Consider the following 112,999-nt stretch of genomic DNA (forward strand, 5'->3'; position numbering starts at 1 on the left):
ATCTCGTCCAGGTCATCCGATTCCAACACGAGTGTGCTAACAATTCCAGCGCCAGGAGCAGACTTCATTGTGAGTTCAACCTTGCCGAACATGATATAGAATATGCTTGAGAGTTGAGGAGAATCTCCAGATTTTGCAACGGTGAAATGAGCGCCGGACGAATCGTAGGTAGGACTTCCGGTAGCGGTGAAAGAATCGACTTCGCCTTTCGTGAAATCGATGCTGATGGCTTTCCCTAGAGCAGTGTCTGCAGGACAGGCTAGTATTCTGTTAGTTGTTGTGCAATACCATCTGTGGTTGAGTGACTTACTGCCAAAGAGGGGATTGCAAGATGAGTAGGTCTGCGATAACGCAGGCTTGCAGAACAGCACCGCCGCGGCGAAACTGAGGATGGATCTTGAAAACATTACGCTGGCTGAAGAGGACGCTTGAATAGTGTACAGAAAAAAAAAAAGATATAAGAAGAGGTAAAGACCAAGAGGGTGGGCGGGTTGTCACACCACTTCTATTATTGAAGTCGAGGACTCGGTCTTCGGTGGAATGTTTGGTGGTGGGACTGGAGCTTTCAAGTACCGGGCGGGAAAAGCACAGAGTCCAGTGAGATATAGTCGGATGTAACCTTTGACAGTGAGATGGATGGGTGGAAAGGATGCTATAATGAGAAATATGCAGAGTTCATGCGGCTACCAGTGAAGTCTTAAAAGGATGCGGCAGATTAGTATGGGGAGGTTGGGTTGTAGTGGTACCGCAACGTCAGCAAAATGTGTTAGCAAGTTTCCTGTCAAGTTAATTGGGTACTCGTGTTAAAGAAGAGAGGCTGGCAGCATGAGTGGGTCTTTGTCGAGGACTCGATGCGCTGTTGCCAATATAGCAATTGTTGTTGTATGGAGTGAAAGGTAGCAAGAAGGAAGGCTGGGCTGCTGTGAGAGAAATGGCGAGGCTGGGCCACTCTCACACACTTTCACTTGGTCCAAGTGCCGTACGGACCCACCGGGATACTTCCGACCGCACGCGAGTGCCTTACTATACGAAGTGAAGTATATCCTCGACAGACAAAGCAGCGCTCATTATTATGGGAGCTTTAAGTTGAGGAGGCATCATCTAATTGTCTGACAGTTATGGGATATTAATCACCTGTTGAAACCTAGAACAGATGTCTTGTCTTTCTATTTACTACTCTATCTTTCAAGGCTTTATGAAGCAAAGCTGTCTTCATATAATATGGATATGAATGCGCAACTTGACGCGCTCTTCTTCCTCTTGCAACTTCCGACTTCTGATGGCCCGGAGATGGAGAACCAAAAGTTCCTATCACTTCACTCACTCGATGTCTTGCCTTGCCTAACATAGTCACACGTGACACGCCGTATCCAAGACGCCCAAATACGAGCTTGGACTGTTCGGTGTCCCGGGGGATTGTTGTTGCCATGCATGGGTCCCCAACTGTCTTTGAATGTCTCAACCATGATGCTCTGGCTTTTCGCTTTTCGTTAGTATCACTCTTGGCACGGGTACGGCTATCCAAGACCCAACTTAAAACATAAAAATATATCGTATATATATACTGTTGAGGTCTGGATAGCATACAAACAATCCGTGGTATAGGATCAATAGCTTCTACAGAGAGTAAACGTGTGCTTGGTTTGAGACAAAGAGGGGATCTGTTTGTTTGTATCTCGGCGGGGGCTTTGTTCAGCCGAGTAATCAGACGGTAGTAGATAGACCTTTGGAGGTCGAATTCGCTTTTAATCCTCACACTCGTAGATTTGGTATAGAATCTACAATCAATAAAAACTGTCCCTTTCTCTCTCAGCTTTTTTCTCATACAAGCGAGGTTTCTTCATCTTGGGTTGATGTCTGTGCAGTAGATGTGGCGGAGCGGGTATGTATGTACCAGAAGCACGGATGATGCCGAATGCTGCCAATCAGACGCACTTCATCATCCTTCAAGCCTCACTCCTCTACTCCGTACACATACCATACACCACCACGACTATCACCAGCCTACCGTATTATACAATATCCTTACTCTTATCATCATTACACAACCACCACCACAACTCCTTCCCGCTACCTATGGACCCCTCTTAGCTGAGAGTGCTGGTCAACGATGACCAGGCAAGATGCGCACTCCTCTCGTCTGAGCTCCGCAACTACGGATTCATGGCAAAGCTCGGATACAATCAAGCCCTCGACCCTTTTCCAGGGCGCTGCGCGTCGCGCTCCTATGAAGGTTAACACGGAGACTGGCAGAAACAAGTGAGACTACCCATTTCCACTGGAACCTTTCCCATGGGCCTGGATGGAAGCTTTGAAGATGTTCTTTGACTAACGGATGCTTGCATTTGCGTTGGTCGTAGGGTATCTAATGACTTAGATGTATCTCCCACCTCTGCAGGTCCCTCCTCGACCTCCCCCAATGTATCCCCGCGGGATCATCGAATGAGCGACTTTGGAAATTACAGGCGCGACCTAAAGGTATTGGAGTCTTCTAGTAACCGCATACCCCAGATTTCACATAATCCTCCCTCGGCCCTGGCTTCCCCCAATCAGATCGCCCCATGGATGACGACCAACGGTTCGAATGGAACGCCCACAAGCGCGAATGCTTTTGGGACGAGCTTCTATGATGATTCGAGCGACAATCTTTCTCAGGGTTCGGCCTTGTCTCCAGGCTTCAGGCCGGGAACAGCCTTGACCGGGAATACAGCTGCGAGTGATTCGCCTGCCGATATGGAATTTGGATATGGAAGGCGACCTTCTGTTGCCAGCGTGACGACTGCGAGCAGTACGGGCTCAAAATCAAGTCGAGGAGGCATCCATAAGTCGTTAAAAAATCTATTTGGAGATGAGTTTACAGGGAAGGATGGGTCAGAATCGAGCCTTCCTCAAAGCCATCGATCACATTCATTTGCGCGAAGTCACCGAGAAAGAAACCTTTCATCTGCTACCGACAACACGCAACGGGACAGGGACGCATCGCCTGCTTCCTCTAGACCACGAACGCCAGTTCCTTCTAGTGATGTGGTTCCATTCCTCTACCAAGACTCACAGGTTAGTTGCTTCTGCACTACAGACAAATCCAAGGCCCCTATTTTACCAGTCAATCTTTTGGAGGGCATGATCACCACGATCTGATTGGGGCGTGCCTCGAATCCACAGCGGGGTCAAATCTAAATATTACCAAGCAGCAAATGAAATACTCATCGCTAACATACGCTGTAGGATATCAACCGTTACGGAGAAGCGCCTATCAGAGAGAAACTCTCTGGCCCTGATCGGGAACGATATACAGGTGAAACAACTCAAAATCTGCTGCTGAAGACCTCCTCGCGATCCGGACATCATTCCCATGTACATCTCCCTGGACACAATCACCGACAAAACAAGAGTAGCGACGACTCAAAGGCTTTACATCCAACAATAAGTCGGGAAAATTCAGCATTCAACACGAAGCATAAAGATCGTGCGCCGACTTCTATGGGAACCGCTCTGGGCAACGGGTCCAATTCGAGCCTTTCAACCAGACCAGCTAGCCCAACTCCAAGTGGAATGAGTACTTGGGCTCAAGGAACGGCCAAGACCGCTATATATGACGGGTCTACATCGCCACCAGGACAGCCTGCCAAACGGAGCCTGTTAGGTCGTTTCCGGAAGCACAAAGATAATAAACTGAAGGATCTTCCGGGTTCTGTCCGCTCGTTCAACTCGCCTGCCTCGAGATCAGACAATGGCAAAACCAACGGTTCCCCTGACATCGATCCCTGGAATCGCGAAGCAAGCCTAGCAGGATCAGAAATCAACCTTCCTTCCAAGATTGACAATGGCCAATTTGGCCGCCCGCCTGCTCAGCCCCGGCAAGGTACCTTCCACAAGTTGCCCTTTAGGAAAGGCAGAGGGAAGATCGTGGACGAATCAGAATCTGTTTTAGACTCGAATGAAAAGGGCGATCCAAACTCTGGAGCAATCTTCAATCTCGATACGAATCTGTCGAATATGGAAGGTATACTTGCCAAACCGCAGCCCTTGACACCCCTTGATAACACGATATTTGCCGGGAACGCGGAAGACGAAGCCAAATTAGAAGCCGAGAATGTCAGCAGCCTAGGTTGGAACGCCCCTGATAGCTGGGCCGTAAAAAAGGTGCACGATGACAACATGTCTAGACTTCCTGAAATAGACGATGAGGGAGTGCCGCCGAAAGCAGAGGAAAAAGGCTCACCTTATTGTATTCGAATATTCAGGCTCGACGGAACGTTTGCAACACTTTCAACGGTGCTCAATGCAACAGTCACCGACATCATGAGCCAGCTTGGCAGGAAGACCTTTATGACTGATAGTCTCGAAAACTATCAGATTGTGATGAAAAAGCACGATCTCCAGCGCATACTTGGAGCTGGCGAACGGCCGGTAGTAATCCAGAAGCGCCTACTCGAACAAGCTGGATACGAAGATGCAGACAAAATTGAGGATGTTGGTAGAGAAGACAATAGCTATCTTTGCCGATTCTCTTTCATTCCTGCTCGTGAGAGCGGCTATGCCAATGTTGCCAACGATCCCACAGTCAGTCGAGTGCAAAAATACAGCCATGTCGACTTGTCTGGAAAAAATCTTATCACAATCCCTATCGCTCTCTACTCCAAAGCGTCTGAGATTATATCACTGAACCTGTCGCGGAATCTTTCACTTGATCTACCAAAGGATTTTATACAATCCTGTCAAAACCTCCGCGATATCAAGTTCATCAACAACGAAGCCTGGAAACTTCCACCCAGTCTCAGTCAGGCTACTCGACTTACCATCCTTGATGTGTCTAATAATAGACTGGAACAGCTCGAGCACGCGGAGCTGTCAAGACTCTCTGGGCTTATTAGCTTGAAATTGGCCAACAACCGGCTTAGGAGCCTGCCACCTTATTTTGGCGGATTTAAATCCATGAGGACGTTAAACGTATCATCGAACTTCCTTGAATCGTTTCCTAAATTTCTATGCGGTCTAGAAGGGCTTGTTGATATTGACATGAGCTTCAATGGTATTTCAAGCCTTCCAGATGAGATTGGCAAACTGAAGAATCTTGAACGCTTCGTCATGACGAACAATCGTTTGACGGGTTCCCTCCCTGAAACTTTTGGAGATCTGGTAAACTTGAAAGAGGTCGACATTCGTTACAATACCGTGTCCAGTATCGATGTTATCGCCAAGCTTCCCAAGATCGAGCAAATCTCCGCAGACCACAACTCGGTGTCGAGTTGTGAGAATGAGTTTGCGAGAATTCGTGTCCTCCGCCTAAATTCGAATCCTGTGACCAAGTTCGAGATCCAGAACGCTGTGCCAAGCCTCACTACATTAATTTTGTCTAACGCGAAACTTGCCTATATACCCGATGCAGCATTCGATAGGATGCCAAATCTTGTCAAGTTGGTGCTAGACAATAATCACTTTGTGTCGTTACCTAGTCATATAGGAAAGCTTCGGAAGCTAGAACATTTCAGCATAGCAATGAATGCCTTGAGTGGTTTACCTCCGGAGATAGGTTGTCTTACTGAGCTGCGCATCTTGGACGTTAGGCAGAATAACCTGAAGAAGCTTCCAATGGAGTTATGGTGGGCGAGTAAGCTTGAGACGCTCAATATATCTTCCAACGTCCTCGACAACTTCCCAAAACCAGCTTCCCGAGCGCCTCACGTCCCTGGAGAAGTTCAATCCCAGACGATACCAGGACAAACAAATGGCTCGAACAATTCGAGTTTCGAGGAACTTGGCCCATTGGAAGCTTTCGGCCAACGGCGACCCAGTCAGGCGTCAGGCGGCCTTCTTAGCGTTGGTGGCTCCCCAGTTCCCGGAGCAGCAGATAGGAAAGGTTCTGTTGTTTCTGTCTATGGGAAAGGTGGCCGCAAAACCTCCGTTGTATCTCGAAGTGCGTCAGAAACAACAATTGGGACAATGACACCTCCAACAGTTACGCGAAAAGATTCCGGGATTTCAACTAGGCTGATCAATACATTCGCCGGTTCACTGCGCAACCTCTATCTCGCCGAAAATCAGCTTGATGACGATGTCTTTGACGAGATTACCCTCTTGAGCGAGCTGCGAGTCCTAAATCTTTCTTACAACGACATCAATGACATGCCGCAACGGTCACTGAAAAGTTGGCCTCAGCTTGTAGAGCTCTACCTTTCCGGAAATGAACTCACATCTCTCCCCTCGGACGATTTCGAGGAGTTTAGTCTACTACAGGTTCTACATATCAATGGCAACAAATTTCAAACTTTGCCTGCCGAGCTTGGCAAAGCCCATAGATTGGCTGTCCTTGACTGTGGTAGCAACTCCCTTAAGTACAACGTTTCGAACTGGCCATATGACTGGAACTGGAACTGGAACACGAACCTCAAATACCTTAACCTTTCGGGCAATAAACGTCTTGAAATCAAGCCGAGCGTACCTGGTGGTACAGGTTCACGGGACGGGCGAGATCTCACCGATTTCAGTGCGCTTCAGCATCTGAGAATACTTGGTCTAATGGATGTGACTCTGACTATCCCAACCATCCCGGACCAAACTGAAGACCGAAGAGTTCGTACATCAGGCTCTCTTGCTGGACAGTTGGCATACGGAATGGCGGACACCTTGGGAAAGAATGACCACCTGTCTCTCATCGACATGGTTGTACCCCGATTCAACTCCGAGGAGACGGAAACGCTGTTGGGAATGTTCGATGGGCAAGCACTGTCAAATGGTGGTTCCAAGATTGCAAAATACTTGCACGAAAATTTTGGTCATATTTTCATTGACGAATTGCGAAGGTTGAATACTTCTTTGAACGAAACCCCTGTAGATGCGCTAAGACGCGCTTTCCTGGCACTCAATAAAGATCTGGCAACCGCCGCGACCCAGCACACAGAGGAGCGCTCCCTGCTATCACATCGAGGATCAGCTGCTCCAGCCGTACTCAACCAAGCTGATTTGCATTCTGGTGGAGTTGCTACTGTTATGTTTCTACAACAGTCTGAACTCTACGTAGCCAATGTCGGAGATGCACAGGCAATGTTGGTTCATTCGGAAGGCAGCCATCGTATATTGACAAGGAAGCATGATCCCGCGGAGCCCAACGAACGACAGCGTATTAGAGACGCTGGCGGGTGGGTATCCCGTCAAGGCAAGTTGAATGACATACTTGAGGTCTCACGAGCATTTGGCTACGTTCAACTTATGCCCGCCGTGCAAGCTGCTCCTAATATCACCCAAGTAACCGTCAAAGACCAGGACGAAATGATTATCCTGGCTTCGCGAGAACTCTGGGAGTACTTATCCCCGGAACTTGTGGTTGACGTCGCTCGGAATGAACGAAACGATCTCATGCGCGCTGCACAGAAATTACGCGATCTAGCAATGGCTTTTGGAGCCACAAACAAGCTCATGGTCATGATGATCGGGGTTAGTGATCTCAAAAAGAGAGCCCAGATAAGGCCACACCGAGTCCAAAGCTTGATGCTCAATCCTTCAGCTATTGTTGACGAGCCTTATGCCGCCCCAAAACGAACTAAGAAGAAGGGCGATTTTGTGGATGATTCCATGCTACGTCGACTTCAGGCTGAAGTTCCAGCCCCTGTCGGAGATGTTAGTATTGTGTTTACTGATATCAAAAGCTCAACTCTCTTGTGGGAAACGTATCCGAGTGCTATGCGTTCCGCTATCAAACTACATAACGATGTCATGCGTCGCCAATTGCGTAATATTGGAGGATATGAAGTCAAAACCGAAGGAGATGCGTTCATGGTCTCCTTTCCAACGGCAACCTCCGCCCTTCTTTGGTGTTTTGCTGTTCAATCTCACCTTCTTGAGGTTGAATGGCCCTCTGAGGTGCTGGGTAGCGTCCTGGGTCAGGAAATTTACGACAATGACCAAACCCTGATCTTCAAGGGATTGAGCGTAAGGATGGGCGTTCATTGGGGCCGCCCTGTGTGCGAGAATGATCCCGTCACCAGACGAATGGATTATTTTGGACCTATGGTTAATCGTGCCTCTCGAATATCTACCGTTGCAGATGGTGGGCAAATTACAGTTTCAGCAGACTTTATTTCCGAAATCCAGCGCTGCCTCGAGACATACAGCGAAAGCGATCGATCCGATTCTACGGGATCCGAAGAAGCATATGATAACGATCTTCTCTCGCAGTCCATCCGCCGTGAATTGGGTTCGCTCAGTAGTCAAGGTTTCGAGGTTAAGGATATAGGAGAACGCAAACTCAAGGGTTTGGAGAACCCAGAGTACATCTACCTTATGTATCCACATGCGTTGTCTGGTCGCATTCACTATCAACAACGAATCGCAGAGACCGATGCACTTGTCACGGCCGAAGAACCGGCTTCCCTGTCTCAGCAGACCCAATTGAGTATTGACACAGAGAGCGTCTGGGCCCTCTGGTCCGTTAGTTTGAGACTTGAAATGTTGTGCTCAAGTCTAGAGGGAGAGAAGGGTAATGGTTCTGCTTTGCAAGCGCCAGAGACAGCCATGATGGAGAAGATGAAAAACAGGGGCGGGGAAGTTACCGATCGATTTTTGGTAAATTTCTTGACCCACCAGGTTTCAAGAATCGAGGTAAGTCGCTTTTATCCCGTGGATACCTTAGTTCCAAGTAACTAACAAAAGCTAGACCTGCATTTCAGCTCTCGCAACCCGCCATCTAGCAGCTGGTCGCCCTAACTTGACTGACCTTGACCAGCTTCGAGCTCCAATGGGTGATGTTCTGGGTGCCTTGACGGCACAACTACAGGAATTACAGAGATATAAAGCTCGTTATGGGGAGTTAGATCAACCGCGAGAAGCAAAGCGAGAAGCGAGACGAGGTCCGACACGGGATCCGAAACGGGAGTCAAGACGTAAGAGATGAGTCTTGTTGGAATGAACCTTCTTTGATTTTTGAAACTGGAGACTACATGCTACATCGACGGCAGACAAGTCTGTTTTGAAAAACCATCGGCGTCAATTGAAGCATTGGGACCGGAGTGCATTTTGGGGGGCAAAGTGGCATGGCGTTCTTGGTATAGGGCTGTATTGTTGACTGGTTGAGGTCCTTGTACAGCATTTGGATTTCATTCCCTTGTTCATTTACAAAAACGGTTATGGGAGCATTTGGATACTAGGGAGGGAGTTTGCACACTGGGTTAGGATATTACTTTTTAGGCGGGCGAGTAGTGTGGTTTTGTTTCATTCACATAGGAGGTTTCCTTCATGACTTATGATGATTGCTCGGTCAATTGGTTGATATATGGGTAAGGGAAGGTGGGTGGGAAGAGGGAGGTGTTTGCACATACGTAGCAGTTGGTTTATGCTAGTGGTTGGTTGAATGGAGTGATATCTTGCATATTCAAAGAGGAGCCTTCATATCGCAGTGAATAAGTAAGTACCCTCCTCTGGTCTTGCTTGTAGACCTGCGGCCTAGTTTGCAACTCTTGTCGCATATTTCGAAATACAAATAGCCACCGGGTGAATAAATACGTCATCGCCCCTGCTTATACCACATCGCAACTTCTATCCGTTGTACCGGACTTAAATATATATCCCTATATCCGTACTCATATTCACTTCATTTACTAACTGTAGCATCTACTCTTACTTCTGGAAGTCAACTAATCAGCCAGCCAATTTTCAAAATACGAGAAAACATTGTATTGTAACGATTTGAAAAGGAATTCGGAGCGACGAAGATGACTTGCGAAGCCTGCAAGACGATCCCTCCTGTTATCGCGGAGGGCTATGAGAATAAGGGGTCTTGGGGGGAAGTTGCTGGGCTGAAGACTTGTATGTATTTACGCCTTTCTTCATTGGCTTTTGAAGAATCACTGCTGTTTTCAAATATCATCATTGTTTGATTGATATTCTTATATTCTATCGATTGTTCAACTAGCTGATAAACGATACAGATATCACAGGTCCCCCAAGCGCAACCAAAGCTCTCGTAGCACTGTATGTATTTCCTACCTCCCATTCCATGCCATCTCTAGTACTGTACTGTATGTAATACAGTACATGTTTGTTTATGCTAAGTACTTCACAGCTACGATATCTTCGGTCCCGCCCCACAGACACTACAAGGCGCAGACGCTCTATCGGCGGCGTTGGGCGCTCTCGTGCTCGTTCCTGATTTCTTCAAGGGTGTGAAGATGGAGTTTAGTTGGTATGCTGATGATTTGTATGCCTTCCCCCTTTCCTACTGATTGCTATGCCCTTGTCTATTTAACCTCATCTATATTCTACTCCTCTCTTGTCATTGGAAGAAGAAAAGCGGCTAAAGCGCACCGAGCTTACGTTCACACAGATCCGAAGAAATCAAAGCCCTCAAAGAAGCATTCAGCAAACTCGCTTTGGATTTCTCCGGCTTCGTACCGGCGCTGAAAGATGTTGTGGCTGAGGGAAAGGGGAGGTGGGAGGGTGTGGAGGCGTGGGGTGCTTATGGACTTTGTTGGGGAGGAAAGGTTGGTTTGCCTCTTTCTTTTCCCCATTTTCTTCCCTTATCATATCCTATGCAATTCAATCTTTCATGATGAGGAAAGCCATTGGTCGTGCAGTCGGTTTTTCCCTAGGTATTGTACTGAAGCTGATGGATATCCCGTAATACAATAGGTAGTAGCGCTTTCTTCCGGCCCGGGCACACCGTTCAAAGCATCCGGACAAGTACATCCAGGGTAAGATCCGCCCCTCTCCTCCCTCCTCCCTTCACTCAAATCATATCCCACATCCCATACCCCAGCAAAAGTAAAAGCAAAACAAGACAAAAACAAACCCACCCCAACTAACCCACCCACCAAACAGACGACTAGCAACCTCCGACGCCCACCAAATAACCATCCCGCACATTGTACTGGCCTCCGACGGCGAAGACGCGAGCATCGTACAGGAGTACAAGGACGTGCTTGTGGGGGCGGGGAAGCCGGGCGTCGTGGATACGTATAAGGGGATGCACCATGGGGTACGTTCCTATAGCTACCTACCTTACCTATCTACTCCTACCTACCTACCTCGGAATTCCAATTCAATCTTGTGGTTTCTGCACTATTATTATCATTCGGAAGCAGCATTCTCAAGAAGAGAAGAGAAGAGAAGAGCTCTGTGCAGATAGGATAGCATGGATGGCATCGAAAATAGTGCTAATCTGTTGTGTTGTAGTGGATGGGAGCGAGGGCTAATCTAAAAGACGAAGCGAATTTGAGGGAGTATGAAAGGGGGTGAGTTCTCTTTCAATTTCCCTCCTTCCTGATCTGAGATGATGATTGCCAAGAGGATTGATTGATTGATTTGCTAATGAAAGTAGATATAACCAGCTAGCGCAGTTCTTCGCGAAGCATCTTTAGAGAAGAGGAAGTAGGTAAATAGAGCTAGCTCGCGAGGCGTAAGGACGTATAGATGATTGCAGAGGGGGAGTAACCATAAGGTATTGAGCTTACATTTTCAAGGCAAATAGAATAGACTTTGAGCACGCAAGTATAGGAATCACAATCACCACTATGACCAGAATCCAAAACTGAATGTTTGTTGCTCGTAAACAAGCTGTATGATCCTATTCCTAATTGTTCCCCGGAAACCAATCGCATGTTTCAAGACGCCGTCACCCAGAAAGAAAACCTCATGATGTTGAATGGCTGACACTTTCCCGGTTTCTTAGGAACGCTGAAAACCATGAGGGTATTGTTGTGCGATATATCGTAGACAGAAAGAAGATCAGAGCCGAAATTGAAAATCAGCTAGGATGGGTAGGATCTCATCATCGATTCTCTCTATCTACTGTCTTCGCTTGGCTCTAGATCTAGTGTTCCCTACCTACAACTTGTTGGGTGTGGTTTCGGTGGTTGGCCATTGATATCCTGCTGCGTCAGAGAACTTATAGCCGTATGAAGATGTGAAGTCATCCAAGACAGCGGGGCCACGAGATCCTTTGAAATATTAGCTCAACACCATTTTAAAAACTCAAGATAATTTACCGTATGGGTATTCCATGGGAACGATCTCCTTGTTGTCATCGAGGTAGTGAAGGAGTGGAGAGAAGACTCTCCAACTAGCGTCTAATTCATCATCACGGACAAAGTTGGAGTGGTCGCCCTTGAGAGCGTCGAGGATAAGGGATTCGTAGGCTTCGGGGATCTTCAGGTCGGAGAAACGTCTTCGGTAGGTCAAATCAAGCTCAGTGACAACAGTTTGCATGCTCAAACCAGGCAGCTTGGAGTTCATCTTGATGTATACGCTCTCATTGGGCTGGATTCGCATGACAAGCTCGTTTCGGGGAATGTCTTTGAAGATACCAGAGGTGACGTCCTTGAACTGGATTCTGATCTCGGTCTTTTGCTCGTTGAGAGCCTTACCAGCCTTCAAGATGAACGGCACACCGTCCCACCGCTCGTTCTTGATGTATGCAACCATAGCACAGAAAGTAGGACATCTCGAATCCTTTGGCACGGTGTCGTCTTCCTTGTAGGAAGGCTTGTTTCCATCTAATGACTTGCCATATTGACCGATGATGACATTCTTTGGCTCGATAGCTGGAATACCTCGGAGAACTCGGACTTTCTCGTCTCTGACATCCTCTGCAGAAAAGGAGATTGGCCGTTCCATTGCGAGAAGGGTCAACACCTGCAGCAAATGGTTTTGCATAACATCACGAATAATTCCAAACTCATCAAAGTATCCACCTCGACCCTCGGTTCCAAACGGCTCCTTGAAGGAGATTTGAACATTGTCGATGTGGTTACGATTCCACGTGGCGCCGAAGAATTCGTTACCAAATCGAAGAATTAAAATGTTCTTCACCATCTCCTTACCCAGGTAATGATCGATACGGAAGATCTCTTCCTCATTCCAGTTTGGCTCCAATGCCTTTTGCAATTCTCGAGAGCTGGCAAGATCCTTTCCAAATGGTTTCTCGACCTATTTAGATTGTCAGTACGGAATTCAGCATGGGTGAAATCAACTCTCACAATAATTCTGGCGAGACCACCGCTTTTGGGGTAGCAGTTCTTCTTCAAGTGCTGGGAAACGGTTGTGAAAACACTGGGTGGTAGCGCCATGTAGAAGACGCGGTTGTCTTCCTTGCGGCCTTTCTCGAGCTCCTCAAGGTGTTTCCGTAATTCAATGAACGACTCATCTTTATCGTATTGCCCGGATACATATGAGCAGATATTGCAGAACTCCTGCAGTTGCTTCTCCATATCCTTTGTGGGTGTCTTGATGTAGGACTTGACCCGCTTGAGGTATTCCTCATGGTCCATCTTTGTCCGTGCATATCCGATAATCTTGATATCTTTTGGAAGGAATTGGTTGCGATACTGATGACGAGAATGGTCAGTGATTTGAACGCCGAAGGGGGACTTCGGGGATGACTTACGAGACCGAATAGGGCAGGGAACTAAAGTGAGACGGATTAGCAAACGCTCAGATTTCCCGAAAACATTTTCCCCTTACCGTCTTCTTCTTTGCGAGATCACCGGAGGCACCTAGGACAACGATGGTGGTGTTATCCTTCAACTCAATAGTCCTAGTGGGGCAAGTATTATCAGCATCTTCAGCACTTTCGCGGAGGGAATTGAAAGCCCCATTGGGCCACAAAAAGGAGCCTATGGCATTTTCTCCTCCTTCTACAGCTGGTGAAACTATTCACAAGTTTTTCCTTCGCTGTGGGGGCTGTTCCGATAGCTCCTGGGGGGCGATTGCTAGGCTTCAAGTGACGTAGAGGTGAGGGAAAATCAACAAGAGACTTACCCAGCATGCGGTACCTCTTCAGGCTTGATGACTGTGTCGGCCATGGCGGGTGAACGTGAAGGTGACTGTATGGGGGAAGGGTGATGGCGAAGGGGAATAGAGAGGAGGGAGAGAGGGAATAGAGACGAGGAGGCTGGAGGTTTATGGAAGAAGATGCGGCCAGTTGTTGTTGAAATTGTTGAATAATCGTCGAGAAGGGAGCTACCTACGGCGGGGTCCTGTCCTGTGCTGTCTGTGCTGCGAAGGCTAAAGAAGAAGCGAGAGTCGCTGCAGTAAAGGCCCGGAAAGTCTGAGGCACTTAACTCCGATATCTGCTTTGAGACGTAACGTGAAGAGGTGGCTAACTAGAGGTTGGAGAAGCTGCGATGAGGTTATGAGGTTCTTAATTGTATTGCCAGAGACAATTCCCATGAATATCTGTCTACTCGAATAGATGAGAAGTCTTTTACGCCTAACAGCTAAGAAGGCAAAAGGCTTTTATCCACCCCACCCCACCCCCCACCTATCCTATCCCCTACCCAAGGCCGGCACAACTATGGACGAGACTTCTGCAAGAGGCTGGAGCTGCTTCGGCTGGTGAGGACGGTCGAGGTCGAGAAGATTATAAAGCACTCTGCATTGACGGTGTTAGTTGCCTTCCCTACCTACACCTAAGACTCCGACCTGACACCGACACTGAGTTTGTCACGACTACGGAGGTATACTGTACGTAGTACGTAGGATAGGATAGGTATATATCTCCAGACTGCTGTGTCATACCGTGCCATGCCATGATGACATACATCTCCAAACAACATGCACCGCAAAGATGGTATCTCACCGCTCCTTGCTGTGTAGAATAGACAGATGGAATATCATGAGTCGCGAACTTTTATGGTGGAGTACAGTAGTCGCACACGAGAGCCTGCTTCAGAAAACCAGTCCGCTTCTTGAGATCTGATCAGAAGAGCACCAGAAGAAGTGTATGCAGGTATATAGAAACAATCAAGCATGTCAAGAACTTTTGAAGTATCTCTAATCTTAACTCTAATTCAACCTTCAACCTACCAGCTCAGCTGCAGCTGTTGCTAGTCACGTGATATATCCTTAGCGAACACACTAGCTGACATTGTAGGCCACTCAATAATTTCGAAAATACAGCTTGCTATTAAGCCCAACGACAAATTCGACAACAATCGCCATCAACGAACCCTCCTCGCCAGGAAGTATCGTTGATTAAATCTCCATCATCTCTCGATTCTAGCTCTAGGAAGAGAGATCCCATTCAAGATGCCTACCGAAGCTGGTCACCGCCGTAAGTGCCATTCAATTCCATGTGCTCGGGGACGAGAATATCGCAATTCGCAGCCAGGCAGTCGCGGGCTTTCTCTGCGGATTGCGAATATCTTCATCTCCGGTTCAGGCTGCTTTTCTGACATGGACAAACGCTGACTTTATTTCCAGTTTATGTCAAGTGAGTAATACCAAGCCCTGGTCACCGAGCGCAGCAACAACAATTTGCGACGGGGAGGATGGGAACAGAAGGGATAGTGGATTGCGAGCCACAGATCTGGCTTTGGAAACGAAGGACTCGCGCTGACAGGATATTTTCGTAGGGGTCGCCATCTGTCATATCAACGAGGCAAGCGTGTCACCAACCCAAACACCTCTCTGATCAAGATTGAGGGTGTGGATGATACCAAGGCAGCAAAGTATGTGACATTGCAATTATAATAGACTCAATATGCTGACAGGATCCCAGCTTCTATCTCGGAAAGAAGGTTGCTTTCGTTTACCGTGCGCACAGAGAGGTTAGAGGATCAAAGATTAGGGTTATCTGGGGTACCGTTACTAGACCACATGGTACGTTCACAGCACATTTCAGAAGAATTGAATCTTCAAGCTCGAAGAATGGAGTGTTGACATCTTTCCTAGGCAACTCGGGGGTAGTACGAGCACAGTTCAGACGCAACCTTCCACCCAAGTCATTCGGCGCATCGGTTCGTGTTATGTTGTACCCATCTTCGATATAAGAGGATCGTGGCTTTGGAGTTGGTCGCATGGCATGGGAGACGGTTGATGATATGGCACGATTCGGCCACCGAGTTGGGGCAGCGATAAGTGCATAGCCTTTGCTGGTAGCGATGAATAAAGCAAATTACAACCAGGTGGTTCTTACGTGTCTTGGAGATGTGAAAACGGATCATTGGTAAATATTGCTACTTGAACCTGAAGACAAGGCTGGAGCCTTCTCATTGAAAAGAGGGGTTTGGGCCTCAAAACGCCTTATTTGCTTGATCTTGTAAGAAAACATGTTCTTGGAGGTGTATTGCCTGGGCGTTGATGCGCCAGCTCTGATTTTCAACCACAAGTATAAATTCAAACCTCACTATGTGAATCTACAAGAACTTGGCGCATCTGGAAGAAGGCTTCTCGTCATGAAAACTTACATACCCAATCTGGTAACCCTGGGTTCTACTATGGTAATTCCGCCCCACGCCTACTCCGAATCAGACAATACCTTCAGTCATTTTCACTATAGCTTGGGCAATGACACGGTACCAACATCTTCCTTGAATCAAAACAAGTCAGTCAGTTACCTACCTAGGTAGTCAATTCATAAGTAGACATTTCCAACCACTTAACCCAAAACGGCTACCTGTTGTTAGATAATACATACAGTACTGTACAGTACATCCATGTACAGCCCCTTCTGTGATGCGATCGATTCCTCCGCGTTTCAAAAAACGCAACGAAATGAAACGCCAGTGCGCTTATTATTGATGTTTAGGAACAGCCTATCGATCGATGAAGCCCTTTGCTGGATAATCATGCAATGCCGTTATCCCTATCTCTATCCTAGCTGCCGAGTGATACAGATGTGGTTGATGCTGTACGATGGAGTAGGAGGGCGATATTATAAAGTTAGATTTTTATTAATACTATAGTTGTTGGTTACACATAGTGCACTGGTCTGGCCTAGTAATCTGTTTGTGGTTTCATGATTGCATTTCTAGGTGCAGAGGTTCTACAGTAACTAAGGTTGCAGCGGCCTCATCGCTGCTTAGTCATTGAAGTAAGATCACGTGTGGCACGTGACATATATACCAATAATAGTAGAGGGAAGCAGGATATGATTACTTGCTGAAAGGAAATGATATGAAGGAAACTTTATAAAAATGAAAATATTTATTATAAAGGCATTGAATAATGTATCTCTAGAGAAGTTCAATTCATAATGAAAGAGTTGGGCCTTTGCCATTGTTCTATTTATATAAAAAGAGAAATCGACGATTAATTCATCGGGATTAGCCTACCCTGTCCCATACCCACACCGACAAGGCTGATCACCCGGTTATCGAAGCATACAGTAAGCAAACCCGCACTCGTTCGGATGCCGAGACTCTTACGTTAGGGTATGTCACCCAACCCCACGGGATGTTCCATATGAACCGACCTCGTACGAGTACCAATACGCGGCAAATACTACGAAGTATATATACCTCGGTCCTCCGTAGAGTCTTGGAGGAAAGAATAGGTGGTGCTACCCTTGCTACGAATCCCCATTTAGATATTGCCCGGCCAATTAGGGGCAAGGAGAGGTGAAATGTGGATGTGCAAAACCAAATCCGAGCTTTCCGTAACGAAACTTTATTTGAGGAGCAGGGATGCGATGTGAGGTACTGTACGGAGAGCGGAGGCGGATTGATATTCAGTTGGTCGCACTGCTGCACTGCACTTGATGCAGAATCACAGCATATATCGGTGAGAAGGTCGTTACGAGTCGAGTCACCCGGGTATAATTGTCAGGGCATCTTGGAAAGGATATGCTGAAGATCAGTTGAAAACAAACAATCAGCTAGGAGGGTTTTTACCGGGCCTTTTCCTTTCTGCATTACACAATTACCATATAGCTTGACCTAGCCTGGCTATGATAAGAGGGTGCAAACTTCAAAGGCAACAAGGTTTCGTCAATAAAGCCAAAGAGCGACCAGAGGACGGCCGGTTTAGGACTAAGTAGGATGAAGCTTGCGCGGTGCTGCGTGTCTTGCTTGTTTTCATCAGAGTCTGAAGCAGCCGCGTCCAAGGGAAGTGTGGAGACGGTGTGAGAGTCGCCGCATCCTCCGGATTAGTATCACTGATCAGATTCACAAAGAAAGCTGTATCTGCATTCTGGCATCTGGTCTGGGAAGGCCGCCTGCCATGCATTTTCTGCAGTGGCAGTGGCAGTGGATGGCAGTGCTGTGCCGATCCAGTAACAAACAGCACAGCAACAGTTGAGAGCTCCCAAATACGAAGTGAAAGCCAGGCTGTACGAATAAGAATGGGTGAAAAAGAATCAGTGTGCGTCGTGGTGGTGTGGCTGGCTATTCCTCCCTGGCGTGGCCTGGTTCCTATTTCTCGCTGAAGGTAAGTTTCCGTAGCCGTCGCCGTCATAGAGAGGGAACCACGCCATCATGTAAAAGCTCTCCAAACCCCAAACCCCAAACCTTTCTCTTTCCTCTCCAAATAAGCAACATCCTCCTCGATCCTTCTTCCATTCCGTCTACCTGTTATTCTGTTGCGACGAAGACGGCGGTTCACATCTCTAGTCACCCACGATCGTTTTGATACTTCCGATAAAGCTTCGACTCATCCCTGCGATACAAAGTACTGTACTTCGCTCGTTATTAACTGCACCTGAACAAATAATATTCCGGACCAGTCACCACCACACAACCTCGAACGACGAGTTGGAAGGGTCACGTCTGCTTGCGCATAGGAAAACTTGATACAGGAGAGAATTAAACGTGCGCCAGCTGGATGCAACCAAAACCTGGATATAAATTACAATCTCCAGATCTCCAGCCATCGGAATTTCAAACGTCCCACAACAGCTCCACTTTACGACTGCTATCAACTTATCGCCAACCCAGCGTCCTCCACACGGCGTTTCACAACGATAAGCATCGTCATTTCGACAGAAAGGATCAAGCTATTGAAATCCCTGATCGATCCTAATCCTAATTTGACATAAGATGGCTTCCAATCACCCTCTACCGACTTCGCCAGGACAGCAGAAACCTGGACGAGAGCGAGCAAAGTCAAGCTTCAGTTTCCATTCACATAAGAGCAGCGGGAGTAACAATAAGATCGATTTGCACGAAACACACCAAGAGAAAGATTCTAAGAGAATCCATTCAAAAGCTGATCCATCTATGGCACTCGCAGAAGCCGAGCCATGTGAGTTACACCCTCCCTTGGAGCACCCGCTCCGCGCGCACTTTTTTTGAACGACAACTGATGAAACGTGTTTCTTAGCTGCGGTTGCAAATAGTGTACAAACTTCATTGCTACCTATTCGATCCATTCAACACCGAGATGCACAAGGCAATCCCATCGGTTCGTCCATCTTCTACTTGAAATTCGAATGTAATGCTGATACTATTCCTAATAAGCCGATCCTGATCGATCGAATCCTACACGCAGTCGGTGGGAGAGACCTCTTGATACTATCCGCGCCTTTGAGGCAGCCATAGATGGCAACTACTCGCGAAAATCAGACATTCAGACGGGTGAGACTTCCATGAGCTGCCGTTGAAGGTTATAGTTTCGATGGCACACAATGCTAACAGCATGCTTTGCAGATTCTGCGGATACAGCCTCAGTGTACAATCGTCGGAGCAGTTACTATGGAGGTAGGTCGAACTATTTCTCTCTGATTCAGTTCGTATGGTTCCAAATGTCGCAGGCATGGGGCTGCGACTATCGAATTTGAGGTTGTCACATTCCGTGCCAATGAAAGAAAGTCGATGAGATGCTGGCAAAATTAGGAATTTGCAAAATCAAGGACAGCTGAACCTGGGCTTAAGCTAGTGGTGAAGCTAATGTCTATTAGTTTCGCCGAGTGGCGATCTGCCGCTTGCAAGTGAAGGGATCGTGGGATTTCACTTATCAGAGTCTTTTCAACGGCATGGCGCTAACGAAAGCACCTCACAGGTACCCAAGTAACCCAGAACGAAAGACCTCAATATCCTCAGAACAGTTACTATGGACGTTCACAGTCTTACAGGCCCGAAAGTACCTATAACGATAGGCACAATGGGGTGGCTAGATCAGAAAGTCATTACAATGGTGGGGACAATGCGACAGGACCAAGCAATGGATACCATCCTAACAGGGCTCGATACCCTAGAACAGCTTCCGAGCCCCATTTTAATAATGGCCAGGGAGGAGTTTATCCCGCGCCTGGAAATCAGCCATCGTACGAGACAGTGACCACAGCTTCAGGAAGTGGTGGTAGCTCAGCAGACCCGGCAGGATACATGACCGATCCGAGCAGCGAGAATAGCTCGATGGATCGAGTTGCGCCTCTTCCACACAAAGATGTTGAGACTTATGGATTTAATGGATTTGGAAACACACCGCAATATGCATCTCCTGGGTCCGGTTTAGACCAGCGGCAAGGTCCAACTGGTGCTGCTCGACAAGGGAATGGATATCAGCACCAAGGGCCGCCTCCACCTAGTAAAGAAGGTATCGCACCAAGAGCACCAATAAAACTTGGTGAATCAAATGGAAATGCTACACCACAACCAGCTGAGATACCCGCAGCTGCAAACGAGAAGCGCAAATCGTGGTTTGGAAGGAAATTTGGGAAATAAGAAAGTCAACAACAGTCGGATAGAGTGTTAATGATGGGGTGAGCAGTCGTGCATGGCGTTCTTGGATGTGCTTGTAATGACTTTCATGGGTTTCCCTCACTGGGACTAATGGTGGGACAGGCTACAGGATTTGGATGTCTACATTGACGGCGTATGGTCTTCTCATTATTGCAGGATCAAGAGAACCCCAGCGAGCGCTATTCAACCAGACCAGACTTCTGGTGGACAGCAAAGCGTGACATTTATGGTAGAGACATTGTAATTGCTTGTATATTGCACGCAAACCTTCAGAATGGAGATAAGGGCGGATGCCCTTTTGTTACCATGAATGACAGAGCATACAAGTACGCCTTTTCTTCGTTTGATGTACAGCCCAAATTCCCTATTCCCGAGTATGCCATGACGCCTTGCATTCCTCGCCATATCGTGACATAATAGAAGAACCGTAGCCGTCACTTCCCCTTTCTCTCCTTCTCCGCAGCCTCAATAGCCTCACTCTGGTCCTCCCTGAAAGCCACAATCACATAGCCTATCAAGACCACATTTGCCATAATCGCAGCAAGAGCACCGGCATAGGTCGAGTTGCCTTTGCATGGAATTAGCTTTTGACATGCCCGAGCCTTGCAAACACAGAGCGAGCGTAGAACGAACCTCCAAAAACGAGGTTTAAAGTGATAAAATAGCTGCCAATAGGGCCAACTACCATCGCCGCCGTGAAGCCCAAGAGCTTATATATCACATGCCTATACATACATATATTAGAAGACATCCTCATGTGACTTTCCATCAAGACATGTAAAAGAAAACGTACGCTGGGACAGCCGGACCAATATCGCTCTTCTCGCCATCCTTTGGCTTGAAATCAATGTCACCCTTCTCTAAGATGCTCTTCTCGGATGACACTATCCGTCTCGAGGCCATGGTTTGTGCAGGTGTGAGGAATTTGTAGAGGTTGGCAAGATGATGGGTTTGGCAATTTAAAGGGTGACTTCGCGCCTGACTCCCCGCAGTTTTGGGCAGCGCGTTTTTTGGTGAATCGGATTTTATGACATTGCTCTCTTTCAACTCTCCGCAACCCTTTAAGTCTTCAGCACAGGACCTGGCATACAACACCACCACGCTCGCTTTGGAAATTCAGATCTCTTTGCTCAACATTGGACTTCGCTTTGGGTTCTCCGCGACTTCTGTCTGGGGCGGGACTTTTTGTCAGGAAAGTGAGGGTAGATTGCCTTCTCGACTACAACACAAATTCACTTTTCACCGCACGCCTTTTCTCAAGCCAGGAAAATTGCCCACAAGCTCTGCGACACCTTGTACTTGCACGAGCACGACTATCTCGACAATCACCTTCTCAACAAGCAAACAAACATGGCTTTTAATCTTGGCGGCGCAGAGAGCCCTATGCTCCTTCCAGATTCACCTGCTGTGAAGAGGCAGAAGACCGCTTCTGGCTACAACTCAAACAACTCCCCTGCTGCGAATGGCTACAACTCTGACGAAGATGATGGAGATGCTCTGTTTGAAAACTTCATACCCGATACACCGAAGGCTGGTGGGAATAGGAATGGGCATCAGACTCAACCAACGCAGATACTACCTCCTCCGAATACGAATGGCTACGAGACTCAGCCCACACAAATACTCTTGCCTCAATTAAATAACTACGAGACTCAACCTACCCAGCTTCTAGATCGACCTTCAAACCCAGCTTCGAGCCCACCCTTGACGCCCCACAGGACTGTTCAGGTTCCTGCCTCCTCGCCCTACGCCCAGTCCCCTTCCATGCGAAATGGAGCGGCAGTCCCGTTTATGGGAATGCATCAAAATCCCCGTGTTGCAATGCCTACAGGGAACCCCACCGCCGCCTTCCAAACCTCTCATCAAAGACAGCACATGCAGCCCGAATCGAATGGGCTTCATGCCTATCAGAGGAACTTGGCTACGAGTATAGCACCTGCGGGTACCGCATACAGACCTCCTCATGGTATTGGCCCGAAGGCATCCCCTATCAAGAGCGTGGTAGATCTCACGGACGATGGCGAGGATTCCGATTCCGATAATGGAATAAATAAAGCTAATATACAGCCTTCGAATTTTGGACCAAGGACCGCTCAGACCTCGTTTTCTGGAATTAATGGCAATACGAAATTCCAGGAAGCTGTCAGAAATGCAGCATATAAGCCCTCGATGCATGCTGGTATGAAACAGACGAGGCCTGATCGAGCAAAGCCAATTGAAGACATCGCTCCAGATTCTTTTTCTGACCCTGGTCTTCGAGAAAATGTCAGTAGAATTAGGAGAGTTCTTCCCCATATTACTATATTGGGTGCCAAAAATGCCTTGATAGTCTGTAATGGGAACCTAGATGAGGCAATATTACTTCTTGGTGGCGATGATGATGCGCCGGGAGATATCGTTTCTATTTCTGATGGCGAGCTCGCTGTTCTGCCAGCGAAAGATGAGCCCCAGATGAAGCGAGGCCTCAATGCACCAACTGTTTCGATCAGAGACAAGTATTCGTCGACGCAGGCTCTTCCTAGAAAGCAATCGCAGTCACAGGTTTCGACTCAGCCAGTAAAGCCAAAGAGAAAGCTTATGCAAGGCCGACGAAACCCATCTTCTCCGGGAATCCCAATTGCCTCCTCGCCGCTAAAACCCGCGTCACCTATAGCCTCCGCGCATGATGATTTTGATTCCGATGACTCTGGAGTTGCTTCGGCTCCAGAGGACGATCCTATGCTCGAAGGCCGAGTCTTGAAGTACTTGAATATCTGCAAGGTTGAAGAACTTGTAGAGCTTACCGCCACGACCAAGGAACTGGCTGAAGTGATGATCAGCGCTCGTCCTTTCAAGAGCTTGGATTCCGCTAGAACTGTGGAAAATACAAAGACTCTCAAGAGCGGCAAGAAGAGTAAGAAAGCTCCCATTGGAGATAGGATTGTCGATACTGCTCTGGATATGTTCCAGGGGTATGAAGCTATAGATGATCTTTGCGCTAAGTGTGAGGAGCTTGGAAAAGCACCTGCGGAGGAGATGATGAAGTGGGGATTTGATGTCTTTGGTGCTTCGAAGGGTGGGGAGCTGGAGATGACTTCTCTTGACGATGATGCTGAGTCTCTGCGGGATTCGGGGATTGGGTCTCCAAGCAGTGGTAACGCTTCTCCTAAGAATAATAACGATGACGATATCCGAATCGTAGCGACGAAGAGAAAGAGAGGCAATGTGAACTTCTTGAAGAAGCCGGATTTAATGGCTGAGAGTTGTATACTCAAAGACTACCAGGTTGTTGGACTGAACTGGTTAGATTTGATGTACAGGAAACGCCTGAGTTGTATCCTGGCAGACGAAATGGGTCTCGGAAAAACTTGCCAGGTTATTGCTTTCATAAGCCATCTTGTTGAGATTGGCCATAATGGGCCTCACTTGGTTGTTTGTCCTGGATCGACTTTGGAGAACTGGCTGCGAGAGTGTCAGAACTTTGCCCCGCAATTGAATGTCGAGCCTTATCACGGTATGGATCACGAGTTTCCTAAATGCATATGACACTAATGATTGTATAGGTCTTCAGAAGGAACGCGGTGAAATGGCTGACGCGATTCTTAACAACCGAGACACGATCAACATTGTGGTCACTACCTATGATATGGCTGCCAAGAAAGAGGACAACAAGTTCTTGAGAAGATTAAAACCTGATGTAAGCTTATCTTGTGGTTGTTTTGGACTATGGGGGCTAATTAATCCAGGTCTGTGTTTACGACGAAGGTCACTATCTAAAGAATCCCAATTCTCAGCGATATCAAGGCCTGGTCCGAATTCCCGCAGAGTTTAAACTCCTACTCACCGGAACACCACTACAAAACAACCTGCAGGAATTGGCCGCACTCCTTGCGTTCATCATGCCAAGCGTCTTTGAAGAGCGTCAGGAGGACTTGCAGTATATATTCAAGGCCAAGGCTACCACACGAGACGCCGACCATGCAGCACTACTGTCCGCCCAGCGAATTGGCAGGGCTAAGACTATGCTAACGCCATTCGTTCTTCGCCGGAAGAAGGAGCAAGTCCTAAAGCACCTCCCCACCAAAACCAATCGCATGGAGTACTGTACCCTTCATCCTGCTCAGAAAGAGGTATATGATGGCCTCGTGGGAAAAGCCCGTGAGAGGGCCCAAGTACGCCTCGAAGGTAAAAAGATACCCAAGGGTGATGAAAACAACCCTTTGATGCAACTCCGAAAGGCAGCCATCCACCCAATGCTCTTCCGTCGTCACTTTACCGATGAGAAGATTGAGAAGATGTGTAATATTCTTCGCAAGAAAGACCCTACCAATTTTCCAACAGATAAGAACCACAAACGGGAGCATCTTATACAGGAAATGCAACTTGGTTCCGATTACTGGCTCCACGGGTGGTGCCTCAGTTACCCATGCATTCGCTCCTTCGACGTTGCCGACCTAGCTTGGATGAACTCGGGAAAAGTCGAGGCGCTCGTCAAGCTCGTGAAAGCTTATAAAGAGAATGGGGACCGCGTCTTGATCTTCTCGCAATTTGCGCTCGTTCTCGATATCCTGCAATCGGTGCTTAACACTTCTCTCATCTCCTACACCCGCATTGATGGCTCCACGAAGATCGATGAACGCCAATCTCTTATCGATCAATTCCGTGACGACGAAGGAATTACCGCCTTCTTACTTACGACCAAAGCCGGTGGAACGGGTATTAACCTAATGTACGCCAACAAAGTCATCATTTTCGACGGCAGCTTCAACCCACAAGATGATCGTCAAGCCGAGAATCGCGCCCATAGAGTTGGACAGACGCGCGATGTGGAGGTCGTGAGACTCGTTACAAAAGGCACGATTGAGGAGCAGATCTATGCTTTGGGGAAGAGTAAGCTCATGCTTGATGGAAGGGTTGCCGGCGGGGACGATGGGGATGCTATGACTGATGCTGGGGAGAAGGCTGTTGCGAAGATGCTGCTGGAGGGGACTACTGCTGCCGAAGAAGATGAGGAGAAAGAGGTGCAGGGTGAGGGCGAGAAGAAGGCCGGGGTTGTGGCGAATGGGAAGGGCAAGGAGACTGATCTGCCGAAGCGGAAGAAAAGCTCGTTGCTTGATTCGTTGGTTAAGGGTGATGAGGGTGAGGATATGCTTGTGTGAGAAAAAACGATCGGGTATTGACGGTGGTGGTGTTGATGAAATAATGGATGGATGGTATGGCTACGAGAAAAGACGAGTGGGTTGATTACGATAGGTCAGGTTATTTCACCTGGTGCGTTTGAGGCTGCATGGTATGATATTATGCCAGCAAGGCATTGATTGGTTGATATGGTATGGCTAGACGTCATGTCTTAGACAGATAAAAGGCCTTATTGTGCATAGATTAGATAAATAAATACATTAGAACTATCCGGTCGGTACATTTCCCTTTATACTTGTACGTACGTATAGCTCTGTTTTCACTTCCCTTAGGCAGAGGCTCTTCAGTGGGGTGTGCAGTATGTCCTTTCTTAGTGCAGGAATTCTTGTTCATACACAGCTAGAGGATAGCTATTCTCTTTGAACTGCGGGAGACAGTTGAGCCGCAGATGGCAGAGGAGTTCTTCTATCTGTCTTGGCATAAATAGATGTTTTTTAAGCTGTCGTGGCGATTGACTGATTGATTGAACCGTTGATTTAACCTCTTACCGCTTGGGCCATTGCTTGGGGTCTGTCTTTGAGTTGATGCAGTATCATAAGGATAGATAGTTGCTTACTTCTATTGGTTTTGCTGAGGGAGGTTCGGTATGTAGATATGTTTGTTTACTTATTCATGTATGAACTAGCTTTGGTGGCTACCTTTAGATATGAGAGCTTCTACTCGTAAGGTGATCATCACATCAGACATTCGCAATATGGACTAGACTAGACTGGATTTTGAAAATTCCATACAAGAAACACACATCTTATAAAACATTCAAAACTTTCCAGACCGAGAATAACTTCAAGATCAAAGGATTCACTTTAAATTCGACAACATGGTGGAGCTGCCTTTGTCTTGTTTACAACACTCTCAAACGACTTACACGATCCAAATACTCAATATAGTTGAGATCTGGCGCTGCAATAGCCAAGGAACAAAACGAGGAGACATGGACTTGGGGTCAAAGATTAGCTTGCTGTTATTTGTCACATTCGTTCATTTGCTCGGCATTACTATCTTGACAGCATGAAATGGAACTTGAGAAAAACGTGGAATCACTTGTAAGGGAGGGGATGTACCAGATCACACCCACGAAAGCATGACCTCTCAACAACATCATCCCCGAGGCACCATTGATTTCCTTACATGAATTATTTGTTATACATATACGTCTGTAAAAGAAGTGCAGGTACATATATAGAGAAGCCTTGATGCAGTAACTCATTAGCACAGCACTTGCTATTCTTTCCCTAGTGCCGCTATTTGTATACAGTCCGGTGGACCTCACCTCTCCAGAAGGATGATACAAGCACTTCTTACGCAACAAATTAACGCTAGGTATCTCCACTACTTCCCTCTCCGTGTCCAATTTGAAGCAAAGTGGCGTCCGTACTTTCCGCCGAATAGTGAAGGACAAAAGCCACTTGGTAATTGAAGCCTTCTCAGGAGGTCTATTTAGAAACTAATCAGGTTAAGGAGAAACTCGATACCATTATTCCTCGTTCTTCCTCTCAACAATGCAGGTTTTGCTCTACCTACTTACCCAAATAAGAACCCCGAAGTCTACCATGCATGTACAGCACTTGCACTTGTTTATTCAGAGCATATTTGCCTGCACCGTCCTGGTCTCCTATTTGCTCGAGAGCACTTGTCTCAAAGTATGCCCGAGGCCATCTACTAGCAATTTGAAAGTATCTGTAATTCGTTGACCTTGAATCCAACGTTCATGCTACCGTGGGTCCTCCGGAAATGCATCATATTTATACCTCAAACTCCAATGTCATGCTATACATTTTCCCGATATCTTCCCCTCAAGCCGGTCTCCGTCTCGCAAACTCCTCAAGGTCCGTCCTCGTGGCAACACCTAACACAAACCTCCTCCTATCATCCGTCACAACCGCAAACTCTTGCCTCTCGCCACCCTCCACACCCCCATTAAAAAACATCTCCAGCTCCTCCAGCGGCGTCTCCATCGTAATAACCTTATACACTTTCCCTTTTCTCCTGAACTTGATCATCGCCTTGCTTACTTCGTCTGTCTCTTGCACCGTGCCGGAAGCCAGTATGGAGCGTAGGTTGGGGATAGAGAGGTAGCCTAGGAGGGCGCGGTTGGTGGGTGATATGACGGTCAGGTGGGTGTAGTCTCGTTCGAAGGCCGTGAGGAGGGCGTGGGAGATGGGGTCTGAGGGGTGGCAGGAGAGGGCTGAGGGCGGATCGAGGTCTTCTACCGTTGCCTGTCAAGGTTGTTAGTTGCGAAGCTTGAAAGGTGAGGGAGGCAATGGGTCATACTCCTCTATACCGCGCAGCGAGTTGTGAGAGAAGAGAGGGATTCGGAGGAGAAGCTATCTCTGCCATTTTGCTGGCTGGGTCATTGGTACCGACGGGGATGGTATTCGACATTGTTGTGGCCATTATTGAGAGGTTTCCAGTTTTTTGTTATCGTTCACAAACCTCGGAGGAGGGGTATTTTGAGGTTGAGATTTCTGACGCCTTATGACTATGATACGATTTGATTGGTGGAGCCACGTCTAAAGATAAACCTGGCTTTATTGTGACAATTCCACGTATTATTAATTTAGAGTTTATTTATAGACTTGAGCGTCAAATTATAAGGTACATTTACCTTTACCTGGCTGGATAGGTACAGTAGATACCTAGGTAGTTATCTAATTCCTAATAAGAGGTTAAGCCAAATGAGGAAGAAGTTCGCTAGCGGCCTCTCGCTTCTGACGTAGCGGGGCTGGGCTGGGCTGGCTTTAAGCCCGGCTTTACGGAGTAAGAGGAGAGGTCCTTGGTCCCATGCCGCGTATCATCTTAGAATTCCATTCCTCCATAAGTACCTACGGGCGTAGGTACTTAGTACGTATTTATTTAATATTGTCAAGTGAAGTTCTCTGCGTTGATTGTGTTTATTGAATCTGCGCCCATTCTCACCGTACTGTACGCTTCCCAACGATTGTTTATATAAACCTTGTGACCTGGATTGTCCTTTGCTCCAGTACGAACGAACACTGGTGCGGCCCGGAGATAAGGCCACAGGATTCCCTTTATACATCGATCTTGAGATTGAAAGTGGAACTGACCTCCGCAAGCTGCTCTTGGACTTCAAATCCATTTTCAATCTATTCTTAACTCTTCTTCCAGCCCAGTGAACTAACAATTGTCACTATCAGATCTTCTAAAATGACTCGTCTCTTCCCCTCCCAAGATACCCTCCACGATGCATTCCAACCTGCCGTTCCCTTCGGTCGTCGCCCAGCTATTCCCCAATCAAACCCTGTGACTCCAAAACGGACCCCTCTCCAAGCCCGCACCGAGTTCTACACTATATGGTCGGCTGCCGATGATGCGAACAACAATGTCAATGCTTTAAGCGCGGAAGCTACAAAAGAACTCGAGAAAGCAAGCGCTGCGGCTCGAGCCAAGACTGGAACAATTGAACTTTACTCGGCCCAGTATTATGCAGCTTGCTCTTTTGGGGGTCTGCTTGCTTGTGTAAGTGATAAACCATTTCGGCGCCAACTCAAACTCAATGCCATAAAGGAGAGTGATCTAACGTCGACCAGGGTCTTACGCATAGTGCCGTCACACCTCTAGATCTGGTCAAATGTCGTCGTCAAGTCGACTCCAAGATGTACACTGGTAACTTCCAAGCCTGGGGTAAGATTGGTCGTGCTGAAGGACTCCGTGGTATCTTCACTGGCTGGGGCCCAACTTTCTTCGGATATAGCGCTCAAGGAGCTTTCAAGTATGGAGGATACGAGTACTTCAAGAAGTTCTACGCCGATCTTGCTGGGCCCGAGAAAGCCGCCAAGTACAAAACTGCTCTTTACCTTACCGCAAGTGCTTCTGCTGAATTCATTGCCGATATTGCTCTCTGCCCCTTTGAGTCCGTAAAGGTTCGAATGCAGACCACGATTCCACCATTCGCTAAAGGTACTTTCGACGGTCTTAGCCAAGTAACTAGCAAGGAAGGTTTCGCGGGCCTCTACAAGGGATTGTACCCTCTTTGGGGGCGTCAAATACCTTACACGATGATGAAATTCGCTTCTTTCGAGACTATTGTCGAGATGATCTATGCGCGTATGCCTGGCCAGAAGTCTGATTATGGCAAGGGTACTCAAACGGCTGTCTCTTTCACTGGTGGTTATCTTGCCGGTATTCTCTGTGCTATCGTCAGTCATCCTGCTGATGTTATGGTAAGTTCCATCTTGTGAAGCGTGATTCAACTAGATCTCATGAATGATAGGTCTCCAAACTGAACGCAAACCGTCAATCCGGGGAAGCTTTCGGTGCTGCTATAGGACGTATCTACAAGGACATAGGCTTTGCTGGACTCTGGAACGGTCTCCCGGTGCGCATAATAATGATAGGTACCGAATCCTGCCCTTCTACGCTGTCCTTGTCTTCTTTTTGGGAATGCTCACAATTATAATAGGTACATTGACTGGACTTCAATGGATGACATACGTGAGCATAAATGTCCTGGTTATGAGGTTTTATACTGACAAACTTCAGGATTACTTCAAGATTGTCATGGGATTCCCAACTACTGGTGGAGCGGCGCCTCCAGAGAAGAAGTAAACGTGGGACTGGATGTAAGTGATGAGTGTCACAATTTGTCAGAGCATCAATATAAGGGTTTTATTGGCCAAGACAACTACAAAGAGGAAAGCTCAGAGTATAGGAACAGTAAGATGGGATGGGAATAACATAACCTTAAAGGCACGGACTATGTACATAAGCGAGCCCCTAGCGCCTCAATCTCCTGAATCTATAACATGACAATGAGTATATTGACTAGCTAGGTACCTTATAAAACAACTGAAATTGGAAATAAAGACTTTCTCTCAGGTTAATTTGCACCAACTAATTCCTATAGTGTCTTACGGCCACCTCCAAAAAACGAAGAAGCTTCACGGTGGACAGGAAAGCCGGCACCAATCCATCATGTGCCATGTAGCGGACATTAAAAGTCAATAAGAATAAGTGGCGCCTTCTGTGTCCAGCAAGCTCAAGGGCTTATAATGGGTGGTCTTTTTTGTGCAGATGGCCTTAAATCACTATAGGAGCCAAGACCTCCTTACTACATGTATCACGTGCTTCACCTCGACAATCACCCCTATTTCTACTGCAAGTCCTCAAAGAGTACTTGACGAAACACTAGTAGCCTTCTAGAAGCCTTGAAATACCTAGTAGCACGCCGCCTGTAAGGTACAGTATTTCTGCAACGGACACTTTCAGACCCCACTGCTACTGTCATTGGCTAAGCACTTGGTTGAATATATGTTAGCATTACTATTGCTATTACCATATAAATACTTGTTCCTCAACCTTTTGCAAAGCATTACGCTACAAAAACTGACTGCGACTTGCAACAAAACTTGGGGCCCCTGCAAAAGTACTATAAAACTTTCCTTTGTACCTGGGCACGACTTGATCTACAGCAGTTAGTCGCGGGTAAGAGGCAATGATAGGCGAGGGGTTGACAAGATAACGACTTCTCTTATCTCTTGCAATGACATGACATAATAATGGATGGTGTGCATGGCATGGCATGGCATTGCAGATATCCCGCTGTTTAAAAAGGATGGATTTAAGTGTATACCTGAGGTTTACAGTATATACATCACCTCATATATTATTGCGTCATAATTTACTATTAATTGAGATCTTATTCAGATTGGTTTCTTCTCCGAGGGACATGTCAGGTACAAGTATTATTCATCCATCCACTTCTTGCTCTTTGACACACATCCAATTGTCACCCCCATATTGCCAGCCTTCCCGGAAAAACACAAGGTACGCCCATACTGCCAATCACACCCCCCCAATCTTGTATGGGAAAAATAGACGTGTCCCGTCATCAGTTGCATACTCCGTACCGATCGATTGCGGGACCAAAAGGGGCAATAGCGAGGCTGCCAAGGAAGCCTCTTTCAGCTCCCATGACCCCTCCACTGTGCATACCTATCATTCCGTCTTGTAAACATTTTCTAGTCTTTTCATTCTAACATTTCTCTTGCATACAAAAGATCCTCAAACAATCAAATCTCCTCATCCCATTCATCTCAAAGCTGCAATCATGAGCGCAAGCGGAAGTGCCAGAAATAGCACCGAGGTGAGCCATGGCCGTGGAGGTATGTATGCTCCTTCTCCACCTACTTTTTATCCATCGTCTCTGACATATGATTTCGTAGGCGCCGGAAACATTGGTCAAGATAGCACTCCGTATGCTTCCCCTACTATCGCCCTTCCAGATACAGATCTAACAATAGCCCAGCTACGGCGACGGAGAAATCGTTCGCGAAGGCGCAGTCGGTGATCACGGCGATGGAGCCTTCAGCAGCGGCCGAGGAGGAGCAGCCAACATCGGCTCCCCAGGTCTCAAAGCCACGGCACGAAAAGACGACATCGTTGTGCCAGAGATAGCGCTGCGACCGAGCTCGGAGAACGAGAACTTCCACGTCGGCAGAGGAGGCGAGGGAAACGTGCACACTGCTGCGCCAATTACACAGAAGCACCCGGAGGGATTGGCGGATAAGCTGAAGAACAAGCTGTTCAAGAAGAAGGTTGCGAAGAAGGAGGAAACCACGACTTAGGTGGATACATTGGTTAGAGAGGAGTGGTAATGGAAAGCAATGTTTGGGGAGGAGAGTGGATAATGGACTAAGGAGAGCTTGGATGGATTTGATACCACGCTTTTATGCGAAGTCTTTAACTTCACATTCTGCGATCTCCTGAGCTATAGAGAGTGGGGATAATAACCAACAATATACCCGGTATTTAAAAATGATCATTTGTCCAAGTAAGAAACCTTCTACATTCACGTTCCTGGACCAGAAGCCTACGGGTGGTGTGAACGGGAAGCAAGATAAACAATCACATTATGGCAATTCGATCCGACAGATCGCGTCGACTCTTGAGTAATTTCTGAACTCGATGGCTTCTTGAAAGGTGTAAAAACTTTAAACTTTCTATAAAGCCATTCCCAGACTTTTTGGCAAGCATGGTGTACAACTAGCGCGCGGTGCCTCTCGCGCGCGTACCGACGTACGGAAAGAGGAAGAGAAGGGGTTGATCGATCACGGCGCGTCACAAATAATCGTTCTCTGGCGAAAGCACACCTCAATTCTCGCCCTTTGATTCCATTCGACAGGTGCAACAATATTCACTCCCTCTTTGGCGCTTTCCCCCATCACGACAATCTGATTTCGACGAGCGCTGCTTGTGTTTTGTTGCGTGAACCCCCCCCCCCCGCCTCCTTCACTCCCAACTTTGCGACCGCCTCCACGGGCACTCCGCCTCTGCTCATTCACAATTCCTCCACAGAAAAGAGGCTCAGGTGTCTTCTCCTCAAGTTGATAGCTTTCCCTATACCCCAGCTTCTCCGAGCTAACGCGCGCGTTCTCTTCAATTTTGCTACGAACCCTCACACTTGGTTGTCCCCGGAAAGGCGCCATGGCACCCAAACATGGCCTCAACTCTCTGCAACCACCCGAAGACAATCACAAGCGCGCAAAGACCTCCTCGAATCCAGCATCGCGGAGTGCGACGCCTGCCGAACAAATCGGCGCCAAGGTCCCTTTTGTGGTACATTACCCGAACGTGAGCACGAAGAAGAAGCTCTCGAAGAAAGAGCAGGAGCTGGTTGACAATGCCGAGTTCCAGATCTCGCCTTTTGTTGCTAAGGGCAGGGCGAAGGAAGGAGAGCTGGATCAGCACTATACGGTTACGCCGAGTACTGAATGGGGCGAGATGAAGAAGTATAATAATTTCATAAGTGAGTGCTTGCTTCTGGCTAGGTTTGGCTTGGCTGGAGCAAATGCTAACGGGGAGCCATAGTTCAAGGAGATACTTATAAAAATAATCACTTCGTCTATGTACGGAGTGACGAGACGCCAAAGGAGATTGACGAGGAGAATCTGAAGGTATTTTGGGTGGCTAGGATATTGCAAGTTAGGGCGCAAAACGCACAGCATGTATATGCACTGGTATGGCGCTTCTCAATCACTTTATAAGGGCAGCTTATTGACAGAGTAGGTTGCGTGGATGTACTGGGCAGACGAATTGCCTCCTCCAAGAGTGAGAGCTCCAGATCAAGTATCGGCGTTAGGGGGGAAGCGGACATATCATGGCAAGCACGAGTTGATTGCGTCGAATTATATGGAGGTTCTGGATGTGCTTTCTTTCGCAGGCAAGGCAGAGGTGGTTGAATGGGGGGAAGAGGACGACAATATACAATCGAAGTTGTACTGGCGCCAAACATTCTGTCGCGAAACACAAGAACTTTCTGTAAATGCCTCATTCTCCTAATCTCTTCAAAGTATACTAATAATCCTACAGAAACTCCGAGAACATTGCGTTTGTAAAGGCCACTTTAACCCCGAAGTTTCCATGTTCATTTGCGACAACCCCTCCTGCAAAATCTGGCTACACAAAACATGTCTCATAAATGACATCCTCAGGAAGACATACACGAAGCTCGTGGGCACCGAACCCGAGATCAACGGCATCGCAAAACCAAACGGCAAGGGAGGGAAACTAAGCAAGAGCAAACCATTCGATGGTAAATTTTCAGCCAAGATCAAGGATCAGGGAGATAATCCTCCAACGATTCTCATTAAGGATTTAAGATCTGGTCAGAAGTCGAGGGAATGGGAGGAAAGCATCCCGTGTCCAAAGTGCGATACGATCTTACAATAGAACATCTCACCAGTATACGTTGTATCACATTTCCTCTACGATCCAGCACTAGAGTCACGGCAATCCTATTTTTTCAAGAGCAGATCGTAACGGAGGACCTTTGAGGCTATTTCATTGCCTATTTGTTTTTTCAGCTCTGTTTTGCGCTTGGCTAGGCGTTCGGACATGGAAATCCAGTAATTTGTTTCACTGCATATATTTTGTGTTTTTCCATCTACTCGACGCATGCATACATTTGTTTTTCGAAAGGGGATTGGGACAATCTGTGGGCTGTTTATAGCGAGCAAAGTTGGGGTTTGAGATTCTGGTATGTGGTAGGGATCAGAGGATGAGGATTAGAAGACAGGATCCTAGGTAATCTGCTATGGATGTAGTGGATGTAACATAGGGGTAAATGGTGTGATATGCCGTGATATGAGCTAGTATTACAGAAATGAAGAATAAATTACACATAATACTTGAGAGCCTTTCCTCCCGAGCTCCAGAGCATTCATCCATTTTCTTTGCAATACTTTGTAATTATCATAACTAATTAGCTTCAATAAATCCCACATACATATCACTGCCCCCTCTCCTGCTTCCTCCTCCAAATATCAACCAAAGCCTTAATCCCCTCTTCCTCTGACATACACAGCTTCTCCACCCCGCACGCAATCATCAAATTATCCACCAGTCCATCCTGCCCATCCACCTCCAAGAACTCCTCTACAGACCACCCTTGCTCGTCTCGCAAATGCCCATCGGTATGTCTCTCTACCTTATGCACGGCTTGTACTTTCTTGGTGTAACCGAGCTTTTCACCCCTTAGATAGCCTAATATATGCTTGCCTAATGCTGCGCCGGCACCCATTTCGTAGGCGGTGCCGACGTCCATGGATGGGCCGCGGAAGGGCGTCATCTGGCTTGGGGAATTAGTGTTTTGTTTTGTATGTTCCAGCTCGGGCGTGATCTATTTGAGTGAAATAAATGGATGGGTAGATGGATCGATGGAATAGATGAAGAAAATAGCAATTAGAATAGAAGCAATTATGTCTATCTGGCTTCAAGACCTTGGATAGATAGATATATAAAGGTAGAAATAAGTAGCAGTAGATAGGGGGAACGTGATTGCTTCCTTACATTCGCCAGTATCCCATCAGCAGACGCAATAAGCTTCATATTCGCAGTCCGGATCGCGTCCGCCATGGCATGGCTCCCCAGCTCAACGGACGAGATCTCGTTGTCGAGGGGAAACAGGCCGATGGCCCCATGCAGCGTGCAGAGGGCCTTGAGTTCAAGGCCGCGGGCAACGGCGTTGGGGTAGAAGACGTCGGGGCCGGCGAGGTATATTTTTGGCTTTGGGGTTTTTGGTGGGGCTGAGGTGGGGGTGGTTGATGAAGACATGGTGGATTGGGTTGCGTGGATGGGGACTTTGGGAAAGGAGCGTAAGTAAATGGTTCTTTAGTTGGGATATTAACTTGACTGACTTACTTGCTTATTTAGTTTCGTCGTGGTAAGGAGGCTTGTTAGATGGAGGAGAATGCCGTATCTTATATTATTGTGTAGAGGCAAAGATCTTGGAGAATGGTTACCTAGAAATGTCTGAGCTAGCTCTGCTTTGTCTTTGAATGGTCAACACAGTTATTCAGTCATGTGAAGGCATCGTGACCCTAGTCTTGCCGTTTCTACCGTATGGCAGTAAGCTTCTTTTGTAAGATCTGCACTACAAACATCTTCCGCTTCAATGAAAGTTGTATTTTCCTCATACAATTGTCGTTTACAATTCTCTTTCTCTACTTTTAATATTTGCACTACTGTTTCTCATGATATGCTTGCGTTTTCATCACCATATCCCCAGAAGGGAGAGTCATTCTGTGTTTACTTCTTGCGCATTGCATTCATTCGTCAAAGGCGTTCATCAGGAGATTGGCAAACGCCTGCATTCGTCACATTCCAAAGATAATAGACTTAGATGAGGCTTTAGATCCTCTGGAAACATATTAATCTATCCATAGTTGAGTAGTCTCACTTCTCATATCTGATCTATCCTCGAAAGCCTTTGTTATACTGCAAGCGGCTGTAGGATAGTTGAGCCTTTGACCTTTCTTGTATGATTCAGCGGAGAAGAGCAAACACAAAAACAAACGTCAAAATTGAATTGTAGCTGGGTTTGTGTGAATCGCAAACTGAGCTAGCATTGCCCAATTCTCTGAGTCGTCGCTCGTGTGGTTCCTTCCTCGCTCAAGTCTATTCAATATTACTATTACTCTGTTTCAAAATCCACTTCCACTTCCACGCTCACGATCTCTTCAATCACAAAACATACCTATATTACACTCTTTTATCCTTACCGCTGGGGTTCTCATCAAATTGATCTATACCTACACCCGAAAGTGTTGCACGTCTTGCCCGACATCCTATGTACAAAATGGAAAATGCTGGGGTGGTCGCTCTCATGCGCTCGCAACCGGTGAATCCAGTCGATCGAGAAGATTTTGAAATCCAAGTATCACCCGGTTACAAGGCCCCTTGTAGGATATATTACTCTTCAACGCACTCAGATCGCCGTCCTCCTAACCCCGGCTCTCCCCCTGTCAAGCCAATTGCCCCCAAAGCTTTACCAAAGACATCTCCAGAGAATTTGAACGCAGAGCAAGCCTTAGCCCGACATACTCTTGAGAAGCAATATAGAGGAAGCAAAACTCATTACGACACACTTCTCAAGACGTACCACGAAGACCGCGCGAAATGGGATGTGGCAAACCAAGCATACCAGGCAGCCATCCACCATGGCGAAGACTCTTCATCAGAAGAAGACGCCTCGTCAGAAGATCATCACACTCGGCCGGACCCCTTTTGCATATTCACACATGGCAAAAGTACCACCCTCGACGACCCACACGTGCGTTCTTTCTGCCTTGGCTTCGCACGTACTGCACCCATCTTGCTCTTCCAGGATTATAGAGATGAGATTCTCCGAGTCCAGACATTTCGCTCGCTCGCAAATAGCTTTGCAAGTGTGAAGGCATATTCTGGGAGGAGTCTTGGTGCTAGGAATGCAGCTCGAGCAACTGTCTTTTCGACGATTAAGCGAGTGATTCTGGTTACCTTTCCTCTCGTACGAGACCTAGATATCCGTCATTCAGACTTGCTGGCTTTGAGCGCTGATACGGATGTGCTCTTTATCATCGGCGACTCCGATGCCTTGGCTCCAGAGACACATCTGAAGGAGATTCGGCAAAAGATGATGGCGAGGTCTTGGTGGATTAGGCTTGTGGGGGCGGATCATCAGTTTAAACTCTGGGAAGGAAAGACTATAAGAGATGCCATTCTCAATATTGCTGGTCAAATGGCTGCCAAGGTAATTTTCATCATTCTGGTATTTATGATGGACAATTACTGACTTTGTGATCATCAAGTGGGCTGTCGAGGAAACTCATAACTCACAGCTGACGGAAATGACAATCCAGTGGAAGAAGGGCGACGATGGGGAGTTTGCTACTCATTGGACTCCGTGGTATGCGCCACCTCCTGACCCGCCAAGGCTAACCGCTGAAATTACGCTCAACATCTCGGGAGGTCACCTACCTAGTGGAGCTAGGAAGTTCACTTTTAATCTCCCCTCAAAACTGTGAGAGAAAGCCCGCGAGCGAGAGGTCGATCATAGAGTATCAAGTGGCATTGGATAGAGCCCCAGTCAAGCTGGACTTGGCTGGACTGGTTTTCATTACACTTGTTCACTCTTCTTGAGATCCTGAATCTTCTAGGTGCCCCTTTCTGTAGTCCATCGACCCACGCATCTTGAAGAATGCGTAGCAAGATGCCATTATTGGCACAGCTTAGATAGAAGGCATAGACTGAGCATGGACAAAGTAGACAAATATTTGCAGTACAGCGATGACACTCGCCGTGCCACTTGATTCTGTGTATACTTTAAAGCTTCTAAGAGCAGTTTGAGAGCAGAAATCCGGTTTATGTGGGACAGGACGTCAATCCAAAGCTCAGCTGGGAGACCTCCAATCCCACATCGTCTTATTCGAGTCCAAGAGATACCATTTGGGACTGTATATAAAGACAAGCCTCCCCTCGGAGTGTTCATCTTGTGTGTGATTTGGCAAAGGAAGTATGACTCCAATACAGTCATAAGGTAAGAGGACAGAAATTAAGAATGCGATGATTTGTTTTTGAGAGACTCCATTACCGTGCACTATACGGATTTGATGGAAATTGCTACTTAGCAAAGGTTAAAAGTTAGCAAACATATTGATGCTGAAGCAAGGTAAAATTGTTTGCACGAAGAAATACGAGTTGTGTCGTTTATAATAACTTTTATACCCCCCACTTTCCTGATTCGGCATACGGAGGCTATTCCGCATTAGTAGCTTCCCTACATCGTGAGCTCCATCCCACTGCTTGACATTTCATACATCTACCTCCCAAAGTTCCCAGCGGGCCAATTGAGTAAACCAGCATTCGAAATGCGATTCCCAACTCTATCATTGCTTCTACTAGCTCATCAAGCCCAAGCATTTCAAGGTCAACACCCTATTCATGAGCCCTCAATCTCCTCGACATCGACATCCCCACTCTTAAAGCTCCACAAAGGCCTTGTAGAACACGAATCGATCACAGGAAACGAGCACAACGTTGCAAAATACCTCATTTCCTACCTAAAAGACCAAAACTTCACTGTTGAATCCCAAGACGTCGGTCCTTGGAAAGGCTCAACGAACCCTAGGGAGAATGTATTTGCATACATTGGCAAGCAGCGGAAGACAAGAGTGTTAGTCTCATCGCATATCGATACCGTGCCGCCGTTTTGGCCATACGAAAGAAGAGGAGATGAGATCTGGGGACGAGGAACCGTTGACGCGAAGGGTAGCGTTGCTTCGCAAATAATTGCAGTAGAGGAGCTTTTGGCCGCGGGGACGCTTGAGGAAGGGGATGTGGCTCTACTATTTGTAGTGGGAGAAGAAGTCGGGGGAGATGGCATGAAAAAGGCAAATGATTTGGGTTTGAGTTGGGAGACTGCCATATTTGGTGAGCCGACGGAATTGAAGCTAGCTAGTGGGCATAAGGGTACTATGGGTTTGGAGATCGTGGCAAAGGGCAAAGCTGGCCATTCTGGATACCCTGAGCTGGGGAAGAGCGCAAATGCCATGCTGGTTCCCGCTCTGAATCTTTTGCTGAACGTCGAGTTACCATACAGTGAAAAGTATGGTAACACGACCTTGAATATCGGAACGATGGAAGGAGGCGTCGCAGCCAATGTCATTGCTGAGAATGCCGGTGCTAAAATAGCGATTAGACTTGCAGACGGAACGCCAGCTGTTATCGAGAAGATTATACTAGATACTCTTCTAAAGGCGGATGAAGAGTTGGATGTGTTTTTTAGTTCAGGGTATGGGCCAGTTTACATCGACAGTGATGTACCAGGTAAGATTATTCTCTCCACGCCAATTGAACTCTACTAACACCTCAAGGCTTTGATACCATTGTGGTAAATTATGGCACGGATATCCCTAACCTGGAGGGAGACCATAAGAAATATCTCTATGGCCCAGGGACGATCATGATGGCTCACAGTGATCACGAGCATCTCGAGGTCAAAGACCTAGAGAATGCTGTCAAGGGATACAAAGCTTTGATCGAGCATGCATTAAAATAGTGATAAACGTTTGACCGCATAGCTCATTATACGTATATATCTACAAACTATATCGTCAGTGATTACGAGCTAACAATTTCCGTAAGGTGCATGTGCACATCCAAACTGACATACAAAACAAACATGCAGGATATTAGCAAAGATCCAGAACCTCAAGTTCTCTCGAAAGGGGGCTCTATTAAACAGAAGGACCAACCTATTGGCTTTGTTTTTCTTTTTCTTTTTCTCCAGAGAGGGAGGAGAGGCGGGATATATTTGCTATCACACCTTGTAGCAGTACTTTTATCACACCTCTGTAAACACCGCCACAGATTACCAATTTACTTACCATTGCCACCTCGAGGATTTGCGCCAACTTTGGCTATATACCCAAATCTCTTATTTCGATTTATAGCTTTGATGTTATAACCGCTGCAAAATAAAAGAGACAGGTTCTTCTGCTCGGCACTGCTTTTCACGTTGTTTTCGGAATTCCGGAAGCCTCGCTGGAAGATTGCTTCCCCTCAAAAACCTTAAAGGCTGTCCTATCCTAGCTAGGATTTTTGCCAGTGAGGGCAGTCTAGTCCACCTGGTGGCTTATGGTTGCTGGAAGGTCCAGACGTACCTTTTTGGTATTTTTTGGCGTGGGAAAGTCCAGAGTACTGTATTGCCCCGAAAAGTTCTAAATGATTGAAATGTACCAGTTCCTAAGGATGGCTTGTCGGTAACAACTTCCTATCGTGTATGCAGACTACGCATTTGGTTTTCGTTATCTTGAGGCTCGGAGAGAATGGAAAGTTGACTTGGTATGTGTAGCGCTATCAAGTCTGGAAGTTGAGTGACAGTACGCACAGTCAAGAGCTCTTTAGTAGAAGGGTCCACTTTGGTTGAGGTCTTATGTTCAAGAGGTGTAAGACTGTACGTCCTTGCCTAGTGGGCGAGTCCTAGCCTCTTTGTTTGACCAATCTCACTCATCATATTGTTTTTGAACAGGAAAACCTGATACTAGCGTTGTTTTTAGATACTTAAGGTATATCGTCCTCCACCCTCTTCAAAACCCTAATCCTAGGTTCCATTCTTGGCCCAACCCACCACCCTCCAGTGACAGTCCTAACACCATCCCTTAACAAATTAAATGTCCCAAACTTACTCATCTCCTCAAGTAATAACCTCGCTTTCAAATCCTCCATACTCCTCCGTTCCTCTTCCCCAACTCTAACCGTATTCTTCACCTCCTCACCGTCAACAGCAGCCTGAACCTCCTCACTCCCCGGCGCCTCCACCTTCCCATCATGCTCAACCGTAATATTATTAGCAGCATAAACCCTCTCCATATTCTCGGAAAACGAACTCCCATCCCCAGGCCGCAAAATCTCAATCCCAGTATACGCATACACCGTATCCAGCACCTCCCACTTCCCAATCGCCTTCCCCGGCTCCTCCATCAACGCATAATCCATCTGCGCCCAGAATGCAGGATCCAGAAGCGTGGTCCCGTTTTCCGTTTTGTCGTAGTAGATAAATGTGTGCTTTCCGTTAAGGGTATATGGAGAGGGCAGTTGCTGGAAGCGGGTGATGCCTGTCATGCAGGAGAGGACGTCCATGTGGATGGTGATGTTTTGGGGGTTATTAGCGGTATGGTGCAGGATTGAGTGTACGGAGGTAAGCGCATCGCCGCCGGGATAGTTGAGTGAGGATATTAGGAGCATGCATGTTGATGCTACGAAGCTTCCTGCTATCGATGCTGCTAGCAAGGCAGAGCCTAGGATATAGAGCCAGCTTTTTGAGCGTCGCGTCCAGATGTAGGATGCTGGGAGTGCGGCTGCGGCTGTGAGGGCTGGGACGACGTAGATAATGAAGCGGGCTTCTTTGTGCGGTTGTAGGCTGTAGATGGCGATGTATAGCAATGATGGGACGGCTAGGTTCATTGTTGGATGTTGCGTTGCCGGGATGGAATGCGCGAGAGGGAGGAGGAGCAATATGAGCGGGTTTAGAAGTAGTTTTGGTAGAAGAGAGGCAAAGTAGTAGCTGAATGGTGATGTTCCCCAATCCGCTGACTTCCCCTGGATAGCGTTGTAGTAGAAGCCCCATAGCTCGGGCCAAAGAGGCTTTTGCCAGAAATAGGAGTCAATAGGTACCGAGATGACTAAAGCAACGAAAGCACTTATAATTCCTGCTGGTATGATACTCTTCAGCGAGATCTTTCTTTGAACGAGCAAGACCAATAGCTGGGTTGCAAGTAGCAGAGCAATCTCAGACCGGAAAACTACTCCGGCAAAGACGAACAGAAACATAGCCTTTTTCACCCCACTCGACTCCCTTTGGATCTTTTTAGATCCAATAAGAGGCAAAAGAGCATTGAATGCCAATGTAGCTAAGCCGGCTTAGTATAACATATCTCACTTCATAATCAGGATAACTCACTAAGTCCAAACGCGTACATATTCGGCAGCGTCCTACTCGCATAGAACAAGACATGAAACTGTCCTGCCATCAACAATATAAACCACCTGCCGACACCCCTCCCGAACTCTCCATCCAGCCCATGCTTAAACCTCAACAAAGAGTACGTATTGAAAAGTCCGAGTACAGCTCTCGCAATAAGCTGCGCATGTTGCCTTCCAATGACACTGAAAACAGGGCTAGAGAGCGCAGACAGGACCAGAGCACCGAAGAACGTCCTTGGCACAGCGCCAGGAAAATAAATATGGTCATAGGTGTCAGAAGTAACTTGGAAGCCGTAGGTGGAGATATCATGTGTCGCCTGGAGATTGAACGATTCTTCGACTTTGGTATAAGGGGCTATAACGAGGTGGAGCAGGATGAGGGTTGGGAGGACTAAAATGAGAACGGCATCTGACAAGTGTATCAGTATAAGCTTGAGAAGTCGTGTGAAGGAAAATAAAGGGAGAAGTATGTACCAATAGGCTTCATTGTGAATGAGGCTGGAGACACGTTGCTCCAGAGTGGTAGCCTCGACGCAAGCTTCAGCTTTTCGCTATGACATATGTTCTTTCTTTACAAATACAATATCCCGTATACTCACATAATCATAACCCCTACACGAAATTCACAGGAATTGAAAAGAAACCATAGGTCCGCCCAATATACAAAAGTAGAGTGCAAAAGGGATACAAACCTCCCAAGGCAAAGCCGCGTCGAACGAAATAGCCTCGCCTGGACCGTGCACACGCATCCCCAATCTGGCATCTTTGAACGTCCTCCTCCCCCATTGCGCCTCGCACTCCCACTCAACACCCTGCAGATCCAAGCCGCCAAGATGATGTTCTTCGCATTTGGAAATCTAATCTACAGTACAACCCCCGTCTTCCCCTCCCTCCTTTGCCCAACTAACTCTACTCCTCCAGTCTCCGTCCTCCTCATAAACGCCATAGCTGTGTTGTCTGAAGATCGATTTCTCGCGCGCGGTACGCACTCCACCCCTTCCGAAACGATTCTTGGGTCATGTACTGTACTGATGAAACGAATAGTGGGATGGTCGAATACAGTTGCTGAGCCCGCGTTTGGTGGTGGTAGTGGTGGTGCCGGGAGCGAGAGTGTTAAGAATAGGTTGATTGGGTTGATGACGAGTGTTAGGACTTTGATGAGGAGTAGGTTTTCTGATTTTCTTTTGGTTTCCAGGGGGCAATCGGGGGGAAAAGGGAGAGGAGGGGACAGACTGCTGGAGCCGGTTAACTTGAAAGATTTACTGATTTTCCGCAGTACCGTTAATAGGGATCAACGTGACGATTATACTGTATGAGCTGGCTTTGGGATAAGGGGAGACGAAGGAACAGGGTTTGAATGGAGGCGTGTAGGATACGGCAGGCATGCAGTCATGACGGACACGAGGCACACTGCTGAATAGATAGGAGGCGTGAAGTGCATCTGGCCTGGCGTTCAGGAGAAATCGATTATTGGTGCTGGTGGTGGCTACCTATGGGGATCTAAAAGCCTGGCATTGTATCAAAATAACCACAAGGCAAAATATCCAATACACAGTTGAAGAGAAAGAATGCCACCAAATCCCATTATATCCTCGCGCCGCACCATAAAGTAGTCCAATGTCACCATGCAAGTGTTCGGTCTGCTATACAAATCCATTTTGGTATCAATGGCCTCAATCCCCCGCATCCAAAACAACTCCCATGACAAAATAGTGGTATCTTCCGTAGACTTTTAATTGTATACTTGCCAAACCACATCAACCACCAATCCTATTTACCTTGTGTCTCGGGATGATATGTTTTTAAGACCTTTAGATCCTCGGAGCACACCATGAAATGTCAAAATCATAATACAAATCTCACTGGGCCTCGCCCTTCAGATGAGATTACTTTTCTTCCTTCCCAAGCCACTGAAGCTAAATCTGTCCTTTGTGGATTTCGAATGTTTCTCCGGCGTCTGTGGTCCTGAAGCCCCTTCGACTGCCGTATTGGTATCATCTGCGTGAGTCTTCGCTTCTCCATACTTGCTTCCCAAGAAGCCAAAGCTCTTTCGACTCATGCTCTTGCTTCCCTTGTGAGCCCGACTCAGGCCTCGCGCAAAGCCTTTTTCGGCGTGGCCATTCTCTTTTCCTGTTTCGCTAGTTGATGCGGAGGAATCGACTTCGCGCTTTCTCCGCTCTTCTTCTTCTGCCGCCGAGTGCTTACTTGCCGCTAGCGCCTTCCTGACTTCTGCGTCTTGGGACTTGAGCAAATCTTTTCTTGTTTGCATGGCCTCTTTTCTCTTTTGTTCTTCTGCCTTTTGCTTTTCTTTCTCTGCGACTTTCCTCGACTTCTCCGCTTCCTTTAGCTCCTTCTTCTCACGTTCCTTTGCCTCTTTGGTCTTAACCCTTGCTGCATCAAGAATAGGCACTTGAGGTGAAGCTGCCGAGGGAAGTATTCGAGGAATTGTGTGGTTTGACATAGGTAACGGCGAGGATACTGCATGATCGAGCGATACGAACTCTTTAGTCTCTTCTGGGCTAGAAGCAAAGGCCGGCTTGGAGACGGAAGCAGGGTAAGTACCATTCGGTTGAGGGTGGCCATTAGCAGTCTCTTGTTGTTTAGTTGCGCTGACAACCTCGGTGGGGCCCTCGGCTTCCATTTCCCGTCGCATAGCTTCCACTGTTGTTTCTTGATAGAAGAGGACGTAGGCACAAGCCTGTCCGGGTTTGTCTCCAAAGAAATTCCGCACATAGGACTTATCAACTGGCTCGACCATCTCGTCGTCGAATAGTAACCAGCCCCTGTCTTGTGTTTTGATGACCGAGACATAGTGGCCGTGGTAAGCATTTCCACCAATATGCACAACCACAGCATAGAGCTCGTAAAGTCGATCTGGATCCTCGGCATCGTCTGTTGTATTAAACATCCGGAGGTGGTACGGATAAACTACTCGGTGAAACAACTTCTGCAGCCGGGTCATATCCTCGGTATATTTGAATCTCTTCAGGTGCAGAGCGAGAATCTTTGGTAACCGCTTGATTTTCATACGCTTCTCTGCTTCTTGAAGACCTCCACAGTTATCGCAGTGGAACTTGTTCCTCTCGCAAAGCATTTCCTCAGCCGAAAATTTCCGTAAGCACGAAGTGACTGACGAGTGCTCTTCCAAGTCGATTGATAGATCCAAAAAGGTCTCATCTCGTTGTGACGCCGTTTCACAGGTTAGACACTTGGTTTCCGAGGTCAATACTCCTTCAAATATATCATGAACCCATCCTGTTCCTGGAGACCTTGTCCCGGAACCCATTCCCATTGCAGTAGCGGCTGATGTTACTGCAGCCTTCATAGATAGTGCTAAATTGTGGTCATCCCGAGGAGGTTCTAGCTCCTTCAGCCTATGGGAGTTTGCTTCGACGTTCGATATAACGGCGTTAAGAACCAATCCATAGAACTCATGAGCATCTTGGTGCATCGAAGTCCGGAACATCTCATTATCGCGCTTGAAAATCTCTAGAAACCTTTGAGGACTCAAAACCCCTGTTCGTGAATTATTCGCAATAAGAGCCATGAATATATCCTTCAAAGCTGTAAAAGTAGATTCCTCCATGCCATACGAGCTCGCATTCTCATATGTCAGTTCCAGTATTGGTCCTGCAAGCATAGCATGCTTCTTTTTGTATTCTGGCGAGTCTGGTTTATCCTCCGGCTTCTGTCCCGCCTGCGCGGGTACTGCCTGACCTGCATTTACGGCTGCTCGTCTCTTCATTGCCTCAGCCGCGGATATACCCTTGGGTTTGCCTGTTGGCGATACTGCCGCTCCATTCTGTATCGGTGCTCTTATTGGAGTGACAATAGGTGGATGTCCGTTGGGCGTATCGTAAGGTGAGTGTGGGGGGTATTTGACGACATGTTCTCGGAATGGAACGGAGTAGTATAAGGCTTGGACTATTGAGTTGCAATAACTGTAAAAGTTAGCATATTAGACCTGAAAGCATGCGATTCATCAAACCATGTGTTCCCAAACTATATAGCATGTCAGTAAGGGTCGATTAGAAAATCCAGGGTCAGCGTACATTCTCCATTCCGTAGAATTTATCACTTCCATCATTTCGTATGGGTCCCGCATGTTGTAACATCTTCACTAGAGGAGTGATTTCCGGTTCAGGCTCCGCATCTTTCTTGCTTTTTGAAGGGGAGGTAACGCCTGGGCTCATGGCTCCCTATTAGATAGTATCGCGTTAGTGAAGCAATTACTTGGATCATATCTCCAGAAGGATTTCAAATCAAGAACCAATACATCCAAACATGTAATAGGAGACTATACTGACAGATGCTGACCCTCCCCATTTCTTGATGCCAAAAAGGCCTGACATGGCGTCGAGTGTTGGCGCTCCTCGTGCGCTCGATGTTCTATGCTGCTTTGTATGCGCCGCAATGGCGGACGACGCAATCTAGACGGGGTTGAGCTCGAATCTTGATCATTCGTAGTCGCTGATGTGGATTTCAAGAGGTCGGTAATAGTATAGACTCGGCGAGAAGTGAAGCAGATTGGAAATTGGATCTTGGCTTCCTCCAGCGAGCTGAGGATGTTTCGTCGAGACGTAGGGATGTGGCGTAGGCGGGGAACCTCGTGGCCTGTATCTACCTTGTAATAAGCTGTCCTATGGCGATTCCAATTCACACGGCTTTGACCGTCCTAAGGTAATCCGAGTACATTGGTGATAGAATTCGAGGGAGATAAATCGAATTGCTGTACTGCAGTGTGCTGCACTGCACAGTGCGAAGCAGAAGGCGTAGGTGAGTGAAGTGAAGAAGGCGCGGTAAGAGAGAGTAAGTAAGTAAGTAAGTAGAGTGCGGCTTCCTCTAAGGTTGGCACGCTCGTTCCCGCAGCTTGGCCGCGGAAGGTAAGTCACTTTCCACCTGCAGAATAGGGCCAACCAACATACCCTCCGTGGACAACAACCCTACCACGAGGTCACCACTACACTACCCCTCGCCCACGCCTACTACTACATACAGTACAAGTGCATCACCAGATTGTCTGGTCGAGCCGATGTTTAGGTACCTACCCTACCTGGACCTAGACCTACAGTAGGACCACCCGCCCGGAAAAGCACAGCTTGCAGATCTGTTTCACCCGTCGCCGTTGGGTGGGATCTTCTGTCGACTTTCTAGAAATGCGGCAGAAGTGAAAGAAAGACCTCTCCTCTCTCAGCAAAGTACGAATTTTATACGCATTGCATACACTACTGCAAATACCTCAAAACCTCAACGTCCATGCATCGGTTGCATCTCACCCTCCAAACATCGCATCCTACATCCTGGGCTAGGCTAGCTAGGCTAAATATTTGCTGGCCTATCTCTGGCCCGCGAATGACCTGATTCTGTCCCAGAGAAAGGGATGTTTATTCGCAGGGCCAGGCCGACGCACCACCCGATCATACGGAGTACTGCCATGAGGGCAAGGGATTGTGGGGTCAAGAGGGGTGAGACGAACATGCGATGCGACTAGAGTAATAATAGCCGCTTCGATATTGCTGCACTCGCATATTTAGAATGAGATGATTCGATGCTATTGGGGAAGATGCGCAGTTCTCATACCCCTTCAGATACAGTAGAACCTTTCTCTCCATCCACTATGACGAAAACCCGATGCATGAACGGGATGCCAAGCTAGAGGACCTCCTATCAGGCGTCTTTTGGCTGCAACCCCCCCATAGCAAGGCTGCATCATCGGCCCGGATTGTCTATGAGTATATTTGAGAGAGTAGGCGACAACTCGGATTAGAAGAGTTGGAATTGGACCTCCTGACTCTACGTCTGCATCAATGTGCATGATTCAAGTCGGCTGGCCTTTTATGTCCATTGTTCTACGAGTATGGCGCTTTGTTGGGGCTCGAACTTGGTGCAAGCAGTCTGTCTCCTGCCTACTCTAGTCCAGCTACGAGTTGCTGCATCACATCTAGTTCGCCAATAGATCAACACTCGGTCTTCAAAGTTCTGATCCTCTCCGACGTCTCCGTTCTTCTGGCTAACATTGGCCTTGACCGAGCATCTCTTTACCAAACCCCACCTATGGACTTCGGGTGTAGCTGGCTCCGTTCCCGATACACTGGCTCCTTGCCAGCATCAATTTTCCCAACAGCTGCACTACATCCCAGCCTGCTGCAAAACAGGGAGCACAGAAACCAGCATCTGCAGGCTAAATGGTAGGTTGTGCGTGACTTTTGTTACTGAGAAAAATTCTATATTCTGTCGCACTTGTAGACCATCTTTGAAACGTTGAAGATGAAGATCAGTCATAGCTTCCTTCTAGCGATACCGGCCTGTCAAGCACATGGCTTGCGATCGCCGGTTCCAGGGGCCTGGGCACCGGGACCCCAGCAAGCTAAGGAATGTGGGGTAAGGTTTCGAATCAGGCTCACTTCTTTTTCAAAGAGGAATTCCTTTTGCTTCTTTTCAACTCACACTCGCAGATGTACATACTGTGAGATTATGATGCGTTGCATCACATCTCTAATTCTGTATCTCTGTAACTTTCTGCGGCAAGAGCCAACCACCCGAATCCTCATCCGATTCCAATTGGACTTTTTATTATAGCCCTTGTTCATACTTCAGCTTGATACATTTTCTCCAGGACTCTTGGAGTTCATCTCTGCTTCATCAGAACTTCTATCCTCGTTTGAGACTTTCCTATTCAGCTAGCACTGCTTATCGAGACAAGCGATGTCAGAGAGTGAGAGTGAGTCAGTGCTTCTTGCTATCGATTAGCCTTCGCTTTGTAATTCTCCTATGCTGCTACACCCCGCAACATATGCGGCTAGAGTGATCTAGGCAATGGAGACTTTCACGGGTTAATCTAGCTCAGTGAAGATGACCGAAACCAAGGTCGAAGCAGAACAATTATTGGGGCCCCAATTATTACGTACAATTATCCCCTCTTCACATTTTAGCAACATGTATAGGTCATTTCTTTCCACTCGTATCATTGGAAAGCGTTTACGTGGTCACGACACCAATTCTCAATGATATCGCTTGCTGAATCTATGAGTGTCTAGTCATGTTGTTGTCAGTCACACTTTCTTCGCATACTACAAGCTACTATTAGATGATTGTTTTCTCGAAGCATGATTTCAGTGCTCCAGCGTCGCACTCGCAGTCTTCTTCTACACAAGTGACAGTCTAGTGAATGTGCAAGAGCGCTCACTTGTACTGTTGCATTCTGAGGAAGGCTAAGGTGAACACGAAGGTGCCTACGGCCATTCACCATTTTCTGTACATGTTGGATTCAGAAAACCTTGTTATTACCGAAAAGGAGAGAGCACCACAAGAACGTCTATATAATTCCCACTCACTCCACAAATGAAGAACTTTTCCCTCCTTTCCATTATATCCCACACACTTACCAATACCCAACATGTCTACTTCACAGACACTTTCAGAGATGTACCCTCCCTCAGTCCGGCCCGGCACTGGAATTCCTCTTGCAGACTTCGTCCGCGGTATGACCTACAATGCCTCCTTTGTATCCGATTACGCATCCCAATCCCATTGCTCATCACCTCCCTCTATTTCTAGTGCTTCCATCCACTCGTCATCAACAGCACCACCAGACATTATGACAGCCTCTCTACCATCCCCATATGCCTCTGTCGTTTCAAACGCCGGCAATGCTTCTCTTCCGCCTGTATATGTCTCAAACACCACCTCACCCCCTTCGTATAGGCAACTAAGTTATGCCCCACCAGGCTACGCAACGCTGGACTCTAATTACCAGATCCAGAGAATGGATCAAGCACCAAGCTCCGCCCAGTTCCAGTTCCGAGGTGGTGTTCCGTTCCAACAACAGCCCTTTATTCCTGCTGGTTATACAACCTTCGGACAGCATCCTAACAGCCAATATGGGCACCCATCCTCTCAACAAACCCATCCCCAAGCAAGCCAGCCTTTTGCATACGTACAGACGCAAGGTCAACAGCGTAGCATACAGTATCAATACCCACTACAGCAGCAGCAAGTAGTGTATACACCGCAAGCTCTTGCATCCCAACCATACTCTCTAACCCCTCAAATCCGATCCTTGAACCCTTACGGCCAAATTCAAAGCTCTCCCAACCCCGGTCAACCCGCGGTCTTCTTGCGGCGGGTCGTGGAAGAGGATTCTTCAGAAGAGGGTGAGAATCCACCGCAGCGGACGAGTGGTTTGCCGTTCAGGGGTGTTAGATATCACATTGGAGGTCGGTAGGATATGAATATAGGGATGTATATATCAAGTGTTGTATGCAGAGAAAGGGGTGGGTTGAAGAGATATCCCCATAGAAGGAGTTTGAGGACTTATGTAGGGTAGCGTTCGTAAGGAACTAATCAATCAATCATGGTTTTGGACTGAATGCGCATGTTTTGAATCATGATCTTTTGAGGTCGAGTGCAGCAACAATACCTAGTCACCCAGTGGTGTATGATGAAGAACAGCAAGCAATACTCGTGTGTATCATGGAATGATTATAAGAGAAAGAGCGTGCCGCATGGTCGAGAGTCAGAAAACGAAAGTACTCCACGCCTACAAAAGGATTCTCTTATTGCAGAAACATCTATGAGTTTGTACAGACACAGCTAGCAAACTATCAGCAATAATAGTCACAATACCCCTAGATATATACCAACCATACGCCCATCCCCTCGCAAGCTCAAGCTCAAAATATTCCATCCAACACAGGTAGCTGAAAGCGTGCTTGGAAATCCTGCTGTTGTCCCCGGGCTGGGCTGGGCGCCATATGCCACTACTGTACCATCGATGACCTTCCGAGTGGCCTCTTCTTCCATCACTCGAAACATCCTCAGCCAACTCAGTACCTGCCCAAAGCCAAAATACAACGATTCTTTTCAAGTAACCAGCATATAGCGCGATGCGAGTCGATATGGAAACGAAGTTCGGGTTCCGGCTACATAAGACCGCTCGCTAATCTCGATCTTGAATTTGAGTTGAGGAATGGACGGACATGGGCCGGGGGAATAAATGTGATAATAGATGTGTTTAAACGTGATGCGGGTTGCAGGATAAGACGGTATTTTGGTACGGGTGTTGTAATCTTCGGTGACCAGGGTGGCAGCTCATGCTCAATAGGGTAGAAAAGAAGGCATCTATTGAGCTGAGGCGGGATGGACGTTCGTTTGCGAATCGCCTTGAAGACGGAAGATGAGGCTTTTATACGGGGCTAGGGAGATGAGCTATTAGAAAATACCATCGAGGCGAAAACTCAAGCCCATTTCACATATTGGTCTTTTATATACAATCAAAAGACGTATATTTCTGGGGGATAGTTGAGGTGCCTTTGGTTAGGAGGATCTTGCAAAACACCGAGCAAGTCACAAGTGTGTGTCTGGGCGAGATTGAAGGGACCCCCTTATTCTGAAATTGAAAGTTTTTGAGACAAGCAAAAGATTGAAGATACTATAGAATGACTCCTCACCGGTGTAAACTAATAGTGAGACAACTAATAAGCGTAACCAGGATGCTTGCATGTAATAGATAATATTGATATTCCTAAAGGAACCCCTAGGGTTGTGAGGTTAATCACGACATTTCAAAAATGCGATACTGGTGAATTTCAAATTCGGCGATCGCCCAAGCAGTGTGATCGTAAAGGTTATGTCGAATGAGGCCACAAAAGGACCCGAGTGAGATCCATCACATGCGCGTGATAGCCAAAAGGCGCTCGGGGGAGATGGGGATAAGTGGTCTCAAAGAATGACTGAGTGATCAAAGTGTAAATGAAGCTTGCTGACTAGATCATTGAGGTTGAACCGAAGTCATCATGCTGCCCCACTCTCCTCTTCCCTTTGAATTGTCCCTTCGCATCGCGGAAGCTTTGATCATCGTCACTCTCATCGATTTGGGGAGTGAAGCGGAGCTTGAAGAGGTTGGAAGGCTTAAAGGTATTGTTAAAGATTGATTATAGCAAAGCCTGAGAAATATGCGTATAGTGGTTCCAGAAGGAGATGACTTCAACACCTACCACGTGGTCGCGACGACGAGCTTGGAACTCACGTTCCTGCTCCTAGTTCTCGTCCGCCAAGCGCTGTAGTTGACCCCCTTTCGGCTATTGCGAACAGTTCAGCATTTTGTCCAGAGGAGAATAAAGAAGCTAATTATGAGTGAGATTCATCAGACCTAGTTGTGAGTGAAATAGAAGCCGGGGAAGTGAGGGCTTCTGAAGGCGTAGCTCTTTTAGAAACCATTGCGGTAAAATATTAGGCACCGGGGCCAATATTCAAAAAGCGACGATACAATGAATGCTGAATGCTTGGATGGCCACTGCAGTATATTATAAGGCGTGCTTATATACTTAGGTAGTTCTCCACCCGTTGTCAGTGTAATCGCCGAACCACTCTTTAAAATCGTCTCAAGCCATGGCCTCAAGTTTGACAGATAATAACCAATCCGGCGTCGCGTACGAATACCTGGTACTACATGAACAATAGCAAGCTTTAAAGATATCGCGGTTCAAAGCTGCAATGTGTTATTGAACTGGAGGAGAAAGATACATCGGTTCCAAAGCTCTCGATAAATACTTCCCGGGGGGGGGGAATAAAACAAAGCCAAGATAAAACACCACTATTGATTACAAAGCATTAGAAGATTCAAAGAGACTTATATAGACTGCTGATATTGTCTACCTTGCGTTTGTGCTAAGGAACGAGAATGGGGGACGACGGCTCGGAGTGGACAATTTCATGTACGCGAAGATGATGATCTCTTAAAGACGAATGCGATACTCGGTGTAAGTGTTTGTTAGAGCGTGGACTGAAAGCTGTCTTGTTCTTGAAGAGAAGCGGGTGTATCTTGAGGATGGAAATGGTCAGAGAATTTACCTCGAGACCAAGCCTGCAGATTGGCGCCTTGAAAGACGCCAGAGTCTTCAGAACCAGGAGAGCATGGAATGAATAATTCTAAAGGCTTTAGAACTTTCAAACTCATTTGGGACACCCGAGATGTCTCCGACACTGTAATAAGATGCTATACTAGCAAGACGATGGGGTTGAAAGCGTACATAGAAGGATAGCCTACTTGGAAAGTGTCCAAATGATAATCTGATTCTGTACTGCTTGGATGTGTGCTTTGGATACTAATTCCCCTTAATTTGAGAGTGACATGGTTATTTGGGACCATGTGAGCGGTAGTCCGGCGTTCCGAACTTGGGACTACATGATGAATGCAACAGGAAGCATACATCCTACCCACCACCATGGCCATTCTTTAGCAACTATACCACATGTCATTTCAGATATAGGATACCCATAGCCTATCCTTCGAGCGCTTAAGGGTCATTCCGTATGTACAGTAGAGACTGCAGGAGGGCCGACGCCAGGTGGTAACTGCTAGCTCTACTTGGAGCGATTGATAAGCCCGACGATCTTGATTTCGGAGGTCATACATATATTGACACCCCCCTCCTTCATGCTCTTGCAAGAGGAATTTTGAGCCTATCTTGGGACACATCTGATGACGCCAGGTCGATCTGAATGGCTGCAAGCCCAAGCTTTCTCCACGCACTGCGCATGATATAGCCGACGGTACGAACCTTACGCAGCTGAAAATCCCTGAAACAAGGAGTGCATAGAAGAGGCATTACTTGCAGTTTTTCTAAACCATATGATGATGCTATACTCAATTATTAATCTCGTACCAGGAAAATGCTCATTTTCAAGACCAAGAGTCTGCATCTTGCACACGGAACACAAATCTCCTATACATATAGGCTCAAAATGTGGGGGCGTGGCGTGGCACAAACAGGCTGATCACACAGAAGCTCTGTGACGCTGCAGCAGAAATGTTTCAGAAGCTTCTAGAGAACTGGCAAACGACTGAGATGGGTAAACTCGGGCGACCCGGACGGTTATGACTTGCATATACAGTACTGTATGCACTTGCTGCAGCGGTGCTGCATGCACGACTTTATTAAACGCTCGTGTCCCGATATCGTACTGTAGTAGATACGAAGTAGAGAGTTCTATTGTTACCACTCTGTTCCTGCATGTTTGGAACTCCGATATTGCAATAGTCTTGTGCCTGAACCTGTATGCCATCATACGAAGAAATAGGTCCAGTACCAGTATCGTAGGATTAGGTTCTTATAGGTCGAGCTTTGTTACAGTAACATCCTGGCCGTTGGAGGGAAGACGGGGGGGTCATTCTTGCGCCGCAGATGGGACCGTGTCCACGGCTGGACTGGCGAAAGAGATGATTTCTTACTGTATTGAAAAGAGCACGGAGAGGAAAGGAGATCAATGTCTTCATGCCCCCCTACTAGCTGTTATGTTGGAGCCCCTCTATTGTATTGCGGAGATTAAATGCGAAATTGTTTGCATGTTGCTGTGTGTTTTCAATGCTGCTGCTCTGCTGTACCGAAGGAAGAGCCGATGCAAAGTAACCTTTAATCGCCGTAAAACTTCCCACTCTGGTTGCACCTGCATGGCATCGCATCGGCGAGCGGCAACAAAGAGGGGGAGATGAGGGGAGAGAGGACAGGGAGGACGAGGGCGAGGGCGAGGTGTAGGTAGGTGGTATTGAAATAGCTTCTAGAAGGACTTGAAAAGCTTCTACATCGGCAATCGTTGCTGCCCTGAAAACTGATCGCAAGGTACTCCCCTCTCCGTAAGCACTGGTGTAAGAGCCAACCAATAGTCTCTTCGGCGCCTCAACCTGCCTTATCCTATTCCTTACACGACTTTGGTTGCACTGCGTGCCTCCATCTCCATCGTAGTAAGGTAGGTACTCGATGGCCTCCAGGCTTTGTGCAGTCGGGCATCTGCATCCACGAGACTGAATGCTGCGATATGCAGATGCACCTGGTTACTTTCATACCTACACCTACCTTACTCACCCTTGCCTTGATGCTTTGCTCCCCCTATTCCGTCACCATCCGTTCCAAGTGCTGTACTGGCTTTTGCCAATAACACACTGCAATGCGATGCTCTGCTCCCATCGAGACACATCTGGCAGGGAGCAGCAGAAGCTGCAGCTATGGAAACAAGTTGGGATCGGGTTGGAGTAAGACAAACGGGGGAGTTAAGGGTGGAGGTGGGTTGTGGTGGCTACTTGCAGTACAGCAGCGATCCTTGGGACGGCTCGCACTGGAGGCGTTCTGCGCATGGGTGACCCCTTTCCAAATGAGCCCGAACTGCTGGACTGGAGTCGGTCGGGCGCCCCTCCTTGCAAATTGCAGAGGAGAGGTCTGAGAACCGACTGTATAACTACCTTACGACTACGACTACTTCAAGTACAGTACGGTACTCTATTGCTCAGTAACTCTCCCTCTTCGCCGCAACTCTGTGGTCCCTCCTAACGCATCTCGTACAAACAAAGCACAGTAAATCTATTGAGACGCTCTTATTCGTGTTCTTATTCTTACAGTATTCTTATCCCGATATCCTCCCACTACTGAAACACCGCCTGCCAACAGTCCGTCTCCTGCAACGAGCTTCACCAATCCGATATAAAACCTTCCGTACTGACAACACTCCCTCACACGACAGCATAATGGCGGAGAAGCCTTCTGTGCTCATAATTGGTGGACTGGGTTTCGTTGGGCGTTATCTGGCACTGCATATCCAGAATAATGATTTGGCATCAGAGCTGCGGATTGTGGACAAGGTAAGGCCATGCAGAGGACCAAGATGTTTGCTTTTCCCCCCAACTCACAGCGCATGCAGTTGCTACCAGAGCTGGCATGGCTAGCCCCAGAGTTCTCAGAAGCATGCTCAAAGGACAAGTTTATACAAGCAGATGCGAGTAAAGAACGTATGTGCACTCCACTGCTTGTTTTCCCTCGGCCTGCTTGTTTCACACTCGTGGACCTCGCGACGGTATACCTTCGTACCCAACTAGAAGCTAACTATAGCTTACCAACAGAATCTCTGCCCCGCATTTTCGACCGCGCCGAAGGCAAGCAATGGGACTATGTTTTCAACTGTGGAGGAGAAACAAGACATTCGCAGGAGGATGAGGTTTACAAGGTGCGCTCGCTTGCACTGAGTGTAGTATTGGGAAAGGAAGCTGCCAGGCGGCATGTCAAGGCGTATGTGGAGTTGAGCACGGGTATGATCTACAAGCCAGATTCGTCGCCAAGCAAGGAAAGCGACAAGTTAAAACCGTGGAGCAAGATTGCGGTATTCAAGCTCCAGGCAGAGGAGGCTCTGGCAAAAATCGAGGGGTGAGTAAGCCCTCGCTTGGAGGGAATAGCAGAAACTAAATTCCTCATTTACAGACTCAACCTCATAATCGTCCGACTCGCCAACGTATACGGTAACTACGATTCTGGAATCGTCGGTACGGCTCTCTCTCTGGCTTGCGTTTACAAAAGCTTAGGAGAGGATATGAAGTGGCTCTGGACCAAGGACCTCAGTGTGAATACAGTCCATATATCAGACGCTGTCCGCGCGCTTTTTGATATTGCAGACTGGTATTCAGTCAAGGGCAAGCCTAATTGGGATCCTGCTTCCATGGGCAAAGTCCCCATCTTCAACATTGTGGACGATGGGCAAACATCTCAAGGCACTATGGCGGCGATCATTGCGCAAATATTTGGGATCAAGACCGGATTTCAAGGACAGCTAATAAGTACATTTGCAAGGTTGCATTTGGACCGCGTGGTGGACGATATCAATGACGACGTCCTTGGGCCCTGGGCCGATTTACTGGAAGACGCCGGTATCACGAGACCAGGTCCATTAACGCCCTTTATGGAAGCGGAGCTGTTGAAGGATACGGCTCTGAGTATGGATGGCAGCAGGCTGAAGAAAGTGGTTGGTTTCACATACACACGGCCTAAGATCCTCGCGGACACAATACAGGAGATGATAGACAGCTATGTTCGGATTGGATGGTGGCCATTAGTGACCGAGTAAAACGGATTGTCAGTACTTTTGAGCGACCTTTCATACGAATAATTCAACGAATGGACATACATCCCAGGACCGAAACCAAACGATTAACGATGACGAGCAACGGACGCGATCAGATTGATACCAGTCTTTTTACATTTGCCTAATTGCGAAAAATACATTTTTCCGTTTTCCTTTTTCTTGTATTGTACTGCATTGCAAAGGTCAAGGGCTGCACATGTATACAAGGTCTACCCAATTTTGTCTCTTCCTCCATGTATCAATAGGACTTATATGTCGATCACGATTCTTTAATAGCACTTTCGTTCTCATGTCACATTACAATAATAAGACCTCTCTTCAACTGCCAAGTTCGCATCTACTTTAAAAGCGGCTAAAAGTATACCAGATCTCAAATGATCGCCCACTTTGCTCAAGCGTCGAATTTGACTTTGGCTTACTCCTGCACCTTCGTATAGACTAACCAGTGACAGTTCCCAAATAATCCCAGATCTGCCACCCACCTATCCATCCATCGAGCTCCGTCCCAGTCCTCCGGAACCATGCCATGGGCCTGGATTAAACCAGATAATTAGCGCAGTCATTCTGCAGTTCTGTGCGGTTCTGCATTATCTATCACGCACAGGGCTGTAGGGCTAATGGCACCTTCCGCATCCGTTCCGCTCCCACGTTTCCGCGGCCCCTCCCGCTCCTCCAGAGTGCAGGATTTCTTCGAAAGTGGGATGGAGCAGTTCGTGGGGCGGGATCGGGCGTCTTATGCAAGTTTCAGCTGAGCAGTGAGCACACACGTTTGGGATCGGGCCGCGGGTTGGATATGGCGATTGGCGATTGGCGTTGGGAAGTTTGGAACGCTTTCCTTTCGTTCGGGAAACCTTCAGGGTGGGGTGACGAGCAAAGGGGTGCGTGCCGTGCCGGCTTTAAAGTACCTCCCTCAGTAAAGTAGGGCGATATAATAACGGAACTACAGGGTGCTGCAATAAATCTGCAATTTTTCTGGGTATAGTTTCACTGATAAACGCTAGTAAAACGTCGATCCTACAGCCTTTTATGGGCCTTTTATGGGCCTTTTATGGGCCTTTTATGCATGGTTTTGTACCCCCTATAACTCTAGTGATCCCAAGCCTAAAGCTATGCTTTTCAGTTCACTTCCTCTTATTTTTAACGTATATCACGATCCTTTTATTTTTAACGTATATTACTATCCTCTTATTTTTAACGTATATTAATATTACTCTACACTCAAAATGCCTTATCCTATGACCTCGCCAGCGAGTCCCTCCCTCCCTAGAACTAGGCACCGCAACCCTGGATTTGCCCGTTTTCAGGGCATTAATCCACTATGCCAGCCAGAAGGAGGTTATTTATAGATGGTTGCTTCTAGAGAGGCTGCACCATTTATAATTCTTGAGGATCCTGAGATTATTAATCTCACTGCATCGCCTTCACCTTCACCTCCACCACCTTCTCGCCCATAGACACCTCCCCTCCAAATGATCGATTTGACGGGCTTAAATCACTAGATGAGCCATGATGATCGCGTGAAAGCTAAGGCCTGGAGGCAGTACGAAAAGACCCCTAGAGGGAGACATCCTATTCAGTATTATATCATTGCAAGGCGCTTAGGATGCCATACTTCAACAGTTCAGCGAAATGCCCACATCTTTGGAACACCACAGCATAAGAGCCCTGGGCGCCCATCTCTTCTCTCTACAGCGCAGAAAAAACGGCTTCTGGATGCCCTCAAATTTGGTGGTTCCCGTACGCGTAGAATGACCTACCGCGAGCTAGCTTATAACTGTGGCATCCCATTATCTGAGGCTACTATTTAACGCTTCCTGAAATCGGGATACCGCCGCTGCAAGGCTCTTAAGAGGCCTTGGATTAATGATATCATAAGAGCAAGGCGCCTCGCTTTTTGTGAACCAAAACGGCATTGGACATATGAGGATTAGTGTCACGTTACTTTCAGTGATAAGTGCCAGGCTTAAAATGGGGGATTCAAGGATGTGTTTATCACTCGAATGCCATCAGGTGCTTAAATATCGAGATCCTGCCCTGCTATGTCCGTTAAAACAAAACACCTCGGCAAATAATTTGTAAACAGGAATATCTGACACGTTTCTTGTGGCCTGTTATTGCCGTGAAATGAACATCGGAGAATATTCTTCTTCTGATTATCAATAACAATTCGGGGATTATTGACATGTGGATATTAAAACCCCTTTTGGGACGAGGGCACGAGGCAGCCTCCCGCTAGTGGCCCATGATTTCTGCATTGGTATTGAGGCAATACGCAGTACCGGACAAGTCAATTAGCTGACAGGGGTCATTATTATTGGAGTATTGAAAAATAATCAAATGGGAATTCCTATATACGCGCGTTTAGCGGTTTGACGGGAATAAGGCTGTTTTCATTGTTCTCATTATACCCTTTTTGACTTGCTGTTGAAGAAGACGGGAAAGATATAAAAGCAGCGAAGGTGGGATATTTTGCCAAGGCAAGTCCGGACATAGTTCTCCGGATGTAGGAGGATTGTATTGAGGTATCTAGACGGCTTACAAAGTAAAGAATAATATGGTGTAGACGGGGAATTCCCAAGGAGGTTGGAGTTAAGACTTCACGAACGACAATCTGAACTGAATTCAAAGGAGAGAATGATGGACTTTGGACGAAGTGAATTTTTGGACCTTCCTCCATTTGTATGCCATAAAAACAAACTCCCATGCTAATGTGTTTTACCTCTTCATCGAATTGATCATTTCTTGATGTGTAGCCTTGTCCCTATTGGCCTCAGTCAATGAAGCAATACTCCTCAAATCACCAACAACATCCTTCGCTTTGCCAAAGTAGACCTCCTGTAGCAAGTTCCTCATCTTGAGCTCCATATCCTCAACCAACTTGCCAATGTTGGCAATATGCGAGGTATCGTCATCAACCGGCAAATCACTCTCGATCTGCCGTGTCATATTTCCACTTAGGTCCATCTCGCCCAAATTGTCATTGCCCGTCGACAAATGCAGAATAACCGTGCTGGTAAGCTTATAATGTGCTGTGCGAGCTCGATCAACCGCCTCAAACACGTGGATCGAATCCCATGTCCCCTCACTCTTGCCAGACGGCGTCGCAACTATATCCCATCAGCATCTCACTCATCCCAGACCCTCCCTGAACAAGACAAAAAAGAACAACTCACCCTTCTTCAACAACACCACCCCCGCAAACCCATCATCCAAATTCCAAAAATAAACACTGCTCACTCCCCCCTCATAATACAACTCCCTGTAAACATCAAACGCCTCATTCGCGCGCACCTCCATAGCCCTGACCCTCTCGCTCGGCACAGCGCCCTCTCCCGCGCCCTCATTATTACCCTGATCATCAATACCGCCAATACCCTGTCCGCCCAGCGGTGTCTCGAACTCACCAGACCAAGGAGACCGGTAGCTATCGCCGTCGCGGTTGTAGTCGCAGAGCAGGTAGTCGCGGCCAGTCTTGCGGCAGCGAGCGATGGTGAGCGGTTGGTCGACGGAGGAGAGGAGATCTTCGGTCAAGGAGGGGACGAGGGAGATTAGGGAGTTCAGGTGTTCGGAGGTGTGTTTGGGGTCTAGGCGCCGGAGAAGGTCCCTGTTTGTTTTTATTAGGCTATTGAATGTCAGATATGTAAAGGAATGGGAGCTCACAGCGCGCTGTCAAATTGATCTACTTCAGCCATTTTTATCGGGATGTTTGTGAGCTTGGTAGTCAAGTTTAAATTGCGGGATGTGATGGAGGGGTCGTTGGTAGGTTTCACGGTCGCTTGACGAAGGGGGACTAGCGTTGTTTGAATATACCCCCGCCTAGGCCCTTGCTACCTCTGTGTTTGTATTATTTACGGAGTATCTCTCATCTCAACACAACCATACAAGAGCAGTCATGACGCACAAACAAGACATCTTCATTATTAGGCATTGATACTAATACTTCAAATACATAGCTAATAAATGCAAACAAAGTCTTCCAAAACCCACCCATAATGATGCCAAGGCTCATTCATGCTTATGCTCCAAAAAAGAAAAACCAAAACAAAAGCCAATTCTGGGAGTGATGCACCAGTCCAGTGACTCCTATGCTCCAGGTGAAGTTACAATGTAATGCAATGCCATACCAAGACCCATTTCTCAGAGCTCCATATCCGAATCCGAGTCCTCAGCGTATCCATTGACCCTCTTCACTCTTCTCTGTCTTGATGGGGTGTCCACTTCATCAGGGCCAGGTACGCTTGGATGTTCACGTTCGTACTGTGCCCTAAACTCCAGAGTATCTTTATCCCACTTTGCGATCACCACTTTGTACTCTTCCACAGCAGCAACATATGCTTTCTTCAGCTTATCAGCTTCTGCGTTGAATGGTTTCTTCTCTTCCTCAGTGGCTTCCTTCCACATCTTGGTAACCATCTTTTTGACCTCGTTAGGAATTGGCTTTCCTTTCCCTGGTCTTCTGCCTTCCTCGCACTTCTTCTTGGCCTCCTCCCACTTCTCTTTGCTGTACAACCTATACGGGTTTGGTTGCTTGTTTTCGGGTTTCCATGGAGGATAGCCAAATTTTTCATAAATTGCAATCCATACGTCATTCTCATATGCTGCAAGTCGAGTTTGTCTTGGGTCTAGGGGGTTTTGCAGAGCGTCAGACTTTCGTTTTGATGCTGCAGAATCCTTGGGCAGCAGCAGTGGTTCAGAAACCTTAATTGGTCCAATCAAAGTGTCTAGAACCTCAGATGCCGCTCTCAAACCGGAAATATATGCTCCATGAACCGTGGCGGGATGTGTGCCACAGGTATGCTCGCCTGCGAAGAAGAGGTTTCCGATTGGTCTTGCCATGACCTCATAGTCGTCTGATTGAAAATTAGGTCCAGTGTTTGAATAGCTGCCACGAGAAAACTTGTCTTGGCCCCATCTGGTAACAACTGCCTCGACCGGGGTAGGGACAACTGCGGCGCCAAACACGGTTTTCAAAACATTCGTCGCCTCAGCGATGATCTCATCATTTGAGGTATTTTCCATTTGGAATGCTGCCTCACCGGCCATAAGAGCAAGTAGTGTCGGTAAGCCCGTAGTATTGCTGCAATTGAACCACTGGAAAAATCGACCCCTTTGTGAGAAATAGTCGCCTTGGTTCAAGCTGAATCGATTAGGTGCATTGCTCAGAGCACCAAATATGTCCCGGCTTTGGTCCCAGAAAGCATCCTTGAATACGAGTACAACCTTGTTCAAAACACCGTATCCTATGCGTCGAATAGCACCGGTTTTCCATTCCGGCAAGGATGGTTCAAATTGGACATCCTGCTGCTTCAGTACACCGAGCGGGATTGTTGAGACAATATAATCAGCATCAATGACATCGCCGTTCTTGCATTCGATCCTTGACTGTGAAGCATTTGCGGGATTGTAGACAATCTTCGTCACGTTGCATTCTCGCCGAACGTTCAGTGGTTGCGGACAGTTCAAAAGTCCTCTAGGAACCTGTTGATATCCGCCAGTGACCATGGTATGCTTGCCTTCCCATTCGTTGCCAGCGTCCAAGTCCCACCCCCCGAGACTTAATTTGTTGCATGTAGTTGCATTACTGTATTCCAGGTTTGCAACATGCCAATTGATCAATCGCAGATCAAGTGGTGTGAAAGTAAGTATCCTCATATATTGGCGGATAGCCTCGTCGAACACTGAGCCGAGTGTGGCGTACTTTGAGTTCACGGCAGGTTCAAGGTCAAGATCGGACTCAATTCCTATACCAGTGTTTAGTTCCCAGCCTATCTCTTGAGCTTTGTATGCTGCTGTATGCACAGCCGGGATGCCGGGTTCAAGATGTGCTCTACCGGTGAGCCTGTCCGATGAAACAGGTATCATTTGTACTTCGTTAGTTCGAGGTTGATCATTCGCAGTAATTGGGGAAGATCCTGTCTTGGTATCTTCAATCTCTTTGATCGTCTTTGAGCCTTCTGCCGCGATATCGCGACCTGCGTCTAGGAGGTCCTTGTCTCCTTCGGCAGTGGCTGGTGTGGCGAGCTTAAATTTGTATTCGCTGACCCGGTCGAGTATGTAATTGAACAACTTCTCTGATTGTTGATCTCGTTTGTTGTCAACGGGTCGTCCAGTAGAATCGTAGATTGTGGTTTCAGACTTCAAAGCATGATAAGGCAATGCAAGCTGGCCTCGGACGATAATGTTGAGAGGGTTGCCCCGATCGAATCCAGTAATGATCATACCGCCCATTTCCGCAGTATGTCGGCTTCCATAGCTCAGAGTGGGATATTGTGGCTTGGTTTTGAAGGGGCGAGAATACACTCTGCCACCAATTCTGTCTCTGCCCTCCAAGACCATCACTTGTGGAACTTCTTCGCCCATTTCACGGAAGCGGTCCTCGAACTGAGAAAGAAGGCTTTCCAGTTGCCTTGCACAACCTAGGCCAGACATGCCAGCTCCAATGACAGCAATGGTCTTTCGCTTTTGTTTCGTCGGTCTCTTTTTCTTGCCAGTAGCACTGGACTCTTGATGTTCTAGGCAGCCATAATTGATGTAGCCTCGTCGTACCAGCCACTCATGGCAGATGGCTGCAATATCAAACCAGCGAGTGTCTTTTGCACATCCAATGGCTTCATCTCTCATCACACCAATGAGAGGATTTCTTGTCCATAGCCTCAAGATTCCATTCCGTATGTTAAGGTAGGTCGTGACTTGTTGGTGCGTAAGGTGTTTCCGTAAGATGGCATGTTCTTCCACATGCATGCTATAGGGGTTCAGACGAGAAGACTCGGCGGCAGCTATACATTGTCTTGCATACTCGGACGGAACAATGTCAGTTGGTATTGAGACCTTAGGGCGCACATTATATTTAGGACGCTTTCCACCTTGTGAAGCCCCCTTTGTGGTTTCCCTCGTGCTAGCCTCGAAGCCCGTTGGAGACGTCGCCTTGCTCGATATCGATGACAGGACCGAGGAACCATCTTCGAGATCCGTGGTCATTGAGGAGGCCATAGAGTCGCGTGCGCTTTCAGGTCTCAGGTGCACGTTGTTATTTGATGCTGATTTATGAGAAAGAGCGCTGCGTTCAGGTGGTTAATAAACTTTACTTGCAAATTGTCCAATTGCTGAATAGGAGATGAAATGCGAAAGTTTAACATGACTCGGAAAGAACGATTGATACAGATACATACTTTTTGATATTGATATTGCGAGCTGGTGACTTTGACTGCCCAGGTTTAATGTGGAAGTAACTTTCTGGTTGTAACTTCCTTGAATATATCATATCCATGGGTGAATCAACGACTATAGTGGTAGTTGTTTGTTCATTTGTGGAGTTGAAGTCGGTATAGCCAACTGTTGAAGTCGCACCTGGCGTTGACGAATCTCGCCCAGGGTCGAACATTGATAGATGGGAGTCTAATTCTTGGAACCCCATCAAATTCAGATCCTCGTGTTGCGACATTTGGCCGTCCATTGTCACTGCCATGTCAAAAACTTCAAGTCCTGTGACTTTTCGAGAACACTTCGAGATATATGGCCGTCGGTTGAGGAACGGGGGTCAGTGCTGCTAATCGAATTTCCCTTGACAGCTCATATTATCACTTATCGAACCAGTTCCTCAGATGCCATTGGGCGGGCTAATCGAATGCTCCTTATTAAGCTATGAAGAAACATTAGCAATCCCTTCAACGCACTTGATATTGATATATGTATCACCACGTGGATTCGTCTCACCTGGAGCTTTCGATGTCCAAGTCCTCCTTTCGCCACCCTGATATCCCACACCCAGCTTTATATGAGTCCCAGCCAGTATTATCATCGATCGCAAAGGAACCGTATCCGCTCAGAAGACTCGAAAGGATTCGTCGGGTTGTCGGGTCGTACGATATGGGTCTTTCATGGCTCCATGAGATTCTCGGCCCAAATAATGAGATGCGACCATAGCGTAGCATCACGTGGACGATTTGGCGACGCCGATTTTAGCTAATGCGGAGCTTCTTCCGACGTCTTACGGCTCTTAAGCATTTACATTGGACATCTCATTGTTTATTTCTTCGTTTGTTTTTACATTTACAAGTCACTCTACTAAATTACGAGAGGCACTTTAAAGCCTGTGCAGGTTTGTTAATTGGAACAAGAACCGATGTCTATACACCGGTCTTTCCAAACGTACTTCTTTCAATCGCAGCATCCAAAATTCGATTCCCGCTGATGATTGAGGTTGTGCAGATGATTATATCTTTTCGGGCTGAATAGAGAGAGAATGATTAGCGGTTTGCAATTGAATAGAGTGGTGTTGACATACCCTCTTCCTGCTTTGCGATGAAACGGAGAGCGGCAATTTCAGTAAAGGTAATTCCGCCCAAAAATACCACGAAAACAGTCTTCTTCTCACCGCTACCTGTGAGGAGAGCTCGAGCTTTCACAGCCTTATCCTCTCCTTTCTGGACCTCGTCAAAAGTTTGCCCGCAGACGTGCTTGACAACCTCCTCAAATCCTCGCCACCCTTGCGAAACGCCTCCTGTAGCGACAGCAGTATTCGCATTCCCGCCACGAGTAATCGAGGTTAGATATTGTTTCTGCAAGATGCATTGGACTAAGCGGACGGACAGCGGTGCATATCCGCTGTATACATAAGCAATGTCATTTGGATCGTGTTCATTCACCTCGTCCACAATCAAACGAAGAGCTTTGCGTAGATATGTGTAATTAGTTTTAGTACCCGTATGATGATGCGACGCTCCTCCTGCCATCGGAATCATGGTTGCCATTGGCGAAGTTCGTGAAAGAAGTAGTTGTAGCTTTTCTAGAGCGTCGAGCGTAAGTATGTGTTGATATCCGTAGGCTTGTAGGATCATTTTCTTGAAGCTTTCCAAGTCTCGCGGTTTGATACCCCCGGAAATGCAGGACTCCAAACACATGATTCGTAGAACTTCTGCGAGAGGGGCATCTCGAGCTATAAGCTCTTCAATTGCTTCGTGTTGGGAGGAGGGATCTGCGCCAGCTGCGAGGTTCTGCTGGACCTCCAGCAGTCTGCCAAATTGATCAGTCCGTGTATGCTGCATAATAACTTCCGCAAGCCCGGTATGAATCTTTAGGCTTTGTTGTTCGGCTTGGTAGCCGGGAAGTTTGTTGACGAATTCTCTCAATTCGGCTGTTGTCTTGCTCCCATGCCTACTATCGTAATCGGTTTGGAGTCGTCTAGCCACTTTGTTCAGCAGACTCCCAACAATAGCAAAATTGGTGTCCCTTAATTGATGATAAAGTTTGTCGGAAGAATCCAGCATTATCTTTCTCTTTTTAGCTTGCGCTGGTGCCGGAGCTCCACCGACAGCTTTCGAGGACCCTGGCGCAGGCTGAGGAGCAGCACCGACAACCGAGGAATCTACATCAGCTTGATTGTGCTGGATCCCTACAACTTCGTCAATCAATCCCTCGTATGTTAATTGTGTGAGAAGCGGGGTAGCAGAGTCGACCTCGCGATCGATGACAATCAGGCTTTCGATCGTGGTACTAGGTGTCAGACCAAGTTTATTGCTTTCATTCGAATCTTCGCCCGCGATCAATTCTTGTCGCATCCTTGCCAACAAGTCTGCGAGTCTCTTTGCATTATCTCCCTTTCCAGTGATTCTTGGGAACAAGCCATGCTTTTGTTGTATAAGCATCAGAGCACGTGCCAGTAAGAATGTTGGTGTTGGATCTTTTCGAAGATACAGGTCTGCGAACGAGTCTTCCAGTTCTAGCGATAGTAGGTCCTTCTCTAAGGGAAGAAAGTACAATGGGAATTCTGCGATGCTCGTGTCTCCTAAGACGCCGGATTCTTCGAGGATCTTTTCGGCTACAAGGGTTCGTCGTGGCACCCAAAATATAGAGAATTCATGTCCGGTTTGGCTCTCCCGTTGCATACGCTTGATATGGTCTAGAAGGAGTCAGCATGTAATAACAGCATCACTCTTACATGATAGGATGGCAGAAACACTAAACACCACACCGCATGAATAGTTTTCCCCTTCGGGCTCAAAGAGTGACCAAGTAGAGTAGGGAGATTTGTCTACTCAGCCCACTTCGAGGGGCATCGAATGTATAAAAGTCTGTGAGTGAAAAACGAAGGCTCAGAATCCACGTACCGGCTATTGACTGAGCATGCTTTGCACACTCGCCCCGAGCGATAAATATCACATTTCGCTGACTGACATCCGCGTTTCCATTCTCCAGGAGGAAGACTTTGTCCACCCCGTAGTCTTGTAGAGTCGAGAACTTGACGAAGAGGCCAATTGGTCCAGCCAGTGCCGTCTCAATCACCAGATTCTTCTTCCCTCGGACCTGTTGAGGGGCAGGTTAGCGGGTGCCTTGCCTGCCTTGCGTACCTAGGTACCTGTGCAAGTGAGCGAGGCAATCCTTACTTACACCTTCGAGTAAGTACAGAAGATCCTTCTTCGCCTTGTCCTTCACCTGGTCGGTGTCAAACCCAGCATGAGGAGCCATGGTGAGCTCTACATGCGGGTGTTGATGTGTAGAATTCCAGTCGAAGTTGGGAGGGGAGTACGCGGGCGGCTGTGGTGGAGAGAATGGCTGCGGGTCGGAAGCAAATCTAGCGAACCAAACCGAAATCCTTCAGCCTCGCGAGAATTATGAGTGTGAGTGTGCCCGCTTCCACAAGCACCAATGACTCAGAACTTTTGAGAATTTGACCCCAAACCCCACCAAAACCCATTTAGTTGATGTGAGAGTGAATGAAGGCCATACAACCACACTTGTCCAGATCTGCGAGATCACTACGACTGTTGCGACCTCCAAAACCATTCCGAATCCCACCATCAAAGGCTGCATTCTCCAGTTCTGCACCTTTGTCGAGAACAGTAACAGGTTTCATACAGAGGGACGGGAATCCAGCAGACATGGCGCCAAAAGGCCAAAAGTTCGACTTGAAGACGCCCAAGGGCACGAAGGATTGTGAGTGCCTCATTTTTTACCCGTCTACTGCGTATGTTTACTAACGCGCAAACAGGGCAGGGACCGGATATGGTGATTCGAGACAAGATCTTCTCTACCATCACAGAGGTCTTCAAGCGTCACGGCGCAATTACAATTGATACCCCAGTGTTTGAGCTGAAAGACATCTTGTCTGGGAAGTACGGCGAGGACAGCAAACTCATATACGACCTAGCAGACCAAGGAGGTGAGATCTGCTCCCTGCGCTATGATCTCACAGTTCCATTTGCAAGATGGCTTGCCATGAACAGAGATATTCAACAAATCAAGAGATACCACATTGCAAAGGTGTACCGACGAGATCAACCGGCAATGACGAAGGGGCGCATGAGAGAGTTCTATCAGTGCGACATTGATATTGCTGGAGTGTACGATCCTATGTTGCCAGATGCAGAGGTTATACGAATCACTACGGAGGTCTTCGCAGGTCTGGGCTGGCAAGGGGAATATACAATTAAGCTGAACCACAGGAAAGTATTGGATGGAATCTTCGAGATTTGTGGGGTACCGGCAGATAAGATACGCACGATTTCTTCTGCAGTCGACAAATTGGACAAGTTACCATGGGCTGAAGTACGCAAGGAAATGACGGAGGAGAAAGGGTTGGCAGCAGAGGTTGCAGACCAAATCGGCGAATACGTGGTATTGAAAGGCCAAAAAGACCTGCTCGGCAAACTACAAGCAGACGAAAAACTAATGGCCAATGCGTCTATGAAAGCAGGTCTTGCGGAGATGGAGCTACTTTTCACATACTTGGAAGCTTTCAATGCTTTAGAAAATGTCTCGTTCGACTTGAGCTTAGCACGTGGCCTCGACTACTACACTGGCCTCATCTACGAAGTCGTTACTGAAGGCTCTGCCCCTCTTGCAAGCGTGTCTGTGGCTACTGCGGCACCGCCAAAGCCTTCAAAGAAACCATCCAAGGCGGGCGCGGACTTTGACGAAGATCGCTCTTCAGATCCAAGTGTTGGAGTTGGCAGCGTTGCAGCTGGTGGTCGTTATGACAACTTGGTGGGGATGTTTTCTGGCAAGAACCAAATCCCTTGTGTTGGTATCTCTTTTGGTGTTGATAGGATTTTCTCCATCACCAAGGCCAGGATGGCCAAGGAGAACGCCGAACAAGTGCGGAGTAACGAAACCGATGTATTTGTTATGGCGTTTGGTGGGAAGGGTTTTACCGGTTTAGTGAAAGAGAGACTTTCAATCTGCTCGAAGCTATGGGAGGCAGGGATCAAGGTAAGAGACTATCAATGCCTCGATATCAACATATTCGCTAACAATACATTCTAGGCCGAGTTCCTTTACAAAGTTAAGCCAAAATTACCAAATCAGTTCAATGCTGCCGAAAAGAATGGCTGCCCATTATGCGTTGTCATTGGCGAGGAAGAAATGGCTGCCGGTAAGGTCAAGATCAAGGAGATGGGTCTTCGAGACGGCCACCCCGAAAAGGAGGGCGTACTCGTCAATTTGGATGACTTGGTTGCGGAGGTACGGCAACGAATCAAGCGAAAGTCGACTCTTGATCAACTGGCACAGGAGGCATCAGGCTTGAAGGTTGTGGGTGGTATTCATGGCGAGTCCACCAAAGAAATCAAAGAGGGCACCGCAGAAACAGAGAAACCTGCCGAGGAATCCGCTCAATCAGTAGAGGTTATAGAAGCTGTACCTGCTTCATGATCCAATTAAATAACTTTTAGATGTACAAATAGATGCATATTGGCATTGCTTTCTGGCGTCATTGGCACAGCGGAAAATAAAAGCTTATTTTTGGTTCGATCTTGAGATGAATTGGGGGTTTCGATCTGCCAATCTGGCACGGCTAATCAAGGTGCTGTTCCTGTCCAAAACATCTCCAGATATTGCGAACCCTGGGTTGCCCATTTTCACGAATCGGTACCACGATTTGCTGGTGAGACCTTTCGCCGCATGAACGCCATGAACGACAATCCGATGATGGGTGGGAAGTGGGAAGTGGCATGCTATTGGCTGCAAATATCCTACACGAGACTCACTCGCATTTCTTCTTTTCCACGCGCGTATCCATGAGACTCATCGGCCTTAGTGTGAAAAACATACTCACCGCCAGCGAGTATCTTCATATTTTCCTTTTGCAGAGTCTGGTCTGCCTCCAATTCTGCTCTGGATCCTCACATTTTGACTATCACTGAACTATTTTCAGCCGTTATCGCCGGCTATACCATATTTGCCAAACTACAGAGGTCTGAGGTAGATTTGTATGCTTCCTCCTCGTCCTTCACACCCTCGGATTTGAAACAATACCCGTGCAGCTTTCCATGTCTCAGACTCTCAGGTCTTTCGGGTACACGGCGTGGGGTTCTACGTATGCTTCACGGAGGATTCTTTGCGCACAGGCAGGCGCTTTGACACTTTGAAGAAACAATGTTAGGCCGTGCAGCGCATGGACCACAGAACTTCCCAACCTCCCACATCAATGCGCGTTTTTTCGGCCGATGATAACCAAGAGTGTCTTAAGACGAACCCTTCCCATGCTATCAAGTGATAGGATATCTGTTTGACCGGGGTTCTACCCCCTTGGTAACGATATGTTGCAGGGTAGAACTCTGCTTTTGCCCTGGAGCTTTTGTGGTCCCCTGAGACCTTGCATCTTCACTTTTCGTGCTGATCGGCCGGTATATATCTAGAACTGCGCAAACGTTCAGCTTCTTTTCCTCTACTCCTCTTTTGCGTCTGATTTCTGTATGAATCTATGCTTATATTCTCTTCTGGCGCTCAAAAGTTACATGTAACTCAGTGAGTATACATTTGATGCTTAAGAACACCATCTACGACCCCGCCTTTTCTGTTACGCAAATTCCATACGTTTGCTACTTCAAATTGATCAATTTCGGCGAATTTCACTTCAGCTTTTTTGACAAAATTCATGCTTTCGGGGTGCGGGAAGCGGCAGATCCATTCCCGACCGCAATCGCAGGTGTTATTGGAGTACAAACGAATACAATACAGTTGTAGTCGTAAAGAAGAAGCAATCGAAGCACGATGGGGCGTCTCATTCCTCTTGTCCTGAATCAGGCCTCAGAAACTACTTCCAACCGTTTTTTGTCCAATCCACACTCCGGTCCCCCAGCTTTCGAGCTTCCGCCCGTTCCAGCCAGGTCCAAGAAACGCCGTCCTAGCCCTATAGCGGACTTGACAATAGTCCCGTATACTTCTACGGAGTGGAGGAAGGCCATGGCGGAAGTGAAAGAGCTATACGATAAAAGACAGTATAAACAATGTTCAGCCAGGTGCAAAGAGCTATTTGATAATGTCAAAGACTCAGTAAGTAGTTTTTCAAGTCAAAATCTTCTGTGCAGCGTTGGCGCGGAAATATACTCAAGAATTGAATATTGTTATGAGAATGCGAATCTTCTCGTGGACATTTATCTCTACTGGATATTCAAGCTGGTTCGAAATAGGGACTTGTGTTTACTTATACTTCCCAACCCAAATTTCATATAAGCTAACGAGCACTTAGTACGAAATCCATCCCATCTACTCTATCTACGTCGCCTTCTACGCCGCCAGCTCCTTTGAACTGACTGCCCGCTCCCTCCATAACAGCACCAGGACCAAGCTCCCCCTCTTCCAAGAAGCCCTCACCTTCTACGAAAAAGCAGAATCCTACATACAATACGCCATATTAACTCCCGACCCGTACTCCTCAAAACACAACTCCACCAGCTCCTCCATCCGCTCTTCCTCCTCCTCAATCTTCTCCCAACTATCACTACCCCCAAGCTCCTCCACCGCATCCTCAATCCTCGACTCCCCCACCTCCTTGGCCTCAGAATCAGACTCAGTAACCCAAAGCCTATCATCCACCATCCACCATCCCCAGTCCCGACACACGAAGAAAAAAGTCTCCTTCTCGGAATTGACGCCAGAAACGATAAGTGAGCCGGACGATGACGATGAGCGCTCGCTCTTAGATAGCTTCCCCAGTCCGCCGTCCCATGCCTGCACCTCCCCAATCTTCAGCTCCAGCTCCCAAGCCATGACAACAGCAACAATCGCCGAAGAAAAGAACCAACACCTCGAATCAAAGGCAAGAGAGCGTACAAAAGCCCTAACACGCTACCACACGCACCTCTTTACGCTCTCCACGCAACTAAAATACCACACGACCTCCATTCACTCACAAATGGACATCCTATCCCTTACGCGCCACGCTAGGTGCTCAGACTCAAACCTACCTGATCCATCTTCCTTTTCTTCGGGCGTAGCCGAGGAGAAAGAGAAGAAAGCGGATTTGCAGGAGCGTATCAAGAGGGGTAGGGAAACGGGGTGGGTAAGGAAGCGGTTTGACGGGCGGAGGTATAGGGAGTTGTGTGAGAGGGCGATGGGGGAGGTTGAGGGGGGGATCTTCTAGGTTGGTACACTGACGGCGATCGTGTTATCACCTGGATGAGTTGAGTGATGAGGAGGCTTCATTTCTTGTATTTTGGTAAATAGGAGGCGTTCGGGCAATGATTGATGGACAGAAAGGGGCGAATGACTTGGCGATTTACTTATTATTGGGTGTTGGGAAGTACTATGTCAATGGGTAGGTATGCATGGGAGGATGTTTGAATGATGTCACGGCTCTAAACTACATGTATGAATAATGTAAAGTCACATAGTAACATCGCGTAAAAACGTATCAATATTCATTTAATTCGTGACCTCGTTTATACCAGACCAGTCCCGATCATTCTCAAAGCCGCCCGAGTATGTTATGTAGGTACCCAATCCACAAGGTAGAAAAGAACAACGCACGCAAGGCAGAGGTATCGTCAACCAACGGAACAACCCAAAAAGTAAAATCCTCCACCAATCTATTTCTGGAAGGTCTTGCTCTTCGCCGTAACCTCCTTCTCCATCTTTGCAGCCTGCTCCTGCTCTTTCATCTCCCTCACCTTTGCCAGAACGACTTCTCTAAAAATAGCACCCTTTGCAATCTTGCTCAAGCTCTTCTTACCACCCGGAGCACTGCCAGCCGATGTGCTCGTACCTAACCCGTGACCAGCGTCGTTCCCGGCAAGCGCCGCTCCAGCTGCTGCTTTGGCGTCTGCTGGAACGTCGGCCTGGCCTGGGGTACCCTCTTCGTCGTCTTCTTGCATCTTGAGCATTTCGATGCGGTTGGCGAGCTTGACGATTTCGATGCCGCGGCGGAGACGGGCCTTGGCCATATAGGCTTTGATCTCGGGTAGCAAATTGTGGTCTGTTGCGTTCTCGCCGCTGAGCCACGAGTGCTCTAGAGCTTGCTACACAGCTATCAGTATTCTTCTCTCATAAAAACAGTGGAGTTATATTACTTTACTGGTCCATCTGTCCTCCGCGTCAGGCTGCAAAAGATGTCCAATAAAGTCCTTTGCATCGTCACTGACGTCTTTCCAGTACCTCTCGTGGAAAACAACTCTAGCATTGCTGCACTCGTCGATAAGATCTTGAAGGTTCTCACTCCGGAACGGAGAATATCCACAGAGAAGAGTATAGGTGATGACTCCCATCGACCACATATCTACTGGCTTTCCATGGCCTTTCTTCAGCATAACCTCGGGAGCGGCATAACCAAACGATCCAGCCATTGTTGTAAGAACTTCGTCTTTTGAATCCAGCATCTTTGCAATTCCGAAATCGGCAAGGACAAGATCGGATGCTGGCTCGCTGGTAAGATATAGGAGGTTCTCAGGTTTGAGATCTAGGATATGTTAATTACTGGGAATAATTCCTGGGGCTTAGACACTAACCCCTATGGACGACATTATTGTCGTGCAGGTAGTCGACGGCTTCTAGAACTTGTCGAATGGTCTGCGAAGCATCCTTCTCTGTGAACCTCCCCTGCTCGCAGATACGGTCAAACAGTTCTCCTCCCGTAGCAAGTTGTGTGACAATGTAGTATTTGTCCTGCACAAACCCGTCAGCATCAAAGAACACCATTCTGTGTAGCACATCTTACTCTCGATTCGAACCAATCCACGAACTTGACGATATGTGGGTGCTTCATCCGCTGCAACATCTCGAGTTCATCGTACACCATCTGCTCGTTTCCCTTGACATTCTTCTTCAGGATAATCTTCACGGCAACCTTCCCAGCTGGTCCATCTGCCTCTCTGACGATACCATATGTACCTGCACCGAGCGTTCGACCGAACCGATATCTCGATCTGCTAACAGTGTCAGCGCATTCTAAATGGTGGTGTTTAAAGCCATACTTCTTGTCATAGCTTTCCGGCTGGCCGTGCAGCTTGTTGAGCATGTTTGAAACTGGAGTCACCAACGTGGCCGCCACACTTAGCATATTGCCCATAGGAGGGAGAATAGGAGATGAAATGAAGGTTGGGATTCTAGAGGTGCATGTGATAGTCTGCTCACACAGAGTTTTGAAGCTTCTTGCTTTTTGGGTTTGCATTGCGGGGTACGGAGAGAGAACTTACAGCTCATCGTGACTGCCAATTCTGTAGAGCGAAGTTGAAGCCGTGTACTTGTCTTGTATCTCGTCCGGTTCCAATTGCTTCGGATATTATGTTCTGTACGAGAAATGCTTGGTCGCGTAAAAGAAAAGGTGGATAAGCTGAGGGATTCAAGTCGAATGGAGGTGAACAGAGTGTTTGGTGGGGTTGTTGGCTGGCTATATGATTGACTACAATACTTGGAGTAGCGCACGTCGTTGGTGAGTAATGTAATGGTAGTTGGCAGAGTCAGTCACAATCTCGGTGTCAATAATAGAAGTAAAGAAGGAGAAGAAGACAAGGACCAATCTGATTTTTGGCTCAGCTGTAGGATCTGCCTTGCCGTCAATATAAGACGACTGTCAGCCGCAGGCTGAGGGGCAGCTCTGTGGCTGAGCTACTGTACCTCGTGTACATACATGTTTCAAGGGCTGAAAGGGCAGATCATATCACGTGGGTCTTTTCTTCTTGCTGTTGCCCCCAATGGGTAAATAATGCGAAAAAGTGAAGATTAAAACTTTACTTTTGATACGGATTATCTTATGTGAATAGGTACCTACTTAGCAAGACATTTATGATTCGTGCTACAGTACCTGAATACATACGTAAATGGTGAAGCCAAGCCCTAGTGATTAACACGCGATAAGAACCTCGACCTATGCATGACGGAAATCTAGCGCGGGTACTTCAACAGACCTTTGCAACTTTGCAACTTTACAATAACATGCCCACACAACTAAAACTGAATTCGCCGCAAAACCTTGATCCCTTTTCCCGAACGACCGCAAAGTTAATCCTCTTACCGACCACTCAAGCAATCTTTGTCCCGTAATACAGGCAGCAAGGTATCCAACCGTTCCGAAACGAGGGGCAGGACAGCATCATGTTCGCAACCAAACGTCTGGGGAAAGAGTTGTCAAAGGTAGAATCAGCCCATACGTGTATTCATATGCATCTACTAACGTCTTCTCCTAGATCCACGGTAGTCTGCCACCAGGAATCACACTCGTTACCGCAGAAGGCTTCCAAGAATGGCTCCTCGACATCAGAGTACTCGACGAAAACCCAATATACCTGAACCAGACCTACCGTTTAAAATTCAAGTTCAGCCAGTCATACCCTATAGGTACTACATACATCTTTCCACTCTCAATCCTATCAATAAAAACAACATATTTCTCCCCCCCCCCCTCTCATAACCTACAACCTCGAGTCACAGCTAACAAAATCCCCTCCTCCCACAGAACCCCCCGAAGTAACCTTCGTCAACACCACCGACCGCCCCATCCCCATTCACCCCCATATCTACTCAAACGGAATCATCTGCCTCGATCTCCTCGGCACCCAAGGCTGGAGCCCCGTTCAAAACGTCGAGAGCATATGCATGTCCCTGCAAAGCATGTTAACCGGCAACACCAAGAACGAACGTCCGGAAGGAGATGCGCATTTCGTGGCCAGTAATAGACGACGTCCCAGAGATATCGATTTCTATTATCACGATAACACAGTTTGATAAACTTAACCATCGGCTCGGACGGGTTTCCTTTAGCCATTATTGATGGGTGTACCGACCTAGCTTCCTCACATGAGGATGGCTGCCTAATTCGTATGAGCGAAGGGATTATGGATTTGTTCTATGCTTGGAGTTTGGGTTCCTGGTCTATGAATGACAAGCATTTTCTGGCATCATAGCATGGCGTTGGTTCGTGGGAAACTCAGACCTCTACGGTTCCGAATTAGGTGCAAATCAAGGCATCCTCGGTAATAACAATATCCTGCTTTTCACCGTCGTAAAGGAGAAAATCGTTCTCTTGAAATATGTGGAATAGGGAAACATACTTTTTTGGATAGTCTGTTTCCTTCTATGTAGTGATTTGACTCTCACTCTGTGAGCATAAGTGCGATTTCGTTTTTCTGATACTCATATACGATTACTCCCTTACAATATCTTCCCAGTTCCGGCCGCCTGTCTCATAAAGAACGCCTTCACCGGCTCCAATGCATCCACAGCCCCCAATCCCAAACTCCTCAAGCCCACAAGCGGTCCACTTTCAACAGAATACAACTTATGCAACTTATCCACCACTCCCAGCAACACATGATTCTTCACATACCTCTCAGCCATATATTGCTCCAAGCTCATCCTCACCCCAATATCCATCCCGTGCGCAACGGCGTACTCAATCGTTCTCGCCAAACTCTCCACGTCCCCTTGGCCCGCGTTCAGTCCTTGGCCAGCTAAGGGGTGAGTAGTATGAGCAGCATCTCCTACAAGCGCGACACGTTCCCCAATATACGTATCCGCGTGTCTAAGCTTTAGTGGGAATGAAGCAATACTCCCATCCTGCACACCCACGACCCTCTGCGGAATCTTGCTCCCATCAAACCCGACGTGGTCTTCTCTCCACGCCGCCTCCTCCTCCTGTCCCCCTTCAAGCGTATGCAAGTATTTCAAATCCACAACGCCGAGGCGAAAGGCCGCATTAACCATGCCCACAAAGTCCCTCGGGCTCAAGCTCTTGAGCTTAGCAGCCAATTCAGGAGTAGTACTCCACACCAGTGTACTAAACTTTCCCGGCAGTGGTAAACAGGCCACAGGCCCCGTAGGCAAGAATCTCTGATACGCCGTCTTCACCCTTCCCTCCGCCTCCCCCTCGCCTTCCATACACAGGGTAGCCACCAAACCTACACGTCCATAATCCCACCCAGTACTCTCAATCCCCGCAAACCCGCGCACAGGACTATTCGCACCATCAGCCCCAACCAGCAACCTAGCAGCCAGTTCCCTCCCACCACTGAGTTTCACCACAGGCCATTGACTTAAATCCCCCTCCTCCGCCTCCCTCCCAAGTGTAATATCCTCCACTCTCTCCCCGTCGAGTATTTCCACGCCACCTAACTCTTCAACCCTTCTTAGTAAAGCAGCTGTCAAATTCACATTCTCGTTCATATAAGCCACCACTCCCCCTTCATCCCTCTTTTCCTTTTCCGCACCACCAAAAGCATCGAAATGAACAGCAGCCCCCGAAACACCATCCCAAACCCTCATCTGCCCATACCCTTGTACCCTCTCCCCTCTAACGAACTTCCACGCCCCAATATCACTCAAGAAACGTACCGACGAGGGCGTTAGACTGGAACAGCGGTTCGAAAAGGAATCTGGGGATGGGGAGAATGTGCGTGTTGGGGTGAGGGATTGGGATTCTATGAGGGCGATTTTGAGGGTGCTTGTTATGGGGTTTGCTCCTGTGATTGCGTGCGCCAATTAGCTTTATGATAATAAGAATAGGAATAGGGGCGAATATGGGAATAAGCAGGGAGACATACGGAGTGCTGCGAGGAGACTCAAACCTGCGGGACCGCCGCCGACGCAGACTACGTCGAAGATCTCCGGGGTGCGAGAAGAAGTGGAGGCATAGCTTCGTCGTTGAGGTTTGCGACGTAATTGGCGGGTGCAGGTTTGGCAGACGTAGCCATTTAGTTGGCGGGCTCGGAGGGTTGAGAAAAAGGGTTTCATTGTGAGTTGTGTAAAAATGGGACGATGCTGAAGCTTGAATCTTGAGGGGAGGGGAGTGGGAAATCTCGCGAAGCTGTTCATCCCTCAAGCGCGCAATCACGTGTAGCATCAAGAAGACTGGTAAGTGGCTTATGGATGTTTATACTGCTAAGCATTATTCCTAAGTATACGTTTCTCTCCCCATTTCGTTCCTATGTTCGTCTAGCCATGCTGTAATATGTAAAGGTGAATGCGTAAACGGTTGCATAGCATAGCGACACAAGGAGATCCATGTCGAAATTCCACCGAAAAACATTCAAGGATAAGCAGCAGCAACCAAGTATTCAAGAGGAAGATCTTGGTTCTGGGAGATCTCATCCAAGCCAATCCTCCGAGTTATCCACAAGGCAAAAGCCAAGCTGCCATGATGCTAAGATAATGCGGTACCCATCCCCCGCTCCTCTTGTAAATGCGATTGCCTGACTCCAGAAAGAAAGACGTGGGTAAAGCACCCCTTACCAGAATACATAATATCAGATTAGAAATAAATTGTGAAGAGTATGTATGAACGTGTACGAGAGCTCAAAACTCCCAATCACCTTCATCATCCTCAAGTGACTCAATGGCCCAGGCGAACTTCTCGCGGAGTGTCTTGGAGAAGAACTTCTCAACAGGGACATCGAATTTCTTGGCGAAGACAACTGTGAGACGAGGATCGATGTAGTTCTATATAATGTTAGTTGACTCAATATTAAGCTGCAAGGCAATACGTACTATCTTACTTGTGCCGAGTGCAACCTCTTTATTGCCTTCTCGGTCTTCGGCCTGCAGTCTCATAGTATTGATCCTCTCATCAAGCTTCTTGAGATTCGCTTCGCACTTCTCAATACTTGGACCTTTGCCCTCAGCCTCGACCTTCTTGGTCTTGTTCTCCTTTTTGAACTTCTTTTCTAGGTCAGTGACGACTTCAAGTCTCTCGGTGAGTTCCTTGGCCTTCATTTCTTTCTTGCCCTCGGCGACGAGCTTCTCGTTGTCCTTTTGGAATTTCTTCTCGATCTTTGTACGCTGCTCCTCGATAAGGAAGGCCTGGTGAGAATGGATCCATTCCTCATCAAGGTCTTCGTGTAACTCGAAAAAGCTGGCTGGCTTCTTCTTCTTTATCTTGGGATCGATATCTATCATCATATGCTTAATGCGCCATTGCTGGTAGTGAAGGCCCTTGATCTACAAAAACAGTAAGTATGATGCCGAAAGTACTGTTCAGCAGCAGTAACTCACCCTGTCTGTCATCTTTTCCATTTGGGCCTCATGGCCGGCTCCCACAGTACGCTTGTGGTTACACAAAATGGCGACCTCTCTGTTGCAATCGTTATAGAGCTTGACCTTTTCTTGAATAGACAGGTTTTTGGAGCCCTTCAGCTCTTTCAACAGGTTGGACATGGTGTAGGAAGCATTGTAGGTACGGAAAACCTTGGCACTCAGACCTGGCATGTAACTTGTCAAATGCTTGTTAAGTTGGGTCGTCTGTAAAATATCAGTTTGAGTACTCCTAGCTTCAGCGACGAACCTTACCGTAAGTCGGTCAAAGATATCGTCACCATCCTTCTTTGGGGACTTCTTGAACAGTTTGAGATTCTTGAAGACTTGCGTATCGACACGCACTTCCTGGTAGAACCGAATACTATCTTTTCCGAGGAAATCAAAAATGACGGTGTTAGGGTGTGGATCATTCGAAAGTGTAACATGCTCAAATTTCAGAGAGCAACATCCAACTGTTTCGGCCTCGTTCTCGGAATCTTTTTCATTACCGGCACGCAGCGCAAACTTGTCAATGAGATAGACTGCCGTCGCACGTTGCCGATCAGCCATCAACTCAGCCTTCAGCTCTTTATTGTAGTCCTTTCGAATACGAGCAATATGCTTCTTGAGCTCTCGGGCCTTCTCAAATTTCTTGTGGTCGCTCTGGCCCTTGATACTACTCTTCGCTGCAAGCATGACATACTTATAAGCTCCGTTGATGTTCTCTTGCCACATCGCAAGCCAAGTAGCCTTGTTATCGTGGGAGATATTTTTCCACTTATGTCCCTCGGGTGGAGTAGGAACCGTGGCTTCCTTACCGATGTTGATTGTGATCTGCTCGGGTGTGACTCTGCGTTTGACCTTGCCTGTTTTTGGATGCTCACCACGACCCCTAAAAAGCCCCGGAGGTTCAACTCTGAAGTTGCCCACTTGCTCTTTGCGGCCGTCCCATATGCAATGCACATATGGTGCTTCGATTTTATCCTTCTCTGCCTTGTCTGCCTTCTTCTCGGCGGCTGATCGAGCCTTCTTCTCTTGATTTTTCCCATCATAGTAATTGAAGATCGGTTTGAAGTCGAGTTTCTCAAAGTCCTTAATAGCAACCTTGTTGCCATCCTCGTCCTTAGCGCCACCAGTCTTCTTAACTTCGTCGGTGAAGTCTGCGAAGAAGTTCTTTTGGAAAGTTGGATTCTCCACATTGTGAGTGGAATTGAGCATAGCACCGAAGAAGCCGGCAATCTCCTCGGCCTCTGTAGAGAGAGTAAGAGGGATCCCATCGTAAAGAAGCTTGACATTTGTGGGAAGTGGCTCGTACTCAGGAGGGAAAACAACGCCATTGTGTTGCAGGGTGTCCCATTTGACACTATCGTCTTCCTTTTTTGGAGCATCCCACCATCGATACACCTCCTCGACGTCCTCGCTTTCCTCTTTCTTGCCCTTACCCTTCTTTACAGGAGAGGCAGTTTCGGCCTTGACTTTGCCATTTGTCTTTTTTGCCGATACTTTCTTCGAAAGTGGAGCGTCGGAGTCCGATTCCTCTTTCTTTACACCATTTGCCTTCTTTGTGGTTGGCGTGGCAGCGGCTTTCCGCTTGTTCTTTGGCTTGACATCCTCGTCAGAATCGGCCTTTTTGATGGGTTTCTTTCCCTTCTTGGCATCCTTGGCTTGAATGGCCTTGGCTTCCTTTTCGGCCTTTTTCTCGATCGAGGCTTTCTTCTGGGCAAGATGGGTCAGAGGTTCATCGTCATCAGAGGACTGTCCATAAGAAGTTTCGGTAGCCTTGGGAGGTAGCTTTCCGGACTTCTTAGCTGCCAATGGCTCATCATCCGAGTCCGAATCCACAGTCTTCTTTGCGGTTCTTTGACGTTTGGCCTATGGATCCTTGTCAGCATGTGTTGTTACAATGCTATTGTCGCATGAAATATGATTGCAACATTGCCACGGGGTTTGCTGCATACCAATGGTACATCCTCTTCACTTTCCGACCCCACGTTGTAGTTTACGGCCTTTGAAGTGCTGCCTCGGGACTTCCGTTTCGCGTGACCATTCGTAATTGGGGGGTCCACATCCATCTCGTCTCCCAGGACAGGTCCATTCCTAACGGATATGCCCACCGGGATATTGTCTGACTTCATTCCGGCCTTGTCCATAGCTTTATCCATGGCCTTATCGTCCGCTTTCGAGATGTGTGCCTTGGAGACTAGAAATCACTTAGTAAATGGGTTCGAGTGATAGATTGAATGGTCAAAGATGAGAAGGCTGCAAATTACTCGAGGGTGTGTGAGATGGTTGAAAGAGCGAGTCAGGCTTCATGTCGGCTGTTCTTGTGTTCGCTGAAGAGTACTTCAAAGGTGGAGTGAAGATAAAGTGTATACATACCAGGTGCGCTCGCTCTGGCGAGAGGCATATCATCGTCGGAGTCCGAAGACATCTTGAAAGGGAAGGGTGGTGGTCGTTGAGGAGTGGCGCTCTCGGGCGTGAAACGAGGGAGAGAGCTGAAGACTTGTCAATACGTGGGTAGTATTAACGCGAAGTATATCGCAGCAGAGTGCAGAACCTGCCTCCGAGCGCGTAGAAATGTTAGACTAGGCGTGCTTCGCGGTGTGACAGATCGGAGTTGTTTAATGAGTGTTTGGGGGGAAGGAAAGAGGCGTCGAGCTGACATAAAGAGTTTGACTTGGTGAGAAAAGAGAGAGCCTTCAATTCCAAGCGGGCGCTGAAAATTGAAAACGACGAAGTCCCCTCAAATCGCTGTGATTGGCTATGCGGCATACGTACCACGTGATTTAGCGGCTGAAAGCTTTAGGTGAGGTGGAATTTGACTGCGAGCCGCTCCGACACCCGAAACAACAAGAATATCAATTGATCTCGAAACGCACTCGTGGTCAATTGAGTCGAGACATACCTACACTCGATATCCTTCCCTTTGTCGCCCACGATGCTTTCAAGAGCTGTCCGACCAGCTTTGAAGGCTGGCGCTGCGGCGTCTGTCAGGTAAGAAGACCTTTGATGAACGGGTGTTGACGGAGGAAGAAGGAAGCTCCTGGGGAGCTCAATATGATAGATCGGTGGAATATTAGGATAACGAAACTAATTATGTGCATTTGTAGGCCAGTTGCTGCACCTGCCGCTACCTTCGCGACCCTTCGTGAGATCGAACAGCGCCTGAAGTCAATCAGCAATATCGAGAAGATCACCAAGACCATGAAGATTGTCGCTTCCACCAAGCTCAACCGCGCCCAACGTGCGATGACAGAGTCTCGTCAATATGGTAAAACGTCAAACACCGTGTTTGAGCAAGCCGAGACGAAGCCGTTGGAGAGTGAAGGCAAGAAGACCTTGATCGTGGTTTCCGGCTCCGACAAGGGACTATGCGGTGGTATTCACTCTGGATTGTCGAAGCAGGTCCGCCGGATGCTTGTCGAAACCCCCGATGCTGATATTGTTGTTCTGGGCGAGAAGTGCAAGGCTCAATTGTCTCGTTCAAATGGAAAGAACATAGTTCTAAGCTTCAACAATGTCGGAAAGAATATCCCAACATTCGCAGAAGCCCAAGCAATCGCAGACCAGATCTCTCTCCTCCCAGCGGACTATGCTTCCATTCAGATTGTCTACAACAAGTTCGTCAATGCCACATCCTACGAGCCCACCCCAGTTGAAGCTTTCTCCGAGGAAGCAATCAAGGAATCCCGTGAGTTGTCCTTAGCAAACCATGTGAGAGTCAAACTAACATGATCACAAAGCCAACTTTTCTGCTTTCGAGATTGACGACGAGGTTCTTACCAACTTCCGCGAATATGCCCTCTCCAACACTCTGTTCTGGGCTCTTGCTGAAGGCCACGCTTGTGAAATCTCCGCACGTCGTAACGCTATGGATGTAAGTCAAAAGCCTACTCTATTTCTAAATCGCTTAAAACTAACAAAACATAGAATGCTTCCAAGAACGCTGGAGACATGATCAGCAAATACCAAATTCTGTACAACAGAACGCGTCAAGCCGTTATTACTGGAGAGTTGGTCGAGATTATTACTGGTGCTTCTGCCTCGGAGGAATAAGGGGCTTTGTGAATATGTAGTGTAGTCAAGAAGTTTCCGGTTTTATGACCCTAGAGCGAGAGAAATCCATCTCTTTTGTACACCATTGCAATAAAATCCTAAGTACAGTTCCATAGACCACTTATTTTGTTATGTTAAAGCTTTCATTTCTTGCGAGATGTCCTCCCATTATACTACTTGCAATATCCGGAATGCCCGATTCTCCACTGTGTGCTAGAAGTGATATGGGTAGCGCCCAGTTTGTCGGAGGTTTACTTTATCAACTGTGTTGCCATTTATGGAATTTGTTCGGACGCTTTCCACGATAGGTTTAGAAGCCGCAAGGTCGTCAGCTCTCCAAGAGAAATTATCTTGCTTGATTGTCCTTGCCACAAATCAATTCAGAACAGCAGGCAGAAGAAATCTTAGATTTCCTGTGTAAGTAACGGGACGCATCTAATACCAACACCGTGTTCGATTTCTACGAGACCTTCCATGTCCCCCACGGACGAGTGTCCTCCCTTCCAGTACTTCAAACCAACGTACCAGACCTCTCCTTGATCACCATCCCCAACCGACTCGCCAACCCCGGTAATCTGCTTACCACCCTCTCCCCAACCAACCTCTCCCTCCTCACACTCTTCACTCCAATGGTATCACCCATTAACCTCCTCCCCCCACTCCTACCTACCATTTCTTCTCTGCCCCCATAAACCTCTCCCTCGGGCCTCGGTATCCAAGCCATTTGTTTAAAACGCCCACCATTCCCACCCGGCATGCAAAGTGCCCATTCAGTGGGCGAGATCTCGGAGAGAGTGCAGGCTCGGATGATGTGCCAGGAGTTAGGGGTGAGATGCAGGAGTTGGATGCAGAGGAGACCGGCGCCTGGTGGGGCTTGTGCTGTGGTAGAGTTGATGCAAAAAGGACACGCGAAGGGGAGGTTTAGGTGGGTTATAGTTGCAGGTTTAGATGAGGGATAGGCTATGAGAGGGCCGTAGCCGGTGTGGGCGCAGGTGTGAGTGAAGTTGTATTGAAATGACATGTTCAGCTTGGATTGTGGAGTCAAGTGATGTGATGACTAGTGTGAAGCTCTTGTATTCAAGAGGTGAGAGCAGTCAGAAATCTTGCAGAGCTTTTGTTTTAGGTGATTGCTTTGAGTTTTCAAGTTGTGTCCGTAATGTTGTGCAGGAGTTGCTATAAGTACTGCGGCATTGTTGGAAGGTATGTCTTTGCTTCTGACTGTGATCAGGAAGGGGTCTATTTCTCAGAAAGGTGAATTCTACAAAAGAAGGAATGCAGCATGCCAGTGACTCGAACTGTATCATGAGGGAAAGCGAAACCACAAATCCTTTCAAGAGAACTGCATCTCAATGTATAGGAAAATGTTCCTCTACGTTCTATCCGTTCTAGGGTCCCAATTCTTCAATATTATATGAGTTGAAAGTGTGAAAATGATCTGGCTCTTATTTTGGAAACGGAACACAGTCGGATGTGACTTAAAGAGATTTGAATAGTTGAAATAGTTAGACGATGTTATATTTGAATTTTATGGACCCATTTCTGAGGCATTCATTTCATCTTGCTTGCTTCGTGAAATGTAGATTTCACGAATCAAACAACCCTGCCTAGAATAACTAGCTTGCGTCTTGCAGAGTCGGAAAATATCCAACGAGCTATAACAAACATTACGGGGAATACAAGAAGCGCAAGCTTGATTAATGAAGTGTATTATATTGCATCAATTCACCGTCATCTACAACGCAGTATATATGAATCACTCCTCTTGACTGTCCCAGTGTGAATTCCCCGGTGTCTTCTCACTACTGCTCTATTGCAACCACTATTTATTCTTACTCATAATCACTCAGAGTGACCTTTAATCGAAGATTTGAACTACCCATTCTCTCACGACCTTTACCGCGGACCAGAGGAAGTCATTAGTTTTACAGCAGCAACGTAGCAGTCTATCGCTCAGCTTCCTGCCTCACCCCTGGATAATCTCCCACTAAGATTCAACTTAAAGCCACGCAAGGAATACGTAGCACGAAGTTTTCGCCAAGATCTCAGGACCCTTTTACCACTTCTAGTCTTCTCTCAGACATTACAAGGGGATTCATATCAAAAAACGAAGCTGATTCCAAGTAAGATACCATACAGCAATCCTTTTACTCCTGAAGACGTTTTGCTTTTTGGGTCATTTCAAGAGTCCGAGCATTTTCTCCTTGCAGCTCAAGATGTCAGCACATCTAGGTATTAGAAACTCCATATTCACTGGTTGAACTTGCTATTCAATTGAACATTTAGGTCCAGTTCTTTTCCCCCGCCCTACAGAAGGGGTGTTATCGATCTCTGCATAAGCTCACTCTTACCCCTATTCTCAATTCTCGCTTAACGCAGCATATTTATTACTCCCGTTCTCTTCAAACTCTGGCTGAGTTCTCAGAGTTCCCATCCCCCTTTCTAATTCTGCAAAATCTTTGCGACAACTGGGTCGTCAAACGTTTTCATCTACTGAAGAGATGCACGGAGGACTTGTTTTTTATAGCTGAGGTGGAGTGCCACCTCTCTCGGTGTCTTTTGCTTGGATACTAGTGAATTGCTAGCAGAAGCAAAGGAAGTCAAAGCCTTTTGTTTTCTGAACGTTTAGAGCCATTCCTAGGATAACACTAGCTCAACCTTTCTGAACCTCAATGCTCTAAACATTCTTACTAACAGTTGCAACTTAGATCTACTTAGCCTCCAAGTAGAAGACGAACCTATTCAGAGAACAACTCGCTTCGCTCAGAGGCTTCACGGTCGTTACTTCCCATACTTGGATCCTTCCTGAAAAGGTTGCTCATTCACTCCACGGATCTCAACCTTGCTCACCGGGTACATATTCCTCACAATTTTTCACCAAGCAACACACCATCATCTCCTCACATTTTGTCAAGCTTACTTTCCGTTCACCATCCAGCTATTTTTATCCCTTCTTGCAATACTTATCTTTAATCTCCTCAACATCAAAAGCAACAATGTGCGTCAAGGAGTTTCTCGGGTACAATTGCGGTCACTGCTCCATCCCCGTTCTCCGACCTTGTCCTATCTCTCAATCCAACCCCACATTCCCAGTGTGCCAGTACCCGGCCGAGCGACCGATATTCACTAATGACTTCTGCCACCCATGCTCTCGCATCATCTGGAACATTAAGGTTCTGAGGGAAGAGGGGACACACAAGGAACGACACATGGCGGGGGAATGTTTGTGTGAAGTTATCTTTGAAGGTGAGGATCGGGAGAAGCGTCTTCGACCTCGGAGTGGAAAGGGGAAGGAGAGACCCGCCGAGAAAGAGACTCATGGTGGTGCAAACTCCAGAGAGGCTAGTGGAGGTAAGAATGCACGACCAGGTGCTGAGCGTGGCTATGAAGACAGGGGCGAGACATCGACTGGAGTTGGACAATATGGTTCACGTGGCCGAAGAAGTGTTAGGGATGGATCTCAGTATGATCAGAAGAATGATGGTGCTGTAATGAATTCTCAAGCTGGTGGTGAAGGTCGCAACCTTAGTGGCGGGGTCGAGTATAGGTATGCCGATCAAGGTCAGGTGTGTGCTGGAACTTATGCCCGTGGAAATTTTGCAGATGGTGAGTGGGTTCAAGGTTATGATGGTGGACGACGCAACGCTATACTCGGACATGGTGGTTCAGACGCGGACGGATCTTATGGGTCTCATGTCTATGGACCACTAGGCCATCAAATGCATGCAGGGCAAGACACGGGACTGGGTGATTGGTCTCGGCGTGATTGGGACCCCGAGGCCCAAGAGAAAGCATACCAATACGTTGGTTATGTCGCCAATGAGCTTCGCCAGCAAAGACCAGTGATGCCCGAGTCCGGATATGGAACGGCGGTTGCTGGAGGTAACTACCCGAGTCACTTGGTTTGGGAGGGTCAAACTATGTTGGGCCAACCTGGCGCCGGCATGAAGTGGTATCCTCAGCCTGACCCCTCCCAACCTGCAACTACAAGCAACGAGACGGCCCAGCCAGCAGTGAAGGACAATGAAAAGAGCGGCAAGAAGACGAAAGCTTTATCAAAGGCACACTCGGAGCCAAGCCACACGCCCTACCAAAGCTACGCAAAGTCGGCAGCTGAGGATTCCGAGCTCCAAGTAGAGCCACAAGAGGAACAAGCAGAGGCACCAGTCGTCAGCAGTGACATGGTCAAGCCTCGATACTAGTCACGCATAACTTTGTAAGTATGAAAGGCAATTTTATGCATAGTTCTATTTCAAATTTGCTGGTATTCTAACTCAGCTGAACAGGACTGTACAACAAGGAAAGGCACGCCATTTGTATCATCAATGTACAATCCATCCTCCGTTCATTCTTATCGATCGACCTCTCCAAACACTGAAATTTGGTCAGCACTTATTTTTATTCAACATATAGACGCATCGACTTACCCAGATCCATTGTTCCGATAATCGCCACAGCATCTGCCAACAAATGACCTCTCGAGATCTGGTCAAATCCTCCCAAGTGTGCGAAACCAGGTGCTCGGATCTTGCAGCGGTATGGTCGTTCACTCCCGTCACTCACAACGTACACTCCCATCTCTCCCTTTGGCGCTTCGATGGCCGAATACGTCTCTCCTGGTGGTACAGTATACCCTTTTGTGAATAGCAAGAAGTGGTGGATCAAAGCCTCCATATTCTCCTTCATGGCTGCACGGGGTGGTGGGGAGATTTTATAATCCTCAACACGGATAGGTCCTGGAGGCATCTTGTTTAGGCATTGGTGGATGATCCTGAGCGATTGACGGAACTCTTCCATCCGGCAGAGATATCGGTCATAACAATCACCATTGACACCGACTGGCACATCGAACTCGACCTCACCGTACGCATCATACGGCTGGCTCTTCCGAACGTCCCATGGTACACCAGACCCACGAAGCATGACACCTGTAAAAGAGTAGTTCAGCGCGTCAGCTGCCGACACAACACCAACCCCCTTCGTTCTCCCAATCCAGATTCGGTTGTCAGTCAGCAATTCCTCAGTCTCATCAATGCGATCTGCGAATTGCGTTGCCCATTGATAGATGTCATCAAGAAGGCCTACAGGGATATCTTGATGCACACCTCCTGGTCTTATATAAGCAGCGTGAAGCCGAGCTCCTGACACCCTTTCATAGAATTCCTGCACATCACTTTAGCATTGACCTTCAGAAGCATAATAAATCGTTGAATTTACCATTAACTTCTCACGTTCCTCGAAACCCCACAAGAAAGGTGTAAGAGCCCCAACATCCATTGCGTGAGACAACACCGACATCAAATGGTTTAATACTCTCGTGATCTCTCCAAACAGTGTCCGAATCCACTTCGCTCGCTCCGGAATCTCAATATTTAGGAGCTTTTCCACAGCCAGAGAGAAGCATTGCTCATTGGTCATCATAGAAACGTAATCCAAACGATCGAAATACGGCAGAGCTTGCAGATAAGTCTTGTACTCGATCAACTTCTCCGTCCCTCGATGCAGCAATCCCACATGCGGATCCGACCGCACAATCTCCTCTCCATTGAGTTCCAGAATCAATCTAAGCACACCGTGAGCTGCCGGATGCTGAGGACCGAAATTGACCGTGTAATGCCTGATCTTCCTGTTCTCGACACCTTCGCCATCCAAGTTCGGGTCCGGCGTCTTGTTGATGTGCTGCGTGTCGTAGGGATCGGTGGGGTGCGAGAAGTTCGAATCGGTGGGTATCAGCTTCGTGCCTTCGTAGGGCTCGGCATAACGGAGGGAGGGGACGGATGAGAATGCTCGTGAGGTGCGTGCAATTGGGAGTGCGGGTCGTAGACAGAGGCGTTTGGCACTATGGCTGGCAAGCCGGGCGAGAGATGCTGCCATTGTGACCGAGTATCCTGGTTTGTGAGTACCAAAACTCTTCAGCCGTTTTCAATTGACACGAAATGAGGGAGAGGGGTCCGGGCAATGGACTAAAATCAGTTGTCGTCGCCTCCTTCTGGAATCATGAGGTTGACGATTTTGGTGGAAGCTCGGAGCGGATTAACTAATTGGCTTTCATCAGCTTCTGATTGGCTGGCGCATTTTCTCCGTGATGCCGATCTTCAAGACTTTTCGAAGAGCTTCAAAAAAAAGTTACTCGACAGACCCCGCTATCAATTCAAGAAATTGCAACCATGGCGCCCGTACAACCCTCCCAAGAGGAGCTCGATCGTCGAAAGGCAAGTACTTTCTGCAGCTATTCTAAGGTACAACTCTAACAAAAATAAAAGATCATAGGCATCAACTCAGAAACAGTAACAAATGTAACCTCCACCGACTTCCCTGGTCACTGGCCGGGCGAAGACAACTCCTGGTCGCTCTCATCCTTTCGCAACACCTTCAACATAAACATCCACCGCAATGAACCACTCGAATCCTCCTTCTCCCTCGTCGGAATTGACGCCTCAGTCGCTAACGCTTTCCGGCGCATCATGATCGCGGAAATCCCCTCCGTAGCCGTCGAAGCTGTCTACGTGCACAACAACACCTCTGTGATCCAAGACGAGGTCCTGTGCCAGCGCCTAGGACTAGTTCCGTTTAGGGGGGGCAAAGAGGGGATTCAGGAGTTTTTGAAATGGCATCCGAGGAAGAAAGATGATGGTATGAATACTGTCATAGAAGAGGAAGAAGAAGAGAATACGAAGTTCGATTACAACACTATCATCCTCTCTCTCAAAATCGCTTGTACTCGGAACAAAGAAGCAGAAAAAGGCGAAAGGGATCCGTTGAAAGCATACCACAATGCTCACGTCTACGCGCGGGATATACAATTCAAGCCATTTGGACGACAAGAACAATACTTTTCGGGAGAAGATGCCATTAGGCCTACGAATCCCGATATCTTGGTAGCGAAGCTGAGGCCGGGACAGTGCATTGATGTTGATATGCATGCGTTCAAGGGTGTGGGAAGTGATCATGCGAAGTTCTCACCTGTTGCTACGGCCTCTTATCGACTTTTGCCAACCATCACGATTTTGAAACCGATTCTAGGGCAGGATGCCGAGAAGTTCGCTAGGTGCTTTCCGCAAGGGGTTATTGGGTTTGAGAAAGTGGGCAAGAAGGAGGCGCAGAGGAAAGGGAGTGGGTATGAGGGACACGAGGGGGAGAATAAGGCTGTAGTGGTGGATCCCATGAAGGATACGGTTAGCAGGGAGTGTCTTCGGCATGAGGAGTTTGAGGGTAAGGTGAAGCTTGGGCGCGTGAGAGATCATTTTATTTTCTCCGTGGAGAGTGTAGGGCAGTGGGAGAGTGATGCTTTGTTTTTGGAGTCGGTGAAGGTGCTTAAGATGAAGTGCGAGGCGCTGAAGCAGAATCTGCAGACTATGAATAGATAGATTTAGAGTTTGCGAGTGTGTATATGCATTTGAGGAGTTTGGGGGCTGGCGTTGGATTATGATTCCTAGGTTACAAGCGCTTTGTGGAGATAGAAAAGCAAAAGCAATTTATTCTGCTTCATCTGGTATCCTATAACTCCGTCTTATGCAATGATAATAAGCAATGCAAGCACTCCATGACCTCCTTTATGCTCGCTCGCTCGCTCCATATCTGCAAAGCTTTTCCTAACCATTGCGGTCCGTGTGACAGCGACAGATCCCCTACTAAACAGCGGCCCTGTACTCCTTAAAGAACTTGAGTTTATACTTGAAGTTGACCGTCCCCAACGAAGGATCCGTAATCGCAATCTCATCCCCATTGCCAACCAGCTCTCCAATCTTCTTCTTCAAATTCGGTCTCGTCATCTCCTCCAAACTCACAGGGCTCTGCATATACAGGGTATGACTCTCAGCACGAATTGAAGGCTTTTTCAGCTGTGCCTCTGCTCTCTCAGCCAAGGACTCAATGAACTCTTGTAAAGTAAAGTTCGGGTCGACTTCGAGATCTCGAGCAAGTTGTCCACATACTGGACAGTCATCTTTCTTCTCGTGCTTGAAGGTGTAGGTATAGATGCTGTCGTTTCCGGAATACATCATGTAATTCTCCTCGAAGCCAAGACTAGGGTTCGTTTGAGTGGCGATCTTGAAAGCTTCGTTGCAGCAGCTAGCAGCTATGATGGCGTTTGTGGATGCAATGGCGGGAATGATGTTCTTGACTACGCCTTGGGTGAGTGAGTAGGTGACGCCCGAGATCTTGAACTCTTCTGCTCGAGCTAGAGCTTTCTTGTACAGCCAGGTGATGTGTTCTGGGTCATCATTGTCTAGCTTCGGGAATGGCTGCTCTTGCTCCCATGCAATAATATGCGCCCACTCAATGCAATGTTCTGGCTGGCGAGGGATCGTTGCGAGTGTGCAAAGAGGGACTGCCTGTCTTGGGGCATGCATATCAAGTTGACATTCTAGGCAAGATGTGATGGTAGGGAACACGACGCGCGATTGGCCCTTGAATCCTAATTGTGTACTCAGTCCTGCGATTTGACAATCTATATAATAGTCATACATACCTTCTGTACCTCCGTCAATCAGAGGCTTATAACTCTCGGGATTTTCTGGGTCCGCAAGATTAATTAGTGTAGAGTTCATCCACCGTCGAGCCTCAATACTGTCCAGTCCGCAGATGACTATGTTGAATTGCATGTAGAAATCCTCGTCTTTGTCTTGAATCTTGCAATTATGCGGTGTAATCGAGACCCCTTTAACTCTCTTCTCTACAAATCTTGCTGCCACTTCTGCTTTTGATTTGCCCACATCGCTGTGACGGAAGAGGAATTGGCGGTTGAGATTCGAGACGTCGATCGTGTCTAGGTGGTGTTAGGAGGGCAGTGACCTTTGGAAGCAAACCAAAACGCACCCATATCAATCACATGTATGTCCTTAAAGCCGGAGAGAGCCAGATCCTTCAGTAGTTCACATCCAAGGCCTCCAGCGCCACTGTTCTCCAGTCAGTATCTGTATATTCCCGTCTCGCTCCAGGCAACTAACATGACTCTGTGAATTTAGTTAGCAGTCATCCTCATTCCAAGAAGTCGCAGATACGAACAGTACTTTCAGTCTATCCATCGTCGAGACTGCCTCATCACTGGTGTCAAATTCCTCAGATGTGTACGGTCCTGTGTTTCGACGAACATTGTCCAGGTACGTCCTAGAGGAGGGGTGTGAGCTTCTGCTTATGTTCGGGAAGGTGAGAGTATATACCATCTTGAGTCTGGCTCTAATGCGGGCACTGGTATTGTGCCTGCCACCATTACAGGTTGAGACATCTTGAATACAATACTGTGTGCAAATGGGGTTGCAGAAGAGGGGAGTTGTTGTTTTAGAAGGGGAAGGGTAGGAGGAGGAGGTACCTTCTTATCTTATCGCCGTGCATTAGCTCCAGGCAAGCTTCGCTTCGTCCAATTCTTTATAGTCCTGCCGCTAGGCGAGCTCTGCTATTTATTCCGGAACTTCATCTCAAGCCAAATGTAGCCATGGAGGGTCTGCTCAATCCTGTGAGTACTTCATACAAGTCGAAAGACAAGGAAGAGGATGCTATCTTGGTTGAAGTGCCTAGAGCATCCAAAGCTATTACCAAGCCGACTTTCCAAGCTTCCACTCCAGAAGAGGCTCTCGAGATTTTGAAGAATGAGCCAGACTATGAAGCTCTGATCTCCACCTTACGATTTCTTGGAAAGTCGAACCATGATTTCAATATCACTTCTCCAAGTCCTGTTGCATCTCAACTAGTCCATGTCCTCGTCTCAGAAACATTGCCAAATTACTGGAACGTCGTATATGAACCAGAGGGGAAGAATTCGAAAGGAGGAAAGCAGAGGAATAACAGGCGCCTGCCAGATCTCGAGTTGTTTCTTACATGTCTCCGAAGTGTCACGGGCTTGAATGCAATTTTGTTGTCTCTAAAAAGACATATTCAGCTGTCAAAGGAGACGAAAAGGGCTATAGGCGGTCCAAATGTACAGGATATATTGACCGTCCTTCTCCAGGCACTATCAGCGCTTCTCGAAGGGGATCGGTCAGTTGAGAGGATCTGGAGTGCTATATACGTCTCCTCGGATCCACCGCAAAAGCAAAGGACCATTTGGAATGAATTCTTAAGCCTGGTTGGGGGAGGCAAGATCTTGGGAACTGCTGCAGAAGTAGAAGATATTGTTAATGATCTCAGTCAGAAGATCGGCGAAAAGTACTGGATAGCAGATGGTAGTCTCTATAGCTCGTGGCTTTCTCGCAATATTTCTTATTGGGTAAACTGTTTGCCAACGGATTCTGTAAATGGATGGAAATGCTGCAGCGAACTACTAACAAAAACATTCCGCCTTGGATATACAGGTACGTAACACAATTTCAGTTTGTAAACCATTCTCTAACATGCTACTAGAGAAAACTCTCAACGAGCTCTTGAAGTCTCTGCTCTTTCAAAGTCAGAGTGATGATACTAGATTCACGAAGCTGCTTTCCAGCTTGCCGACTTTTGAGCAGCGAAATGTACTCTATGCTCTTCTACAAATTATCTCAAAGGAGCATCTATCCACCACGATCACATCTAAAGCCGATTCTTCATGGTGGAAATCAGATGCCAAGGTTGTTTCTGGCGCCGCTGGGCTGATAAAATCATTGGTAAATAACGAAGAATCAAGAAAAACTCAGCTGTTGTCATGGCTGACTAGTTCCACGGGAGCTTGTGTTGGCGAGGGAATTGCAATTCGACGTGCAGTTGTAGCAGCTCTTGCTGAGGACAAATCTGACATGGAGGCCGTATTAGAGAAGAGCCTGCTGCAACTTGGGGACCAATTGTACATTAAGCATACTCCTACAATGCAGCAAGAAGGTGCGAGTCTAGAAAGCTGCTTTTTCGAAACATTTACTAACCATACTTAACAGTTCATACCCAGGTTCTACTTCTCGCTGCAGGCCAGGTCCACCGAAAAGCTCCGCTTCGTCTTTCAATGATGATGAGGTCAGGAGCTCATTTAAATGTTGTCACAAACAGACTTGGATCTTCATCACCCCGTGCGAGGTTTCTAGGCATGGTAGTTGGCGAAGCACTGTCTGGATTAGTTGATAAAGGGGACAAGAAGATGGACTTCAAAGTGGATGAGATGAGCACTGCTGAGGCAAATTGGTATAAGAGCTTGGCCAACGTTTCCGATACAATTGGCTCTGCAGACATATTAAAGTCCGGAGTAGTCGCTCCGTCATCATTCAAAAGTCAACCAAGACCTTCGAAGCCCGTGAAGAAGCCTGCACCTTTTAATGGAAGCTCGAAGATCATTTCGATCGAAGAAGTCGACGATGATGAAGAGGAAGAGGAAGAGGAGTCAGATGACGATGGCTTAGTTCCATACGCCAAACCATATTCTGACCCAGAAGACTCAGATGAAGATGCCACGAACATCATTCGGGACAAATCTACCGCTCCAGTCTACATCCGAGACTTGATAACGTATTTGCGAGACACCGATAATTACGACCGACAGAAACTCGGTCTTCAAACCGCAGCACCGCTCATTCGAAGAAAGGCGAATTTTGGAACAGAAGTCAGCTCACATGCTGAAGAGTTAGCTACTCTGCTTGTAGGGATACAAGACAAATATGACATGGATGATTTCCAAGATATGAGGTTACAAGGAATGATTGCCATACTCGTTGCCCTACCCCTGAAAATGGGCCAGTGGTTCTCCAAGACCTTCTTCGACGGGGACTACTCCATCTCCCAACGTGCCTCAATCCTCACCACCCTTGGGCTCGGTGCACGAGAAATTGCTGGGTTCAGCGAAGAAGCCAGTTCCCTAACCTCAAGTAAGCCCCAACCTGTCCCCTCTTTTCCAAGCAAAACACTCCCAGAAAGCATGCACAAAATCTACGCCTCATCTCCTTCACCCGCCAAACGCGAGCTCAAATCAACACCCATCTCAACCCTCACAACACAGCTAGCCAACACAATGATAGCACCCATGGCCGCCTCCCTAGCCGACAAAGCAACAGGTCCCAATATCCTAAAAACACGCACCTTTTCATCCCGCATGGCTGTTGAAGCTCAACGAAAGAAGCCCACCACCAACGCTCTAGCAAAAGTCGTCGCAGATGGCTTCTTCTTTCCCCTAACCGGTCGATTCTTCATCCACCTCAAAGCCCGCTCCAATATTGTCTTTGATCCTTTCCTCTTAGCTCTATTTCTGAAAACGATAGCGCTATTACTGCACGCCAGCGGCCCGAACAACATGTCCTTGCCGCAGATGACGAGCGAGGCGTGGGATTTATTACTTGGGCTGAGGACGCAGGCTACGAGTGATGTAGGCGTGCTTGAGGGTTTGCTGTTTGTGGTTATGGTATTGGTCGAGGTTAACTCAGATAAGAGAGGCTTGGTTGAGGGGTATGGAAGGCAAATTTTGGAGATGCAGGAGTGGGTTGAGGGGGTGTTTGGCAGATTACAGGGCGTGGGCGGTGAGGAAGAGGAGAAGGTTAGGGTTTTGGCTGCGGGGGTGCTCGTTAGGATTAGGGAGTGCGTGGAGAAGTATCAGGCGCTGCTGTTGGGGGATCTGGCTAGCTTTTGAGCATAGTTATTGGGCTGTACTAGGTAGCTCTCAAAGTCTCAAATCAAAGTCTTGAGTCACATACTTGACTCCCGTATTTCGAAATTATCTTTCTGCCCTGATCCGATTCTTTTACTTCCTGAAGCCACAAGCCCTCTGTTCGTGGTTCACATTCTCGGAACTCCGCCCTCTGCTTGAATGTTTACTCCTCACGAGTCACAACGTCCTTCATTGGGAGGAGAAGAAGATGTATAGCGCTATTATGACTTTCCTATTTATTTTGCGAAAGGAATATCTGAAGAACACGACCCGGGCCTCCTTGTGGTCAGTATAGTATTTCAAAGAGCGTGAATAGCAACTGTTGACAAACCTAACTACAAGCTTACACTTGACAGCAGAGAATCCCAAGGCTCGATTTAGATGGTTGAGAAGACGAGAAAATAAATAATAATTAGCAAGCGAAGAAGTAATAGTAGATTGACTGGTTCACTCATAAACTCACAAACTCACAAACTCCTAAGGATTGATTAACGAGCTAGTTTATTGAATTCGGTGGATTTTTAATTGGCCAATCTCAGAATTAGTCAATAAATCAGAACAGAACGCCGCGCTAATTCATTCGTTTCATTCCGTCCATTTCCCCTTTTCTTTCTTCCCAACGCCTTCCCTATAACCCATAACGTAAAAAGCTGAGCAACAAGTCTAAGAAATGTTCATACAATTGATGACCACGAGCAACCACGTCAAATTACAATCCATTCCCTTCCAACTGCTGCATCTTCGGTTTTGGGGAAAACTCATCCGTGACGTAGACGTCGCCGAAAGCACCTAGCTGCTTGATGAGACTGTCCAAGATGCGTTGGAACTCAGCCGCCATTTCTGTAGGCGAAGCTGTGCCCGTCAGAGCAGCAGCAGATGGTGGTTCGGGAAGTTCAGGAAAGTGGGATACGGTGTAGGGCTGCTCGAGGCGGCTGCCTAAAAAAGAATTCGATATGTTATTCGGTCGTGGGGGAGGTGGCATGGACGTATAGTCTGGATCTAAAAAGTTGTTGGAGACTTCGTAGTGTGGTATATCGTTGGGACCGTCCCGGGGATCATGTTCAACATCAGAGACGGAGAAATCGGAGACGTCTGCGATATCGCTGGATTGAGTCTGCAAATTAATGGCAGCAGGAAGAGTCGTGTCGTCAATGTAGATAGATGGCTCCGCTTGGTCAATCGGTGCTTGGTATGAGGCATGACGCTCAAACTCAAAGGGGTTTCCGGATGTCATCTGCTCGCTCGACGTGGAAACATCAGAATTTGCAGTTGATGGGCGTGTAATCTCGGGATAGCTATCAGGCATACTCATATCAAGATCGATGAGTGACTCTGCCATAGATCTTCGCTCTAAGGCAGGCTGTGTCGAACCTAAAATGCCAGGGCCGCTGAATGAAGCCCCTAGAGGTTCAGTTGGATGATGAATCAAAGTCGGTCGAGCACCAGAGCCAGGTGTAATCGCTGGTCGTGAGACACTATAACTCGAAGGAAATCTGGATACTTCGGGATCTGCCGAAGCAGGTGGTGCCATTGCACTTGCCGATGGGAAGGTCCAGTCTTGAGTGCGGCGATTGGGATTGGCATCAGCCGGATCGCTGAGTGCGGGTCTGCTGAAGGCATGCATTGTTGAAAATTCATCTTCGTCATCCATACGCCGTCCTGCGGGCTTGATTGTGTCCTCCCGGAAGCTTGAAAGGCCTGGATCGGAATCATGACCGTCAAGGTCGATCATCGTGTCTTTGATGGCCGTCCTTGCGGAGTCATCGCGCAGAGGCAAGTCAGAGGTCGGTGGAGACATCATCTGTCCGTAATGGACTTTACTATTATCGTGGTAGTTAGATTTGGTATTAGGATCGAAGACTTTCAACAAAGGATTCAACGGAGCCGCAAGAGCTTGCGGTGGAGGGCGCCTCCTCCCGGCCTTAGCACGCGGTGGTTCCTCATTAGAGGGCATTACGCTAGCGCCGTAAGCATCAAACATATCCTGGGCAGTTGCATTATCGAAGACTTCTTGACCAAAGGATGGGGTGGTAGAAAAATTCCAGTCTCCGCTATCGACTGTCGCCCCAGAATCTACATCCCCAAGTCCTTGGGCTCCGCCAGGCATGAATAAAGATTTCCGACTTCCACCATGCTGTTCCCAGACCATAAATGCGCGAACCAGTTGAGCCAGACTTGACGTTGGGTATTTTAACCCTGTATTGTGAATGTATGGGTGTCTCTGGATCTGCTCGATGGTGGGCCGAGCACTTGGCGCTTCCTCCAAGCAGAAAGCAACTAAGTCTCGGAGGCCGTCCGAATAATTGCCTCCTTCTAGTCGAGGAGTGGAGACTGCATGGCGCGCCTGGAGAACCGAAAAGGTATTGACCTTGCCAACATTTGGTGGTAAACCCGTGGCAACCTCATAAACCATAGACCCGAAAGCCCAAATATCAATTTCCTTGCCGTAGCTGACATTAGAGCCAAACAACTCGGGGGCCATCCAATGAGGTGTACCAATGACTGTTGTTCGTTTGTCGAACTTCTGCTCCATAACTCCAGCAACACCAAAATCGCAAAGCTGCACACCTCCCTGCTCGGTGATGAGTACGTTTGCACCTGAGATTTGTCAAATTATGGAAATTGCAATTTACGGTGTGGACTTACATTTGATATCTCTATGTATAATGTCGGCCTCATGAACCCATCGAATAGCCTCCGCTACGCCCCTAACAACTGGGATGATCCATTTTTCTTGTAGTCCACCAGGGGCAGTTGGTTTCATCTACCATATGATTAGAATCTATCAACAACATGGTTGTGGGAGGCCAGGGAACTTACGAGGGTTGCAATGCTACCACCTGCGCAGAATTCGGTCACCATCCACATAGCCGGGCCAACAGGCAGTGCTTCAATAACGTGATTAATATTGCGGGCATTATTTTCGCTCAGTATCTTCAAGGCATTGACCTCTTTGAGGAATTCGCCGTACGCGTCGGCATTTCGCGGGTTCAATGTATCGCTCTCATCAATATCGATGATTTTAACAGAAACAATAGCTCCCGTGCTCATGTCCTTGCTGTTGTGCGGGTTAGTCAGTGGACTGTGTATGTTTGACAAGCTCACGCTGGACACAAAAAGCGGCACTCGTTGTTGTCAACTTTCGATACCTCGCTCAGCTTGACACGTTGAGAGTTTGGTGCCGCTTTTTATATCCACGATACAAGCTCAAAAACGACTTACCTCTTATAGACCCTTCCAAAAGTACCCTTGCCAATTAACTCGGTGAGACAATATTTGGGGGGAGATTTTCCGCTCTTGTTACACATCTCAACCACGGCATTCTGCATCTGGCGAGCATCCTCCACAGCCTTCGTCCTGATTCTGTTCGTATCCGTCGACCGAACTTGAAGTTTGTTATCCATCTTGGGAATCTTCCCACTCTCAATGTGCTCAACCGAAGAGTTTCTCTCTTCAAAGGTGATTGTCACGACTGGTACAGTCAGGGAGGCGGGCGACGGAGGTGGGAGTGGAGCGGGAAATGGAGGAGGTCGGGACCGATCTGGCGCTGGGAGATGAAAATAATTGTCTGGTTTAGGCCTAACAACGAGTGGCAGAGGTAGCTGCAAGGGGGTACGTTGTCGCTGCACAGGCGGGGGGTTATTATGCCTTTGGCGCGGGTGTGAGGCAAGACGTTGCAGTCGCGGATGATCTGGGAGCTCAACCTGGGACTGAAGTTGAGGCTTAGGCTGGACGTTCAATGAGGGGAGTTGGCGGGCGCGACGAGCGACGTTGTGGGCTTGGAAGATATCTAAGCTTCGGCGATCTGCTTTGTGCAAGGAATTCGAAGAGCTTGTCGAGGCAGGTGCAGGTTCAGGTACGTGGGCGCTCTGTTCGAAGGTGCGTTACTCGTCAGCATGAACGGATTGGAGGAGAAAAGGTGCGTGGAGTGGGAGATCAGAAAGAACGATGCAAAGAACGATGCAGGTGCAGACGTAGGTAGGCTCTGTTTTTGGAAGGAGGAAACAGAATAGAAAGAGGAAGTAGAAAGTAGTGAGAGATAGAGACAGCGACAGAGAGACAGAGAGAGTGAATGAGGCTGAATCAAGCAATCAAGTCAACATACCCCTGTTGCGGCTGCCATCGCAAGTCCCGGATTGCCTGCATGTGGCTGCGGTGGTCGCTGGTCGATCCTTCCTATTCTGGTCTAACGTGGTAGTTAGCGTCCGTCTCTCGATCCTGATACGCTCACCCCTTTCGCACGGCCTGGCTTGGCATTCTTCTCTTAACGACATGCCATACGGTACTGTACTCGTGAGTACATCCATCCACCAACCGGCAGTTCATCTACCTCAGTCTTTGAGCAAATTTGTTATCACTTACCTCACTACTACCATCAATCCCATGACTACCCCTATTTCCTACCTCTCCATCTCCCTCTCCCTTTCCATGTTGCTTTTGGATGTCTGTAGACGATGAGACATTCTCGCGAACACGGAATGGAGGCGGGCCTGGATGCTTTCGGGATCGAAGTTGGCTCTGAATGTCTCTCGGAGGATATTGATTCCCACCTCTCCCCAGTCCTCTACCTGCTGCTGTCGATGATCGCAGTAGAAGTGCCTGTAAGTGTGTTTGCGAGTCTTGGTGCGGACGGTGATGCACTGTTGGCCGAGGAATAGATTGCTTTCTAACAGGACCTTGTGAATCAATACCCCCACCGGATTGCGTCTGAGGCGAATACGGCCTCGTGGTAGTTTGCAGTTCAACGCAAGCATCTCCAGTCAATTCTGTACCAGGCTGTGCTCGATCACCCAGCGAGAGACACTCCCCCGAAAGACCTTTTATGAAATCGAAATTAGTGACGGGTGATTTGGGTGGAAACTCAAAGGGACGGGTAAACTTGGTGCACCGCATCGGAACGTTATAATTCTTGGGCATTCGAGGACTAGCGTAAGTTGAGTACTGCTGTAGCGCTTGTCTAAGCTTTGGACTTCGACCTCGTGCTGCATCGTAATCTGACGGTAACTGTTGTGAAGGCTTGACGGGGAACCTCGTCTGCGATGATTTTATTGCATTGAATGGTCGCGTACCTGGTGATTTGAACTCTTTGCATTCCGAACACCACTTCGTTGTAACGCCGGACGGCATCGGCAAGGGCGTTATATTTTGCTTCTGGTCGTCGCAAGGTTTGACCACTGGAAATCCACTCGGCGTCGTTATTGGAAAACTGTTCTCATTTCGATGTCCCAGACCGTGTGGGACATTGGCAACCGGAAATCTGCTCCATGGTGTATTTGGTCCTCCTTGCTGTGACTCGGCAAAATGCGGAAGATCCTGACGCAGTTTCTCATCTTTTGTCTGGATAGGCCTCTTCGTCTCTGCTCTCCAACCAGGCAGTTGTTCCTCGAACTCTTCTATACTCATCCGGGGGACGACAACTGGCCTTCGGCCCATCAGATTGCTATCAGCGTTTTTCCAGTGGGCCTGTCTGTGTGAGGACGGATTCACGAATTTGTAGGAAGGATCACGGAGGTGCCCATCCTCGGACACATCCGCCGTGCTTCCTGTATTGTCTTCAGTGGAGAGGCTCTCAACCTCTTGCGTCTTTACCTGTCGTCTAGTCTCGTCATTCGATACATGAGCCCTGCTTCCTGGATTATCTTCATCAACATATCGTCTTGTTTTCTCTTCCCGCTGTGCCTGTCGCCTGGTCTCGTTATCAGATGCGTCGTAAAGTGAATCGAATGGTGGTCGTCGCTGAACATTTGGGGTGCGCATTGAAGGAGGAACATGCTGAATGAGAGGAATGTCCTCCGCCAACAACTGTGTTCTCGTTGTTTGACTGTGGTTTCGTCTGCCAAAAAAAGCTCGAAACGGCGAACGTGACTTATCTCCAAGAGGCTCGACCTCACTTTTCTTGGTCAAGTCACATGGGGATTCAAGGCATCCTCGGCTTGTATTAGGCTCTGTAACCAATTCCCCTTTAGCATAACGCCATACACTTCGAATCTTGTCTCGCCAAGTTGGTGTGTCAGGTGTAATATATGTTGGTCTTCTCGAGGGCGGTTGATGCTCAACCGCGTGTCCGTCCTTGAGGAGGTAGTCCACATAACTGCGGCCGGCCATATCGGAATATTCTGAGGTTTCTAGAAGAATCGGTATGTCATCCGGTCTTGGATACTGATTATCTCTTTCTTTGAGTCTGTCGCCAGGTCTCTTTTGAGGTGCCATTTTTTCTCGTCCTCTGCTGAGGAAGACTCAATTGAAAGGTGGTTGGTCGCTCGCAATCATGCAATCATGCTGGCCATATTCGAGGCTTCCTATCTTGCTGTCATCAGGCATTGGTAATGAGATCAAGGTCGCTGGTTGAACAGCGATGAAACGAAGATCGGAAGTTGAGGTTGTATGGATCCTTTGTGCGAAGAATGAGAAGTTTACGGCAAGAAAGTCAATCAAAGTGGATATGTTTTCCCATTTGGGGTTATTCTTGAAGCTTTCACAGCACGTGGAAGCGGAGCAACATTGCGCCCCTCTTTCTCTGCCAAACGCCACATACACAACATAACCCTAATATATTAATTTCTTCTTTATGTAACTGATCACTCGTACTCAGCCCTTCGTCCTCGATGTTTCTGCATGTTATCATATCCATTTCCCGCAAAGTTGTAAAGCAATATCATTTTTTCAGATCAGAACAGTATTTCCTGTTTCGGAATTCACAGAAGCAACACCGCCCTCAGGGAACTACTACTTGAGAATCCCAAAACGGCATACTGCCTATCCACTATCCAAGGCACCTTAGGCACCTACCTAGGTAGACATTCATTTGTTTTCATATCGACACAATATCACGCGTTACGCGCTCCTTATCTTGATTCTGCCTTTACATGCCAAGCAGAGATATATGCAAATGCTATGCAATCTATAGTATTATATTATACTTACCTATGTAGAAAGCTCGCCTCAAAGACCTCCTAGAAATAGGATATAATGTATTTTCTGGAGGATAACTGTGGCGTACGACTATATGATCCTCACTTTTAACACGCTTCGATTTGATGCACTGCTCACGTATCGCACCTGCAAAAAGTGGGCGCGTAACACAACCGCTGAAAGTCCTGTTATCCTCTTTTTTTAAAGGCTGAAATGAATTCCTACCGGCTACCTACCACTTATAGGTGAATTGATTTTCTTGCAAGGGTCTAGACACAGACGCTCTATAGCTGGGACGGCTTGACCAAGGTAGATGATGAGACTATAGTAGGGTCGAAAGACTTGAATTAAAGGGGGTGCTTTTGTTTGACTTTATTTTCTTCGAGAGTAAAGACTCCAAGATACTGTGCATTACTTGTAGCGCAAAGGATTCTCGGACCAGGCACCTTTGCCAAACTCGGCAGTAGCGTCAAGGTAAGCAAGACGTGTGACAGAAGATTTATCTGATGAACAAGGTCGAATCCGTCATTTGTTATAACCTGACTGGAAGGTGCCGAACTGATCCCCGCATTATTGCACAAGATATGGAGCGGTCTACCGGTACCCGACCAGCGTTTCCCAAGCGCTTGCACACTGGCTAAACTGCTCATATCGACTTCCCACCATTCAATCTCGGTATCGAGCTTTCCAGCTACTTTGGCAGCTGCTTTGAATTCGTCGATGACGGATTCCGGGGACGGTTCACGAGGTGGTGGGTTTGGTCGACATCCCAAGACGATATTTGCGCCCCGGGAGGCGAATCGAAGAGCGGCTTCACGGCCAATACCGCTGTTGCCGCCAGTGACGATAATCCATTTTCCGGTGAAATCGACGTCTGGAATCTCAACTGTTGTGGAGTTGCAGCACCTGAAGGATTGTATCTGGCACCAGAGGGAGGATGGATATTTGAAAGGCGAAGCTTTGCTTTTTTTCCCCCATCGTGAAGGAAGGTTTGGGGCTTTAGTGTTATGGTGTTTTTTGAAGCGGAGATAGAAGTGGTACGTGGTACGTATACAGAGTAGAAGTGGAAGTGTGAATGGCCACGGCAGCCTTCTATGATTCTGCCCAGCATGCCCATAAAACGAATCGTTTCCACCCTATCACGTTTATTCATTCTAAAACCATCTCACGTGGAACTGATAATATAGTTTGCTAATAACTTCGTTCCTAGAAACATTGCAGTACCATCATTTAGGAATTCCAACGTTGCACAAACTCACACCCCGACCCGCTAATTTCTAGCTACTACCTCTGAATCCAATTCAAGGACAGTTTCAGCCAGTCTTCTATAATGGGTCTTAGGCACCTCTCTAGAATATCTTGAACGGGAGCACGCTTGAAGGGTTTTGGAGATGCATCCTTTATTCGTTGTTATATGAAGTTGGAAGACTGGGTTCAGGGGCTCATATATAATATATCGAGATATACTTTCTTGCAAGCGATGACTACCAAGTCGGTAGAGAGTAGCTTCTAGTCAATAGATTTATCTGGTGCAGAGTCATGATTTGTAATTTTTTATGGCCGAAGAGGGAATTCAACGCTCGCATTTGAAAAGTCACCTCATCAAACTATCAGTCTCGGTTCTCTTTGAAATCTCCTGAAATATTTTCACGTGCTAAAGGGTTCACCTGGAAATCTTCAAAGCCCGACTGTTCATTATATTATGATATCCTAAGATGATGCTCTCAAGTTTGAAATTTGTCACCCCGATTGCCGCTACAAAGCCTCAAACATGTTTCTAGACTTCTCGTCCTCTTCATCTTCCGCAGCTTCTTTGATAGTCTGGTAAGGCTTCACCATTTGACTACCGGTTCCTGTAGACGCTAAACAAGCCATATCCCTCTCTCTATACAAAATCCGAGGCTGAGGGAGAACATTTGTTCTTTTGGGGGGCCTGGCCTGTAAAATTCCCACCATACTATCTCACTTTTTGTCGGGATCGCCAGCAGGAGGCTGTGTCTTTGAAGGTGCCGGATCATGACCAGTTTGATCTTTACTGGGTTCCTTCATCAAGTTCAACGTTAGCGGTCTCCGATAGCATGAGGATATAGATATCAACACATACTTTGATGCGGAGCACCATCCAATGACCCCTTTTTCCGCATCGGGGAACTTCCTCGCGAGACGTCCCCAAGATGATACCAGTACTAGTGTTACACTTATAACAGAACCAACGACTATTCCGTATCCATTGCATATCTTTGTTTGGGAGTAACTCCGTTTTGCTTACGAATTACTTTAACTTTATCTTGCTTTAAGCTAAGGGTTGAGAATCCTGAGAGAAGAGGGTTTTATAATCGAGTTGATGGGTCACCATGTAGAAGTGTACAAAGTAGGCAATTATATAGCTATGATTGACAAGGTGTCAATAGCGCTTTGGTATGATTCTGACCCCTCTGACGTATAATGGCAACATGTTTTGCACTTTGAATCACGGCGTTGCTAATAATTTATTATCAACCAACAAGTTTTATATTATGAGTGTCGAAGATCGAAGCATCAAAGTTCAAGAAAACCAAGGCTCGTTAGCGTTCACAAAGCTTTCCCATGTATTTGGCGCATCTGTCAATTGATCCAAAGTCCACTTTAAATCCTCTCTTCCAGTAGGACCAAAGTAAGAGTAGTCATCTATCAACCCAACACTCTTCTTCAATTTGCGTTGCATTTCTGCAGTCAAATTTCCCCTTGCCTGATCAGCGCCGACTTGAGCATAAGTGACCTTTTTGCCAGTGATCTTCGTCCATACTCCCACAAGCTCAAGCGGGGTGTAGAAAAATGTTGCACATGTGAAACTTTTGCCACTGTACTTTGCTGGGTCGAGGAGAATTGGTGCAACGAATTTACCAGTGTCGGTGATATCGATCATTGGGAGAAGGGCAGTGGGGCTCCATGTTTGTGAAAGAACAACACTTCCATTATCCTGCTGCAAATTTCAAATCAGTTTCATAATGCAAGATTTATTCATATATGGGAATAAACTTACAAGTTTTGGCCGCATGTAGGAAATATGGTTCTGCATGTACCATCCCGCCATAAAGAAACTGCTCAAAATCGGCAAGTTACGAATATATTCCTCGACCTCCGCTTTGCTATCAAAATGGGCCACATCCGTCAAAGCTCCTCTAGTCATTCGGGATACATTCGGGAGTGAAGACCAAATCAAAAGCGTAACACTTGCAGCCAGTGCAGCATCAGCGATTGCCTTTCCTTGAGCAATTTCGATTGCCGCCGACCCTTTGTCCCAGTCTGGAATACTATTATTAGCTAGAAGGAATGCTATAAGGCGTAATAAAGACATACAGTTGGTAACGCCAAAGACTGCATAAGAATCTGCAACTGCTGAGACGAGCGATTGAGAGTCACTGAGATCAGCCTGGATCACTTGGACACCTCTTTCTTTGAGAGATGTCGCAGATGCTTTGGAGGCATCACGAGTGATTCCACGCAGATGGTAAAGGTTTGAAAGTTCGGGGTTCTTCAGAACATAATCAATCAAAGATCCGCCTTGTTGCCCAGTGGCTCCGAAAACAGTGAGGAGTTTGGTCATGATGAGAGGCCCGTCCTAGATCTCCTTGGATGATGAAGAGAATATAATCTGGAAATTTTATCTCCCCCTTCTCACCTCTTATAGAAGTTCTACCCTGCCTGGTTTTCTGGGACTTTGAAGTGTATTGCTCATCAAAGCATTCGCTAGTCAAAAGGGGGGAGCTCGCTTGTTCCAATGTGGTTAGGTTATTTCTGGTTTACGCCCTAGCCTATCAGAACTGGCCCCAGCGATGATCTTGGGTCAACAACATTGGACCAGATTCTCGAATCGGACATCAACCATGACAACAAGCCACTGCATGGCATTCCGGGTCATATTGTGCAAGCTGCTAGCAGACATGAATTCACATAGCTGGGGCTGATCAAAGAACGCGTTCAGCGAGGAAAGGAAGGCATTATGGACGATGTGTCTGCCAAGAATCCTAGAAAGACACGAAAAAGAGGCCCAAATACAAAGGAAGGTTGCTCTACTTGCAGGTATGCACCCAAGCCTTAATGCAGCCGTTTAATCACGATGCTTAAAGTGGTAGGATACGGCGGAAGAGGTGTGACGGCACAAAGCCAACCTGTATCCGATGCACCTCCACGGGTCGCACTTGCGACTTTCTCTCATCATCTTCACAAGGCCGATCTGAGGGTGAGGCAGTCCTTTCCATAGTCCGCTGTGAGGGGTGGAATATTGGCTCCCAAGAGCGTGGTCAATGCTGCCGCAAAAGTCCCACTCTACACCCTAGAATACTACCTACCCTGGGTTTGCTAGGTCAGGTTGGATCCCAAGAACTTGATCATTTCGATTACTTTCGGACAGAGTGCACCGAAGAATTTTCAGAATTCTTTGACCAGAATCTGTGGAAGCGGCTCATCCTTCAAGCTGCACATACCGAGCTTTTCATCCTTCAGGCGGTCTTATCTATTGGCGCTCTCCGTCGATCCCAGCTAGCCCCACACTCACCAAGAGCTATCAACCCCGTGGTGCTTGAGTACAGTTTGAGAAAATACAGCATTGCCTCCAAAATTCTTGGACTGAGAATAAAAGCCGGTACCGTGGACTGGAAGATAGTGGTTCTTGGAAGTCTTGTGCTTCTCGCAATCGAGGTTTTGGAAGGTCATGAATCAGGGGCCCTGATGCACCTAAATAATGGTGCCGCGATACTTAAAGGCATTCTACTTACAACTGCAGATGCCTCATCTACTATGGGGGTTGGTGGCACAACATTTCCATATATCCAGCATGGGATTGAAACCGAATATTTGGTAGCTGCCTTCACACGCTTGAGTGTGCAAGAACTTCCGTTTTTTGGTGTACCGATCTCAGTCGTTCCACCAGCTCCTGCAACGACCAGTCAAAAATCCTACTTCACAAATGTCAGAGATGCTAGGAACTCTCTCAATTCCATCATTGCGGCAGTATATGCCTTCGTTCGCCGGTACGAGCAGCCGGATCTTAGGATCTCCCCGATACAACCGCTCTCTGGTGTAATCTCAACTGAGATCTCTTATCTACAGATTATTCTGCGGTCATGGATACAGACATTTGATTCCTTCTATTCGCTACTCGAACATGTCGACACAGAAACATCTCTCGCCGCGAATGTCTTGATCGTACAATATCATGTCTCCTGGGTCAAAATATCATGCTTCCTGGATGAAATGAGCTACGATCAATATTTGCCTCGGTTTGAGGAGATACTGGAACGGTCCAAAGCAATAATACTTGCCGATGAGGGTGAACCATGGTCAAAATCCAGAGGACCATGCTTCACGCTCGACATAGCAACGGCCCAACCACTTTACTTCGTCGCTCGCAAATGTCGAGATCCTCAATTGAGACGAAGTGCCGTAGAGCTCATGAAAAAGGTGGGGACAGGTATTTATACAGGAAGAACAATCGCCAAGGTGGCTGAGTGGATCATTCGCACCGAGGAGGATTCTACTGGGATGTTTGTGGTCGCCGGCCACCGACTTCACGAGGTCTTTTTCGACTTCCATCAGGAAACGAGAACAGGAACAGTTTTGGCCACACGGAGCGATATTGATGGGACTTTACAGCATATCACTGAAACATTAAATCTGGCATTTTAAGATGTCTTCTCGAGCAAGTTTGTTTCCAACTCTCAATTGCAGCATGTTTCAAATGCCTCACATCGCCTAAAGCACTTTCAGTCCCATATACACCCCAAATCCAACAAACTCGGCGAAAGAAGCCGCCTAGAAGTGCAGCAATTTCTCAAGCTATCTTCCCCTCCAGAGCAGCCATCTCTCCTACTTTCTTGACAAGCGAAACACGGTTTTCGAAAATAGTCATATCTTAGACTCTCCCATATTCCCTACTTTCAAAGCTTCGGTGGTGTCACCTTTCACCTTTGTTTCTCCCCTTCTGAGTTAGTGTCTTGGCGGTCAATGGCCACACTGTGTTTTTTATGAAATCCACCCTCTTCGATCTCCTCGAGGTTTGCAAGCCTTGTCGAGCGCTTACAGCAGATACAAGAAGGAGCAACATTTCTTGTGGTCTTGACTTTGTAATCGCAGGCTTGCCAGATTCAAAAGTTTGGTGAGGCTTGGGCTTCCATCATTCGCAGTGGCTGTTCTTCAAGTCGATATAATGTTTTCGATTGCACAGTTTGGTCGAGTTCAATAAAGGGGAAGTTCCGTCGAGGTCAGACAATTTCTGTCGAATTTCGGGTTTTGGGGCAGCCTTGTCCTTTCAAATATCGTGGTTTGAGGTACGGCAAGAATTCCATAATAAGTAGGGGGCGTGCCTAGGTTATCTTCAAGAACTCCATGAATAAATATACCTTTGAATCTCATGTTGTTTGGTGAGGGTGATTCATTGTATGAACCACCAGTCAGCTCCTTTCTTTCTAGTCAATGTGACATTCATAAACTCCTACATAATCAGTACCTTCAACGTAACGGAAAATATCTCATTCATAGCCTCTCTTGGTGGCTTTGCGGCTGCATTTCGCACGTGGACACCAATCATAGTCACGTGATGTCTCCTTTTTGGGGAAAGTAAAGAATCCAAATGGACAGTGATTACTATATAAAGATAGCATGATGTAATGATAATGGAGCCTAATGATCACTGTATTTCTTTAGGTTCTGGGTCTTTTTCTGTTACGTTTCAACGCAATACTGATCTGCGCGCGCGATTCATACGGCCGACGTTCTAATCACTAATCACTTCCTCTCCTGCATGTTGCTTTCAAATCCCCACTTAAACATCATGCATTCTCGTGTATAAACGCCATTTAGTTTCTCCGTTAGAGGGTCCAATAGGTCAATATTTTCAAATCAAGTGCTAAAGTGCAATCCGATTACTATACTTCTGTTTCGCAAGTCTATACTTCCTGACGCACGGAGATACAGGTGATCAGCAACCTGAAGTTCGTTTTAATACAGCTTTTGAGTAAGTAATCAAAGAAATATCCCTGAAATCACTTTTGAAAAGATGTATAAAGTATAAGTGGGACCCTCATGTTTTGTGGAAATCCCAACTCATCTCGCCATTCCAAACTTACCCCACAATCATACCTATTTTTTCACAGAACAAGATCAACATGTCTTCTACCACCAAGCCAACACTGCTCATCCTCGGCGGCGCCGGTTCACAAAACAGTTCCGTCACCAAAATCTTCTCCGAGGCAGGAACCTACGCAATCCACGTCCTGACCCGTTCCCTGCACTCCGCGCACGCCTCAGAATTAGGTCTCCTCCCCAACGTCACGCTCATCGAAGGCGATTGCTATGACGACGCAACCCTCACGGCAGCCTTCAAAAACGTCGAATTTTGTTTTGTCAACACAAACGGCTTTGCTATCGGCGAGAAGAATGAGATCTATTGGGGCATCCGTATGTATGAGATAGCGAGATGGGCGGGCGTCAAGCACTTCGTATATAGCAGCTTGCCGTACGTGAGCAAGAATGGGGATTTCGATCCGAGACGGAGGGTTCCTTTTGTGGATGGGAAGGCCAAGGTTGCTCGTAAGTTCGTTCCACGTCCTGATTGATCGAAACCCAAAGCCAATTGGAACGTAATGTAATGCAAGACACGAGCTAAGCTAATGTGTTTGTATGCAGAATATCTTGCCGCAATGTCGACAACTCCTATGGCTTGGAGTGTTCTCGCTACAGGTCCCTACGCTGAGCGTTTATGGGGCGACCGAGACGTTCCTGTTAAGGACGCGGATGGCATTTATGTCTTCAAGCTTCCGTTGGGGGAGGGTGCAATGCCACTGGTAGCTTTGGATAGCATTGGTATTTATGCCAAGGTAAGCAGAGCAGATTCCTCGAGCAGTTTATTTCCTTTCCAGTCGGAACAAATGCAGAGGGCCTCTGGGAACTAATTCTGGAGATTCTATTATAGTACAGCCGAATTCTCAAAGACTTCTTGATTGATTAGGCAATGCTGACTCTGAGAACTCGCAGTGGATGTTTGAACACCCTTCGCGCTCCGTCGGGCTTGACCTTGGCGTTGCCATAGCTCATGTATCCGGCGCCGACCTCGCGACCGCATTTGAGGCCGTGACTGGAAACAAAGCAAGATACGAGAATATTCCGCTGCAGGCTATGCTCGACCAAATGCCAGCAGGGAAGATCGGCTCACAAGGCTCGCCTGGATACGACGATCCGACGTTGAAGACAGCTCCAGAGCACTTCGGACCGTGGTGACAGATTTTCAGAGAGAGTGGAGGGAATACGGGACTGTGGAAGAGGAATTATGGCTTGTTGGATGAGATTATGCCGTCTAGGATTAGGAGTGTGGAGGAGTGGATGCGAGAGGTGAAGTATGATGGGAAGCCGGGGAAATATCTCACGACTGGATTGTCATTGGATTAGAGAAGAGGGTACATGATAGGCGTGGAATCCTGTACAGATCTCTTGCGTGGGAAAAAGGTTCCAAAACGTGTGGCCCGGCAAAGTTCAAACCTCAATTATGATTTACTGGAATAAATTTCATTGCAAGTACTGCCTCAACGCCTATAGAGCACTAGCTATGTCCTTGCCATTCGCCTTTAGAAGTATCGAATAGAAGTTTCGAAAGAAAAGGCTTAGCTAAATAAAAAAGGTCTAATACAGAGATGTGATAACCAAGTTTATTATTTTCGTCTTTCATTTGACTCAAATGATTCAAGGCAGATCCGCGAATAAGATAAAAGGCGAAGATCAGGCCTCCAGCCAGCCAAGGAATTACTTGCATCTTTACCGAATAGATTCTGACATGACTTGGCTTAGCACTCCCATGGTACTCCGTAATGTCAGACATGACCCAGAAAAATCTGACGTGGGAAGCCCTTATGGCGCACGGTAGTGTCGCGAGGCTTATCAGAACCAATGTACTTACTTGTCTTGACACCAAAGAGAAAAAACCATGCCGAATGTCGTCGATGGCTTGCTTATATGCGTATTTCAGTCCTATCAAAGGTCTGTTGATATGGAATCGTTGCATTTGCATTTGAAGAACGAGCCGGCACAATGTGCTAAGGGTGACGGGACGAATCTGACAATCAATGTCAGGGCCCCACATCTAAAAAGGTCTCGAAGTCGTTTGGTTTCGTGGGGGCTTTTGATTCCTTCCACTGATTGGATCTTGTAGCCTGACTGAACATGCGGTGCGTACATGACTGCATAAGCTGATAAGAAGAGGCTGACTGAACATGACTGCGTAGCAAGAGCTTATTGAATATGACGGTGTAGCAAGAACATGACAGAACATGACGGCGTAATAAAAGGATTTCCTAAAACTTCTACCTCGGACGACGTATCATAGAGCTGGAGGTTATCCCCCAAGGTGTAATGATAGTCTGGGGATTAAGCCCGGGAATGTTATTGGCTGGTGAGTGCTTCACAGGGTGCAGCACAATATTGGATAAACAACTAGGAAAGGAAACTGGTGCTCGTATTGGCTGACTTGGCAAGTAAATGAGATAGTTTGAAGCTTTTCAGCTTTCAAGTCATGTAGGGATACAGTACAAGTACAAGTAGCCCCTTGGCATAGATTAGGGCAATAAAGATTGGCGGCGATAACGAGAAGGAAAGCCATCCGCCAGATGTGCAACCCAATGAGGCTCCGTAGAAATCTTGTCTAAAAGACTCCGTAAAGGCATCATATCGCTCCGGAATATGAAGTATCCGGCCACATGTGCTAATGTCAGCTTTGGGCCGAGGCTACCGATCCGCCTTGGAATCTTATGGAGGTAGATAGAGGCTTTTGAATGGTCTGGTATACATGTGAACACTCGTGATAGTAGTAGTAGTAGGACGAGTAGAACAAAGTGTCCAATAATATATGAAATATATAGTTTCTCCATCTCAGAAGTAGATGTGGTTGCGTATAGTTATTTAAGGGGACCCCAGGAGAGGAAGTCCGAAAAGCAAGGGGGCCCCACGGTCCTGCCCGTTGCAGTGCCGCACGCCGAAGGCTCGAAACAGAACAAATGCCGAATGTGGATATTGATTACAGACT

The 112,999-nt window shown here is 47.4% G+C and overlaps 32 protein-coding genes across 32 annotated transcripts in view; 18 read left to right on the forward strand and 14 right to left on the reverse strand.

The window, feature by feature from the left end:
• LHYA1_G002601 (putative extracellular glycosidase) overlaps window positions 1–407 on the reverse strand; it is a gene marked incomplete at both ends in the record, with an annotated part of 1,568 nt that extends 1,161 nt beyond the window's left edge. Inside the window, 2 exons of the mRNA XM_031147576.1 lie at window positions 1–259; window positions 311–407. The exon at window positions 1–259 is cut by the window's left edge and continues 700 nt beyond it. Coding sequence (XP_031006875.1) covers window positions 1–259; window positions 311–407 — 356 coding nt within the window. The remainder of the gene's footprint in view (window positions 260–310) is intronic.
• Window positions 408–2,110: 1,703 nt separating this feature from the next.
• CYAA (Adenylate cyclase) lies at window positions 2,111–8,890 on the forward strand (the record flags this gene model as incomplete). The annotated part of the gene is made up of 4 exons (XM_031147577.1): window positions 2,111–2,259; window positions 2,361–3,054; window positions 3,226–8,598; window positions 8,654–8,890. The coding sequence occupies 4 exons, from the start codon at window positions 2,111–2,113 to the stop codon at window positions 8,888–8,890; spliced, it is 6,453 nt and encodes a 2,150-aa protein (XP_031006876.1).
• Window positions 8,891–9,707: 817 nt separating this feature from the next.
• Window positions 9,708–11,124, forward strand: LHYA1_G002603 (putative AIM2 family protein; the record flags this gene model as incomplete). Its single annotated transcript, XM_031147578.1, is given in 7 exon segments — window positions 9,708–9,801; window positions 9,933–9,966; window positions 10,058–10,192; window positions 10,319–10,475; window positions 10,624–10,685; window positions 10,813–10,969; window positions 10,984–11,124. The coding sequence occupies 7 exon segments, from the start codon at window positions 9,708–9,710 to the stop codon at window positions 11,122–11,124; spliced, it is 780 nt and encodes a 259-aa protein (XP_031006877.1).
• Window positions 11,125–11,817: 693 nt separating this feature from the next.
• Window positions 11,818–13,793, reverse strand: gsdA (Glucose-6-phosphate 1-dehydrogenase; the record flags this gene model as incomplete). The annotated part of the gene is made up of 6 exons (XM_031147579.1): window positions 11,818–11,930; window positions 11,979–12,918; window positions 12,969–13,316; window positions 13,376–13,396; window positions 13,453–13,525; window positions 13,750–13,793. 6 exons carry the CDS (start codon window positions 13,791–13,793, stop codon window positions 11,818–11,820), a joined length of 1,539 nt encoding a protein of 512 aa, XP_031006870.1.
• Window positions 13,794–15,018: 1,225 nt separating this feature from the next.
• On the forward strand, window positions 15,019–15,761 carry RPL33B (60S ribosomal protein; the record flags this gene model as incomplete). Its single annotated transcript, XM_031147580.1, has 5 exons — window positions 15,019–15,043; window positions 15,193–15,202; window positions 15,345–15,440; window positions 15,491–15,591; window positions 15,664–15,761. 5 exons carry the CDS (start codon window positions 15,019–15,021, stop codon window positions 15,759–15,761), a joined length of 330 nt encoding a protein of 109 aa, XP_031006871.1.
• A 2,985-nt stretch (window positions 15,762–18,746) lies between these two features.
• LHYA1_G002606 (Uncharacterized protein) lies at window positions 18,747–20,372 on the forward strand (the record flags this gene model as incomplete). The annotated part of the gene is made up of 5 exons (XM_031147581.1): window positions 18,747–18,951; window positions 19,030–19,110; window positions 19,167–19,283; window positions 19,356–19,406; window positions 19,708–20,372. 5 exons carry the CDS (start codon window positions 18,747–18,749, stop codon window positions 20,370–20,372), a joined length of 1,119 nt encoding a protein of 372 aa, XP_031006872.1.
• Window positions 20,373–20,824: 452 nt separating this feature from the next.
• On the reverse strand, window positions 20,825–21,293 carry VMA21 (Vacuolar ATPase assembly integral membrane protein; the record flags this gene model as incomplete). Its single annotated transcript, XM_031147582.1, has 3 exons — window positions 20,825–20,958; window positions 21,024–21,115; window positions 21,184–21,293. 3 exons carry the CDS (start codon window positions 21,291–21,293, stop codon window positions 20,825–20,827), a joined length of 336 nt encoding a protein of 111 aa, XP_031006873.1.
• A 447-nt stretch (window positions 21,294–21,740) lies between these two features.
• fft2 (ATP-dependent helicase) lies at window positions 21,741–25,528 on the forward strand (the record flags this gene model as incomplete). The annotated part of the gene is made up of 3 exons (XM_031147583.1): window positions 21,741–23,883; window positions 23,933–24,066; window positions 24,116–25,528. 3 exons carry the CDS (start codon window positions 21,741–21,743, stop codon window positions 25,526–25,528), a joined length of 3,690 nt encoding a protein of 1,229 aa, XP_031006868.1.
• Window positions 25,529–27,361: 1,833 nt separating this feature from the next.
• Window positions 27,362–27,962, reverse strand: cysB (Cystathionine beta-synthase; the record flags this gene model as incomplete). The annotated part of the gene is made up of 2 exons (XM_031147584.1): window positions 27,362–27,784; window positions 27,840–27,962. The coding sequence occupies 2 exons, from the start codon at window positions 27,960–27,962 to the stop codon at window positions 27,362–27,364; spliced, it is 546 nt and encodes a 181-aa protein (XP_031006869.1).
• Window positions 27,963–28,733: 771 nt separating this feature from the next.
• MPT3 (Mitochondrial phosphate carrier protein, mitochondrial) lies at window positions 28,734–30,134 on the forward strand (the record flags this gene model as incomplete). Its single annotated transcript, XM_031147585.1, has 5 exons — window positions 28,734–29,045; window positions 29,117–29,749; window positions 29,800–29,923; window positions 29,989–30,020; window positions 30,069–30,134. 5 exons carry the CDS (start codon window positions 28,734–28,736, stop codon window positions 30,132–30,134), a joined length of 1,167 nt encoding a protein of 388 aa, XP_031006833.1.
• Window positions 30,135–31,635: 1,501 nt separating this feature from the next.
• Window positions 31,636–32,152, forward strand: LHYA1_G002611 (uncharacterized protein; the record flags this gene model as incomplete). Its single annotated transcript, XM_031147586.1, has 3 exons — window positions 31,636–31,690; window positions 31,751–31,781; window positions 31,834–32,152. The coding sequence occupies 3 exons, from the start codon at window positions 31,636–31,638 to the stop codon at window positions 32,150–32,152; spliced, it is 405 nt and encodes a 134-aa protein (XP_031006832.1).
• Window positions 32,153–33,011: 859 nt separating this feature from the next.
• Window positions 33,012–34,256, forward strand: LHYA1_G002612 (uncharacterized protein; the record flags this gene model as incomplete). Its single annotated transcript, XM_031147587.1, has 4 exons — window positions 33,012–33,333; window positions 33,396–33,544; window positions 33,594–33,845; window positions 33,897–34,256. 4 exons carry the CDS (start codon window positions 33,012–33,014, stop codon window positions 34,254–34,256), a joined length of 1,083 nt encoding a protein of 360 aa, XP_031006831.1.
• Window positions 34,257–34,815: 559 nt separating this feature from the next.
• Window positions 34,816–35,639, reverse strand: LHYA1_G002613 (Uncharacterized protein; the record flags this gene model as incomplete). Its single annotated transcript, XM_031147588.1, has 2 exons — window positions 34,816–35,205; window positions 35,376–35,639. The coding sequence occupies 2 exons, from the start codon at window positions 35,637–35,639 to the stop codon at window positions 34,816–34,818; spliced, it is 654 nt and encodes a 217-aa protein (XP_031006830.1).
• A 3,074-nt stretch (window positions 35,640–38,713) lies between these two features.
• On the forward strand, window positions 38,714–39,903 carry LHYA1_G002614 (putative carboxypeptidase; the record flags this gene model as incomplete). Its single annotated transcript, XM_031147589.1, has 2 exons — window positions 38,714–39,671; window positions 39,719–39,903. 2 exons carry the CDS (start codon window positions 38,714–38,716, stop codon window positions 39,901–39,903), a joined length of 1,143 nt encoding a protein of 380 aa, XP_031006837.1.
• A 1,004-nt stretch (window positions 39,904–40,907) lies between these two features.
• On the reverse strand, window positions 40,908–42,816 carry ALG12 (Dol-P-Man:Man(7)GlcNAc(2)-PP-Dol alpha-1,6-mannosyltransferase; the record flags this gene model as incomplete). The annotated part of the gene is made up of 3 exons (XM_031147590.1): window positions 40,908–42,265; window positions 42,307–42,738; window positions 42,804–42,816. The coding sequence occupies 3 exons, from the start codon at window positions 42,814–42,816 to the stop codon at window positions 40,908–40,910; spliced, it is 1,803 nt and encodes a 600-aa protein (XP_031006836.1).
• Window positions 42,817–43,054: 238 nt separating this feature from the next.
• yos1 (Protein transport protein) lies at window positions 43,055–43,661 on the forward strand (the record flags this gene model as incomplete). Its single annotated transcript, XM_031147591.1, has 3 exons — window positions 43,055–43,310; window positions 43,374–43,493; window positions 43,606–43,661. Coding segments are annotated over 3 exons (432 nt in total), but the record flags the coding sequence as incomplete, so codon positions are not given.
• A 544-nt stretch (window positions 43,662–44,205) lies between these two features.
• Window positions 44,206–46,681, reverse strand: creB (putative ubiquitin carboxyl-terminal hydrolase creB; the record flags this gene model as incomplete). The annotated part of the gene is made up of 4 exons (XM_031147592.1): window positions 44,206–46,270; window positions 46,318–46,331; window positions 46,382–46,528; window positions 46,637–46,681. The coding sequence occupies 4 exons, from the start codon at window positions 46,679–46,681 to the stop codon at window positions 44,206–44,208; spliced, it is 2,271 nt and encodes a 756-aa protein (XP_031006834.1).
• Window positions 46,682–67,945: 21,264 nt separating this feature from the next.
• Window positions 67,946–69,881, forward strand: hts1_1 (Histidine--tRNA ligase, mitochondrial; the record flags this gene model as incomplete). Its single annotated transcript, XM_031147593.1, has 3 exons — window positions 67,946–68,165; window positions 68,221–69,440; window positions 69,495–69,881. The coding sequence occupies 3 exons, from the start codon at window positions 67,946–67,948 to the stop codon at window positions 69,879–69,881; spliced, it is 1,827 nt and encodes a 608-aa protein (XP_031006839.1).
• A 1,341-nt stretch (window positions 69,882–71,222) lies between these two features.
• On the forward strand, window positions 71,223–72,594 carry LHYA1_G002619 (uncharacterized protein; the record flags this gene model as incomplete). The annotated part of the gene is made up of 2 exons (XM_031147594.1): window positions 71,223–71,504; window positions 71,701–72,594. 2 exons carry the CDS (start codon window positions 71,223–71,225, stop codon window positions 72,592–72,594), a joined length of 1,176 nt encoding a protein of 391 aa, XP_031006838.1.
• Window positions 72,595–73,039: 445 nt separating this feature from the next.
• Window positions 73,040–74,616, reverse strand: cmkA_0 (Calcium/calmodulin-dependent protein kinase; the record flags this gene model as incomplete). The annotated part of the gene is made up of 5 exons (XM_031147595.1): window positions 73,040–73,468; window positions 73,520–73,905; window positions 73,955–74,111; window positions 74,164–74,371; window positions 74,420–74,616. 5 exons carry the CDS (start codon window positions 74,614–74,616, stop codon window positions 73,040–73,042), a joined length of 1,377 nt encoding a protein of 458 aa, XP_031006885.1.
• A 923-nt stretch (window positions 74,617–75,539) lies between these two features.
• ube2w (putative ubiquitin-conjugating enzyme E2 W) lies at window positions 75,540–76,169 on the forward strand (the record flags this gene model as incomplete). The annotated part of the gene is made up of 3 exons (XM_031147596.1): window positions 75,540–75,578; window positions 75,632–75,782; window positions 75,901–76,169. The coding sequence occupies 3 exons, from the start codon at window positions 75,540–75,542 to the stop codon at window positions 76,167–76,169; spliced, it is 459 nt and encodes a 152-aa protein (XP_031006865.1).
• A 426-nt stretch (window positions 76,170–76,595) lies between these two features.
• Window positions 76,596–78,173, reverse strand: coq6 (Ubiquinone biosynthesis monooxygenase COQ6, mitochondrial; the record flags this gene model as incomplete). The annotated part of the gene is made up of 2 exons (XM_031147597.1): window positions 76,596–77,902; window positions 77,984–78,173. 2 exons carry the CDS (start codon window positions 78,171–78,173, stop codon window positions 76,596–76,598), a joined length of 1,497 nt encoding a protein of 498 aa, XP_031006888.1.
• A 561-nt stretch (window positions 78,174–78,734) lies between these two features.
• Window positions 78,735–81,882, reverse strand: TOP1 (DNA topoisomerase; the record flags this gene model as incomplete). Its single annotated transcript, XM_031147598.1, has 6 exons — window positions 78,735–78,878; window positions 78,927–79,376; window positions 79,431–79,676; window positions 79,725–81,323; window positions 81,410–81,651; window positions 81,831–81,882. The coding sequence occupies 6 exons, from the start codon at window positions 81,880–81,882 to the stop codon at window positions 78,735–78,737; spliced, it is 2,733 nt and encodes a 910-aa protein (XP_031006889.1).
• A 507-nt stretch (window positions 81,883–82,389) lies between these two features.
• Window positions 82,390–83,507, forward strand: ATP3 (ATP synthase subunit gamma, mitochondrial; the record flags this gene model as incomplete). The annotated part of the gene is made up of 4 exons (XM_031147599.1): window positions 82,390–82,445; window positions 82,562–83,142; window positions 83,195–83,328; window positions 83,382–83,507. The coding sequence occupies 4 exons, from the start codon at window positions 82,390–82,392 to the stop codon at window positions 83,505–83,507; spliced, it is 897 nt and encodes a 298-aa protein (XP_031006864.1).
• Window positions 83,508–86,500: 2,993 nt separating this feature from the next.
• LHYA1_G002625 (uncharacterized protein) lies at window positions 86,501–87,706 on the forward strand (the record flags this gene model as incomplete). Its single annotated transcript, XM_031147600.1, has 1 exon — window positions 86,501–87,706. The coding sequence occupies one exon, from the start codon at window positions 86,501–86,503 to the stop codon at window positions 87,704–87,706; it is 1,206 nt and encodes a 401-aa protein (XP_031006887.1).
• Window positions 87,707–87,855: 149 nt separating this feature from the next.
• Window positions 87,856–89,378, reverse strand: nuo-49 (NADH-ubiquinone oxidoreductase 49 kDa subunit, mitochondrial; the record flags this gene model as incomplete). Its single annotated transcript, XM_031147601.1, has 3 exons — window positions 87,856–87,878; window positions 87,932–88,667; window positions 88,722–89,378. The coding sequence occupies 3 exons, from the start codon at window positions 89,376–89,378 to the stop codon at window positions 87,856–87,858; spliced, it is 1,416 nt and encodes a 471-aa protein (XP_031006886.1).
• A 293-nt stretch (window positions 89,379–89,671) lies between these two features.
• rpc40 (DNA-directed RNA polymerases I and III subunit) lies at window positions 89,672–90,871 on the forward strand (the record flags this gene model as incomplete). The annotated part of the gene is made up of 2 exons (XM_031147602.1): window positions 89,672–89,720; window positions 89,775–90,871. 2 exons carry the CDS (start codon window positions 89,672–89,674, stop codon window positions 90,869–90,871), a joined length of 1,146 nt encoding a protein of 381 aa, XP_031006863.1.
• A 264-nt stretch (window positions 90,872–91,135) lies between these two features.
• On the reverse strand, window positions 91,136–92,730 carry uba3 (NEDD8-activating enzyme E1 catalytic subunit; the record flags this gene model as incomplete). The annotated part of the gene is made up of 5 exons (XM_031147603.1): window positions 91,136–91,953; window positions 91,975–92,271; window positions 92,322–92,401; window positions 92,511–92,612; window positions 92,666–92,730. 5 exons carry the CDS (start codon window positions 92,728–92,730, stop codon window positions 91,136–91,138), a joined length of 1,362 nt encoding a protein of 453 aa, XP_031006866.1.
• A 207-nt stretch (window positions 92,731–92,937) lies between these two features.
• Window positions 92,938–96,018, forward strand: tel2 (DNA replication checkpoint protein; the record flags this gene model as incomplete). Its single annotated transcript, XM_031147604.1, has 3 exons — window positions 92,938–93,793; window positions 93,843–94,292; window positions 94,346–96,018. The coding sequence occupies 3 exons, from the start codon at window positions 92,938–92,940 to the stop codon at window positions 96,016–96,018; spliced, it is 2,979 nt and encodes a 992-aa protein (XP_031006867.1).
• Window positions 96,019–96,745: 727 nt separating this feature from the next.
• Window positions 96,746–99,087, reverse strand: KIC1 (Serine/threonine-protein kinase; the record flags this gene model as incomplete). The annotated part of the gene is made up of 3 exons (XM_031147605.1): window positions 96,746–98,634; window positions 98,683–98,800; window positions 98,857–99,087. The coding sequence occupies 3 exons, from the start codon at window positions 99,085–99,087 to the stop codon at window positions 96,746–96,748; spliced, it is 2,238 nt and encodes a 745-aa protein (XP_031006825.1).
• A 6,406-nt stretch (window positions 99,088–105,493) lies between these two features.
• NMRAL1_12 (NmrA-like family domain-containing protein) lies at window positions 105,494–106,534 on the reverse strand (the record flags this gene model as incomplete). The annotated part of the gene is made up of 3 exons (XM_031147606.1): window positions 105,494–105,910; window positions 105,971–106,233; window positions 106,288–106,534. The coding sequence occupies 3 exons, from the start codon at window positions 106,532–106,534 to the stop codon at window positions 105,494–105,496; spliced, it is 927 nt and encodes a 308-aa protein (XP_031006824.1).
• Window positions 106,535–110,093: 3,559 nt separating this feature from the next.
• On the forward strand, window positions 110,094–111,372 carry NMRAL1_7 (NmrA-like family domain-containing protein; the record flags this gene model as incomplete). The annotated part of the gene is given in 4 exon segments (XM_031147607.1): window positions 110,094–110,517; window positions 110,614–110,757; window positions 111,017–111,197; window positions 111,216–111,372. The coding sequence occupies 4 exon segments, from the start codon at window positions 110,094–110,096 to the stop codon at window positions 111,370–111,372; spliced, it is 906 nt and encodes a 301-aa protein (XP_031006827.1).
• Between the last annotated feature and the right edge of the window lie 1,627 nt (window positions 111,373–112,999).

The sequence above is a fragment of the Lachnellula hyalina genome (assembly GCF_007821495.1).
Source record: "Lachnellula hyalina strain CBS 185.66 chromosome Unknown contig00037, whole genome shotgun sequence".
Classification (NCBI taxonomy): domain Eukaryota; kingdom Fungi; phylum Ascomycota; class Leotiomycetes; order Helotiales; family Lachnaceae; genus Lachnellula; species Lachnellula hyalina.